The 144,179-nt window shown below is 44.3% G+C and overlaps 1 protein-coding gene across 1 annotated transcript; it reads left to right on the forward strand.

Annotated features, from left to right (window-relative positions):
• The first annotated feature begins 8,629 nt into the window (after positions 1-8,629).
• Positions 8,630-53,089, forward strand: smad7 (SMAD family member 7). Its single transcript, XM_048533301.1, has 4 exons — positions 8,630-9,899; positions 11,151-11,204; positions 17,205-17,279; positions 52,198-53,089. Exons 1-4 carry the CDS (start codon positions 9,245-9,247, stop codon positions 52,734-52,736), a joined length of 1,323 nt encoding a protein of 440 aa, XP_048389258.1. The 5' UTR covers positions 8,630-9,244; the 3' UTR covers positions 52,737-53,089.
• The last annotated feature ends 91,090 nt before the right edge of the window (positions 53,090-144,179 follow it).

Genomic DNA, 144,179 nt, shown 5'->3' on the forward strand with positions numbered 1-144,179 from the left:
ATGTCATTGGCTGAAATATTAACACTCCCTCTTTACAAATTCTGTAAGACCAACTGAACATTTTCTGTACTTCGGCTGAAGTGTACAAAGCACAGAATTCCCTCGACTCCCTCTTCGCTGGGTAGTAAAGTTGGTGGGGGTACAACCTGTCAAGGGGACCCCATGCTGCCCCACAGTCCTTTCAAAGAATAATTGGCCGTGAAAGGTCAAAAGCTTGGTTTTCACACCTGAGAAACATGAAGCGCTGCCTCAGGGCCCGCTGCTGTCCTCTATTTGGGACAGAAGTGTGTGACACTAGATCAGAACTTATGTAAATGTTTGGGGACCTCCGTGGATGCTAAACTGCCAGGCCCAGGAGAGGAGTGGGAAACAGGGAGATGGAAGATGAGCAGGTGGCAGCAAGATAAAGTCCTTAAATGAGAATTAATTGCCCACTTAAGGGCCTCAAGTTGCACATTTGCAGATGGCTCACCCAGTGCCACTCCCAGCACTTTGGGGCAGGGTTGGATTAGTAAAACCGAGGACAAGCCGCCTGCGGGATTAGACAAGCATCGTCTATCTGCAGAGTGTGTGTAAAATCCAACCCTCCATTTTCAGGTCAGGGCCCCACAGTAGTTGGCTTTCTTTTCAGTGTAGAAGTGCTTCTGCCACTTTGTATCATTGACAGTCAGTTGGATTCCTTTGATAGCAGTTCAGTGGGTAAACAAGATGACCCTTGTCATATCTGCATCATATTTCCCATAATAACACTCCTGGGAAGCACCTTGGTTGTTTTAATTTGACTAAGGTGCTGGATAAATACAAATTGTTGTCGAAGAGTGATACAAGCCAAGAGACCGGTGGGTTCTGCTCAATGTCTGTGTTCTGTTGTGCTACTGTGTCATTCAGATTTGGTGACTGATGCATCAGAAATAGTTGGACTCTGCAATATTGGCCAGATGGTAGCTAGTTTGCCCTTTGGCAAGTCCAATCATTTTTCAGATTATTATCTGGGGTCTGGACAATATACATATTAAAAGATGGGGAGAGAAAAAGGATGTGCTCAAAGTAGGACCATTCCCATTTGAACAGGCTGCCAGTGCAAAGAGTCCCCATTTGGCAGAGGTCCTGTAAGGCTGCAAATAGAACTTTGCCTAAAAAGGGTGAATGTATTTTCAAGAACAGATGAGAGCTGAGAGGGACTAAAACAAAAGTAGGAGGCTCCCAGTCTGGTTGATTAAAGTCCTGCTTTGACCTAATCTTACCTCAGTGTGATCATGTTGGAATGAAGTGAGGCCAGGTTTAGGCTCAGCTTGTTCCCTTGCTGGGCTGAATTCAGTGCCTAGAAGAATTATCGATGCAGTGCAAGATGCTCTTTGGACTGCCTGAAACATGCTGGCCTTCCAGTAAAAAGACCTGTCCAGAATCAGGTGTTACAGGGCTAGACCTTGGAATGTTCCCAGTATGAGCTGAGCGATGCACTAAGGCATGGGGCGTCTGCCAGAAGCCTTATTTATCACCAGGAAGCTGGAACCTGTGGAAAACCTTTAGTGCTGTATGCAGCACAGAATATTTGTCATAAAACAGAAATGTAAGTAATGAATTTAACTTCTGTAATAATAATAAGTATATATTTTGAAAAACAATGCAAAAAAACTATTGTTGCATCTGAAACCATTCTACGAAACAAACTATCTCCTCAATGAAAGTCGGGTGGACTGGTGTAGGGAATGAATTTCAGTCTGGAGATAACTAGCCCTCAGGAAACTGAGTGCATTTCCAAACATTTCTAATTGTGCTGGGATAAGTTGTTAAGCCTCAGTGACATTGATTAAAGAGATTTGTCCCAATGAACGGTGTAAACCCGAAACGTCACCTTGCCTGCTTCTCTGATGCTGCCTGACCTGCTGTGCTCCTCCAGCTCCACACTGTATTGACTCTGATTCCGAATCTGCCGATCTTGCTATCTTTAATTGTTCTGTTTACTTACCTGAGTTGATCTGGAAGTGCCAGTGTTGGAATGTGGTGGGCAAGGTCAGAAATCACATGACACCAGGTTGTCTTTCCTCCATTTTCACTCCCAACGATAATGCCAGGAACTTGTGTTCTTTTTCGTCACTAAGATTGAGACCAACTTATCAGCTCTACCCGTTGCCCTTCATTGAGTCCACCAAGCCAAACATTATTTAATTTCGCCTCCTGTGCTAGCCCTGATCTTTCTCTAGTTTCTCTCCTGTCTTCCCCTCAATTCCTTGTCCAAGCTCATCATGTCCACTATATCTATTTCTGCGCCCATCATCATATTTCCCATTAAACTGTGGATCTCCCAATTTCCCTCTTAATCCGTATATTAGACAACATTATTAACAGTTTCCTCCCTTCGGGCACTACTCCTCACACATTCAAAATCTATCCTTAACAACCCTCTCCTCAAAAGAAGCTCAACCCTTAAAACTATTACCCTGACAAACCAAACTTTCCTGAAATTCCAAGTTTGAATTCTTCCTGTTAGGTTTCAGTCTCTGCCACAGTACTGAAACAGTTCTAATTAAAGTTTTAAGTTACTTTTCATATGTCTATGACAAAGGTAAACCATTCTTCTTGATCCAGTGACTACATCACCCAATGACTACATCGCCCTCCTAAAACAGCTCTCCACTGATATTTAGGTGGAATTACTTCACTTGGTTACATTCTTATCAATCTTATTGAAACCAATAGATAATTGGAAATGACTTATCTTACTGCTACTGCACCATTCCCTCTTTTCCTCCAGTGCCTGTGGCTCACTTCTATTTTTCATTACATGCTGCCTGTTTGTAACATCATCTGAAAGCACATTGTTAGCTTTCACGTGTAAGTGATGACACTCAGCTCCACGCTGCCAACACCTCTTCCAGCTCTTCTCCTGTTGCTAAATTATCAGACTGCTTATCTAATACTTCAGTACGGGATATGCAGAATTCTCTGCAGTTTAAATGTTGGGAAGACTGAAATCATTATTTTTGATTCCCCACTCATTCCCTCTCCTTCACCACAATCTCAGGCTAAATCAATCTGTTCACACTTTTGGTGTCAAACTTGACCCCAAGATCAACTTTCAATTACATATTCACATCAATACTGAGACTGCCTATTTCTCTTTCTATAACATTGTTTGACACTGTCCTGTGTCAGTTTACTGATGCTGAAACTCTCATTCATACTTTTCTTAACTCTAGATTTGACTATTCTAATGCAGTCCTGGCTGGTCTCTCATCTTCTAGCCTTTGTCTACTTCAGGTCAACTAATACACTGCTATCTGTGTCTTGACTTAAAACAAGTCCCAACAACCTATTACCAAGATGTGATAACCAACTTACACTGGCTCCTGGTCAAGCAATCGCTTGCTGATACAATTCTTATCTTTCCATTGTCTCACTCTGCCCTATCTCTGTATTTTTTTCAAGCTCCACACTCTCAAGGTATCTTTGATCATTGAATTCTGACTCATTGAGAATCTCCAATTTTAATTGCTGCATTATTTGATTGTCTGATCTAATATTCTCTTAAGTGGCTCGGTGCCATATTTTATTTTATAATGGTCTTGTGAAGTGCATGGGGAGGTTTTATGATAGTAATTACGTGACAGAAGCATAAGTTGTTTTAATAAGTGCACTCAGTCTTTCTATGTCTTCACTTTATCAGTTTAGAGCATACTTTCTGTTTAACTTAGACTTTGGTAACATCCTGTTCTTTGTTTATGAAAGATGTGAAATGCTGAAATGACACTCCTCCTACCACGGTCTTTCCTTCAAATGTAGGTTTCCACCTTGGCCTCTAGGGATCTAGGGCTTTTTTCATTGGAGCGAAGAAGGATAAGAGGTGACTGGATTGAGGCTAACAAGATGATGAGGGGCATAGATAGAGTAGATAGAGACTTTTTCCCAGGGCAGAAAATGACTATGATGAGGGGGTATAATTTTAAGGTGATCGGTGGAATATATAGGGGAGATGTCAGAGTTAAGTTCTTCACACAGAGAGTGGTGGGCGTGTGGAATGCGCTGCTGGCAGTGGTAGTGGAGTCAGATACTTTAGAAACTTTTAAACGACTCTTGGATAAGCACATGGAGGACAGTAAAAAGTAGAGCATGCAGAGTAGATTGATCTCAGTAGGATAATAGGTTGGCACAACATGGTGGGCCAACAGGCCTGTACTGTGCTGTACTGTTCTATGTTATAATCAATCCCACCACTCTCCACACCATCCATTTATCAGACTACCTAGGTAATCTATGGGCTGAAGTAGTTCTGTTGTATCCCACTTTGGATTGCTGCTACATTGTTCTCTTATGCACATTAAATGCTCAATTCATAATGGTGAGTTTTGTCCTCATTAAGATTAAGATATCAATACTAGAAAAGTGAACTTTAGTCTAATTTTCTAAGCCAATGTCCCACATGACATATCATGATTTGTCCATAAGTGAAGTAAACTCTCTTACACTGTACGTCTGAAACAGTTTACCTAACAAGAGCATTCAATCTTTACATCCAGCCCTACCCAGACATGCATAGTCTGTATTCATTACGAACTCACTTTTCCAATGGCAAAATTCAGGTTAAAAAATACTTTAATCAATTTTGGGGGAATTAAATTGGAAATTCTTTTCCAACTCCAAGGCCAATCAATCAAGCTGTGTGTGATTAATATTACTTAATATTACTCACCATGTGCAAGAACCAAATAGGGGCTATAGTATTCTAAATGTGGCCACACAAAGGATTTGCATAAGGTAGAGAATAATATTGTTAGTTTTGTATTCAGTCAGCCTAACTATGTGCTACCAGTTTGCTCACTGTGACACTGCGCAAGTCTCCTTTAGATTTTCATGAACCCCTGGGTCTCTCTGCCACCACACAGATTGTAGAGGGTTACGATTCATAGCTTGTCCGGCTCTTAGCAAGATGGTTACAATGCATGCAGCATTGTGAAAGACATTTATACCGGGACACAATGATCTAAATTAGCCCATAATCTTCTTCTTGTTTTCATTTAAAGTCTTATAATTTAGACCAGGATCATGCTAAGTATCTCTATTTCTCCGAGTCTTCCTCCTCTAATTCTGACCTTGTTCATATCCTAATTTTCTTTACAGCTGTGATGTCAGCTCTTTAGGGTCTAAGCTCCGTCTTCTTATCTCTCCTCTCCTTTAAGATGCTCCTTAAAGCTGCTTCTTTCCTCCTTGTTAATATTTCCTTACGTGGCTTGGTGTTAAATTTTCTTTGATGACATCCCTGTTAAGAACATTGGGTGATTTCCATGTTAAAGGTACAAAAAATGACCCAAAGCTATTCAGTGTGGAGCAGGAGGAACACAGCACGCCAGGCAGCATCAGAGGAGCAGGAAGGTTGATGTTTCGGGTCGGGACCCTTCTTCAGAACTTCCTCAGTCCTGAGGAAGGGTCACCAGATCCAAAGCGTTAACTCTGATTTTTTTCTTCACAGATGCTGCCGGACCTGCTGAGCTTTTCCAGCAACTTCTGTTTTTGTGAGACAAATGGCATGGTCCAGGATAGTTTTTCATCCATCAACACTGACACTGTGAAAGTGAAGGTTGTTAATAGCTTCAGGTATCTAACCTCCATGATCACCAGCAAACTGTCACTTGATGCTGAACTCAACACTTTTTTTTAAATCACTTGTGGGACCTGAGTGTTGCTTTCTTGGCCAGGATTTCTTGTCCATCCCTAGTTGCCCTTGAGAAGGTAGTGGTGAGTTGCTTTTTTGAACCACTGCAGTCCATGTGATGTAGGTAGACCCACAATGCTCTTCGGGTGGGAACTCAGGATTTTGACTCATCGATAGTGAATGAACAATGATATATTTCCAAGTCAGGATGGTTAGTGGCTTGGAGGCGAACTTATAGGTGGTGGTGTTCCCATGTATCTGCTGCCTTTGTCCTTTTCGATGGAAGTGGTTCTGGGCTTGGAAGATACTGTCAAAGAATCTTTGGTGACTTTGTGCCATGCTTCTTGTAGATAGTACAAGAACACGTAAGTAGAAAAATGTGAAGTAATCTGATATTGACCTAAAAAGAGATCAAAAGACTGGAAACAATAAAGCTTTTGAGAGACTTGAGGGTCCAGCTACACTGATTATTAACACACGAAAACAAACATTGCTGGAGAAACTCAGCAGATCTGGCAGCATCTGTGGAAAGAGAAACAGAGTTAATGAATCCAGTCCAGAGGTCCTACTTCAGAACTGTTTACAGCCTCGCTGAGTTTCTCCAGCAATTTCTATTTCTGCATGTTTCATATCTCCAGCATCCTCAGTTCTTTGTTTTATCCACAAATCATTAAAGTATCATGGGCAGGTATGAAAAAGGCTGAAGGAATGCTGGCCTTTAAACCCGGGTGCTTTGAATATGGGGTGCTTAGAGTCATTCTTCAACAATACAAATAGTGTGGAACAGCATCAGTTTGGACACTAAGCCTTAGCAAGGATCTGGTATAATTACACAATTTAAAAGGCATCTGGATGGGTGCATGAATAGGAAGGGCTCAGATGGGCAAAATGTTGGGAACAGGGACCAGATTAATTTAGGATATCTGATCGTTATGAATGAGTTGGACTGAAGGGTCTGTTTCCACCCTGTACATGCTATTCCATGTTCTTTGACTCTATTGGCCTTGGAAGGATTGCCATCTAGGTTTATTGGAATATTGCTTGGTCTCCAACAGTTCAGCTACAGGGAGAAATTAAATAAACTGGAGTTGTATTTCTGAAGAACAATCATAGCGGATTCAAAACATGAACTCAGTTTCTTTCTGCCCAGATGCTCCTGGGCCTGCCGAATTTCTCCAGCATTCTCTGTGTTTGTCATTAGGGTTGCATTTCCTGCAGTGTTGAAGATTTAAGTCTTCACTGAAACTTCCAATATGTTACAGAAATAGACAGGATAATGCAGAAAAAACTATTCCTGCTGGTGGGAGTCCAGAAATTAGAAAGAGTTTGAGGAGTGAATTTATGAAACTGGTTTCCACATAAAGGATATTCAAAGTTTGTGGAACTCTCTTACACAAATGATAATTGATGCTAGGTCAATAATTAATGTTAAATCTAAAAATGATGGGGATTTATTGACCAAAGGGATTAATGGAAATGGGGTAGACTTGGTCTCATGACTATGATAACACTGAACAGCTGAATATCATCGAACAGCTAAGTAGCCCACAACTAATGCCCCTACTCTGCTTAGCTGGCATACAGTCTTGAATGCACAGTAACTCCTCCCTTTGGGAGAAGGGAAGCTAAATGGTGTAACACAAATTCAAATTGTTGTTGGCTTCTATATGAAGATCAACCAATTAATTGAAATATTTTGAATCCCCTCATAAGAATACCACTTTAAAATCTACAGCAGAAGTAGGTCATTCAACCCATTGAGACTGCTCTACCATTTAATGCTAATCTGATAATTCTCAACTCCATTCTCCTGCCTTTTTCTCATAACTCTTGAATCCCTTACTGATTAAAAATCTGTCTCAGGTTTGCATATCAATGGCCCGTCTTTGACTGCCCTGTGCAATAAAGAATTCCAGGGAACCACCAACTGAGAAGAAACAAAAGTCATCATTTTGGTTTTAAATAGATGACATTTATGTCCTCTGAGATTATGTCCTCTGGTTCTGGACTGTCCCTGGAAGGACTTCTCCACATCAACCCTGTCAAGCTCCCTAAGAATCTTAGATGGTTTGAAAAGGTCTCTTCTCATTCTTCAAAGATTTAAAGAATACAAGCCCAACCTACGCAATTTCTCAAGTCAAAATCCCCCCATACCCGATTCTACCTAGAGAACCTTCTCTGCACTACCTCCTATGCCAGTTTATCTTTCTTAGATAAAGGACCAGAACTGTTCATAGTATTCCAGCTGTGGTCTGACTAGTACCTTGTTTATTTTAACAGGACCTCCATTCTCTTTGAAATAAAAGCCCATAATAGTTCATTTGCCTTTCCTACAATCCAGGGAACTTAGATGTCAATTGGCGAACATGAGACTTATTTTGCAGCCCTAAAAAGTGGAAATTATTCTCGTTGATCTATGGAATTGCAGTAAGATTATTAGTTTCAAACCTTCAAGACAGCCCTAGAAATTCGACACACAGCTATCCCACCTCTCTGTCTCTCTGTGCATCAATATCACCCTGCAATAACCTCCACAAGGCAGTCTTGCTCGAAGGGCCTGTTTACCTGTTTCTGTGGTGCTTTGACAGGGGACGCAAAGCTGAGAGAAAAACGAATGTCAGGAATGTTCAGACGAGAATCTGGATGGAGCAAGTTGCAGTTCCCAGAATTTCCCGGACTGATTTTCCTCTCCCATCACACAGCAACGCTCACTACCCCGCCACCCCCCCCCCCCAAATAAAAACACAAAACAAAAAGAAAATGGGTAGTGTGCATTGTTGCCGTGATGAAGTGGCTGAATGTTGCCTGCAGTTTGTTGTACGTGTTTTGGGGGTTGGGGGCGACTGGCTTCTCAGTAAAAGGGGCTGTTCGTAATGTGATCGCTTGTTTGCGTAACAATCACTTTAAACCGGGGGCCGCGACAAAGTGTCTAGACACACACGTGACCGACCGCGCCAATGCGCAGCCAAAGCAAGAGCTTGTAAATTTCAAGCCTTGTGTCAGTTTCAGCCCGGAGTCCGGAGCACTCAGGAAATCCACCAGCAGAGCTGCAAACGGAGACAACTTTCTCTTGGTTTTTTTTATTTTCTTTTTCCTCACCCCCCCACCTCCCTGATAAATCGCCGCATTTTTTTTAAAAAAAGAATATTGTTGGAGAGAGGTATTAAGTTAGTGAAAGGCAACTGGGAAAGAGAGAGAGACAGAGACAAGCAGGCGCACGTACAAGTCAAAGCAAAGAGAAAGAAAGAGGAGACTGGAACGGATTAGAGACACTGCATGTGTATCTATAATCGTTGAAAGGAAGAAGGGAAAACGAAGGAAGAGAGCTATCTCGACAATCATCAGAATCGCCGGATTACGGGCTTGGATTAAACTGTGGCCCCAAAAAAGCCAGGGAAGGAACAAGAAGCGAACGCTTGGGTTACATTTTAATGGATGCATATTCTTGACTACATTTTCCCTACTTTATGCCGGTGGGTTACAATGCATGATTGTATCTGTGACCCATCCCCCCGTATTTAATTGCAGTATTGTTAAAACCAATTTAACCGGATCTTTTATTTTTTAACCTGCCTAAAGATAAGGGGCTGGCGTATGCTACAGATTTGTGCGGCTGCTGTTACTGTGTTGTTGCCATTAAGAACAGGCTGGATTCATGTTTTGCGGATATGTTTTTTCTGTACCTGGCTGGGTTTTAGCGAATTTCTCTCTGGCGGATCGTCGTCTCGTATGTTCAGGACGAAACGATCGGGTCTGGTGCGGCGACTTTGGCGAAGCCGTGCATTGGGAGAAGCAGACGGCCAGACGGATAAAGAGGGCGATGCAAGCCGAGGAGGGGGAAGAGGAGGCGGGGGAGGTGGAGGTGACGGAGGTAGTAGCAGCGGCAGCGGAGCCGGGGGATGCTGCGGGGCTAAAGCATCGAAAGCGAGCACCTCGGACCCCGAGTTAAAAGCCCTCACGCACTCGCTGTTGAGGAAACTGAAAGAGAAACAGTTGGAATTATTACTGCAATCTGTGGAGAGTAAAGGGGGAGCCCGCACAGGATGCCTCCTTTTGCCCAAGATGATTGAGCCCAAACTAAGCAAACAAACTTACTCCTTGCCGGTACTGATCTGCAAAGTCTTCCGCTGGGCTGACCTGAGGAACTCCTCCGAACTGAAAAGACTTTATTGCTGTCAATCGTACGGAACGAATAGCCCGGATTCCATCTGTTGTAACCCGCACCACCTTAGCAGACTCTGTGAACTCGGTAAGGTCTTTCTCAATGATCTGAATGCTTCTTTTTGAACGGGCAGTAACTGAAAGTACTTTTTTAAATTTGGAAAACCCGAATTTTGTGACTTCTGACTGTTGCAGTCTACTTGGGCCACCTCGGCGCCTCCATTTGTTATAAAAGTCCCACTAGGATTTACAATAAAGTGGCGGATACTGTTAAACATCCAGAGACCCTGCCTGAAGTCCTTCTGCAAATTTAACCGGCCCTCGCTTTATTCACATCCTTAAAGGTGTCCCTTTTTTCACACAAGAACTCCGTGAATCTTACATTTAAAAAAAGACTCACCATAGTAGATTTGATCTAGAAGTTTCATCATGCTATTTCATGAATGAATTCTTTTTGAGAGTAAAGCTGTGGTTATGTCGCAACATTCTCTGCTAAAATTCGAGTTTGATCCCGGATTAGTATTAACTATAAACGGTCTAGTTTACAACTGAATTTTATTCCATACTTATTCAGAGTCAGCGTTACTAATAAAGAACATGCGCTGGTTTGAAACTGCCTATCAATCCAAACATTACTGAACAATATTCTCCCTACTCAACTATGTAATTATGCCGTCAATTCAAGTGTTGCCTAATAATAATTACTTCTCTATATTTGCATAGATTTTCATTCAAGATTATGATCTGAATTGAAACTTGAGTTAGATCGAGAACGAGGGTGGGGGGGCGAGAAATTACAGATTTTAAAAAAGTCATTCCATCGAAATGTTTCTGGGAATTGTCTGAACCTCAAAAGTTTGTCGTTTAAATTCACATCCCTGTTAAAAGGGAGCAGGAGTAAAGTTATTTCAAACACCCTATAAAGCCTGTCAGATGTATCAATCAAGTAACTAAAAGTTCTTTTGGGGAAAGAAGAAAAAAGTTTGTCTAGAAGGCTTGTCGCCGCGGTAAATGGGTGATTTTCCAGTTAGATGGCGCGGTCAGATCCTCAGCCAGACTGATTCAGTGTAATTTCCAGAGCAGAAGTGGTTTACGTGAGCCAAGGAGGGGCGATTAGACACACAAGTTGCATATCAGTGAGACTGGCGCCAGGCTGACTCTTTTGTTTATGTGACTGTTAACTATCAAGGCAATCGCTGACTTTGCTGCGTTGCCTCCAGCCCCCAGAGCTAAGACAAATAGTTTGCGAAAGAATGCCGGCTCTCCTGCCAGCGTTATCATCAGTTTCTATCTCTTTTCTCATGGCTTTGACTTTTTTTCTCTCTTTTAATGTTTTCAGAGTCACCCCCGCCTCCCTATTCTAGATTTCCAATGGACTCATTCAAGCAGCCTGGTAAGTACAGTGGTGTTTTCGTGTTATTTTTCGAATTGTAATCCAATTGTTTTTCTATGTAAACTGAAAACAATTTCCTTAAAACTTTCCACCCTGCCCCCCCATCTGCTTAAAGCATTTTACTACCTGTGTAGAGGGGAAAAGTTGTGTTTTTTTATGTGAGCTCTAAAATATTTGATTTTTACGTTTTGAAAGGTATTTCCAATGAGTCAAACCTTGAAGACAGGAAAGTTGATAGCAGCTTCCATCAGGAAAGGAGCATGATTCAGAACTGATGTGGGGCATGGCTAGAAAGTTGAGCCTGTAGGGGAAATTTAGGCTGGCTTTTCAGCTTTTGGTGAATGTAAGAATTTTCACATGGTATAATTAGAGTAATAAATACACCTCCATGTATAACTCATGACAAGACATAACGTGTTTAGTTTCCACACAAATTGCTATGAAATTGTTGTGTATTTAAATATATGGAAATTTTGATCATTTAGTTAATTAGGAATTCTTGAGCCAGTGAAAAAGTTGCCACCACATTCTTGGGGGTTTTCCGCATAGCTACCTGCTGGCACCTTGCAGGGTCTTTTCCATATGATAGTGCTTTTTTTAGGAGATTAAAACACCGATGATTAGCCATCTATTTGATGTAGGGGATCCTGTGACTGATCAACTTGGTGTTAACCTCTCTCAACCATTTCTCTCACTTTCCAATTGAAATCAGTGAGAAAGTGATACAGTGAAGGAAAGAAAGCACTTTTCATAAGCTCAGAGCACTCTACAACCAACAATTGTGTGTAGTTACTGTTACAAGATGTCAACCTATTTGCACACAGCAAGCTCCATGCTGATCATATGTTAATGACCAGATCATCATGATGTTACTTGAATTGTAAGTAGTTGGAATCATGCCTAGTTGCCCCCCCATCTATCTCATAACCACTGAGATCAATTGCACGGTCTCACTATAATATCAACTTGCTTAAACTAACTAAATACATATGGGGGAATCAAGATTGAAAACCACTTCAGCATGACTCTGTACCACACACAGGGCAGCACACTTAATACCTTGCAGTTCAAAAATAATTGTGCTTAACCAGAGGCTTGGATTCTCCCCCTGGAGAGTGGTGGTCCAGCTAACGTGAGTTCCAGCTCAGAATCACCTGTGACTACAATGGGATTATTGGAGATGAGTTAATCTTCAGCAGTATAAATGTAAAAATGCTGAAACTCAGACGTTACAGACTGTGGTGTGTGTAGATGAGTGTAGTGAACTGTTGGAGATACAATCCTGATGTTTCCATCTCAAAGAGACCATTCTTCTTTATGATCTCCAAGAGTTGGACAATATCCCTTGGGTGTGACCTGTTAGTGCCACACTAAGCTATTCTTTAGAATGCATGCAAATAGAATACCTCTTCAGGAAAGGCTGTGTGACTCACACTTCATATCTGCCTGGCTATTTGTGTGTACGTGGAATTGACCACGTCTTCAACCATACTCAGCTCCCAACTGTTACCATGACATGAAAAGGATAATGTCTACTCTGTAGACTTTCATGTTGAAAGAACATTGCATGGTCAGTACAATCCCTTTACACAAGTTTCTTCCTTTAGAGATTGGACTTGAAGTACTGCAGTGACATTTTTACACAAGTCCTGTTGTCATATAGAACTGAGTAGAGTATGGCAATGTCTGCCAACTGTTTGCAATCTGACTGTCTAAACTAAACCTTTGGTTTTAGACAGTAGGCTTCAATAAAAGGCAGGAAAGTTGATTTTGTCTAAGGTGAGCTGAGAAGAGTATCTGTGGAAATGTGTTACTAAATGTTTTAGCCAGAGAAATTTGTTCTAGTAGTACTTTACATTTGAGACAGACGGTATGGGTTTAAGTTTGACTCTAGAGACTTTAGCACAAAGATCCAGATAGACGCTTTGGTGCAGTGCTGAGGGAGTACTGCACTGCTGCATGTACCATCTTTACTTGACACAGTAAACCATAGGGCTATTCTTCATGTGTAAGGGACCTCTCAATGCCACGGCCAATATCTAATCCTTGACTGTCACCACTGAAATAGATTATCTGATCATGATCTCATTAATTTTTGTGGGATCATGCTGTGGACATGATATGTTTCCTATGTGACAACAGTGTTTGTACTTATTAAGATTTCTTGGAAAATGATCTGAGCTGTATCAATGTAAGAATTTATATGGTACCATTGATGCATGATTCCTTTTCCAATAAAGTGCAGTGTGCGGCCACAGATCCATAAAGCACCCCTTTCTTTTTCTTTATGTACTTCTAAAGGTTCTGGATGGGTTGGTGTGTAATTCCATGAGAACTGACTACTTGCTTGTACTGCTGGAGACAAACCGAACTTCCCTGTCCAATTTTCTCCAGCTCTTGAGCTGACTTGCAATAAAGTTCTTAGTGACCTGAGGAATTTCACACCTACACGCAGAAATTCATACCAGCTACAAATTGCCACTGACCTTCATGTTCAAGTTCCTTGCATGTGCTCCTGTCACATGAAGCTCTGTAAATTGTAATGTTTGTTCATATATTTTTATTTTCTTATGTGAGATGAGGACCTAGCAGTCCATTGAGGGATTATGCATGGATTGTGTGGCATCTGTATTGGGAATTTACCCTCGGATGTGAAGAAGTAATGGTTCAGAATTGATTTCTGAGTGAAAATGCTATTGGATTAACAACAATAAACTTTTGATTTAAGGAGAAGGGAAGAAATTTAACAGTCCTTTGAATTAATTTTGATTGTATTAGTGGTTCAGTATGGTTTAAAGAATTGTCATCATCCCTCAAGCTCAGATACAAAGCACTTGCATGGCTAGATAATTTACCTTTTCCATTTGTGAACCTAGGAAGTGTTAGTGAGCTATTTGACTGTAGGGGCACTATAGCTAAGCTGAAACAAGGATCACATCTAGTGCCTGTGTGCACCATTTCCAGCAGGGAGATGCAGCAGGAGTTTTGGTTGACTGTTTATTGCTCCCTAATCGAGTTGGAGAAACCAAGTCTTTAGTTTTACCATTGCCATCCCACTTAAAAGGCATTAAAGGCTACAGATTTTTGGAGCATAGCAAAGTTAATGCTGCTCAGCCGTGGTTCATTTGAATAGGCTGAAGGGGCCGATTAGCCTACTTCTTACCGTTCATAAAGATACCCCATTAGCTTCTCCAATAGAACTGGTATTTTAAGGATTCTAACTTCAGCTTGTAGACGTTTTGTGAGTGCAAAGAAAACTGTTAGGAGTATTCTTATTGATTAGTACAGCTGTGGGACCATGATGTGCATGAAGCAAAGAAACATTATAAAACCAAGCATGTGTTTCCTGATATAAACAAGTGTTGTATGCATTCACTCTCCGAGCTTGGTCTTGTGGAGTGTTTCTACTTGCCACCAGTCAGATTTCTGCCCCGACGGAAAAGAAATCACTGGAAAATTTGGCAAGTGATTAAAAACTATAAATATGTTAACAAATTAAACGGTGATTTGATCAGCTGTCACAGAATCCAACATAGGGCATTGTATGGGGTGGAGATTGGGGTTTCGGGCTTCAGGCAGCAGCTTCTACAAAGCTGAGGTTTAGCTAAACAATTTGGGCCCCCAAGTAAATTAGACATACAGCAACTCCTGCACCTGATGTGTCCCATTAGTTGAGTGCAACAACTTCCTGTGAGGTGTTGACATAAAGGTTAACACTATGTATGTAAACAGAAAGCCACAATCTGAAGCTGCACTGATGGAAGGGAAAGCCCAGTCACTTTCGAGGAAGTAATGCCGAGGTTAGCATTTGGAAGCTGCAGAAAGGCTTTCCTTCTGGTTTGGAGTGAAAACAAACAGAAGTGTAAATCCCACTTCTGTCTACCTGCTTGTCAATGTTAGCAATGTGCTTTTATTTTTTAAAAAATCAAATTTCAATGCTTGGGCCATAAATAAGAATGCAATTAATCAAACAATCAGTATTGGCAACATGAGTTTTATTTTTTGTTACAGTCCTCTGCCAGCCAGTCTGACCAGTCAGTGTGGCTGAGCTCCAACCCCGAGGAAGCCTGCGTTGTTATACAACACTTGGGCACTTAGAACTTTGCTTGCGGCATGAAATAATATTTATTTTTAAAGGATTCTAAACAATGGGAAGGTAAAATATGGATGTGAGGAACTAAGTCACACAAAGCAGAAAAATCCACTGCCATCTTCCCAATTATCAGACATGGTGTTGAAGGCGCTCCTACTGATGTACATCAGGGAGGGATTGTCTCTGGTAATTCTTGTATGCGTGCAGATAATTAAGTGAGAACACGATCAGACACTATCTACAATCCTAACACCTCCCATGCCAAAGAAAATAGATCACCCACTCTCAAACAAATGGGCTCATTTTATAGGTGGACATTCCAGAGGAACTGTGTCCTAGCTTGAACACCTGCCTTTGGGCTGGGATGAAAACAAAATCCAATATTGTACAATGCTAAAATGGAATAGTGCGGCAGACACCTTTGTGGGCTGATAAATGTATAAAAATGTCAGACTCAAAACAGCTAGCTGTTCTACTGAGCCCATCTCATACACATGTTACAGTACAGCATTTTGACCTCCACCCTTCAGCAACCATATTAGCCCCTGGGAAAGAGAGAGACAAAACAGATTTTTAAGATGTGGTAAAGAAAATAAATTCTCCTCTGATGGGCATTAATAGTTTGGCCTAGGCTGCCTTAGGAGCAGAGCTTGCCTGAATGGCTCAGGTAATAATGTTACTTTACAAAAGCCATTCTTTGAAATTTGCCTTGTTTACAGTTTAGAAAGGCCCCATGTTGGTTATGAGATATCCCTGGCTGTAAAATATCAGAGGCTGACTTTGAAAAATTTCTTGTGATATGAGCTCAGTGGAATTTGGAGCCAGGGCAGCGGGAGACTGATGTGGGTTAAAGGTAGTTTTTGTGCAGATCTGTTGACAGGCATTTTAGTTGGAGTCTGAACAGGTTCACCACAGCATTTTAATGCCCTGTTCCGAAGCAAGAGACTTTAAAGAAAGAGAGACACATTGTAATTGTACCTAGACTTTATCAGGGGTTGGGCTTCTCAAAGCCTTTAGGTTTTAGTATTTGAGGTATTTCAGCGTGGCTGGCTGGGAAATGGAGATAGCTTGGAGAAGAGCCAAAGAAAATGGATCCACATTGCTCCGTCACTGTTCAGCTCTTAATGTGGAACTGTGGCATGAAAACAAGGCTGAAGCTTTTTAGGAGATGGCTTTCATCAGCTTAGTCAAAAATGGCTATTGGAACAGGAAAATGAAGCTTAACCCTCTGAGAGCTGGATGGACTTTTGTGTTAAGTTCACTGCATGTTTATTCAAACAGCTATTCAATAATTGGCACTGTAACCCAGACTGTGAGAGCTTTCGGTTGTGTTTCCCTCTCTGCAATCACCCTAATAAACTATGCAACCGTAACTCGGTAACTCTGTATCTGCTGCATACCCTGTGTCACTTTCTGATAGCTTATCTGTTGTGGGTCTGAGTCAGGCAATGAGTCAGAGGGACATAGCAATGAAATGGCAGTTGGACTCCTCCAGGAATTATTATGGGTTTTTGGCCCCGCTGAAGATAGGAACAAAGGAAGTTGGCATCTGAAAATATTTATCTGTAAACCTTAGGTGAGCAAGTTTCCCAAATCCATTCCTAGTCATAGAATTAACGGATAGTACAGCAGGGAAACAGACCCTTGGGTCCAATGAGTCCACACTGAACCATGGTCCCAAACTAAACTAGTCCCTCCTGCCTGCGCTTGGCCTGTTTCCCTCCAACCCACTCCTTTCATGGTCTTATTCTTTATATGAGAATCTGTGTCAGTGACTGTCAATAAGCTTTTTAGGAATGCAGAGGAAGTAATTAGATGTGATGCTTGGGTTTACTGATTCAAATGACACCAGAAAACTATGTCCTGAAAGATTTCAACATTTGCTTTTCCTTTTTTATTTCTAATAGCAGACTCACCAGACTCTGTGCCTCCCTCAACTGAAACTGGGGGATCTAATTATATGGCCCCTGGGGGGCTTTCAGGTAAGAGACACTGTATTGTATTCTCGGCTAGTGACGATGGGAACTGCAGATGCTGGAGAGTCCAAGATAATAAAATGTGAGGCTGGATGAACACAGCAGGCCCAGCAGCATCTCAGGAGCACAAAAGCTTTGAAGGGTCTAGGCCTGAAACGTCAGCTTTTGTGCTCCTGAGATGCTGCTGGGCCTGCTGTGTTCATCCAGCCTCACATTTTATTATCTTGTATTCTCGGCTAGTTGGTGACTCTTAATGTTGAACTGGAACTGTCTCAGCTTTTTAGAAAATGTAATTTTGTAAACAATTGTAGGTGGAAGTTAATCCGTGAGGTGCAGATCATGTCGGTGGAAATGTGCAGCCACTTTCAATTGAAAGGGAGGATTTAATGATAATATCAAAGGGCAGGAGGACAGCCATGTGGGCCACAAGTGATCGCAGGACAGGGGTGGTCAGAAAGTGGCCAAACTCTCAGTTGGGTAACTGTAGTGATTTGCTAGATTTCAGTGGTAGTCTGGGAGCCCTCGTCATTCCTCTTGTGCAAGTCGCAATTTTTCATCCACGTCGTTCCCCCATAACTCTACATCATTTCCTGGGACCCATCACTCTCTGCCTCTGTCCTCCAGTCACATCACTAAATGGGACCCTACCCTGGCCACCGTATCTTGTCTGTGCCGCTCCTGACAAGTTCAGCTGTATGAACATTTCCCTGCTCCCCTCCTCTCCTCCCCTTTTCCTCAGTGTTCAGCAAAGATAACTGCTCCCATATGATTACTATAAATCCCCTTGCTTGTTGCACTTCCTTTTAGTCGGATGAAAATGAAGTGGCACAAGTTTCCTGTGTGTTTGCTGATTAATCTTGAAGGCCTATCTTGATTTGGGAGAATTGTGATTTAATGATTGCAATTGTTATTCCTCACGTACAAATGCAGGGAAATGAAGTTCTGACCACTGGCTGCCGTGTGACTTGAGTTCGCTGCTGAAAAGCTTTAATCCCTTAAACATGGCCTCAGCCTCCCAACAACCTCGGTTGTTACCCTACCCACCATGGTTCCCATTCTCAATGGCCTCATTAAATTTCACCTTTATTGTTTAGGAGGAATAAGACGGTTTGAGATCACAGAGTGAATGTCTTCATGTTTGTGTTCTGGCGGAGCTGATTGCCGGTACAGTTTTCATTCTGTTGATATCAACGTAATGAAAGTCAGGCTGGTTCCTATTACTGGGTGGCCAAGCTGCTCTGCCAAATAACTGTCCAGACAGCACCAACCTGCACTACACACATTAAAAAGAAAGGACCTTGCTTCGTGGATCAATATCAGTATATGGCTTGATTTCTGGGTGTGTAGTATGCTATGCCATTCGAGGCATGCAGTGCTATATAGTATCCCAAATGTGTAGTATATTGCAGTATTCTAGAGATTGTGGCATTGAAACTGCACAACGTAACTTGGTATTCTAAGTGTGCAGCATATTATTATGTTTTCAGTGTGGTATTGTAGATAGGCATATTTATATTCTCCTAGACATTACATTATAGGGTGGTACTCTGTGCTATGTTATGATGTTGTATGCTTCATCCACTATAGTTACAGAAAGCTCCTGCTTTGCATGTGGTGTGTTGTCCTTAGCATTTTGGAAGGCAGTTTTGCTGGGAGGATGTCGGGATTTACGCATTCCTAATGCTGATTTTCAGCACTGTCGTCTTGTGATAGCAAATGGGATAAAACCAGGAAGGCAATGGCTTGGACAGACAAAATCACCAATCCCTAAACTAAGCAGTGCTACTGAAGAAAGTTCATTTGTTAGTTTCATCCTTCAAACTTTTCCAAGCTGCAAGTATGTCGTTACAGCAGCAGCTGATATTAAATTGCAAATCCACAAGCATTACAGGCCTGGAGGAAGGTCGATGTTTACTGCAGAGTTTTACATGTCTTGGTCAGGTCTGGACTATAGTTATGTGCTTCGGCTCTTGAGAGGTGAAGTGAAACTTTGGATTCCTGTTATGTGGCTTTGACCGGTAGAAGAGTATTTCTCAAAGGTTGTTTGTGAAACTTGGACTTGGCTTCACATCAGATTTTGGCGATGAAATATGTCAGTGGAGATTAACTCCCTCTGATTTTAAAGGGACAGTGATGTACTTCATGAAATGTTTCTCGTGCCTGCAATCCAATGACTGCAATTTATCATGTGGTGAATTATAGTGGAGGTTGACAGAGGTGGATGTGGGGATGCAGGATCAACTGTTGTCCTCTGTGTTTACATTGTGTTAATGCATCAACAGACTCAGTCAGTTGTGTATCAACTGTAGGAATCTTAGTTGAGACTCACACCAAATGTTTGACTAATTGTTAGTTTGTGGGAAGAGTTTTAAAAGTGTAACACCAAGTGAACCATCTGACAATAGGGAACGTATGAACACACAAAGATGAATCTTGGCTTGATTTTCTCTCCCCCCACCCCGTCTCTCTCTCGCTCTCTCTCTCTCTCGCTCTCTCTCTCTCTCGCGCGCTCTCTCTCTCCCGCTCTCTCTCTCCACTCTCTCCTATCTCTCTCGCGCTCTCTCTCGCTCTCGCGCTCTCTCTCTCCTATCTCTCTCGCGCTCTCTCTCTCCTATCTCTCTCGCGCTCTCTCGCGCTCTCGCTCTCTCTCTCTCTCGCGCTCTCGCTCTCTCTCTCTCTCGCGCTCGCTCTCGCGCTCTCTCTCTCACGCTCGCTCTCACGCTCGCTCTCTATGTGTCTTTCTGTCTCTCTCTTTCTCAAATTAAGTGTTATGAGTTGATATTTCAGTGACTAACATTCTGGTCAGGATCCAACAAGTTAATTTTAGACTGTGGTGCTACATTATAGGAAGTTGTTGGAACTCAAAGTAACAATCAGACCCACTTACTGCTGTTAACCTGCATAGGACAGCCCTGATTCAGAAGAAGTGTCAAGTCTGTTGTTTGGAGTTTGTGGAAATGGGCATACAGAATTTTCAGAGCTCCATTCAGTTGAAATGAGGGTGATATTTTGTGGTATGTAAGTTGTGTCTGGAGTGGCTATTTTGAGCTGTATATCATGAAGGTGAATTGTTGATAATTGCAGATCTTGTTGCTGTAATTAATTGAGTGTCACTGAATAAATGGACCATGTAGCTTTCAAGAGTGCTGATTCAAGTCATCCTGCAAGATTTGTAAACAGAGGATTGGTACCAATAATCACAATAATCCTGGCGCTGAAATGGAGACTGGGACTTAGGCTCTGTGTCTATTCAGCGAGGGCAACCTCTGTCAACAGGGATGTTGAAATTGAGTTAGTAATGGCAAATGGATATGTCAGGAGTCAGAACAGACATTTTATCAACACTTCACTTGAAACTGGTCTCTCTGTGACTTGATATTTGAAAACAAAATTAGCACACCTTGTTAATCTGTTCTTTATCCTTAAAATTTGTCACACAGAGCCCAAATAAGTCAGCATAATTAATTGCAACTTCAATTTCAAACAACAATGATTCCTGATTTTAGCGAGGGAAACAAACTAGTGTAGTCTGAGTGGGAATAAGATTCAGACTACTTGGGTGTTCACTTGTTACTCACTTGGCAAAGGAACTTGGAAAAGTGATAAGCCTCAAGCAGCAATACTTTTATAGAATGAAAGGGAAGTCATAGCACGGAAAGAGGCCATTCAGTCCATCAGTGCCCAGCAACATCCCATTGCAATGTGAGCTGTCTTGCCTATGTAGGTCCAGTGACTATTAATGTGTAGTTTGAGGAGGTGGAACTCATTTGGCTGCATGGTTAATGACTTCACCTCCATACAAATGTCTCTCAGTCCCAAAATTATTGATAAAATGCTGATGGATATGAAACCTTGGACCTGGTGGACTAACATTTGAGACCTGGGAGACTGCAGGAAAATGAGGAACCGATCAGAGGATGATGCCCACCGTTAGATTTCAACCTTACCACAAGCCCTCTTTCCCTAACTGGATGGTCAATACCTATCCTTTCTTTTACCTGCTACTTACAGATGCCAGCTGGGGAGGCACGAGTTTAGCAAACCTCTATAATTCCCTGCCTTCTACCACTGTAGTGATGTTGGCCATATGGTGGGATTGCTGCTGTGTTGGGACGGTGATGTAAATGTAGAAGTTTGTTTAGTAGCAGCGTGGTTTGTTAACAATGGATGGCTGTATGTTTGTCTTGCTGGTTAGCTTAATGCAAAAACAGACTGCACGGTAACACAAGGAGCACAGCACCAACACACAAGCCACTTGCTACAGGCCTCTTATTCACCTCTCATTCTTTCACCTGACACAAAGATGTGATCGTCTTGTTGGGATCTGGCCACTTTAATGAGGTGAGTGCACAGCAGTGATTTGGTTCATAAATGAGTTTGGTAGCATCCATTACATAGACTACCCTTCTTCCTGTGTTCCTTGAAAGCCACTAACTCTCACAGAGGTAGACAACTCTTCAGACCCTAACACCTTCCTGATCTTGAGGAGTGAAAATGAGACAGGGTCACCCTTGGAGATAATTTTATAGGAGACTTTGAAAAAGTGCCCTTATAATGAGCAATCTCAGCCTGTGCAATAAAATTGTATTGGGCCATCCCAAGGACATTAAGCTTCATGGGCTACACATGTGCAGGCTCTCGTGAATTGAGCTGTTAGCATAGGTTCAGGAAGGGCAACCTTCTGGCCAGCTGAGCTTGGAAGGAGGGGAGCAAGAATTGCAAATAGCTATCCTGAAAACTTTGACTGTTTAGAACATAGAACACAGAACAGGCCCTTCAGCCCACGATGTTGTGCCGACCATTGATCCTCATGTATGCACCCTCAAATTTCTGTGACCATATACATGTCCAGCAGTCTCTTAAATGACCCCAATGACCTTGCTTCCACAACTGCTGCTGGCAACGCATTCCATGCTCTCACAACTCTCTGTGTAAAGAACCTGCCTCTGACATCCCCTCTATACTTTCCTCTGACCAGCTTAAAACTATGACCCCTCGTGTTAGCCATTTCTGCCCTGGGAAATAGTCTCTGGCTATCAACTCTATCTATGCCTCTCATTATCTTGTATACCTCAATTAGGTCCCCTCTCCTCCTCCTTTTCTCCAATGAAAAGAGTCCAAGCTCAGTCAACCTCTCTTCATAAGATAAGCCCTCCAGTCCAGGCAGCATCCTGGTAAACCTCCTCTGAACCATCTCCAAAGCATCCACATCTTTCCTATAATAGGGCGACCAGAACTGGACGCAGTATACGACACAGTTCCACAGGTACAAATAATTCTTAGCTACCTACATAAGTGACCATTCTTTATGAATGGGAGCATGCAGCCTCTATACTTTCTGTTCAAGTCACTGAATCATGAGTAGGAATGAGAACATTGCTGCATTTCACCTCTCTGTAGCCCAGAGACACTGAGGCTAATTAGAACAAACCTATCACCATCTCAATACCAATGAAAAAGTAGAGACAGGAAGAGGAATACTTTTGCTAAATAGGGAAAGAAAGAAAGATTTCCATTTATTTAGCACCTCCAGATGTACGAATGCACTTTACAGCAATTAATTCTTTTGATATGCACTATAGGAACAAAATATGAAGAGTGAAGAAATCGCGATGGCTGACTCAGAGACCTGCGAATGTGTTGAATTGCTTTGGGTCTTGATGATGTTTGACTTTTCTAAATTAACGAGATAATAAGTTTAAAAAAAATTCATGTTTTCTTCCCCTCCCATCCCTTCAATTACTGAAACACTTGCAGCCTCTTTAAGTCTCCCTGAGTCCACCAGGCTCGAATTTGTTAAAAATGATATCTTGTCTGTGAGTATATAAGGCTGCTCGGTTTTTCAAGAGTCTTCTTGACTCTGATGCTCTGGCATTTGTTAAAAGTTGAACATGCTGTTTGTGGAGTATGAGACTTACTGGATCTGTTTCCCTTAGACTGTGCCAGCAAAGACCACAGGGCGGTGTGGATTGTGCTTAGCTTTCTTGCTACTCATAGCTAGATTCTTTTGATAGTTGAAAACCACAAAGGAAGGCTTTTTTTTTGAAAATAAAAATGTTTTTAATCAACTTTACAGTGTGTTGTTGCTGGAGTGAACTCTTGAAAAACACTTTTCCCGTCTACTGCTTTCAAAGAGCAGGAAGCGAGTGGGTGATATGTTCAATCTATTGCTTCCTGCTTCTCTCCACAGTTCCCCACCACCGCCCTCACCTTGCTTACTTCCTCCCTGAAGGTGTTGATAGGGAAGGTTTAGTGGTTGCAATCTGCCCTCCTGTACTTTGGTGTATGACTCTTGACAGTGAGCAGTTGTGTGCATGCATTGACACGCATGTATTGCCAGATCTCAATCAAAGGTGCAACGATGCCTGTTCAGTTTGTCTCTCAAACACACTCCATTCCGAGTTCAGAACTGTCAGCATTTATTCCACCCCCTTTCTCTCTTAATTCCTTTGTTTTTGTCTTAAGTCCCTTTCTTTCTCAGATTTCTATCATTTTCTGTATCTCCCTATATACGCATGCACACAGGCGCACACACATGTCCCAACCCATTCCTGTCATTTTTTTACAACTTGTGTCTATATTAAGATTGGAGGTCAAATTCAAATGACAAATCCATTGGTCAGGCCAAGATCTCATTCTGAAATTCTCTGTTTACAGTCACCTCTCTACTTCTCAGGACATGCCCAAAACAGTATTTAAAACATTTTTAAGAGTAGGTTATGATGTGAGCTGAGTGCTTACAATTCGATACTTTACCTGGTCTAATGTAAAATTCCACTTGTCTTTGGAAGGTGTTGGGAACCTTCTAAAGTCATCAAAGGGATTTACTCAGCTTTTTAAAATATCTGCACATTGTAGCACCTTTGAGTTATTTTCTGTCTTGAATTTATTATATGCCGAATTGATAAGTTTAAATCCTCTGTCTCCAGCTTTGTCTCAACCTCTGAGCTTCTGACCATATTCGTGTCAGTTTTCAGACTCGTTTATGCAGATTGGGAAGAAAGTGCTTTAGTGTTTTTGTTTAGAAAATGCTCTTTGAGCATGCTCCCTAAGCACAGATTGGAGTCTGGGTGATGGGTGATAACTGACTTGTTCAAACAAGTAACTAGATAATGAGGTGTACTGAGTTCCACTCAGTTTCTTCAATCCATGGGTCTGCAGTCTTGTGTTCTGGCCAATATTTATCTCTTAGTCACCATCGTGCAAATAACCAGACCATTCAGTTATTATATTGCTGTTTTTGGGAGCTTTCTGTGTGCTAATTGGCTCCTACATTACAACAGTGTGCCTTTCAGAAGTACTTTGTTATATCAAAGCATTTTTTGGCTCTTGTGAAAGGCCCTATATAAATGCAAATCTATTTTCACCCTTCTGTGATTGTTGACCTTCCTCCTGGTCTCTGCAAATTTATTTTATCCTGAACTTATCTGTACTGGTTTCTCCTTTTGTCTTTAGGTCTGGTTCCCTGTCTCTTTCTGTACCTTCTTCTATCTTTGTCTTTTCCAATCCTAAACTCTATCTCTTGCCATATCCTGGTATCATTCAATCTCCCCTTTTCACCAATATCTCCGTAACTTCAACGTTTTAGCAAACATTTGCAGCCTGGGTTGTGGCTGGAGTTGTTGGTTCGTTTGCTGAGCTGACTGGTTTTTGTGCAAATGTTTCATCCCCCCTTGAGGTGCCGTCTTCAGTGCTGTCTAGCCTCTGCTGAAGCACTGTTGTTCTGTTCTGTTCTGAATTTATATGATCTGGTCGGTTATGGTGAGAAGTCCTGTTTCCGGCTTTGCTCCATGGGGATATGTAGATGGGTTCTATTTCAACATGTCTGTTTATGGTGCCAGTGGTACCAATACAGAGCAAAACCGGAAATAGAACTATCCACCATAACAGGCCGACCATACAAATTCAGAATAGAACAGAACAACAGCGCTTCAACGGAGGCTAGACAGCACTGAAGATGTCACCTAGAAGGGAGACAAAATGTTTGGACGGAAGCCAGTCAGCTTGGTGAACCAACCTACAACTCCACCTCTATTCCTGCCTTTTCTCTCTGCAACTATCTCTCCTCTTCCCACCAGTCCCCTAACCTATCTCCCCCCACACCCAGCCACCAACCCCACCCCTTGCTCCTTCTCTCTGTATGCCGGGTTTTTTCCTGTCAAGCTTGTCAGCTACAGTAATGAATGAGGCTCAGTTCAGGGCAGGAGGAAGTTCTGGAGACTGGAGCCGGGGACTGACTGAAGTTCTTCAGGCAGCCACAGGAAGAATAAAGCTGAACACTTGAGTGTAATCCCCAGAGCCTCAATGAAGAACTAGCTCCTCCTTGGAAGCAGAGAGATGACCTTTAATTCCCCTTTCATGTTTATAAAATTTCAAGGCGTTATCGGGTGCAGACAGGAAAGTGGAGTTGAGATCACAACCAGATCAGCTCTGGTCTTACTGAATGGCAGAGCAGACTTGAAGACCTGAATTGAGTGGCTCACTCCCTGAGTCCTATGTTAGAATTTGAGTTAAGGTACAACACTGAAGAGGTAGCTTTTAAGACAATTTAACCCTGTTTTAAAAAAGAATGCAATCACAACACCTTTAGTTGGCTTTATTTTTTCATATTTTAGCAAGTTCTGTAGAATTCAGATACACGTTTCCATGATTTGTATGGTTCAACTTAGTAAGGAGCAAAATATGTGATATGTAACCCAGCTTTCCCTGTATGTTTGCACAATTAAAAAATTTACAGGAGGTGGAGTCTCCACAAATCCTCCCATCTTCAATAATGGGGGAAACACAACACATTAGTGCTAAAGACAAGGCTGTAGCATTTGTATTCATTTTGGATCAACAGTATCAAGTGGAGGAACAATCTTGCCATCCTTAACATCTCTTCAGCTTTTGATTCACTCCATGTGATATCATGAAATGACTGAAGACACAGGATACTGCAAGTACCATGGGGTCTGGCACTGAAGGCATGCTTCAAAATGAGCTGCACCCTATCTAAGGTGTTCCAGTTCAGCTACAAAACAGGACAAATTCACCCTGGTCAGCTACCATCTCATCAGTCTGTATTCAGCCATCAGCAAGCTAATGGAAGATGTCAGTAACAGAGCCAACAAATAGCACTTACTGAACGACAGCCTGGTCACTGACGTTCGGTTTGGGTTCTGCCAGGTCCACTCAGTTCCTAGCTTTGGTCCAACTATGGGCAATTGAGTTAAAATCAAGAGGGAAAATGAGGTTGATTGCCCTTGACACATGGTATCAAGGAGCCCCAAAAAAGCTAGAATCGGTGGGAATAAAGAGGAAAGGCACAGTGGTTGTAGTCATAGGAAGATGTTTGTGGTTGTTGGAGTCAATCATCTCATCTCCAGGACATCTCTGTAGGAGTTCCTCAGGGTGGGGTCCTAGGCCCAACTATCTTCAGAGATAACAAGGTGTAGAGCTGGATGAACACAGCAGGCCAAGCAGCATCAGAGGAGCACAAAAGCTGACGGTTCAGGCCTAGGCTCTTCTTCAGAAAATAGAAACTAACTTCAGCTGCTTCATCAAGACCTTCCATCTGTCATAAGGTCAGAAGTTCATCAATGAACAAAGTTCAGCACTATTTGCAACTCATCGAATACTGTGTCCATGTTCAAATGCAACAAGAAATGGTCAACATCAAGGGTGGTTGGCAAGTGACTAGTAACATTCGGGCCAGTCACATGCCAGGCAATGACCATCTCTAATAAGAGAGAGTTCATCCATTATCAAATGTGCAAACAAAGAACATGAGTGGGCCATTTGGTCCCTCAAGACCTCTCCACCTTTCAATATGATCATGGCTGATCTGATTGTAATCTCCAGTTCACATTCCTGCCTACCCCTGATAACCTTTTGTCCTTGTTTAATAAGCCTTAAAATATTCAAAGACTATGCTTCTGCTATTTCAGGATGATAATTCCAAAACCTTATACCATCTGAGTGAAAATGTCACCTCATTCTGTTTTAAATGAATGATCTCTGTTTTCCAGATTCTCCCATAAGGGAGAAAGATATCCTTTCCAAATCCACCCTGGCAAGATCCTTCAGGACTCTTACATGTTTCAAACAAGTCACCTCTTACTTTTCCAAACTCCATCAAATAAAAGGCTAGCCTGTCCAAATTTTCAATATAACAAAAGTTGTTTATTCCAGGTATTGGTCTGGTAAAACTTCTCTGAATTGCTTTCATTGTATTTACATACTTCCTTAAGGTGACAATTACTGTACATAGCAGTGCAGATGTCGTCTTACCAATAGCCTGTATAACTAAAGCATACCTCCCTCCTTTTGTATTTAATTCCCTCAAAATATACACCATTGCTGAGGGCCCAATGTGACAATACTGGGATTTAAGACATTGTCCCCTCACCTGACAGGTGCCGTACAAATGGACAAAAACAAAGTTGCTGGAAAAGCTCAGCAGGTCTGACAGCATCTGTGGAGGAGAAAACATTTCGGGTCCGGTGATACTTCCTCAGAACTGATGGTGGCTGGGAAAACGTTGTACAAATGAACTTTTGCAGTTTTCCATTATGGTTGTGTCTTGTCTCTATTTTTCTTCTATATAGAAACTTTTCGCACTCCTGTCTTACCTGCACTCTAACCATTGTGTGTCATGCATCAGGACACCCAGATCCGTCTGCCCATTGACATTCAATGACATCAACCATCGCAGAACCCCCCCCCCCCAATGTCAACATTCTGGGGATTACTGTTGAACAGGAACAGATCTGGATCAGCCATGTAAACACTGTGTTTACAAGAGTAGGTCAAAACTTAGGATTCCTGCAGCAAGTAATTCTCCTCTGGCACCCCACTGACCACCTTCAACATTCACTCCCTCCACCAGTGACGCTCAGTAGCAGCAGTGTGTATCATCTACAAGGTGCACTGCAACAATCCACCAAGGATGCATGGACAGCACCTGTCACAAACCCAGCACCTCTACCACCTAGAAGGACGACCATAGCAGATACCACCACTACAGATTTGCCTCCAAGAAATACAACATTTTGACTTGGAACTGCATTGTTGTATAGTCATAGAGATATACAGCACCGAAACAGACCTTCGGTCCATCTCATTCATGCTGACCAGAAATCATGTATAAATCTAGCCCCATTTGTCAGCATTTGGTCCATATCCCTCTAAACCCTGCCTATTCACATGCCCTTCCAGATGCCTTTTAAATATTGTAATCATACCAGCCTCCACCACTTCCTCTGGCAGCTCAATCCATACACACACCACCCTCTGTGTGAAAAAGTCATTGTTCCTTCACTGTCTGGATTGAAATCCTGGAATTCACTCTCTAAATCTACTGTGGTGCACCTACACCAGATGGACTATAGCAGTTTTAGAAGGCTGCTCACCACATTTCCTCAAAGGGAATCGGGCATGGGCTGTAAATGTTGGTATAGTCCGCGACACCTGTACCACTTGAATAAATGTTTAAAAAGTTGAAAGAGAAGATTTGATGGGTGAATCCTGTAGAGTGGGTGCAGGTAATAAACACTTCATTCAGCTTGGTTCTGCTGGGTCTGGGGGAAGGAAAGTACAGACAGGACACAACCATAATGGAGAACTGCAAAAGTTCATTTGTACAACGTTTTCCCAGCCACCATCAGTTCTGAGGAAGTATCACCGGACCCGAAACGTTAACTCTGTTTCCTCCTCCACAGATGCTGTCAGACCTGCTGAGCTTTTCCAGCAACTTTGTTTTTGTTCATTTGTACGGCACCTGTCAGGTGAGGGGACAATGTCTCAAATCCCCGTATTGTTACATTGGGCCCTCAGCAATGGTGTCTGTGTCTAAATGGATGACTTTATAGACTTACTCAGGGACATTAAATTGCCTGGTGCACTAGAGAAGTAAATATGAGTTTCAGTATCTTCTGAAAGAACATAGTAAATCCAAGCTTAGCTTTAAACATATAAAAAATTGTCCCTTCACTTGCTGTGAATTTAGTCCTTTTGACTATGTAGAGCACATATTTTTATTGGTGTTTGTTGAATGCTTATAGGAAAGGAGACTGAATGAAGTTGCAGAAGGGTTAACTCAGCTATGAAATGCCTTTATTGCTCTCTAGGCTGTCTGCCAGAGTGGGAGCCTTACAGCCAGCCTCTCGCACATTACAACACATGACTTGAACAAAAATGTAGCCGGCTAGTAAAGTGTGGAGACTAGGACTTGGCACTGTCTGCCTGCAGCTATTAGCCTTTAACATTTCCCCCACACTACCTCTGAACGCCCTGCACCCACATCCCCTACTCTCCTGCCCCTCCCACCCCAGTTCCAATCTACTGCAGACAGGGTGGGACTTTGCTTTCTGTAGACGCTGCAGCAGCAGGATGTGGTAAGGAGGGCAGGGGTCTGACATTTGAAGAGGCCCAAAAAAGGCTCATGTTTCAAAAAAAACGTAAATTGCAAAATTGTTCACACTATTGATTTTCCCCATAAATTAACCTAGCCTTAGATATCTATCTTTTGAAAGGCGGGGAGTATGATACAGGTCCTCCTTGCTAGCTATTCACTTTTAGTTCCTGCTTAGGGCCACATTTGTGAGGACCAAGTCATCTTGTTGTTTTTCAAAAACCACCACACCCTCCGCCCCTCCATTTCCATCTTACAAGATCCGCAGAATGCTCCTGTGACTAATGTTCGATCCCATAACCCATCGAGAGGCAGGCTTGAGCCATGTTAAGACTGAACTCTGGGCTGCAGCCTGGGAGACTTCTCAAATCAAATCTTTACCTGGCTCCGACCCCATAAAATTCAGTTCATAAGAATCGATAGGTTTTGCAATGGCTGCATTCCCGTGAAATTAAAACAGAAGTGCATCCTATAGAAGGTTCAAGTCATGGTTTAAAAGAGTTGGTTCTCTGACTTCCACCTCACTTTTCAATGGTAATTTGGGGACTTCCTTTCATGGATGCCAGCAGGTTTCTCGTACCTCAGAGAAGAGGTCATTCTTCCTGCCTGAGCAGTAAGAGGACTGGAGGACAAGACAAATGAGCTAGGTCCTGTCCTTACCCGATATGTACACATTTCCAGGGCTGGCAAATACAACAATGACAACGATCCCTACTGCTTTCCACCTCACTAGCACAAAGCTACTAAAGCCAACAGTAACCCCATAAACTTCCCCTGACAAGATGAGTTAACTGATATTTCCACATGTTAAGAAGGCCAGTTCCTATACATTTACAGTTTAAATGATCATATTCCAAAAATATGAGATTAAATGACAATTCATTTGACCTTGACTAGTGTCTGCTTGATTGTAACGGGTGAGTCATGTTGTACTATTGAAACAAAGGTGCAAAAAGTTACCACCTTGGGAAGATGACAGCTGAACCTTCTAAAACTCAAATGTTATTATCAACTATAAGATAATAAAATGTGAGGCTGGATGAACACAGCAGGCCCAGCAGCATCTCAGGAGCATAAAAGCTGACGTTTCGGGCCTAGACCCTTCATCAGAGAGGGGGATGGGCTGAGGGTTCTGGAATAAATAGGGAGAGAGGGGGAGGCGGACCGAAGATGGAGAGAAAAGAAGATAGATGGAGAGGAGAGTATAGGTGGGGAGGTAGGGAGGGGATAGGTCAGTCCAGGGAAGACTGACGGGTCAAGGAGGTGGGATGAGGTTGGTAGGTAGGAGATGGAGGTGCGGCTTGGATTGAGAGGAAGGGATGGGTGAGAGGAAGAACAGGTTAGGGAGGCAGAGACAGGTTGGACTGGTTTTGGGATGCAGTGGGTGGAGGGGAAGAGCTGGGCTGGTTGTGTGGTGCAGTGGGGGGAGGGGACGAACTGGGTTGGTTTTGGGATGTGGTGAGGGAAGGGGAGATTTTGAAGCTGGTGAAGTCCACATTGATACCATTGGGCTGCAGGGTTCCCAAGCGGAATATGAGTTGCTGTTCCTGCAGCCTTCGGGTGGCATCATTGTGGCAGTGCAGGAGGCCCATGATGGACATGTCATCTATAGAATGGGAGGGGGAGTGGAAATGGTTTGCGACTGGGAGGTGCAGTTGTTTATTGCGAACCGAGCGGAGGTGTTCTGCAAAGCGGTCCCCAAGCCTCCGCGCTTGGTTTCCCCAATGTAGAGGAAGCCACACCGGGTACAGTGGATGCAGTATACCACATTGGCAGATGTGCATGTGAAGCTTTGCTTAATGTGGAAAGTCATCTTGGGGCCTGGGATAGGGGTGAGGGAGGAGGTGTGGGGGCAAGTGTAGCATTTCCTGCGGTAGCAGGGGAAAGTGCCGGGTGTGGTGGGGTTGGAGGGCAGTGTGGAGCGAACAAGGGAGTCACGGAGAGAGTGGTCTCTCCGGATAGCAGACAGGGGTGGGGATGGAAAAATGTCTTGGGTGGTCGGGTCGGATTGTAGATGGCGGAAGCGTCAGAGGATGATGCGTTGTATCTGGAGGTTGGTGGGGTGGTGTGTGAGAACGAGGGGGATCCTCTTTGGGCAGTTGTGGCGGGGGCGGGGTGTGAGGGATGTGTTGCGGGAAATGCGGGAGACGTGGTCAAGGGTGTTCTCGACCACTGTGGGGGGCAAGTGCGGTCCCTGAAGAACTTCACCAGCTTCAAAATCTCCCCTTCCCCCACCGCATCCCAAACAAGTTCTTCAAGGACTGCAACTTTCCCCCCACAGTGGTCGAGAACGCCCTTGACCGCGTCTCCCGCATTTCCCGCAACACATCCCTCACACCCCGCCCCCGCAACAACCGCCCAAAGAGGATCCCCCTCGTTCTCACACACCACCCCACCAACCTCCGGATGCAACGCATCATCCTCCGACACTTCCGCCATCTACAATCCGACCCCACCACCCAAGACATTTTTCCATCCCCACCCCTGTCTGCTTTCCGGAGAGACCACTCTCTCCGTGATTCCCTTGTTCGCTCCACACTGCCCTCCAACCCCACCACACCCGGCACCTTCCCCTGCAACCGCAGGAAATGCTTCACTTGCCCCCACACCTCCTCCCTCACCCCTATCCCAGGCCCCAAGATGACATTCCACATTAAGCAGAGGTTCACCTGCACATCTGCCAATGTGGTATACAGCATCCACTGTACCCGGTGTGGCTTCCTCTACATTGGAGAAACCAAGCGCGGAGGCTTGGGGACCGCTTTGCAGAACACCTCCGCTCGGTTCGCAACAAACAACTACACCTCCCAGTCGCAAACCATTTCCACTCTCCCTCCCATTCTTTAGATGACATGTCCATCATGGGCCTCCTGCAGTGCCACAATGATGCCACCCGAAGGCTGCAGGAACAGCAACTCATATTCCGCTTGGGAACCCTGCAGCCCAATGGTATCAATGTGGACTTCACCAGTTTCAAAATCTCCCCTTCCCCACCGCATCCCAAAACCAGCCCAGTTCATCCCCTCCCCCCACTGCACCACACAACCAGCCCAGCTTTTCCCCTCCACCCACTGCATCCCAAAACCAGTCCAACCTGTCTCTGCCTCCCTAACCTGTTCTTCCTCTCACCCATCCCTTCCTCCCAACCCAAGCCGCACCTCCATCTCCTACCTACTAACCTCATCCCACCTCCTTGACTTGTCCGTCTTCCCTGGACTGACCTATCCCCTCCCTACCTCCCCACCTATACTCTCCTCTCCACCTATCTTCTTTTCTCTCCATCTTCGGTCCGCCTCCCCCTCTCTCCCTATTTATTCCAGAACCCTCAGCCCATCCCCCTCTCTGATGAAGGGTCTAGGCCCGAAACGTCAGCTTTTATGCTCCTGAGATGCTGTGTCCATCCAGCCTCACATTTTATTATCTTGGATTCTGCAGCCTCTGCAGTTTCCATTATCACTGTTATTATCAACTGTTATCCTGGAAACTGTCCCTCTGTTTCTAAATCTGTGGTGATCAGTGAGAACTGATTGACATTTCTACTTGAATTCATAGCCGGTGTGTTTTCTGTTTCCATGGGGAAATTGGGATAGATGAAGTCATTTGAGATCAGATTATAGGTTTCCTTATAAATCCAAGATATCACATTTTAGAAGGGCAGTTGCAGTTTTTTTTTTATCTAACGTGAACTGTAGCCAATTGGGAGAAAAAGAACAAAAATAAATTTTCACTAGGGCTGCACCGTAAGCAGAGAAAATGCCAACTCTGTCATTCACTGTGTAAAGGGAAACATGTGCTCAATTTAAAAATGAATTTGTGAGAAATTAAAACAAAGGTTTGGAAGCTTCAGTTAACTGAAACTTAAGGGAGAATCTCTAGAAAGCTCTTACCATGGTAATTAGTATTAGGAAAAGAAAATGAACAGAAGTAAAATCCTTTGGAAATGCAAAACACTTCTTAATTGGTTCTAGGAGATGCGAATGTTTACAAGATCAAATCAGGTTAAAAACTGGGGTTCTGATTATCATTAAAAGTGAATGGTAACAAATTCTGTTTGTTAGTTTCAAGTATCTGTTGCCTTCAAAAAGATAGTAGTGTTTAGGTCATTGTATTCCTTTTGTTTACTCATTTGATACAGGGAGAATTTAAAAATGTGAAATCTTGATGTGTGTCCCTCTCTCAGCTAATAACTGGAAGTTCAGATTTCACTTTAAACCCTTACTGATCTCTACAGAGACTATAACATTCCCCAGTATTGGTGGGAGTGGGCAGTGCTGCGTACGGGCAGAATTCATGAGCATTAGAAAACAATCCATGTCATCAGATGTCAGGGGACCTCTGCTTAACATGGCCTGGAGCCTGCTCAGAGTTGTCCTTGTGCCTACCACATGGAGCACCTCACCATTACTTCCCTCCCTCGCTTTTCACCCACAATCCCGCCTTCAACAATATTGCAGCAACAGAGCTGGAGCAGCCCAGAAGAAACTCTGAGCTAGTGCCAACTTTCTGGATCTGTACCAGTAGTGAATTATTTAATCGACACCAGAAAGTGCACATACGTCAGCATTTCACAATGTTTAGTGTTGTGGGGTATTTGTTAGCGTAACTTGTCCCCTTTAAGCAGTCACTGCAAGCACAGTTTGCTATCTTATTGTTTGTTCTGGATACTGCTGCCAACTTGTCTGGAACTTGCCAAGGAAATGCAGTAATCGTAAAAAACAATTTTTTTCATTATTAACTCAGGTTGTGAGAGGGCATGTGTGCCCTTCGGTCTTCCTTGACCGCAGGCTATTGCCAAGTGGCAGAAAGGTCAAGAAAAGCAGTTTGACAATCGAGAATATTTTGTAGCATTGTGCTGAATTTGTAGCCAACAGAAGTCCCGTTGCTGTAGCAGTTGATAGGGTGACCCCCTTGGCTGCCTGCCTTTGGCTGAGTCCACAGTCACATGCAGAAGCTGACCTCTTGATTCAGGACTATTTGTGGAAGGGTAAGGGGATGCCAGAGGGTCTTATCAGCTGCACGTCACTGTTGCCTTCCACTGAGAGGACATGGAATACCTGCTGGTGCCGTCTTGTGCTGACCTTTTGCGTTCTGCTGCGAGAATGAGCATTGAAACCTTGTACTAACACTGGCATCGCTCTGGAGTCAGGATTGAATGACCCACAAGCACTGACTTGGCTGCCTGCCTGCTGTCACAGAGATGTTTCCTCTTGCATGTGTGTGAGTATTTCTTACCTTCTGAGAGAATCATCTAATTCGCTGGTTATCCTTAGTTCATAATTTTTTCTTGGCAGTTGGTTTAATCCAAGTAGCAGCTTGGTTTTACCCCCAGGTAGACTGAGGAGAAGGGGATTATGTATAATCATTGCTATTAAAGCTCTGATTATTCCTAGGTTATTTGTGCTGTCTGAAGATTTAGTAAGTAGGCCATAATAGCCCAAACTAAAAAGCCCCAGACCCAAACTTGGTTAGTTAACTCAATCACCTGGGCAGTGGGGATGATACAATTCATTGGTGTTTGCACTTCAGGGCAGGAGGAGAAAGAGAGAGAAAGATGAAATATTTCAACCTGCCCATTATTACCGAGTGTTCAGCAGATTTCATTCACTAAGATGCACAGAGTCATGGAGTTGTACAGGACCAGGGTAGGCCCTTTGGCTCATCATTGCCCTTGCTGTTCATCAAACACCTAACTATTCTAATCCCAGTTTCCAGTACTTGGCCTGTAGCCTTGCATGCTGTGGCATTTCAAGTGTTCATCGAAATATTTCTCAAATGTTAAATGTGGATTCCTAGCTCTACACCCTTTCAGGCAGTGAGATCTTCGCATAGCTGCGGTACTTTTGATGATAGGTCTGTTCACTGCTGTTGGTAGCGGATTAACATGATACATCACAGAATCTATGTTGCACAATATTAAAACCTGTTAAAGACTTAAGTGTGAATTTTCCTGTAGCACACATAACCAGAACTTACTGAAAATATTGGTACCAATCAGTTACCACTTCCTATCAGCAGAAGAGGAGTTGTTGTCATAGTGACTAGTGTTGCCAGAAAGTGGTTCTTTGTCCAGACATGATGATAATCTTTCAATAGGTAGTTTGTAATTTTTGTTTAGCCTGGTTTTTAGTGACAACTTTATTATCAAGCTCTAAATGGTGCAGTTAACAAAATTGAATATTCCCTGCTCCTCCCCTTTTTGCATGTATCATTGGCTTAAATGCAATCTTTTTCATTTCTCAACCTTCTTTTCTAGCTCTGCCAGGACATACTTCCTTTGCTGACTAGTTCTTTTTCCATGAGACTGTTCTTCACATGTACACCTAGTCTGTGAATATTAATGGAAATTTGACTGTGCAGAACCTGAATTTGACTGAGCCAAACCCAACATCCACACATGAACTTTTCAACAGAGGTTATTTGAACTAATCTGACTGGCACCAATAATTTCTCTCACTAACACTCACGCTTACTCACTTTTCAAAATATCTCTTTAATCAGAGCAAAGCACATTTCTGCCAATTGCACGTTCCTATTGCTAGGTTATAGGCAGGAAATCAGGTTGCCTTAGAGAAAATGGCACCTAACATTGACAGCTGAGTCCCAAAGACTGGCTTTGATTTGCAGCCCACATTGCAGCCTTGTGGAGTTCTGCAAACAATAGGGGGCTGAACTGGTTAATATGTGTTCAGTGTTGTAATGGTGCAGTGAGAACTGCCTTTTTCTTTCAAAATAGTGCAGTAGGAACAGGATTAGAGGAAGAAATCTGAGCTACTAAACTTTAATAAAACTGGAACCTTGCTGAAGCAGCATGGGTTTTATCCTCATGTTCAATGCACACAGAACTGGGACTGACTAGAGACCTTCACAGGGCAGAATTGAAGAGGGAAGACAGACAATGAAAGTACTGTGTTCTATTTATTTAATATTTTCTTCTCCTGATGGTAGGATGGTAACATTTCTCTTTAATTTAAATACGGCCTTGATCATTACCCAGAGGGATGTGGTCGTCTGCTTCTTGTTTATGGATATTTCATTCCTTTCCCAGTTTCCTTCCCTGCTGCGAAGCCAAGGAAGCTCTTGGCTGAAGAGCTGGTTTTGATTTGCATTTGGGTTTGGTCCCAGTCCTCTGGGCTTTGCATACTGGGCTCCACCCATTCTCATCAGCACAAACTAGCAAAGGAATTACACCTTTACTGGACAACTTTGTTGTACTCCTGATCCCACCCCCCCCCCCAAAAAATTGTTATTTTGCTTAAACGGGAAGTATGTTTTGTTGAATTGATCCCCGATCCTAATATTTTACGACTGAGCGGCAAAGGCCTATGATTCCACGACTACACTTCTGTTGAAAAGAATAGTGTCTGGAATTTGTGGTTCGCTGAGGCCTAGCTTGGGTTTTTGAAGTTTTTATCGATTGTCGAAGCGAAGTGAGTGATATTTTGAAATCCTGGAAATATGATGAAGTGTTCTGTTCAATATCTCAGTTGACTGTTTTTCTTTCTGTACTATTGGACTGGAAGTTTTGTAAACGTTACAAAAACGCACTGTCTTCAAGAGGGAGAACAGTAGTTGTGATGTAAAATAAAACTGTCACTGATATAAGGACTTACTCGAGTCAAAGTCTGTAATAGATGATTGCAAAGTATCAGAAGTTAAAAAATTAGGCCCTCCTGTGATTCATTAATAATTAGAGACAGAAAGTGCATTCTCCTTTTTAAGTTAGAATATCTCACCTACACCAATCATAACAAACCTCTGCTCACTATAGAACTATGGCTCATGTAAATACTCAAGCAGCATAAAACATGCAATTCTGAAAAAGGGACGTTAACTTTGCTTTCTCTCTCCACAGGTGCTGCTAGACCTGAGTTTTTACAGCAATTTCTGTCCTTCTTTTTGATTTTTTTTAAAATTGTAAAACATGCAGTTTTTGGTTCTTCAGAAAGGGTTTTATTGACTCTGAAACATACATGAGTGCTGTCTTTAGCCTGTTGTCACATTTCGAATGTGTGGAATTGATTTAAATTGGGGGTGAGAAATGCCATCCTTTCTAACTGCTTTCTTCTGTCCTGGAACTGGGAATGTACAAGCATTTGCCAACTTGCAGACGTCATCAACAGTAAACCTTTAATTGACCTTAGCATTTACAGCAATCAGCCTTTCTGGCCTTAAAGAGAGATAGCGCATCTCAAAAACAGCCCCACCTTAGTAACAATACTATATTGGGCGTTACTCCCCTCCTTAGAAAACGCAATTTCATCTGACTTGTTATTAGCAATGGCACAGGATCTCAACTAGTTTAGGGGTAGAAGTCCAGTGAGTTATATAAGGAAGATCTTTTCCCTTGAAAACTATATACCAAAATTTATTTAAACTTGCTGTATGTGACTCGTTTGCATTATTTCAGTACAAGTCAAGCAGCCTGTTTGTACAGTTAAAATTCTACTGTCCTGTAACATTGTTAGCTGAGTTGTATCTGTATGTAAATCATGAGTGAGAGTTCACAAGGAATGTGTCTCTCAACAAATTAGAACAAGTTGAATGATGTGGAACAATGATGAAAGGTAATGCGTTCTTGCCTGGAGCATTTCTTGAAGTTTGGACACGTTAGTTATCAATAATTTGTTAATTTCGGACATTGCGGACAACAATTGCTTTTAATCATTGTTTTCTTTTTTCGTTGAGCTGAAGTTGCAAATGGCAATAAGTGCGGAGAGCACTGGAGGGTGAATTCTCAAAACTGACTCGGGTGTAGGCAAGTTGTAGCTTGCTGAAAAGAAAAGCAATTAGTTTAAAGGAAGAATTATCAATTAAGCAAGGAAAATCAATCATGTGTCAATTGTTTATGAATGGTTAGGTGGTAAGGGGCAAATGACAGATCTATGATAAATAATAAAATTTCAATGGCAGTATCTTTGGCTTTGAAATACTTATTAATAAGATCACTATATTTATGAAATAGCTGCAAAATGGTGCGGGCTGGAATTCTGAGATGTTCCTGCTCTGTCATTGGAATGCTTATGAGGGGTGTGAAGGGGACCTTCGCCTCTCCTTCTTACTTCCCTAGTCGGCTTTCTATGGGTTCCTTTTTTGCCAATAGATTATATTGGTCTTTATCTAGATCTGATGCTGGCCCTGAAATTACATTGATTAATGTTGGTGTTTCAAGCTATTAGCATGGCTCCAGAATCCCTCCCTGACACAGGCTTGCACCTTGGCATGGTACAGTATCAGTAAACAGGGGAGGAAAATGGAATATAACTGTGGGCCAGAAAGCTCTGCAGCTGCATACCTGGTTGTGTGCCTCTTATGTAATTGTTTTTATCCTTTGGTGTGCAGCTAGGCAGCTTCAGGGCCTCCAATCTGAACGTGATCCTGATGGAAAATTCAAGTGCCAGCATTCTGTCAGGGCAGTCTTGGACTTTATATAAACAGGAAACAGGTCAGAAGGCCAGGAATCTTCCCTACCGCCAGCCCCCAAACCCTGGCCTCTTTTCCATTTCACTCAGTTGCAAATATGTTGGGTCTGCTTACGGGCTCTGGATGTGAGGAACCACTCTGGGAATCCTGGGCACAGTGTAAAAGCAGCAAAGATGTGCCAAATGGGTCTCTAATGACCTTTGTGCTATGGAAGTAGTTATAGTGAGGAGGGTGGGGCACAAATGTTATGAAAACCCACCCTCGGATTTTTGAAGTCTTGTGGCAGCATAAGAAGAGTTAAGGGATCCCCTTGCTGCGCAGGACATCGGAAAGAATTTGTCTGCATGCTGTATGCCACTTCCCTGATGCAATTACTTATGGAAAAGAACAGGAGGGAAGGCTGACATCATGGGCATGCTTGCATGTGACTTGATACTTCCTATAATATCAGTCAGGTCTTGTGGAAGGGTTTCAATAATTGTTGAACATCTCTTGTTGCATTGTTGTTTGAAGTGACAAAAGCCTCTTTAATGGTCCTGTGTTGAGATTTGGAGGTTGAAATTAGTCTTAGGCTGGTAGAATAGAATGGCTTATTACTCACTGTGCCTGACCACTGAGGTTCACAGAACAACAGGTCAACTCTGTTTCCTAGTTCCATAGTGGCCTTCGCTTTGTTCAATATTAAAAACCTTGGCAATATTTTACAAGTCATTGGAAAATAAAAACTGGCATAGTGTAAAACCAGCCGCCAATTCACTACACGCCGACTGAGGGCTACTGCACTGTTCTCACATGCATGATCTTGAAGCCCAGTGCCAATTCTCAGACCCTGGGTTTATAGGAACCCTTTGACATTATGATCACCAATGGAGATTACTTTTTAGATGTGCTAGTACGAGAGTAACAAAGCTGCAAGCCGGTCACAACACTGGGCTAAAATGTTGCTGTATGTAGAACCCTGAGACCCCACCCTTGGGTCTGTCATTTGTGTTATAAATGCAGGAAACCTTTATCAATTTTGCTGTTCTGAAGACCGCATTAGTTTTTCCGTGCATTGACCTTGAACTTCTGCTTGAGGTTGTTAAAAGTATCACAGTCATCATTACAAGTTCCTTCTCAGCTTCTTTAATTTATCAGTAAAAGTTCTCCTCCATCAGGACAACTGCCCTTCCCCTTGCTGAATTAATTTACCAGACGCCGTAATGAAAACATGTAGGTGGCTTTTCCTGTGGGGTTTAACTTTGTTGGTTAGGCTCTGTGCACTGTTTAAATTTTCTAAAAGAGCATTGGTATACACAAGAACAAACCAGTTACATAATACACTTCTCTATTCCTCGTTTGCACTCTTTCTTTTCAGGTTTCTTTGCCATTTCCTCAATTAGATTACATTGACATACTAATATCCTACAAGGCTGATGCTGTTCCGGTTTCAAACAAGCCAAAACACTCAGCCTGAGTCACGCATTGTGTTCCTCTCGTCTGTTGCTGGTTGAAGTTCTGGTGGGTGGGGCACTGTCATTAATGTCATCATTTACTTTGAGCTAATGGCTAGGAAACAGCTGGCATTTTGCCAAGAAAACTGAACAAGTTTTTGATGGGGAGATATGTTTTTGGAGAGAATATATAGAGGGCGGCATGGTGGCTCAGTGGTTAGCACTGCTGCCTCACAGTGTTAGGGAATGGGTTCGATTCCGCCCTCGGGTGACTGTGTGGAGTTTGCACGTTCTCCCTGTGTCTGTGTAGGTAAGGTAGGTGGATCAGCCATATAAATTGCCCATGGTGTTCAGGGATGTGCAGAATAGGGGGATGAGTCTGGGTAGGACGCTCTGAGGGTCGGTGTACACTTGTTGGGCTGAAGGGGCTGTTTCCACACTGTAGGGATTCTATGTTCTTTGATATTTCTTGCCCTGCTTTGACTCTCAACATTGTCTATAAATGGGTTCAGACAGATCACATACTCCACCTCAGTTACTGGAGGGAAATTGAATGTATCACAGCAACCCCTGGTGTAATTCAGAGAATCATAAATAGTCAAGCGAAACCTTCAGAGGAGTAGCAACTGAAGACCTCTCCATGTTGAAAGGTGACATATGGTTAGGAACCTGTGTGAGATGCAAGGTTGGATAAACACAATCAGATGCCTTCAAATTTCAGTCTGTTGAACTCCTGCCTGTTTGTGTTGGCCTTTATTAAATGGCCTTTTCTAGAAGTGCAGAAAGGAAGGGGGTGTGTTCAGGGCCTGGCTTAGTTTTGAAAGCTCTGGCAGGATTCTCGTACTGATTGAGGTGTTGGGAATCAGATCTGAGCTATAAACTGAGGAGCAGACCAGGTGCTTGGTGGTGTGTCAATGAAATTGTGCTGCAGGGCTGTGACAGCAGCCCCTCAATCTCAGTGACAGTGGAGCCATGTTCTAATAATTTAGACCTTGAATCTGTAAGAGTAAAGAGGGAGGTGTGGGAAGTGTTGTTAATCTAGATCTTCATTACTGAGATTATTACTGAGATTTTTAATTGAAAAGTAGTTGTTTTGTCACACACCCTGTGTAGGATGGATCAGAATGCACAATTGGCAGACCTGCTGAGTTCACTGCCCACCAGAAAAAGTTCAGTATAGTTGTGGAAACACTCTAAAAATTGTGTGGCACAAACCTTTTGAGTTTCAGGGGCAGCATTGGCATTGGGGACATTGTGAAAAGCTCTCTGATGGGCTTGTATACACTGAAAAGTTAGGAGAATTTAAATTTAACTGAAGGATCTGAACTGGGATGTTTAGGTGGAGGTGGACATCTTGAGGGACAGAGCAACTGACCCAGTAGCTGCTTTGACAAGGATTCATCTCACTTTCCTACCTTCATACCAGAAACCTCTCTCCAAGAACGCACCATATTGCCCTTTGAATTGTTGTACTGTCCAATTCACTGGTAGAGTATTCCGCAATCTTGAATATAAAAATGCCACTTTACTGCCTTTCTGTATGACAAAAACAACTGAAATTGTTCATCTCATTGCTGTTTGTATGACTTGGCAGTGTGAAAACATTCTGCCACATTTACTGAACGAACAATGCAGACAGCAGTGTCAGAAAACAGTCAGATCTGAAGCACTATGAAACGTCCTGAGAGAGATGATAAGGTATCAGATAAACAGAAGATCTTTATTTCTTAGTTCTGGACCTTTTAATTTTTAACTGGTGTCCTGGTGGTTGAACTCTTTTGCAAAAGTGGAAAAAAATGTGATGAATCCATTGGCTGAATAATGTTGAAAACAATAAAGTCACTTTGTTGTTTGAAATAGGTTCTAACCGAACTTCTTGTTTAGACCCAGATCTCTAATTTTGATAAATCACATCTCCTACATTTTGAAGCTTTGGACAGCCATAGAAATAATGATCAAAAAGCAGTAGGGGTGGCTCCAGCCAGACTGTGCGGGAGAATAAAGCTGTGCTTTCGCCCTTCAGACTGACCTGCTGAGCTTCCATTTCAGCCTGTACAGTACAGACAGTTGTCTGTTCTTACTTTGCAATCTGCTATTTGGGTCAGAATAATGTAGAATGTATACAGCAGGGGTGGAATGGTGGTGGGGGGAGGTGCGGAATGGGGAGTAGCTGTGGAGATTGAGTAACTTTTTTACACATTAACACCCTTTAAGAAGTGGGAGATACACTTGGAGAATACCAGCAGTGGGTGATTCGTATCACAAGCTGCAATCCCCCTCTGTCTATGTGGTGTGTCAGGAAAGAAAAGCCGTGTGATCAGGAATAGAAATGATTTGATTATAAAGCCAGACAGAAGTAATCATTAACTTCTCCAGGCTGCTGTCTGTCTCCAGTCTGCCGGATGGTGTTGTTTTCCCTTTCAGATGCCACGGGGACACAGTCTGCAGGTTGTTAAAAGTTGTAAAGTTGGCCAATGGTTGGAGAGTTTGAAGGGGCAGTGAGTGGAAGAGGGGTGATGGGGAAAAGGAGAAACGGCAAGGTACAGAATTTCCTGGGCTTTATAACCACAGCAGTTTTCAGTGTTGGGATGACGTTGGGAATGCAATGTGTTTACACCATGTTCACTTCAGCTACGATAAACAGCACACAATTACAAATTTTATATTGTGTTTATGAAACATTTTATGCCCTACTTATATTGTAGACTACATACAATTTATCAGGAAAAGTACTTTTAGTAGAATTCTACATCGATCTTTTTAAGCCACAAGTACAATTTTCATATAGTTATCCTGTTGACACCAATGAAAGCTCATTGACTGAATTTATATCATCCCGAACAAAAGGAACTCCTCTTGGACATGAATGAGGGGGTGGGGCTTATAAAATTGCATTGTAGAATTGGGTCTCCAGGTTAAAGAGGGAATTATTAAAGAAGGAAGACTTGCAGAAAGCTTCCACAAACAGCAAAGAACACCACAGTGTTGGTAAAACAACATTCATACTGTATGAGAGGAGATTCCTGATTATTTTGCAAGTAGACCCTGATTGGTGGTTGTGTTGCAATAGAGAATGCACCAGTTAACAAATAACGACAGCTAACTGCCAACGCAGGTTGATTCAGATTTGTCAAGTCATTGCCCTGAGAAATGAACTGGAAAGTGGCTGTCACCTATTTTGTTACATTGAAACAGGCGCAGTGAGCGTGCATGTTCTTTCTGTCAGCAAAGGAAGAGAGCCTTGTGTATTAATACGCATAGCTTCCAGCACACACAAGCCGAACTGACAATCCTAAATCAGCTGTCAAGATAATCCTCTGCACGGTCTGGAATATGCAGCACACATCCAGTAATGTAGGACACTGTGTGCGTTTTGTAAGAGTAGGCTGGTTGGGGTACAGTACCATTGCAAACAGCCGAAGGAATTTGCTGTTTGTTTAATATGATCCACCAATGTTTGGAACATATGGCCCACATACCAGGCACCAACATTGAAATTCAAGCAACAAATTGCTCATTTATGTGAATAGACAGAACGTCTTTTTGCCTTGATGGTAGTGTCCAGTTGGTGGCAAACACCAAACTCTATGGTAATACCTTTATCAAAGTACTCAGGACACTGGTGGAGTGTAAATGTTTTCCCTTCACTTTGTGTCTATTCATTTCTTTGAGTTCAAAATGAAATGTGTTTATTTTTCAGTATTCCTAAATTCCCTAGTACCAACCAAATATCGGCCAAATAAGTGTTCTAGTGATGGTAATATAGAGAGAAATGTTGATTTCTGTTGGTTAAATATCATTGAAAACCATGCAATTGGCTTGTCACTGTTGGGGAGAGTGTCCTGGCAATTTGACACATGCTACACACACATTTGTAAATCAAGGTCCTTTATGATACCCAGTGAATTGGCCAGGTGCGCAATCTTGAAAAAGACAAAAAGCTACCACCAACTACATTAGCTACAAACACATATTCCCAAAAAAGGAAGAATCCGAGCTTCCGAAAGCCTTGAACTGGTTACAGAGCGGGTGCTAATATAGTTGTTCAGTCAAAACCAGTGAGCACTGAAATGATTGCATGCTCAGAACTGAAATGATTACCAGTCTTTTCCCTTCCGTGTGACTTCTCTTCGCTCTGTTTCAATTACCTCATCTACTCTCACCGAACTCAATAATATTTGGCTGTAGAAGATGTTTTTTAAAAGAAAAATCATACGTTGGTTATTTATTTTTCATTGCCCCTCCCCTTTAATATTTTACATGCTTGAGACTTATCAATGGGTTCAGTCATCGAAACTTGGCAGAAAGGCTTTTCCCGTCCCCATGCTTGGTAATAATTATTTTTAAATCATTTATATATCGGAGAGGGGTATTAAATATGTTTTTCTCATGCAGTTGTGTCAAGCTGGGTTGTGGTCTCACGACTCCTCATGTGAAGGCTTTATTACAGTGTGATAGAAAACCAATTGTGTTTTTCTATATTGGGTTCTATTCCATAATTGTATCTGTGTCTTCCCAGCCCAGTGAAAACTGTTCTTTGAGTTATCTTGTGTGTTGCACTTTTTATAACCAAGTGAAGGTTTATGTAAGACATTTTCACATCTCCCCAGTGTTTTCCACACCATAAACTGCTTTGGAATGCTGTGATGTTGGCATAAACATTTAAAATACAACATTTATTTTTACGAAAAGCAAACAATTTTGTCTTTGCTGTAAACCTGTCAGGGGAGTGGCAGTTGTACGCCCTCCACATGTCTCACCACCCTTTGCCATTTTGTTGGCAACAGCAGAGCATTTTAAATTTTTAATCTCACCTCCTGCCCTGTCTCAGTTAGCAGTAGTTGTCTGGTATTTTAATGAAGGCTTTAACCCATTTCAAATTAATGGATTGTTGCCTGAGTTAAAGTTGAGGAGGAGATGCGAGTTCCAGTCACACTGTTCAGATGCTAATATCAGCAACAGTAATTTCAAGGTTCAGATGCTTAATAGGAATATGTCTCAGTTAATCTGTTAGCTCTAAAGAGCAATGGAACACCTTGCCAAAGAGGCTGAAGGTATTTGTCTGAGAGTCTTTATGTAACAGGACTGTGTTAATACTATGATGGTAGCACTGACAGCTGCAGACAAATATCCTGTATCATAGAACACAATAGTTGGTGATAAAAGAAATGTATCAAAATATTTACACCTTACTTTCCCCTTGGTACGCCCCTTCCCCACTTTCACTTGGTACTGACACGTACTGCAATGTTGGCTGCCCCCTGCCATATCCTGAAGAGGCCATTTTTAAAGCTTTGAACTTTTAAATGTTGATTATTTAACAGGCTATTTGACTATTACGTGCGCTGCAGGGCTGCCTAATCCTGCTTATATATGATACACACAGCACTCTCTCTTTCTCTGCTACAGAATGATCAGAGCTGTGTTCTGGGTGAGGCGTGTGGAGGAGCTGAGGAGCATTTTATTTTTTTGTTCACTGACAGTTTCTATCTGATAAGTAGTGAGGCATAATTAGCATCTTTGGCACAATAATTTTAAAGTTTTCAAAATGTATTTGCATGAAAATTATGGACAGCCTGTTCACTAAATTTATGCCTATATCTTTGTTGCGTAAAAAATAATCTATATTTACCATATAATATAAGGAAAAAAAATGGGACAAGAAGACTCCGAAGACAATTACACTCTGTCTGGAAATAAATTGTCTCAAACTGTAAATCCCCCGCCCTCCCTTTAAGGGTTTAACTTACTTGAGTGAAGTGTGTGCAGCAGTTGCCCTGAGGACAGAGTTGCACTCTGTAATTTGCATGGCTGATGAGTAGCATACGCCTATGGATAAAGAATGTGAGCAGGAAGCAGCAATCAGCTGTCTGCCTCATTCACTGGAGACAGGCTTTTGCAGACAAAAGGAGCAGAGCCTATTCTCTTTTTCCCCAGTTTTATTGTTCAGGCCCCAGGTCTTGCAATGAATGAGAGGGCTCTTGCTTGCAGCCAGGCATGCAGAAAGACCTTTGTGTGGTCCATCTCTTTTTATTGACGATGCATTACAAAGTGCAAGCAACCCACCAACCCCTCCCATTTTTATACCTTACCTGATAATGTTAGCAGGTCCCATCAAGTGGGTCAGAATCAACAGAAGCAAAATATCTTGCTGTTTTAAGTTCTGAAGCAAGCTGTTATCCAGACCTTTGGCACTGCAAAACAATTTGTGTGTGCTCTGTCCTCTGCTCCTGCCAGTTTCCATTCTGAGACACTGTGCTATTCCCAGTTTTACTCAATTGCCTAGCTGAGGTGGGAACAGAATACTCCATTTGCAGTAACGATATGGAAGAAGGAAGGCCAGAGGCCCAATGCTGCAGTGTGATACAGTATGCTCACCTGGTATTGGCTGACCTGTACCAACCCTTTCTTCCAATCGTTAAAATGTACCCTACAAACTCTTGCTTGATAGCACGTTCAAATAGATCCTCATTTGTTTGAGTCGCTCACCAGAATGTATTGACATCTATTTTCTCCCTTCCCTTAAAGTTGCTGATTTACATTCAGCCATGATCTATAAAGCATACGAGCAGAAGTAGGCCATTCAGCCCATCAAATCTCTTCTGCCATTCACTGAGATCAAGACTAATCTGATAATCCATAACTCAACGTTCTTGCCTTTTTCCCTAGCACTTCATTCCTTTACCGATTTTAAAAATCTGTCTCCCCTTGAAGGTACTTAATGGTCCAACCTGGACAGCCCTCTGTGGTAAAGATTTCCACAGATTCACTATGCCCAGGGTAGAAATTCCTCTTCCTCTGTATCTTAAATGTGTGATCCCGTTATTCTGTGATGATGACCCTTACTCCGAGACACTCCCACTCGGGAAACAACCTTTCTGCCTCCACCCTGTCAAGTCCCCTAAGAATCTTATATGTTTCAATAAGGTGTGCTCTGATTCTAAATCCCAACATTACGGAAAGTTTGCTGGGGCCATTGTCAGCTTTTGTGCTCCTGAAATGCTGCTGGGCCTGCTGTGTTCATCCAGCCTCACATTTTATTATCTTGGATTCTCCAGCATCTGCAGTTCCCATTATCTCTGATACAATTTTAACCTCACTGCGAAGCCTCTTCCAGGGATGCCTAACCTGAAGAAGTTACCCACCTCCCTCCGGACCAACCTCAGGGAATCTCTCTCCCACTGCAACTCTCTTGTATCCCCTCCCACCCTCCCCACCTATACTCTCCTCTCCACCTATCTTCTTTTCTCTCCATCTTCGGTCCGCCTCCCCCCTCTCCCTATTTATTCCAGAACCCTCTCCCCATCCCCCTCTCTGATGAAGTGTCTAGGCCCGAAACGTCAGCTTTTGTGCTCCTGAGATGCTGCTGGGCCTGCTGTGTTCATCCAGCCTCACATTTTATTACGTTGGGGCCATTGTGTGTCTGGGCAATGTTCAGACGCTGTATATACCAACACTAAACCAATCCCAAGTCTGCCAGGATAGTAGGAACTGCAAATGCATCAGAGGAGCAGGAAAGCTGACGTTTTCGGGCCTAGACCCTTCTTCATATTTATGTTTCTTCAGAAATGTCAGCCCTCCTGCTCCTCTGATACTGCTTGGCCTGCTGTGTTCATCCAGCTCTACACCTTGTTATCATGAATCAAAGTGTGGTCCCGCAGCTGGGATGTACTGCGCCAGGATGTAACTTGGCTCATCCCTTTTGTGTCTGAGTGAGAATTGAAACGGTAATTACACGGAACTCTGCAGTTCTAAAGTGTATGCTGAAGAATTTAAACCTGGGGGGGAGAGGCGGGGTGGAGAGCGGGAGTTATTTTTACACCCCAGCGCGCAGGGGTGGTTTGGACTACCACTTTAAGAAACGGAGCTCAGTTCATCTGGGAGGAGCAAATAACGGAATCTCTGACCTGGCTGTAGTGACAGCTCCCTGAAAATTACTGGGTGGTTTGCCGGGCGGTGAAGATGAAAGGAAGCCCGTCCTGGCCAATCTGGGATTTTCTTTGGCGCGACGGGTGGTTACAGTCAGGTCTCAGGAGTGGAATAAAGTTCCCGGTGTTTGTTAAGATTATTTTTGTCCTTGTTTTTCTTTTCTCTCTTGTTTCATTTCGGAGATGAATGTATTCCTGTTTTGTGTGCTGAGGGGCTACGTGGAGGACTTGGTGAGGGACGGGGAGGGGGGGGGGTGCGGTTTGGTGAAAAGTGCCCCACTGAACATGCTGTTATTTGATTTCAGTGCATGTTTTATGGAGTGTTATTTGAAGTAGAGTTTTGAAGTAATTTGACACATTTTTTTTCCCCCTTCCCTGCTCCTTGATCACTGCCAGCATTTTAGTTGGATATGGCTGAGCTGGAGAGGGTTTCGAGGGGCACAGTAAGTGTTGGTTGGGGTAAACAGTTAGGGAGTGGCAGAGATTTGGTGGCGGCGTGGGGGGGGGGGGGTGGCTGTGTGAAGGGTAAAAGGATACAGTTTACGGGAGCAGGCCAACACTTCCTCATTTTAGCTTCACGACATCTGAGCAAGCCAACACAATTGCCCGCTGAGTAGCTCCTGTAGCCAGGATGAAGCTAAATAAATGCACAACGTGTCAAACACAGAGACATCCATTTAGAGACAGTGCTGCGGGCTGCTGGATTAACCAAAGATATAGTAGAAAAAAAAACTTGAGTCACAACTGTAAATAAACCAGACATTCATAAAACATTTATATTCATGTGTCTGCCCTGCTTTGACGTTAATAATTCAGACTAGGTTTTGGTTAGTTAAAGGCGTGTTACTGCATTGGCCGTTGTGAGCTCTCTGTGGCATGCCCAGTCTCCCAGAACAGTCAACTTAAACTAGAATGTGATGTTAATTAAACAAAAAGAAAATTCCAGGCAGCTTTTGTACATCAAAACTCAGACTGGGCATCCAACCTCACATTGATTTAAATATCACAACTGTTTTTTTAAACAGTCCCACGATCACTGGTGTTTAGAGAGGTCTTTGCTCAGTGCATCTCCCAAGTTGATCTGCTTTGCTGGGCTTGTACGGAGGAGTTAAAGCAAGTTAGCCGGCCAGTAGCCAAGTTAGTGTGTTGGTGGGTCTGCTTCAAGGTGAACCTGTGGAAATTGTGAGCTGGAATTTCAGGCCTTAGTGAAGGCAGGAAAGGAATTGGACAGGCCTCAAATTGTTGATTTCCTTTTACTATTCACAACGTCAGTCATTTTCATGAAAGCATGCTTGGGGCCTGCAGGGTTAGCAGCACCCTGTCTGGTGTAAGGCTGATTGGGCTTCTTAAAAATCTTGTTAAGGTCAATTATTAGGAGCTGACTGAAAGTACTGTGCATGTCCATCAATGCTGTCGAAGCCTTTAGAGAGAGGTGGGTACTGTGGGGGATACAGCGCTTTATTTCTCCCTCCAAATCTATCTTGATTTAGTCCCTCCCGGTCTCCCTCCCCATCCCTCCGCCCCTTGACTTTGGTTTACTTTGCCCTTAACAGGCTTTTCATGTACATATTTAACTGGCTGCACGGGTGATCTGATTGATAGTGATTACTTTTTAAAAAGATGCAAAGAAGTCAGCATAATGGCGGCGATTTTGGTGGTGCGAAGATCTCTCAGTTGTGTGTAATAGGAATTCTGGGTAGAGAAAAGAAAATAAATTACTCTGCATCGACAGGGTATGGTTTGGGTGCCTGGAATTTGGCAGGCAGACTTGAAGCTGGTGGAGGGTTTGGAAGCAGCATTGCAGTAGGCCCAAGGGTCCTCCCCTTCTACCTGTGTCCAAGAGTAGCCTAAGGCCAATCAGTGAGGTGATTTGCCCTTCATTGTGGTGGCCTGGCTGCAAGAGCCAACGTTTAATACGTTTTAACACAGTCAGTGATAGGCCACCATCTTGTTGTGGTGTGCTCATAGTCCCTTACCGACGACTGCTGCTTCAAGGCCTCCAACTGGACCTCCAATTTCAAGATCCTGCCTGCTGCCCTCAAATGGACAGGGGACCTGGCATCGTGCCAATTTAAAGCGATAGTCAATGAAAATCCTGTTGAGTGCCTGTTTCCTCCCAGGGCGCATGTTGAGGATTTGGAAGTGGTCCCAGCTCCTGCCTTCCTTCCCCAGAGAGAAATTCCTGCCCCATGGTTGCCATAGACAACCTCAGCATTCTGTTCACACCCTGGGTTTGTAGCTATCTAAAGTTAACATGCGAGAAGCTAGCTGTGCAAGAGTTTGACGCTTGGAGCCACATGAGAGAGGGCCCATGGCCAACTCTGTTCTCGTGAAAAACTGGAAATTCCAATTGGGAGAGATATGTGTAACTTTCAATCCTCCGCAGCCATTAGCCTGCTCAGCTCTGTCTCTGCTTGTTCTTGACTGCCCTTGCATCATTGGTGACCCATCCACCTTACTCATTCCCAACTGGCCTTTCTCCTTCTCTCTGAGTGGGAGTGAGCCATGCCATGTGCCTGCACTGGGTAGTGTCAGGCAGATGAGGGGATCCTGCTTTTGTGGGCCCCTGGGGTCCCATCAATAGCACCTTCCCCTAAGGTTATTCCCAACTGCCCTCAGCTACTTAATCCTAGCTACCTCCCAACACGTTAACCCTAAACCTGCCCAGCAAGAATGGGACTTGCCTGTAGTCCTGGCCACAGCCACCAGGCATTGTTTTGGGGTTCTGGGACCAACGGCTATTCAAATTCCCTAAGGCAGGACTTTCTCTTGGTAAGGCGCAGAAGTGCTTGACTTAATATGATTAATGCCATTTGCATGGTTAAATTGCTGGTCATGGGAGGTAGTGGTGTGCAGCTGTTAAAATGGTAGGGTACTCCCCTCTTAATTCTTTTTAAGCTGATCAGGGATTTGGGATCCTATTGGCAATTGGGATCCATGTGTGGCTGTACATTGCTGAAACGTGTCTTTGTTGCTGTCTAGTTTTAGGTGTGTGTGTGTGTTGTTCTATGTTGCTGTCATTTCCATGTTTGTGTTTTTTTCCCTTTTGCTATACGAGTACACATTGGGAGAGATTAGTACATTCATACATCAGTGATGACAGTAACTTAACCACATCTATTAAAAGAAAACATTGTTGGATTGACAAGGCTACTGGTAAATGGGAAGACATTCTCACAACGCAGGCTTAGACATCAAGGAAATATAGGGCAAATGTTTGCTTCTAAGGTGGTGTGTGTGTGTGTGTGTGTGTGTGTGTGTGTGTGTGTGTGTGTGTGTGTGTGTGTGTGTGTGTGTGTGTGTGTGTGTGATCAAAAACTACCAGCTTTGTTGAAAGATCCTGACATACATAAAATATTTTACTTTGGGTATTTTTTTCGTGCCTCTGTCTTTGCATTTGTACTGTTCATAACATCCTAAAGAACAGTGGTTTTGCAAACGTTTTGAGCATCCGCTGAATTGTGGAGGAACAGTCACTATGCCCTTGTCTTTGGAAGTGGGAAGAAATTGAAACTGAAGGGAAGATATGCATTATATAGTGCCTTTCATAATGTCATGATGTTCTAAAATCATTTTACAGCCAATGAAGTATTTTGGGATGTAGTCACCAGGGTAATTTAGTAAGTAAAGCCTGATGGCATATTGATATCAATGCACTGAACTTCAGGTTATCATGTAACCAGCAGATCCTTCTGTCATTTCATATTCTTGCTAAACTAACGTTTTCTTTTTTCCTTTACCTCCTACAGATTCCCGAATAAGTCAGGAGCTGGGAAGTCGGTCGCACTGGTGTGTTGTTGCATACTGGGAGGAGCGGACTCGAGTGGGGCGCCTGTACACTGTCCAAGAAGCCTCCCTCGATATCTTCTACGATCTACCTCACGGGAACGGATTCTGCCTGGGACAGTTAAACTCAGACAACAAGAGCCAGCTGGTGACCAAAGTCCGGAGCAAAATTGGCTATGGCATCCAGCTGAGTAAGGAGCCGGACGGAGTGTGGGTCTACAACCGCAGCAACTACCCAATCTTCATCAAGTCAGTCACACTGGACAACCCAGACTCCAGGACGTTACTCGTTCATAAAGTGTTCCCGGGTTATTCCATTAAGGCTTTTGACTACGAGAAGTCTTATACCTTGCAGAGACCCAATGACCATGATTTCACGCACGAACCGTGGTCTGGATTCAGCGTCCAAATTAGTTTTGTAAAAGGCTGGGGCCAATGCTACACGAGACAATTCATAACCAGCTGCCCTTGCTGGCTGGAGGTGTTCCTCAATAACCGATGAGAGTGGTGTTATTAAAGGACTGGGATTCAACAGAGGCGCTTTCAATGAAAAGTAATGAGATTTAATAAGAGAAAAAGTGTATTTTATGTTATATATAAATATATTATATTACTTGTAAATATGAAGACGTTTTATAGCATTATTTATGTATTGTGCAATGTGTAAACCAGACAAAATAAAGATGCACTTTGCTTAATATAAATGCAAATAAGATGAAAAAAAACGCCAAAATTTAAATAACACAAAATTGGTGTTCTTATGGGTGCTGAAACCAAGAAGAATGTGTTTTTTTTAAATAGAGGAGTTTTATGTTCAAGTGGAAAAATAAAATTGTACACCTGATTTAAAAAAAATGCTTTGTGTGCCTTTTTAGATGTGGAGCAATGTGAGCAGAAGATTTGTCTTTGAGTTCCCCCTTGTCAACAGATTTACAATTTCATTATTTAGAGCACTAAGGAAAATTCCCCCTCTGGTGTCAATTAAACTCATTTGTGACCTTTTGAAGGTCAGTAAATTTACCAGGAATGTGATGAGTGAGGGACTGATTTGGGTTGCAGCCTGTGTTTGAAATATTATTTGGTTTAGTGAAATCTGTCTTCTATCCTTCACCCAAAGGGCACAGACAAGGTTAGTGGCTGTTCATCAAATGTTCTTTCTCACCACCTCTTTTGAAACCACTGGTCCAAGCAGGACACAATTCCTTTTGTTGACAGGCTTTCAATACTTCCAAACAAGTGTCACTTCCCATGTGTCACCATAAACTGAAGGAATAATGTTTGTATTTGACCAAATGACTGACAGAGGCATAATAACTCCAGTTATCAGCCCAGCCTCCATACGTGATTTACATAAAGGGCGACTGGACAGGGAATCATGAACAAGGAGTTGAATTAACTTATCCTTTCCTAGCTGAGATTGACTTCAGATGCTGCTCCTGCAGATTTAACTTTGGTCATATCATTTCCCTGGTCTGTGTGGTTTAGTACTGTACCAGTAATGTATCAAACAGTGTCTTTATCCTTTGAGCTATCAGGGCAACACTAATGTTAGTCTTTTAACCGGGATGTGGACAGAACAACTCCACTTATCTAATTTCTCTACTCTCTGCATGGCATATTTATATCTTTGCATCTTCAATTGCAACTTTCTTCTTTGATACTGAACTTGCCGTAGGAAAGAATTCACATGGTGGACAACACAACTGACCCATTTTGTCATGGCAATGCTTTACTGTATGTTGCAGTGTCCCCCTATAATAAGTTGAGACCTTCAAATACAATTTCAAAGTTTGGGGAGAGATATAGTTTCCAGGATTGAGGAGATATTTCAATTAAGTCTAATTATGAGAGAGTTAAAAGTGCAACTGATGTCCCAGATTTAAATATGTGCCATTGTGTTTGCTGACCCAAAGCAGAATGAATACTGACGCAAGGTAGATTCATCCTAATGAACTGAGAGGAAATAATTGATCCCAAACTGGATCACTTTGCAAAGTCACCTAGGGAACAGTTAGCAAGGGCAAAATAGGAATTGATTGTGATTGCAAAGTGTGGAGCTGGAGGAACACAGTAGGCCAGGCAGCATCAGAGGAGCAGGAAAGTTGATGTTTTGAGTCAGGATCCTTCTTCAGAAAAAAAGCTTTCCTGTTCCTCTGATGCTGCCAGGAGTACTCTGTTGCTCCGGCTCCACACTGTGTAACCTCTGACTCCAGCATCGGCAGGTCTTACTATCTCTGTTGGAATTGATTGTGATGTCCCTGTTATTCTCAGGACTTGGTGCACGTACTCAAGGCTCACCCTTGGATATTTGCCTGTTGCATAATGTAGGGGAGAGTCTTCACCTGTTTGATATGAAAGCCAGAAAAAGATTCCAATGTATTCAGAGAAGAGAGAGAGAAGCTGGGAAGAAAATAGTTGGGATTAAAACTGTGGATGAATTCTCTTGATTCAGTCTGGATTTCTCAACCCAAGCAGGTCATTTAGTAATTACCCCAGAGCACTGCTGAAAGCATCCTGCCTAACATACCCTGAGGGCCTTGTCATGATCTGAAAAGAATGTGAAATCCGCAGGGTAGAAAATGCTGATGCAACTTTGAGTTAAGTGTAAATGTATTTGACCAAGACTTACTTAGAGCTGTTCTTAATTAGACTTAGAAATTCATCCAGTTTGCTTTTCAGGTTTTCCAAAGCTTATTAGGATATAACCATGGTTACGAGGCCTACATAGTGATTAAGCCAAATGCAGCCTTCAGTGATTACATTATTTTTCCTGCACGTAATCCAATACTGTAGCAATAATGTTTTAATTTTACTTCAGAAAAGTGGGATTGAACTCACAATTGTTCAGCATTTATACGTGGAAGTCAGCAATTTTATTTTCTACAGAAAAATTAGGTTACATACCACCAAATGACACATAAGGAACGATGGAAAAAAGTTTAAAAATGAATGAAAATATTTGAAGGATACATCAGTTTGGGACAAAGTTTTTTGAACACTCCAAATTAGCTTGTTAAAAGTCCACTCAATTTATGTAAATGACCTAAATGAATTGCGCTTTTCCTCATTCATTTCCTATTATTAACTATTTATCTTTATTTATTTTTAAATGCTTTTCATCTGTGATATGTATAAACTCTGATGATGAATTTATATATGTCTGAACTATCCAACTGGTTGGCATGTTCTTGATAAATTATGCTTGACCTACTGAGACAACTCTTCTTTCATAAGTGTTGTATTTATGTCTTTTAGCCATCCAATCCAGGCAGAGTGTTCTGCACAAATAGTGCACGCTGCACAACTGGAGCAGGCAAATGGGGGTAATAAAATGTGAGGCTGGATGAACACAGCAGGCCAAGCAGCATCTCAGGAGCACTTTTTCTGAACTGCTGGGAGAGCAGCAGCAGTCTTCTGAAGATGAAGATGAGGACATCAAACAGGAAGAACATCACTTCTAACGTGACATGGTGCTGCAATATCAGTTCCTACAGGTCAGACAGGATTCAGTTGACACCAAGTTCCAGCAGATATGAGCTGGGTGCAGTGATCACTCGTTGACTGTAAATTTGTTGCTACTCAAAAACCAGGTAGTTCTAGAAGCAAATGCAGCTCCCATCTGTTTTTGTCTTTTGCTATTGCAGAATGAAATTGAATGTATTCAACCTGTAGAAGGTTTTCCAGTACGTGATAGTCCTACATTGAACAATAAGTGGGTGTTAGACCACAGTTCTCATTGGGAAAAGAATAACACTTGCATAGACAGGTTGCTGAAAACGTAGAAAGTGGGAGTAGACCATTCAGCCCTTTGAACCTGCTCCACCATTCAATATGATTGTGGCTGAAGCTTCTATCTCAACAGTATGTTCTTACTTTCTTCCCGTGCTCCTTGATACATTTAAAATCTAAAGATATATTAAGCATATTCAGTGACTTAGCTTCCACAAGCTTCTGTGATAGAGAATTCCATGGTTTCCTATGAGTGAAGAAGTATTTCCTCATCACAGTCCTAAATGCTCTACCCACTATTCTGAAACTGTGTCCCTGCTTTTAGACCCCTCAACCAGGGAAAACATCTTCTTTGCATCTAGTCTGTCCAGCTCTGATAGAAGTTTATGTTTCAGTCAGATCCCCTCTCGTGATTCCAAACTATGCAAGGTACATGTCAGGAATGGGATGGAAATACTTCCCATTTCCCTGATTAAGTGCACTCAATTAACTTGATACCATCTAAGACACAGATGCTCATGATCAGCAGTGCAGCCACAAACTTGAACATTCATTGCCTCCACCACCACTGCACATTGGCAGCAGTGTGTATTATCCAAAAGATGGCCTGCAGCAACTCACCATGCCTCCTTCAAAAGCACTTTCCAAATTCTATGCTCCCCTCCAACTTTAAGACACACATTATCCTGATTTGGAATCAAAAGGTAATTAACATAGTTAGCGTTGGTCATTTGGGAAGTTACACAGGGGAATTGAAAGCAGAAAATAAGGATAAATGACTAGAATAGATATTTTGTATGGATCCACCCAATAGAGGATTCAAGTAAATCATAGAGATTGCAGTTTATTAGGAAATGAATGGCAGGGAGAAATTTAACAGAATTATAATTGCCGGTGCTGAGTACTGAGCAAATTGCTGCAGCTGCAGGCTGATAATAATCTGAGTTCTGAAACACTTCATTCCAGGGCCTTGAAAGAAATGACGAGTGAAATAGTTAAAGATTTAGTTTAAATTACCCCAAATTCCCTAGATTCGGGGGAGGTCCCATTAGATTTCAAAATAGCAAATGTAATGCTATCATAGAACACAGGAAGATGGGCTGACACTGAGGATATGTAACCTTGGCCCTTTCATAGCAATGTATAAATCAATCTGCACTTGTATTTGCAATTACGTGTTGGCTATGCCACCTGGGTGCCCTGTGTAGTGATTCTTTTTGGTTTCCCTTCCCCGGTGCGGGGTGAGGGGCAGCCTCTGGCTGGTCTGGCCTGACGGGGTGCCCTGCTGGGTTTTAAACATAGTGCCAGAGATGGGACTCCTGACAGGGATGAGTATTTTAGCTTCTGATTAGAGGGAGGGGAAAACAAGCAGGGCACCATGCCAGAAAGATTCAGAAAAGTGGCGGCAGGGTATATTGCTCCATTCGGATCTCCACTCTGTCCAACAGTTCCTTTTCCTTTTCCTTTCTTTTTTCTCTTTCTTCCCTCTCCAGTCTCCACTCTGTGGTAACTATGTACCCACCTGCACACGCTGCCCTTTTAACTACCTACCTAAGGAGCTGGGTCGTGACCGGTGACCGCGTGGCAGGAGCCGAAAGTGCAGACCATGTCCTGCAACAGCAGGGGGTCGAGTGTAGGCCAGAGTGATATCAGCATGAGCTGTGGGGGCAGAGAGGGGTGGTGCTGGTGAGGGGGCAGTAGTCGGGGGTGAGAATAGGCCGATGAGGGGGTAGCAGTCGGGGGTGAGAGTGGGGACGGTGAGGGGGCACCAGTCGGGGGTGAGAGTGGGGACGGTGAGGGGCACCAGTCAGGGGTGAGAATGGGGACGGTGAGGGGCACCAGTCGGGGGTGAGAATGGGGACGGTGAGGGGGCACCAGTCGGGGGTGAGAGTGGGGACGGTGAGGGGGCAGCAGTCGGGGGGTGAGAGTGGGGCGGTGAGGGGGCACCAGTCGGGGGTGAGAGTGGGGACGGTGAGGGAGTAGCAGTCGGGGGTGAGAGTGGGGACGGTGAGGGGGCAGCAGCCGGTGGTGAGAGTGGGGACGGTGAGGGGGTAGCAGTTGGTGGCGAGAACAGGCTGGTGAGGGGGTAGCAGTTGGTGGCGAGAACAGCTTGGTGAGAGGTCAGCAGTCGGTGGCGAGAACAGGCTGGTGAGAGGTCAGCAGTCGGTGGCGAGAACAGGCTGGTGAGGGGGTAGCAGTCGGTGGTGAGAACGGGACGGTGAGGGGGCAGCAGTCTGGGGTGAGAACGGGACGGTGAGGTGGCAGCAGTCGGTGGTGAGAACGGGCTGGTGAGGGGTCAGCAGTCGGTGGTGAGAACGGGCTGGTGAGGTGGCAGCAGTCTGGGGTGAGAACGGGCCGGTGAGGTGGCAGCAGTCTGGGGTGAGAACGGGCCGGTGAGATGGCAGCAGTCGGTGGTGAGAGTGGGGACGGTGAGGGGGTAGCAGCCGGTGGTGAGAGTGGGGACGGTGAGGGGGTAGCAGCTGTTGGTGAGAGTGGGGATGGTGAGGGGGTAGCAGTCAGGGGTGAGAGTGGGGACGGTGAGGGGGTAGCAGCCGGTGGTGAGAGTGGGGACGGTGAGGGGGCACCAGTCGGGGGTGAGAATGGGGACGGTGAGGGGCACCAGTCGGGGGTGAGAATGGGGATGGTGAGGGGGCACCAGTCGGGGGTGAGAATGGGGACGGTGAGGGGGCACCAGTCGGGGGTGAGAGTGGGGATGGTAGGGGGTAGCAGCCGGTGGTGAGAGTGGGGACGGTGAGGGGGTAGCAGCCGGTGGTGAGAGTGGGGACGGTGAGGGGGCAGCAGTCGGGGGTGAGAGTGGGGACGGTGAGGGGGTAGCAGTCGGGGGTGAGAGTGGGGACGGTGAGGGGGTAGCAGTTGGTGGCGAGAACAGGCTGGTGAGGGGGTAGCAGTTGGTGGCGAGAACAGGCTGGTGAGGGGTCAGCAGTCGGTGGTGAGAACGGGACGGTGAGGGGGCAGCAGTCTGGGGTGCGAGTGGGGACGGTGAGGGGGTAGCAGTCGGGGGTGAGAGTGGGGACGGTGAGGGGGTAGCAGTCGGGGGTGAGAGTTGGGACGGTGAGGGGGCACCAGTCGGGGGGTGAGAGTGGGGACGGTGAGGGGGCACCAGTCGGGGGTGAGAGTGGGGACGGTGAGGGAGTAGCAGTCGGGGGTGAGAGTGGGGACGGTGAGGGGGCAGCAGCCGGTGGTGAGAGTGGGGACGGTGAGGGGGTAGCAGTTGGTGGCGAGAACAGGCTGGTGAGGGGGTAGCAGTTGGTGGCGAGAACAGGCTGGTGAGAGGTCAGCAGTCGGTGGCGAGAACAGGCTGGTGAGGGGGTAGCAGTCGGTGGTGAGAACGGGACGGTGAGGGGGCAGCAGTCTGGGGTGAGAACGGGACGGTGAGGTGGCAGCAGTCGGTGGTGAGAACGGGCTGGTGAGGGGTCAGCAGTCGGTGGTGAGAACGGGCTGGTGAGGTGGCAGCAGTCTGGGGTGAGAACGGGCCGGTGAGGTGGCAGCAGTCGGTGGTGAGAGTGGGGACGGTGAGGGGGTAGCAGTCGGGGGTGAGAGTGGGGACGGTGAGGGGGCAGCAGTCGGGGGTGAGAGTGGGGACGGTGAGGGGGTAGCAGTCGGGGGTGAGAGTGGGGACGGTGAGGGGGTAGCAGTCGGGGGTGAGAGTGGGGACGGTGAGGGGGCAGCAGTCGGGGGTGAGAGTGGGGACGGTGAGGGGGCAGCAGTCGGGGGTGAGAGTGGGGACGGTGAGGGGGTAGCAGTCGGGGGTGAGAGTGGGGACGGTGAGGGGGTAGCAGTTGGTGGCGAGAACAGGCTGGTGAGGGGGTAGCAGTTGGTGGCGAGAACAGGCTGGTGAGGGGTCAGCAGTCGGTGGTGAGAACGGGACGGTGAGGGGGCAGCAGTCTGGGGTGAGAGTGGGGACGGTGAGGGGGTAGCAGTCGGGGGTGAGAGTGGGGACGGTGAGGGGGTAGCAGTCGGGGGTGAGAGTTGGGACGGTGAGGGGGCACCAGTCGGGGGGTGAGAGTGGGGACGGTGAGGGGGCACCAGTCGGGGGTGAGAGTGGGGACGGTGAGGGAGTAGCAGTCGGGGGTGAGAGTGGGGACGGTGAGGGGGCAGCAGCCGGTGGTGAGAGTGGGGACGGTGAGGGGGTAGCAGTTGGTGGCGAGAACAGGCTGGTGAGAGGTCAGCAGTCGGTGGCGAGAACAGGCTGGTGAGGGGGTAGCAGTCGGTGGTGAGAACGGGACGGTGAGGGGGCAGCAGTCTGGGGTGAGAACGGGACGGTGAGGTGGCAGCAGTCGGTGGTGAGAACGGGCTGGTGAGGGGTCAGCAGTCGGTGGTGAGAACGGGCTGGTGAGGGGTCAGCAGTCGGTGGTGAGAACGGGCTGGTGAGGTGGCAGCAGTCTGGGGTGAGAACGGGCCGGTGAGGTGGCAGCAGTCGGTGGTGAGAGTGGGGACGGTGAGGGGGTAGCAGCCGGTGGTGAGAGTGGGGACGGTGAGGGGGTAGCAGCCGGTGGTGAGAGTGGGGATGGTGAGGGGGTAGCAGTCAGGGGTGAGAGTGGGGACGGTGAGGGGGTAGCAGCCGGTGGTGAGAGTGGGGACGGTGAGGGGCACCAGTCGGGGGTGAGAATGGGGACGGTGAGGGGGCACCAGTCGGGGGTGAGAGTGGGGACGGTGAGGGGGCAGCAGTCGGGGGTGAGAGTGGGGATGGTAGGGGGTAGCAGCCGGTGGTGAGAGTGGGGACGGTGAGGGGGTAGCAGCCGGTGGTGAGAGTGGGGACGGTGAGGGGGTAGCAGTCGGGGGTGAGAGTGGGGACGGTGAGGGGGCAGCAGTCGGGGGTGAGATTGGGGACGGTGAGGGGGTAGCAGCCGGTGGTGAGAACGGGACGGTGAGGGGGCAGCAGTCTGGGGTGAGAGTGGGGACGGTGAGGGGGTAGCTGTCGGGGGTGAGAGTGGGGACGGTGAGGAGGCAGCAGCCGGTGGTGAGAGTAGGGATAGTGAGGGGGTAGCAGCCGGTGGTGAGAGTGGGGACGGTGAGGGGGTAGCAGCCGGTGGTGAGAGTGGGGATGGTGAAGGGGTAGCAGCCGGTGGTGAGAGTGGGGACGGTGAGGGGGCAGCAGTCGGGGGTGAGAGTGGGGACGGTGAGGGGGTAGCAGTCGGGGGTGAGAGTGGGGACGGTGAGGGGGCAGCAGTCGGGGGTGAGAGTGGGGACGGTGAGGGGGCAGCAGTCGGGGGTGAGAGTGGGGACGGTGAGGGGGTAGCAGCCGGTGGTGAGAGTGGGGACGGTGAGTGGGTTGCAGTTGGTGGCGAGAACAGGCTGGTGAGGGGGTAGCAGTTGGTGGCGAGAACAGGCTGGTGAGGGGGTAGCAGTTGGTGGCGAGAACAGGCTGGTGAGGGGGTAGCAGTTGGTGGCGAGAACAGGCTGGTGAGGGGGCAGCAGTCGGTGGTGAGAACGGGCCAGTGAGGTGGCAGCAGTCGGTGGTGAGAACGGGACGGTGAGGTGGCAGCAGTCGGTGGTGAGAACGGGCCGGTGAGGTGGCAGCAGTCGCTGGTGAGAACGGGCTGGTGAGGGGTCAGCAGTCGGTGGTGAGAACGGGCCAGTGAGGTGGCAGCAGTCGGTGGTGAGAACGGGACGGTGAGGTGGCAGCAGTCGGTGGTGAGAACGGGACGGTGAGGTGGCAGCAGTCGGTGGTGAGAACGGGACGGTGAGGTGGCAGCAGTCGGTGGTGAGAACGGGACGGTGAGGTGGCAGCAGCCGGTGGTGAGAGTAGGGATGGTGAGGGGGTAGCAGTCGGTGGTGAGAACGGGCCGGTGAGGTGGCAGCAGTCGGTGGTGAGAACGGGCCGGTGAGGTGGCAGCAGTCGGTGGTGAGAACGGGCCGGTGAGGTGGCAGCAGTCGGTGGTGAGAACGGGACGGTGAGGTGGCAGCAGTCGGTGGTGAGAACGGGCCGGTGAGGTGGCAGCAGTCGGTGGTGAGAACGGGCCGGTGAGGGGACAATGGAGCTCTGCGTTTGGAGCGGCGCCTTCACCGTTGTGGAGATGGGACTTGGGACTCTGAGATTTGGAGTTTTCTTTCTTGCTTACCTTTCGGCTCTGTTACATCTTTTAATTCTGGTTTTTGTATCCAGGTGGGTGCCAGTGAATGGTAACTTTGTGCACTTTTTGATGTACTTATGCAAACTGGAGGAGCAGCACATCATATTCCGCCTCAGCAGCCTACAGCCCAATGGCCTAAATGTGGACTTTACCAGTTTCAAAACCTCCCCACCCCTGGCCTCATCCCATGGCCAACCCTCACTCTCATCCCTGCCTCCTTGACCTGACACAACCTGTCCATCTTCTCTCCCACCTATCGGCTCCTCTCACCCCGCTGACCAATCCCCACCACTCCCCACCTGCACTCACCTATCACCATCCCACCTATCTTCCCCAACCCCACCCTTCCTCTCTGTATTTATTTATGAGCTCCCTTCCCCCTCTCCCATTTCTGCCAAAATATCCGGACCTGAAACGTTAACTTTCCTGCTCCTCTGATGCTGCCTGGCCTGCTGTGTTCCTCCAGCTCTGCACTGTGGTATGCCTGTCTCCTGCATTGGCAGCTCTTACTGTCTCTAACAGGACATTGAAGCTGAAGGCTTGCAAACAGCAGTATCTCCAAAGGCCTGTACCAGGTATTGTCATTCAAGGCCTGTTCAAGGCAGAGATAACACGGTGTGGAGATGGATGAACACAGGATGCCATGCAGCATCAGAGGAGCAAGAAAGCTGATGTTTCGGGCCTAGACCAAGGTAGGATAGTTATTCAGTTCAAAATTTGACAATGACATGAATCCATGAAGTATAGTGAACTATAAAGAGAATTGACATATTCATGAGGATAGACAATCTGGTGGAAAGGGAAGCAAAGTGGCAGATGAAATTTAACACAGGCAACAGTGATTTGGTAGCCCAGAACCTGTATATTGCTGAGCAGTGTAGACTCGACGGGCCGAATGGCCTTACTTCCACTCCTCTGTCTTATGGTCTTATGGCCCAAAAGAGTCATGCTGTCAAAATCTTTTAATTCACATTAATCAGGACAAATGCAAGAATGCAGGGTTTCAGAGGAGCAACTATTTGTGTCTCATGGAAAATAAAAGATGCTGATAGGTTGTCCAGTGAGTCCATCAGCAACAAACATTGAAAAGGACAAACCTGTGATTGAAGGAGTAGGGAGCAGGCTAAGTAAGTGCTGGGGCACACGGGGGCTGTGGGTGTCTGCCAGAGGCTGAGAGTCAGGTGGTGTAATACTAGGAGTGAGGTGAGGCAGTGGGGTGGTAGTGTTTGAATTCCCAGGACTAGGAGTCAGCTATTGTTTCAACAAGATCAAGAATTGGATCTGGGAGCCACCTTTATGTACAAGTGGCCGGTCAGGTTCAAGTGGCTGTGGAGGAGGAGACTGCAACATGCCTGGCTTAGAGGCAGTGGCTACAATTGAACTGGGGAATAGGGGGAACAGAAAGGCTGCATAGGGTCAAGTGGAGACATGGAGGGTGCAATAGTGGTTGGGGAATGATGCAGCTGCAAGGGAACTGAGGGGAGACAAGGAGACTGTGGGAATGGGAGAGTGCAGAGTGGCTGCAAAGGGTTTGGAGATAAAGGGTGGCTGAAAGGACGAATGGGAAAGAGAAGGAAACTTCAGGGCCTTAGAGAGTGTGTGAGGTTACAAGGGGTTGGGATACACAGAGTGTTTAAAATATAGAGGGACAGAAAGGGAGGCCATAGGGGAGTGGGAGAGACCGAGGCTGTATGAGGACCAGGAGAGAGAGAGGGAGGTTTCAAAGATGTTGAGAAAGAATGGGAGGCTGCAAGGGGAATGGGCATGAGAGAGAGAGAAAGAAGGAGAGAAAGGGCAGGGATTGAGGTGAGGGAATGGGAGGTTGCAATGAAGAGAGAACAATTTCGAATCTGTCGACATAATAACAGTCAGTCAAGGAGGAAATAGGAAAACATGAATTCACAGAGGAAATGAATTGCTTGTGATATGATACTAAAACAGACAATTGAATCAACTCAGCCTCTTCTCCTTGGTATTCACAATACAGTAGTATTAAAACCTTCAAAGGCTCTCAAAATTAACCCTAATGGTTCCGACCAGACTTTTTAAAAATAATCAATCTTATACTCTGCAATTAATCAATTCTCAACATTAGTTTGTAACTTAAACAAAAAAAATTCACAATATACAATTAACATATACAAGGCAGTAAATTTAGCAACTGGAAATTAAACAGCAAAGCTACCCAACATCCATGTTTCAACCCAATTACTTTGGTTTCACACATAAGACAGACTGGTGAACAAACACAGTTAAGTGATAAATAAAAGAATCAAAAAACAGAATTGGCCAGTCTATTTAAATGGTTTTCATAATGCATTGTTCCACAATTATGTTTGATTGTTTCTTCTTTCATTTTCCTAAGATTTCAATGAGGGCTACACTTTCAGTTACATGAGAGGAAGTCAGTAATCCTTATAGTGTCAATTCCCTGAACTTTCAGTTGCTGATAAAGAAAGTCTAGGCATAGAGCTTTCAAAATCTTCATGCTGCCACATCAACACCCAAACCCCTTCTCACAGAGAACACGGTCCAAACCCAGTTCAAACTCCGGGTCAAACTGACTATCTCCCCACTATTCCCAATTCCTCCGCCTCCGCCGCATCTGCTCCCACGATAAGACATTCCACTCCCGCACATCCCAGATGTCCAAGTTCTTTAAGGACCGCAACTTTCCCCCCCCAGTGGTCGAGAATGCCCATGACCGCGTCTCCCGTATTTCCCGCAACACATCCCTCACACCCCGCCCCCGCCACAACCGCCCTAAGAGGATCCCCCTCGTTCTCACACACCACCCTACCAACCTCCGGATACAACGCATCATCCTCCGACACTTCCGCCATTTACAATCCGACCCCACCACCCAAGACATTTTTCCATCCCCTCCCCTGTCTGCTTTCCGGAGAGACAACTCTCTCCGTGACTCCCTTGTTCGCTCCACACTGCCCTCCAACCCCACCACACCCGGCACCTTCCCCTGCAACCGCAGGAAATGTTACACTTGTCCCCACACCTCCTCCCTCACCCCCATCCCAGGCCCCAAGATGACATTCCACATTAAGCAGAGGTTCACCTGCACATCTGCCAATGTGGTATACTGCATCCACTGTACCCGGTGCAGCTTCCTCTACATTGGGGAAACCAAGCGGAGGCTTGGGGACCGCTTTGCAGAACACCTCCGCTCAGTTCGCAACAAACAACTGCACCTCCCAGTTGCAAACCATTTCCACTCCCCCTCCCATTCTCTAGATGACATGTCCATCATGGGCCTCCTGCACTGCCACAATGATGCCACCCGAAGGTTGCAGGAACAGCAACTCATATTCCGCCTGGGAACCCTGCAGCCATATGGTATCAATGTCGACTTCACCAGTTTCAAAATCTCCCCTTCCCCTACTGCATCCCTAAACCAGCCCAGTTCGTCCCCTCCCCCCACTGCACCACACAACCAGCCCAGCTCTTCCCCCCCACCCACTGCATCCCAAAATCAGTCTAACCTGTCTCTGCCTCCCTAGCCGGCTCTTCCTCTCACCCATCTCTTCCTCCCACCCCAAGCCGCACCCCCAGCTACCTACTCACCTCATCCCACCTCCTTGACCTGTCCGTCTTCCCTGGACTGACCTATCCCCTCCCTACCTCCCCACCTATACTCTCTCCACCTATCTTCTTTACTCTCCATCTTCGGTCCGCCTCCCCCTCTCTACCTATTTATTCCAGTTCCCTCTCCCCATCCCCCTCTCTGATGAAGGGTCTAGGCCCGAAACGTCAGCTTTTGTGCTCCTGAGATGCTGCTTGGCCTGCTGTGTTCATCCAGCCTCACATTTTATTATCTTGGAAATCTCCCCACAAGGCCCCAGTTACCATTCAACATCTGCCATCTGCTTGAACACAAGGTCTCTCTCAGACTTGCTGGAACCAATTCCCAGATACTGACCTCATGAATGGTCAACATTTGCAAGCTGTTTAAGCATACTGCTCTCCCCCGGCGTTTGAGCATCTATAGAACTAATTGATCAAGATCCAACTAGCAATTAACTTCCCACCTGGCCTTACAAACAAACCACAGCTCATTTGACTTTTTTAACACAAGCTGCTGCCGATAACCATTTCAGCTCAGTTCACAGGTCCAAGCCAAAATTGAAAAAAATAATAAAAGTAACATTGAAAAATCAGTGAGAGTTTCAACACTGAGAAATTAATGTGATAGTTCAAGCTTACAACTGTATCATTGCACAATGGTGAAGATTGTTATGGATGTGATTGTAATGAATAGTGTTGTCAATTTAAATCTTAATCTGAAATTGAGAACTTTAATGCAACAATAAGGGTGAAGCAACTGTCTAGCTAAAGTATTCCAGCTTTGTGAATATGTGGTGGAGAAGTATGCGCTGTGACTTTAACAATCCAATAGTGTTTTTAGGGTGGTGGATTTTTGAGTGTAGAAGTGTGTGTCAGTTATTTTCTAGAAAATCTTTTGTTATTAATTTACACTTGACGTGTTGAGTGAAATATTCAACTGTGGTATCTGGTGAATAAATGCTTTTAGTTTGAGCTGTAGATTTGTTTAATGGACAATTGATAATTATTAAGATATTGATAAATTCTTCTACTTTTGCTTCTCTGTGAGTCCCAAATGGCCCAAAAGTCAACACAAATAAAGCAGGCAATGTTTCTATGTGACTGTAACATGTAATAAAACAGCTAAGCTCTCAAGACAAACAAGAGCCCACCCGCCCCCCATATGTATTTTGTACTCTGCCCAGGCTTTCCTTGAAGATAAAATTCGAGAACAAGTGAGGTTTAACAGAAGTTTATCTTCTGGGGGAGTCTGTAAAAAAAGAAAAAAAAAGACCTCTAGCAATTGGGACTTACCACCCAATCAAGTATTATAACTATGAAGCTTTGAAATTGTAACTGCCAGCTGCAGTTGCATGTGTCCATGACAGTATCAGTAAGAGTGACCATCGCACAATCCTTGTGGAGACAAAGTCCTGCCTTCACATTAAGAATAACCTCCATCATGTTGTGTAGCACAATCACTGTGCTAAATGGGACAGATTTCACACAGATCTAGCAACTCAAGACATGACATCCATGAGGACTGTGGGCCAAAAACAGCAGCAGAATTGTGTTCCAGCACAATCTATAACCTTATTGCCTGGCATATCCCCCACTCAACCATTACCATCAAGCCAGGGGATCAACCCTGGTTCAAAGGAGACTGCAGGAGAGCAAGCCAGGTGCAGCACCAGCCATACCTGAACATGAGATGTCAACCTGGTGAAGCCACCAATCAGGACTACTTGCAATCAAAACAGCAAAAGCAGCAAGTGACAGACAGAGCTAAGTTATCCCACAACCAACAGATCAGATCTAAACTCTGCAGTCCTGCCATATCCAGCCGTGAATGCTGGTGGACAATTAAACAACTCATTGAAGTAGGAGGCTCCACAAATATGCCCATCCTCAATGATGGAAGAGCCCAGCACATCAGTGCAAAAGATAAGGCTGAAGCATCCACAGCAATCTTCAGCCAGAAATGTCAAGTGGATGATCCATCTCGGCCTCCTCCAGTGGTCCCCAGGAGTAGAGATACCAGTCTCTTGCTGATGATTGCACAATGTTCAGCACCATTCGTGACTCCTCAGATACTGAAGCAGTCTGTGGGCAAATGCAACATGATCTGGACAATATCCAGGCTTGGGGTGACAAGTGGGAAGTGACATTCATGCCACACAAATGCCAGACTAAGACCATCACTAATAAGAGACAATCTAACCACCGCCCCTTGACATTCAATGGTGTTACCATCACTGAGTCCCCTACTATCAACATCCTGGAGATTGTCATTGACCTGAAACTCAATGGGACTTATCACATAAACACAGTGGCTACAAGAGCAGACCAGAAGCTGGGAATACTGCAGTGAGTAATCACCTCCCGACTCCTCAAAGCCTGTCAAAGCTTGACACCATCCAGGACAAAGCAGCCCGCTTGAATGGCAGAACATCTACAAGCACCCACTCCCTCCACCACCGACGCTCAGTAGCAGCAGTGTGTACTATCTACAAGATGCACTGCAGAAATTCATCAAAGATCCTCAGACAGCACCTTCCAAACCCACGACCACTAGCATCTAGAAGACAAGGGCAGCAGACATATGGGAACACCATCACCTTCAAGTTCCCCTCTAAGCCATTCACCATCCTGACCTGGATATATATCATTGTTCCTTCACTGTCACTGGGTCAAAATCCAGGAATTTCCCCGCTAATTGCATTGCGGATTAACCCACAGCAGGTGGACTGCAGCCATTCAAGAAGGCAGCTCACCATCACCTCCTCAAGGGTAGCTAGGGATGGGCAAGAAATGCTGGCCAGCCAGCGACACCCACATCCCACACATGAATAGAAAAATAAATTCATAAGTGACAATGTTGTTGTTCAAATTCTTGATTAAATTTTGCCAGAATTCTTACAGTCTATGGAAGATTTAACTTTGGACAAAGCTATTCAAAATCTGTTGAAAACAGAAACCAGGGAGATTGACAGACAGATCCTGAGAAGAGCAGAACAACCCTACTGCAGAAGAACAACAGAATCATTCACTTTAAGGTATGGGCACTTGAAAGAAATGCATGACATGCCAACTCAGAGAGTAAACCAAACAATAGATGTTATGATTCAGCCCTGGTACAGTGGAAAATAAGGCTTCAGAATCGCAATGCCAGCCATGACAAAAGGAATGTTATATTTGTAAAACTATGGGTCACTTCCAAAAGATATGTAGAAGTAGGATACAATTTGAAAATGGCAGAACTATTAGTAGTCACATGTGCAAAGAAATCTGAAATATCCGCTTGAGACAATTTCTCTCCCAAAGAAAAGATACCAGGGTCATTTCTATTAAAAATATTGTTTTAAATGAAAGCAGTGATTAAATTGCCGCAACTTTTACAGATAATAAAATGTGAGGCTGGATGAACACAGCAGGCCCAGCAGCATATCAGGAGCACAAAAGCTGATGTTTCGGGCCTAGACCCTTCATCAGAGAGGGGGATGGGGTGAGGGTTCTGGAATAAATAGGGAGAGAGGGGGAGGCGGACCGAAGATGGAGAGAAAAGAAGATAGGTGGAGAGGAGAGTATAGGTGGGGGGGTGGGGAGGGGATAGGTTAGTCCAGGGAAGACGGACAGGTCAAGGAGGTGGGATGAGGTTAGTAGGTAGGAGATGGGGGTGCGGCTTGGGGTGGGAGGAAGGGATGGGTGAGAGGAAGAACAGGTTAGGGAGGCAGAGACAGGTTGGACTGGTTTTGGGATGCAGTGGGTGGAGGGGAAGAGCTAGGCTGGTTGTGTGGTGCAGTGGGGGGAGGGGACAAACTGGGCTGGTTTAGGGATGCGGTGGGGGAAGGGGAGATTTTGAAGCTGGTGAAGTCCACATTGATACCATTAGGCTGCAGGGTTCCCAAGCAGAATATGAGTTGCTGTTCCTGCAACCTTCGGGTGGCATCATTGTGGCAGTGCAGGAGGCCCATGATGGACATGTCATCTAAAGAATGGGAGGGGGAGTGGAAATGGTTTGCGACTGGGAGGTGCAGTTGTTTGTTGCGAACCGAGCGGAGGTTTTCTGCAAAGCGGTCCCCAAGCCTCCGCTTGGTTTCCCCAATGTAGAGGAAGCCACACCGGGTACAGTGGATGCAGTATACCACATTGGCAGATGTGCAGGTGAACCTCTGCTTAATGTGGAATGTCATCTTGGGGCCTGGGATGGGGGTGAGGGAGGAGGTGTGGGGGCAAGTGTAGCATTTCCTGCGGTTGCAGGGGAAGGTGCCGGGTGTGGTGGAGTTGGAGGGCAGTGTGGAGCGAACAAGGGAGTCGCGGAGAGAGTGGTCTCTCCGGAAAGCAGACAGGGGTGGGGATGGAAAAATGTCTTGGGTGGTGGGGTCGGATTGTAGATGGCGGAAGTGTCGGAGGATGATGCATTGTATCCGGAGGTTGGTGGGGTGGTGTGTGATGTCCATTTCAAGCCCACCGACTCCCACAGCTACCTAGAATACACCTCCTCCCACCCACCCTCCTGCAAAAATTCCATCCCCTATTCCCAATTCCTCCGCCTCCGCCGCATCTGCTCCCACGATAAGACATTCCACTCCCGCACATCCCAGATGGCCAAGTTCTTCAAGGACCGCAACTTGCCCCCCACAGTGATCAAGAACGCCCTTGACCGCGTCTCCCGCATTTCTCGCAACACATCCCTCACATCCCGCCCCCGCCACAACCGCCCAAAGAGGATCCCCTTTGTTCTCACACACCATCCCACCAACCTCCGGATACAACGCATCATCCTCCGACACTTCCGCCATCTACAATCCGACCCCACCACCCAAGACATTTTTCCATCCCCACCCCTGTCTGCTTTCCGGAGAGACCACTCTCTCCGTGACTCCCTTGTTCGCTCCACACTGCCCTCCAGCCCCACCACACCCGGCACCTTCCCCTGCAACCGCAGGAAATGCTTCACTTGCCCCCACACCTCCTCCCTCACCCCTATCCCAGGCCCCAAGATGACATTCCACATTAAGCAGAGGTTCACCTGCACATCTGCCAATGTGGTATACTGCATCCACTGTACCCGGTGTGGCTTCCTCTACATTGGGGAAACCAAACGGAGGCTTGGGGACCGCTTTGCAGAACACCTCCGCTCGGTTCGCAACAAACAACTGCACCTCCCAGTCGCAAACCATTTCCACTCTCCCTCCCATTCTTTAGATGACATGTCCATCATGGGCCTCCTGCAGTGCCACAATGATGCCACCCGAAGGTTGCAGGAACAGCAACTCATATTCCACTTGGGAACCCTGCAGCCTAATGGTATCAATGTGGACTTCACCAGCTTCAAAATCTCCCCTTCCCCCACCGCATCCCTAAACCAGCCCAGTTCGTCCCCTCCCCCCACTGCACCACACAACCAGCCCAGCTCTTCCCCTCCACCCACTGCATCCCAAAACCAGTCCAACCTGTCTCTGCTTCCCTAACCTGTTCTTCCTCTCACCCATCCCTTCCTCCCACCCCAAGCCGCACCCCCATCTACCTACTAACCTCATCCCACCTCCTTGACCTGTCCGTCTTCCCTGGATTGACCTATCCCCTCCCCACCCCCCCACCTATACACTCCTCTCCACCCATCTTCTTTTCTCTCCATCTTCGGTCCGCCTCCCCCTCTCTCCCTATTTATTCCAGAACCCTCACCCCATCCCCCTCTCTGATGAAGTGTCTAGGCCCGAAACGTCAGCTTTTGCTCCTGAGATGCTGCTGGGCCTGCTGTGTTCATCCAGCCTCACATTTTATTATCTTGGATTTTCCAGCATCTGAAGTTCCCATTATCTCTGATGCAACTTTTACAGATGCTGTTTACGTTGATGGATGTGAAGTTAATTTTAAGCTTCATACAGGAATGAGTGTCAATATCCTGTCAAATCAGGTAGCATGGCTGAAGAAAGTGAGGTTACACGGTTTAAACAGTATGGCTCAGATGGAACAAATCTTAAGATGAGCACTGTGCTACAAATAACACCCCAGCACAAACAGCGTACAGAGTTGAAATTATGTATTTTCACAATAAAATTCCTAGGGAATCCTAGTTTAACAACTATAGCTTCAGGGGTTTGCTGATTGGGAAAACAAATCAAAGAGTGTGAGTACAGAAGAGTGGAGTGTTGCCTGAATGAGAAAAGGAATAACTAAGGAGCTTAAAGGAAGTCATGGCATCAAGGTTCACACCTGTGATATGCTCCTCCTGTGTTATGTAGTGAACTATGGAAGCTTCAGTTCCCCTGATCACAAAGTGTGCAGGAAATGTGTCCAGCTGCAGCCACTGCTGAATGGCATTTCAGAGCTGGAGCTGCGGGTTGACTTACTGAGGAGCATCTATAACGATGAGCATGTCATAGCTAACATTTTCAATGAGGTAGTCACACCACAGGTAAAGATTGAACAGGCAGAAAAGACATGGGCAACCAGCAACGTCGAGGAAATGCAGTGTATTGATTGTAAAAAAAAAGTCCCATGTCCACAGAGGTAGAGGGATGTAATGATTGTAATGAGGACAGCAGGTGGATTTCATAGAATATGAGTTGCCTGACTAGGGCTATTATTCTGATCCAATCAGGGAGCCCGGGCTGACAGATAAGAGCAGGGGAGTCTGACTCTGAGCTGGCTGGCCACAGTCAAATGGATTTGTTTTTACTTTTTGAGAACTGATTTCCAGTCTGGCTGGGTCACAGCCAGTGTTACAGCTGTTTTTTAATTCTCAGTGAGGAAATGCATTTCTGAAGAAAGGTCCTGACCCGAAACAACAACATTCCTGCTGCTCTGATGCTGCCTGGCCTGCTGTGTTCCTCCAGCTCCATTCTGTGTTATCTCTGACTCCAACTTCTGCAGTTCTTGCTAGCTCTAGCTGCTTTTTTTTTATTTGGCTGGTTACAGACAGTGTATTTTTATTGTTGGAGCTGAAGCAAAGATGAATAGCTAGCAAGGCTTACTCCTTGCACCATAGTTTTAAGTATTTGCATTTTACTTTTGCATGTGCTTTCACCTTTTAAAAACAGAACAGGAGTGTCAGACATCCTGTTCTCTCTGACAGCTGGCTCTTAGGAAGCTGGATTAATGCCAAGGATTCTTTACCTGCAAATAAAGGGTGATTTGATGACAGAATACTGGCCTTTGTGTAGTTATTTCAGCGGCAACGAGAGAAAAGCATACTCCTGAAGAAATCCAATTGCAAAAGTTGTCTTTGAGTTTGGACTGGCATTTCTGGCATCATGCTGTTATTTGGGAAGCTTGACTTGTTTGATCCTGCCATTGACAATTGGGCCCAAAATGTAGAAAGAATGTGATTTTTTTTTTCCTGAGAAAATGACTTTGGGGCAAGTAAAAATCAATAAGTAATTCTTCTGACTGCTTGTGGAATAGCAGCTTTATCAGTTATTAGGAACTTAACTTTCTCTGAGGCACCAGATACTAGAGTTAATGGATTTAGTTAAGGAATATTATGACCAATCCTCCTCTAATGCTTAAACACTGCTGGTTTTGCTCAGCAATTTGAGAATTAAGGGAATCTGTATCAGTATTTTTTTGATTAGGTTAAGATGATTGGCAGAGGCATGTTATTTTGGTTTAACAATTAGAGATGATGAGAGACCATTTGGTATGTGGGATTAACAATGTAAACATGCACAAGCACCTTCTAGCTGAAGCCCAACTAGACTTCAAATGTGCACTACAGCTGGCTTTATCATTGGAAAATGCAGCAAGTGGAGCGTATGAGTTGCAGGGTATTCTGATGGCAGTGGACACCTTTGCCAGTCTGACTGAGCTCTGGAAACATGACTGAGTGAAGGCAATTGCATAGCGTCACTCAGGACATATCCTGAACAGAGGGACTCTGGGTTGGCCAACAGCAATACCCCAAAACAAAGCCAAATCTCGGCCAAATGATTGAAATTTTCTTCAGGACCCAGGACAGCAAATTATTGTAGTTGCTGCATGTGTGTGGACTCAAAAAAATGAAAATATCCCAATAGACCAAAACTGAGTAAGAGAACTCATAGGTCGGTATTCAGGAGAGACCACACCCTAGAAAGTTCAACTACATCTGAGTTTAGAACAGTTAAATTGCTTAGCAACATCAAAATCAGAACCAATCAACATAAGCTTCTGGTTAAATTGTCACCTAGTTCTAATGGAGGTCAATACCGGCATGGATGTTTCCGTGATCGCAGAACCAGTCGTTAACAAAATTCGTTCTGGTCTGCAACCCTTACATTTGCACAAGATCTTGGCTAGACTGAGAACCTATACCGGGGAACTTTTACAGAATAAGGGTACAACTTCAGTTCTGGTCACTTGTGAGAAACTGCTGGTTCAGTTACCACTGATGGCGCTAAAAGGCTCCGGCCCAAACTTGATGTCTCGACATTGGTTGAGAAAGATTCACTAGATTGGCTCAACATTTTCCATTTAGAAAATGGATGCACTACTGAAATCCTAATTAAATACCCAGAAGCTTTTCAGGAAGGTCTAGGGACTATCAAAGGGGTGAAGACCAACTTTTATGTTGACCAGGAAGCAATTCAACGATTCTGCAAGGCCTGACCAGTGCCATTTGCCTTATGTGCTGCAAAAGTACAGGCAGAAATCAGGAGACTGGAAAGTGAAGAATTCATCAAACCGGTTCAGTTTGTGGAATGGCAGCAGCGGTCATACCGATTGTGAAGTCCGATGAGTTGGTTCACCCTTGTGTGGATTTTAAACAAACGATAAACCACTTTTTGCAGCTGGACATGTACCCTAGTCCCTCACAGAGAGGATTTATACACTAAGCTGGCAGGGATCTGTCCCTCACAAAGCTGGATGTAAGCCATGTGTACTCACCTTTGCATTAGATGAAGATATACAGAGGTATGCTACAATTAATACCCGTAAAGGTTTGTACCAATATACGAGATGTCATTTGGGGCATCAGTAGCCTGTGCAATTTTTCAGCAAATGATGGAGAACATTTTACAAGGTCTACCCCAGGCTGCCATCTATGTAGATGACATTCTAACAACAGGGCAAACCAATAAAGAACGCTTGTAGAGCTTGGACATAGTGCTTAAATGTTTCTCCCAGGCAGGCATACACCATCGAAAGGAAAAATGTGTGTTACAGGCACCCCAAATGACCTACTTGGGGTACAGAGTTGACAAGACCAAGTTACACCCATTAGAAGATAAAGTGAATGTGATTAAAGGTGTCCTGGCTCCCACGTGAATACCAGATCCTGAGTCTTTCCTTGGGCTGGTGAATTATTATGGTAAGTTTATACATAGCCTGGCGCTCATCCTGACACCATTGCATCAACCCTTAAAAAAGGCTCAGCCTTGGAAGTGGTTGCATAGCCAAGCCATAGCTTTCAGGGAAGTGAAGTAACAGCTATTGTCATCTAAGGTAATAAAGTGTGAAGCTGGATGAACACAGCTGGCCAAGCAGCATCTCAGGAGCACAGGAGCTCCTGAGATGCTGCTTGGCCTGCTGTGTTCAACCAGCTTCACACTTTATTATCTTGGATTCTCCAGCATCTGCAGTTCCCATTATCTCTGTAACATTGTCATCTAAGGTGTTAGTGCACTATGATCCCAAGCAAGAACTGGTGTTGACATGTGATGTCTCCCCATATGGCATCAGGGCAGTACTAGCTCATAGGTGGCCCAATGGAGAGGAACACCCAATAACATCCAGGACTTTGGCTAATGCAGAGCGTAAATACACCCAGATAGAAAAGGGAGGTTTTGCAGATATATTTGGAGTCAGGAAGTTCCACCAATATATTTACAAACGTACATTTGTGGTAATAATGGACTACACACCCCATCTAGGTCTACTAAAGTGGACAAGGCAATATCATCCATAGCTTCAGGCCGAATTCAGTGGTGGGCTCTAATACTTAGTGTGTATAATTACAAGGTGGAACACCATCCGGGAGGCCATGTATCAAATGTGGATGCTTTGAGCTGCCTCCCACTGGCAGATACACCACTGATGGTACCGACATTGGAAGAGTCCATAATGGTATTAAATTTTCTGGATACCGAAGGAGGCAATGGCATGGTGGTATTAATGCCGGACTATTAATCCAGAGACCCGGATAACATTCAGTTTTGAATCTCCCACAGCAGATGGTGGAATTTGAATTCAATAAATATCTGGAATTAAGAAGCTAAGATGACCGTGAATCCATTGTTGATTGTTGGAAAAATGCATCTGGTCACTAATGTCCTTTAGGGCAGGAAACTGGCATCTTTACCTGGTCTGGCATACGTGTGATTCGAGACCCACAGCAATGTGGTTGACTTTTAACTGCCTGATGGGCATTCAATGCTGGCCTAGTAAGCAACATCCTCATCCCGTAAATGAATAAAGGGAATAAAAAGCTTTCAGTTACAGCTAAGAATATCAGACTTTGAACGCAGAAAGATCCAGTTCTGACAAAACTGAAACAGCTGGTGGTGTGGAGGGTAACGAAAGGGCCATCACAACCAGAATTGAAACTTTTTGGACCTGCAGAGACCAGATCATGGTAAAGGACGGCATATTATTATGGGGAGCAAGAGTGATTATACTGAGCGAAGGTCACTGCCAGATATTGGCTAAACTCCACCAGGGTCATCCCAGAGTTTCCAAGATGAAGATGTTGACAAGAAGTTATGTCTGATGGTCAAGACAGGGTGCAGACATAGATATGTTGGTGTGGCAGTGCCCAACATGACAACAAGGACAAAGATTGCTGCCAGCAGCTCCCTGACATTTGTGGCAAGGGCAAGGTAAACCTGGACTCACATACATGTCGACTGTGTAGATCCTTTCATGGGCTCAATGTTCTTAGTCATTGTGGAAGCACACTCAAAGTGGCTGGGCGTGTATAGAGCTCATTCATCAAATACGGGAATGACGTTCGAAAAGCCGTGCACATTTTTTTGCTATACATGGACTCCCAGAAGTGTCAGTCAAGGATAACGGGCCACCGTTTACCAGCAGGGAATTTGAGTATTTCCTAAATTCAAATGATATTCGACATACAAGGTCAGCTCCAAACAATACATCATCCTATGGTCTGGCAGAGAGAGCAGTCCAAACTTTGAAGGCAGGCTTGTAGAAACATCTTGTAACTAGATACCCATCTGTCCCAGTTCCTATTTGATTTTAGGGCCACCCCTCATATAACTACAGGGGTAGCTCCAACAGAGTTGCTGGATGGGGAGAAGGATCCACACCAGGTTAGCTCTGACCTTGGGGAGTTGGGGGGTGGGAGGGTGAAACAGTATCAGGAACACCGAGGCCAGACACATGGCTTCAGAGAAGCAGAATGGACTCAATGGGCTAACTGGCTCCTTTTCATGTTGTGCAAGTCTATGATTCAACTACCCTCTTTTAAAACACAAGGGCTGAAAGAGCCCAGCCTTGAAGACAGTTGTCTGTGTGTACAACAGATGTTGTGGCTAGCAGTAAAGACTCTCACATGCAGCTCCCTACTGCAGTTGCTTCTCGGTATATTGGCTCTCCAAGGTGGGTTGAAGGTTTAGTTCCTCTGCCAGCACTTAACACTGGCCTCTTGAATAGTATACAACATATTGTGTATGTATACATATATTTAAAGTACACAGCATGTTATGAACTGAAGAGCACATAGTGTGCAGTGCACAGCATGCTATATTTGAAACATTCATTGTACTGTTGGTTCTGGAGATGTGGGTGACACCAGCCCACCTCGCAGCCGGAGCTGGTCGGCCTTCTCTGTGAAGTGTAGTGGTGGTGATCCCATGAATAGAAACCTACAGTTTGAAGTTAAACAAAAAGCAGAAGTTGCTGGAAAAGCTCAGCAGGTCCGGCAACATCTGTGAAACAAAAATCAGAGTTCACATTTCGGGGTTCTGAGGAAGGATCGCCGGACCTGAAACGTGAACTCTGATTATTTTCTTCACAGATGCTGCCAGACCTGCTGAGCTTTTCCAGCAACTTCTGCTTTTTGTTCCTGATTTACAGCATCTGCAGTTCTTTAATTTTTTTTGGTTTGAAGTTAAAATTAGATTACAGGGGATTGTAACACTAAGGATGGCTGATGTTTTTTTTCAAATCTAATGTTTTTATCAGTTTAAAAAGTGCATGTAAGTCAAACACTCTACAAGTATTTATGTGAGCACATGCAAAGCCACTGTTTGATGAGGAGCTGATGAGTCTTACTTATGTACTTTTTTTCTATTTATTTGTTCATAGGATGTGAGTGTCACTGGCAAGGATAACACTTGTTGCCTATCCCCAATTCCTCTTGAACCGAGTGGTTTGCTAGGCCGTTTCAGACGGCAGTTAAGTTTCTACCTTCTTGTGGACTTGGAGTCACATTTGGCCAGATGAGGATAACCAATTTCCTTTCCTAAGAGCTATCAGTGAACAAGGTGGGCTTTATTGACAATCAAGGGTGATGGACATGATTACCATTAATGAGAACAGTCCTGGATGTATTAATTGAATTCAGATTCCCTTAACTTCCAGGATGGGATTTTAGCTTGTTTCTTCCTAGCATGAGACTGAGCCTTTGGATTTCTAATCCGGTCCTATTTACACTGTGTCATCATTTCTCCATATGATCATAGCATAGCAAATAGGAACATGGCAGGTCAGCTGGGTCATATGGAGATTGCACTATGTTCAATGTGGAAAGGCTATCTCATGCTGGTAATATCATCAGCTGCAGCAGCACGAGCTCTGGATTTTGGAGCTTCAATAGCAGCTGATGAAACAACTCTGTAGAGGCCAGTATCCTATCACCAAGTCACCCTTCATTTATATATAGAGCGTCCTCAACATTGACCCAGTTTTCTCAGAGTGGAAAAGATATCTGACAGTCCTGTTCTTATATGTCAGCCAGGGCTCCCTGATTGGACCAGATTAACAGCCCCACTCAGGGAACTTTTATTCTATGAGGTCCACCTGGCTGCCCTCATTACAGTCACTCCAATCTGCAGGTGGAATGTTTGATGACTAGCACATTTCTCAATGTAGTCACTCTGCAGCTTAAAGATATGTGGTGGGAGAGGCTAAAAAATATCTGTCAGGTAGACAAAGAAAAGCAAGCAAGCAGGTAGGGCATAAGTCCCCTGACTCTATCTCATTCTTCAACCAGGATTTGGTTGTGGACCCTAGGTATCCCTCTATCTGGTGCAATACTGCTAGTAACACTGCTCCCTGGTGGTGTATTGTTAGCCTCTGATTGGCCAGCAGCTTTCAGGGATCTGAGAACGGCCCAGCCAAGACACACTTAATATAGTCTTCGAAAGGAGGCAACATGGGGCTCGTGATGTTTCTTAATATGAGACACCCTCCTGTCTATCAACAGGACATAGGCATGCTGGTGGGATTAACATGTGACAGATGAAGTTTATTGCAGAAAATTTTGAAGTTCTTCCTTTTGTCAGGAGGAATTGGAAGAAGTTATCCAAAATAACAGGTACAATTCCAAAGGGGACACAGGACAAGAGAAATGTGGGGTTATACAGAACATAGAATAGTACAGCGGAGGAGCAGATCCTTTGGCCCTCCATGTCTATGCCAACCATGATGCTATTCTAAACCAATTCCATCTGCCTGCACATGATTCATTTCCCTCTATACCCTGCCTGTTCATGTGTCTCTCTAAATGTCTCTTAAATGTAGCTTCTGTATCTGCTTCTACCACTTCTCCAAACAGCTCATTCTAGGCACATACAACCATCTGTGTAAAAACTTTCCTCACATATCTCCTTTAAACTTTCATTTCCCTGCCTGTTCATGGGTCTCCCGTAAATGTTGCTTTTGTGTCTGTTTCAACCACTTCCCCTAACAGCTCATTCCAGGCACCTACTAACCCCTCTGTGTAAAAACGTACCTCACATATTTCCTTTAAACTTTTCTCCTCACCTTAAACCTATGGCACCTCATATTTGACATTTCCACCCTGAGAAAAAGACTCTAATTATTCACTTTCTCTATGCCCTTCATGATTTTATATACTTCTAACAGGTCACCGCTCAGTGTCCAGTGCTAAATTTAGAACAATTCAAGTTTGTCCATAAGACCAAAAGATATAGGAGCAGAATTTAGGCCGCAGCGAGACTGCTCTACCATTCAATCATGACGTTATGCCGGAACCTTTGATCCGCTTGACAATCAAGAATCTATCTATCTTTGTCTTAAATATACTCAATGACCTGACCTCCTCAACCTTCTGTGACAATGAATTCCGTAGATTCACCACTCTCTAGCTGAAGATGTTTCTCCTTGTTCTAAAGGGTCCTCCCTTTAGTCTAAAGTTGTGCCCTTCAGCCCTAGTCTCACCTAGCAATGGGAACATCTTCCCAACATCAACACTGTCTGGCCATTGAGTACTCTGAAAGTTTCAATTAGATTCCCCCCTCATCCTTTTAAATCCCATCAAGAATAGACCCAGACTCCTCAAATGTTCCTCATATGTTAAGCCTCATTCCTGGGATCATTCTCATGAACCTTCTCTGGACTAGCTCCAGGGTCAGTACATCCTTCCTGAAGTATGGGGTCCAAACTTGCTCACATAATTCTCTAAATATGGTCTGACTAAAGCCTTTTAAAGCCTCAGAACTTCACCCATTTAATATTCTAATCCTCTCGAAATAAATGCCAATGTTGTATTTGGCTTCCTAACGACCAATTCAACCTGCAAGTTTACCTTAAGACAATCCTGGATTAGGGCTCCCAAATCTCCTTGCACTTCAGATTTGTGAATTTTCTCCCCCTTTAGAAAATAGTCTATGCATCTATTGTTCTTACGACAGTGCATGACCTCACACTTCCCCACATTGTACTCCATCTGCCACTTCTTTGCTCCTCCTCCTAACCTGTCTAAATCCTTCTGCAGCTTCCGCGCTCCTCAATACTATCTGTCCCTCTACCTATCTTTGCATCATTTGCATCATAGCCAGAATGGCCACAGTTCCTTCATGCAGCCGTGTGTGGAGGTGCCGGTATTGGACTGGAGTAGACAAGGTCAAAAATCACATGACACCAGGTTATAATCCGACAGGTTTATTTGAAAACACAAGGTTTTGGAGTTTAGTCCCTTTGTCAGGTGATCATTAATGGAAAAAATGAAAAAGTTGTGGTCCCAAAACTGACCCTTGTGGAACACCACTAGTCATCGACTGCCATCCTGAGAAGGGCCCTTTTATCCCCACTCTCTACTTTCTGCCAGACAGCCAATTTTCTATCCATGCGAGCACCTTGCCTCTAACACCATGGGCCATTATCTTGCTCAGCAGCCTCCTGTGCAGCACCTGTCAAAGGCCTTCTGGAAGTCCAAATAGATAACATCCATTGGCTCTCCTTGGTCTAACCTGCTTGTTACCTCCTCAAAGAATTTTAGCAGATTTGTCTGGCATGGCCTCCCCTTGATGAAACCATGCTGACTTTGCCCTGTTTTACCTTGCACTTACAAATATTCAGAAATTTCATCCTTCACAATTGATTCTGTAATCTCAGCAACGACTGAGGTCAGGCTAAAGCCTATAACTTCCTGTCTTTTGCCTTGCTCCCTTTTTAAACAAAGGGCTTACATTAGCAATTTTACAGCCCTCTGGGACCCTCCCTGTCTCTAGCGACTCCTGGAAGATCCCCACTAACACCTCCGTGATCTCTTCAGCCATCTCCTTCAGAACTCTGAAGTGTAGTCCATCTGGTTTAGGTGATTTATCCACCTTCAGACCTTTCAGTTTTTCTACCACCTTGGTGATGGGCATCATGCAAACTTCTGCCCCTTGAGTCTCTTGAATTTTAGGATGTTATTCGTGTCTTCTACCGTGAAGACTGATGAAAAGTATTTGTTCAGTTCCTCTGCCATTTCTTCTCTCCCAATTACTACTCCTCCAGCATCATTTTCCAGTGGTCCAATGTCCAATTTTTCCTCTCTTTTACTTTTTATATATCTAAAGAAACCATGTTCAACATCTCCTTATAGCAAACATATTCCAATCCCGGCAACATCATGGTAAACTTCATCTATACCTTCTCCAAAGGTGACCAGAACTGGGCACAGTACTCCAAATGTGGCCTGATCGAAAGCTTATGCAGTTGCACCTTAAATGCTAACATTTATACTCAATGGCCCAAACTGATGAAGGCAAGCATGCTACATGTCTTCTTTGCCATCTTATCCACTTGTGTTGTTACATTCAGGGAAGCAATGGGCTTGGTCCCTAAGATCCCTTTGCATATCAATGCTTCTAAGGGTCTGGTCATTTACAGTTTACTTTCCTCATGCATTTGACCTCTGAAAATGCATCACATCACACTTGTTTGGATTAACTTCCATCGGTCATTTCTCCGCACAACTTTCTATCAGACCTGTATCCTGCTGCATCCTTTGATATCCTTTATCACTATCCACAACTTCACCAATTTTTGTGTCATCTGCAAGCACACTAATCAAACCATGTACATTTTCATCCAACTCATTTATATACATATTGCGAACAACAGAGGTTTCAGCACTGATGCTTGCAGAACACCACTGGTCATCGACGTCCAGTCAAAAACACCTCCACAATACCTTCTGTCCTCTGTGGCCAAACCAATTTTGTATTCTATATCACAGTGTGGATATGGAGGAACACAGCAGGCCAGGCAGCATCAGAGGAGCAGGAAAGCTGATGTTGTGAAATGTCAGCTTTCCTGCTCCTTTGATACTGCCTGGGCTGCTGCGTTTCTCCATATCCACACTATGTTATCTCTGACTCCAGCATCGCAGTTCTTACTATCCCCAATTTTGTGTGCAACTTGCCTACTACGAGGGGTTCCACATGATTTGACTTTCTGGACCAACCTATATGAGAGATTTTGTCAAATGCTTTAGTAAGATTCAATATCCACTGCTTTATTCTCATCAATATCTTCAGCACTTTCTCAGAAAAACTCACAAGTTTGTGAGACAAGACCACGCCTGCATAAGGCCAAGCTGACTATCCCTAATAAGTCCATTCTCTTCCAAATGTGAGTAAATCATGCCCGTAAGAGTCTTCTCCAATAATTTCCCTACCACTGATGTAAAGCTCACTTGCCTATAATTTCCTGGATTATCCCTGTTGTCCTTCTTGGATAAAGGAACAACTTTGGCTATTCTCCAATCTACTGGGACCTCACTTGTGGCTAAAGAGGATACAAAGTTCTCTGTCAAGGCCCAATAACCTCCTCCCTTGCCTCCTTCAGAATCCTGGGTTCCCATCAGGCCCTGGAGACTTATCTACCTGAATATTTTTCAAATACACCTAACACCACTCCCTTCTTAATATCAACATGCCTTAAAATATCAACAAACCCCTCTCTAAACTTACCGCCAACCATGTTTTTCTCCTTGACAAATACTGATGTGAAATACTCATTAAGGGCCTCATCCATTTCCTCTGGCTCCATGCATTAATTCTTTCCTTTATCCTTGAATGGGCTTACCCTTTTGCTAGTTTACCTCTTACCTCTGGATTCTTCTCAATCATATTTGCCAAGGGCATTTCAAGGCATTTTCTAGCCCTCCTAATTTATTTCTTAAGTTCTGTTCTGCTTCCTCTATAGTCCTTAAGAACATATAACATAGAACATAGAAAAGTACCGCACAGTACAGGCCCTTCGGCCCACGATGTTGTGCCGTGGAATAATCCTAATCCAAAAATAAAATAACCTAACCTACATTCCCCTCAATTCACTGCTGTCCATGTGCATGTCCAGCAGTCGCTTAAATGTCAATAATGACTCTGCTTCCGGGACTACCACTGGTAAACTATTCCATGCGCTCACAACTCTCTGAGTGAAGAACCTCCCTCTGAAGTCTCCTCTATACCTTCCTCCTAACACCTTAAAACTATGACCCCTCATGGCAGTCAATCCTGCCCTGGGGAAAAGTCTCTGGCTATCAACTCTATCTATGCCTCTCATTACCTTGTACACCTCAATCAGGTCACCTCTCTTCCTCCTTCTCTCCAGAGAGAAAAGTCCGAGCTCAATCAACCTCTCCTGGTAAGACAAGCCCTCCAGTCCAGGCAGCATCCTGGTAAACCTCCTTTGCACCCTCTCCAAAGCCTCCACATCTTTCCTATAATAGGGCAACCAGAACTGGACACAATATTCCAAGTGTGGTCTCACCAGGGTTTTGTAGAGCTGCAGCAAAACCTCACGGCTCTTAAACTCGATCCCCCTGTTAATGAAAACCAAAACACCATATGCTTTCTTAACAACCTTATCCACCTGGGTGGCAACGTTGAGGGAGCTATGCACTTGAACACCAAGATCCCGCTGTTCCTCCACACTGCCGAGAATCCTGCCTTTAATCCTATATTCAGCATTTAAGCTCGACCTTCCAAAATGCATCACTTCACATTTATCCAGGTTGAACTTCATCTGCCATTTCTCAGCCCAGCTCTGCATTCTGTCAATGTCTCGCTGAAGCCTGCAATAGCCCTCAATACTATCAACGATACCTCCAACCTTTGTGTCATTAGCAAACATACTAACCCACCCCTCAACCTCCTCATCCAAGTCATTTATAAAAACTACAAAGAGCAGAGGCCCAAGAACAGAGCCCTGGGGGACACCACTCGGCACTGACCTCCAAGCAGAATACTTACCATCTACAACCACTCTCTGCCTCCTGTCAGCCAACCAATTCTGAATCCAGACAGCCAAATCTCCCTGCATCCCATACCTCCTGACTTTATGAATGAGCCTGCCGTGGGGAACCTTATCAAATGCCTTACTGAAGTCCATGTACACCACATCCACTGCTCGACCCTCGTCATGACTCATGACTTCCTCAGAGAACTCAATAAGATTTGTGAGGCATGACCTGCCCCTCACAAAGCCATGCTGACTCCCTTTAATAACGCTATGCTTTTCCAAATAGTCATAAATCCTATCCCTCAGAATTCTTTCCAAAACCTTGCTGACCACAGATATAAGACCTACTGGTCTGTAATTTCTAGGGATTTCCCTATTCCCTTTCTTGAAAAGAGGAACAACATTTGCCTCCCTCCAATCTTCCAGTATGACTCCCTTGGAGAGTGAGGAAGAAAGATCTTCGCCAGCAGCTTAGCAACCTCCTTTCTTGCTTCCCAGAGCAACCTAGGATAAATCTGGTCTGGCCCTGGGGACTTATCAATCTTAATGTTTGCCAAAATTTCCAGCACATCAACTTCCTCAATCTCGATCTGTTCTAGCCTGTTTCCCTGCTCCTCAAAGTTCTCATTCACAACGAGGTCCCTTTCCTTAGTGAAAACCGAAGCAAAAAACTCATTTAGGGCTTCCCCTATCTGCTCAGACTCCACGCACAAGTTCCCTACGCTATCCCTGATCGGCCCTACCTTCTCCCTGATTCTCTTATTCCTCACGTATGAGTAAAATGCCTTCGGGTTCTCCCTAATCCTTCCTGTCAAGCCTTTATCATGCCCCCTCCTGGCCCTCCTCAGTCCACTTTTGAGCTCCTTCTGAGCAAGCCTGTAATCCTCTAAAGCTGTGCTAGGCCCTTGCTTCCTCCACCTTACATAAGCTGCCTTTTTCTTTTTGGTGAGAAGCATCTCTGTTCCCGTTATCCAAGGCTCCTTAATCTTACCCCTTCTTACCTGTCTCAGAGGAACAAATTTATGCATCACTCGCAACAACTGCACCTTAAACAGCCTCCACATGTCTGCTGTGCCCTTTCTGTGGAACAATTGCTCCCAATCTGTACTTTCCAACTCCTGCTGATAGCGTCATAGTTTCCTTTACCCCAGTTAAATATCTTCCCCTGGTAACTGCTCCTTTCCCTCTCCATGGCTATGGTAAATGTGAGGCTGTTGTGGTCACTGTTGCCAAAGTGTTCTCCCACCACGAGATCTGACACCTGTCCTGGCTCATTGCCAAGCACCAAGAGTTTTGTTTGATTTCTGTTTCCTAAACCTTACTTAGGTTTCCTTTTTCTAAATTAAACTTACAACATCTTTTGACATCTAAGGTTCCCGAATCTTACCATCCTTATTTTTCATCCTCACAGGAACATACTACTGGCTTTGAACTTTGCTCAGTTACAAATTCTTGAAGGTGGAGAGCAGAAGAGACTAAGAAGGTATATAGGATCCTGGACTTTAGAAGTAGAGTATAGAGTACAACAGTAAGAGTGTTATGATGAATCTGCACACAACAGCCTCAAACGGAGTATTGGGTCCAATTGCGGGCACGACATTTTAGGCAGGATTTGTAAGGATTTATGAGAATGGTTCTTGGAAGGATGAACTTGAGTTCCATGGATATATTGGAGAACCTGGTTCTGTTCTCCTTGGAGACAAGAAGGTTAAGAAGAAATCAGATGGAGCTGTTCAAATCCTCTGTACTGACTAGACAGGTAGGACTGTTCCCATTGGCAGGAGGTCTGAGAACCAGAGGATCCCAGTTTAGGGTAAATGGTGAAAAAAAAAATGGTGAGGTGAGATAGAACCCTCAATTCAGTGAATAATTAGAATTTTCCTGATTCAAGTGTAGTTTTCATCACAAAGTCGGATATTGATCTGAAAAGAATTGCAGGGCTACGGGGAGTAGGCTGGAAGGGGAACGAGAAGGGAAACTTCCAAATCAAAGCTAGCTAGCATTGTGCTGAAACAATGCTATGATAAGATTTTAACACGGGAACATTGAAAAAAATAGCTATATATGTCCAGGTTTGGTTTGAGTGTAAATCTTATAGGACTTTGGCATTACAGATAATGGGAACTGCAGATGCTGGAGAATCGAAGATAACAAAGTGTGGAGCTGGATGAACACAGCAGGCCAAGCAGCATCTCAGGACCACAAAAGCTGACGTTTCGGGCCTAGACACTTCATCAGAGACGGGGATGGGGAGAGGGATCTGGAATAAATAGGGAGAGAGGGCAAGGTGGACCAAAGATGGAGAGAAAAGAAGATAGGTGGAGAGGAGAGTATAGGTGGGGAGGCAGGGAGGGGATAGGTCAGTCCAGGGAAGACGGACAGGTCAAGGAGGTGGGATGAGGTTAGTACGTAGGAAATGGAGGTGCAGCTTGAGGTGGGAGGAAGGGATGGGTGAGAGGAAGAACAGGTTAGGGAGGCAGAGACAGGCTGGGCTGGTTTTGGGATGCAGTGGGGGAGGGGATGAGCTGGGCTGGTTGTGGGGTGCGGTGGGGAAAGGGGAGATTTTGAAGCTTGTGAAGTCCACATTGATACCATTGGGCTGCAGGGTTGCCAAGCGGAATATGATTTGCTGTTCCTGCAACCTTCGGGTGGCATCATGGTGGCACTGCAGGAGGCCCATGATGGACATGTCATCTGAAGAATGGGAGGGGGAGTTAAAATGGTTCGCGACTGGGAGGTGCAGTTGTTTATTGCGAACCGAGCGGAGGTGTTCTGCAAAGCGGCCCCCAAGCCTCCGCTTGGTTTCCCCAATGTAGGGGAAGCCACACCGGGTACAATGGATACAGTATACCACATTGGCAGATGTGCAGGTGAACCTCTGCTTAATATGGAAAGTCATCTTGGGGCCTGGGATGGGGATGAGGGAGGAGGTGTGGGGGCAAGTGTAGCACTTCCTGTGGTTGCAGGGGAAGGTGCCAGATGTGGTGGGGTTGGAGGGCAGTGTGGAGCAAACAAGGGAGTCACGGAGAGAGTGGTCTCTCTGGAAGGCAGACAAAGGTGGGGATGGAAAAATGTCTTGGGTGGTGGGGTCGGATTGTAGATGGCGGAAGTGTCGGAGGATGATGCATTGTATCGGGAGGTTGGTGGGGTGGTGTGTGAGAACGAGGGGGATCCTCTTTGGGCGGTTGTGGCGGGGGCACGGTGTGAGGGATGTGTTGTGGGAAATGCGGGAGACGCGGTCAAGGGCGTTCTCGACCACTGCGGGGAGAAAGTTGCGGTCCTTGAAGAACTTGGGCATTTGGGATGTGTAGGAGTGGAATGCCTCATCCTGGGAGCAGATGCGGTGGAAGCGGAGGAATTGGGAATAGGGGATGGAATTTTTGCAGGAGGGTGGGTGGGAGGAGGTGTATTCTAGGTAGCTGTGGTAGTCGGTGGGCTTGAAATTGACATCAGTTACTAGCTGTCCATTTCAATGTCCATTTCAAGCCCGACTCCCACAGCTACCTAGAATACACCTCCTCCCACCCATCCTCCTGCAAAAATTCCATCCTCTATTCCCAATGGTCTGCGCATCTGCATCCAAAAGGTCCACATGTGTGAATCCTGACCACTCCCCCCTCACAAAAATGTTAGCTCTTATGTCAGGAATTCTGATTTTCAGGCCCATCCAGCTGTGATCATAAGAATGAGCGCCTCTCTAACATTACAATAATCCATGCCATCAATTAGCAAGTTATTGATGAGTGAGTTTCTCTTCATGGAATAATTGGCGTCTATTTTCTTGATAATTGAAAGAAAGCCAATAGAACAGTATTAATTCTAACACAAACAGAAATTGTGCTGGAAAAACCCAGCAGGTCTGGCGCGTCTGTAGAGAGAAATCAGAGTTAATATTTCAGGTCCAGTGACCCTTCTTCAGCACTCTATCCACCCTTGGATGGTCTTCAATGGCTACCTTTGATGCACAAGTCCTCAACCCTACTGCTTGGATGTTGGTAGGGCCCAATTCACTTTTCTGTTTGTAATGCATACAATACTTCTTAATGTAAGCGAATTAAGATGGTATTGCAGGGAGTTTGGGATGTTGACATGGATTACTGAACCCTCCTCCAACAGTGAAAGGAAAGGGCAACAGGTCCGGGGAATTTGGATGTCAAGGGATAAAAGGAGTTTGACAAAGAAAAAGAAGGAAGCACATGTCAGGTATAGTGCATTTAAAACAGGGAAGACCCTTCAAAAGTACAAAGAGTGTAGTAGGGTTTTTTCATTCATTCATGCAACGTAGGCATCACAGGCTAGGTCAGCATTTAATGCCCAGCTCTAATTGCCCACATGTTAGTTAAGTTTTAAACACGTTGTTGTGGGTTTGGAGTCACATGTAGGCAATACTTGGTGACAATGGCAGTTCCCCTCCTTACAGGGCCTTAGTGAACCAGATGGGTCTGTTCTTGACAATTGATTCATGGTCATCATTACAGTCTTGTTTCCAGATTTTTAGTAGATTCAAATTCTACCATCTGCTGTGGTGGGATTTGAATCCAGGTTCTCAAAACATTACCTGGGTCCCCAGGTTAACAGGCAAGTAATAATAACACTAGGCCATCATCTCCCCTCAAAAGGAAATTAGGAGGGGAAAGAGGGGAGTCACAAAATATCTTTGATAGGTGAGATCAAGGAAATCCCTACGGCTTTCTATAAGTATGTTAAGAGTAAGAGGATTACCAGGGAAAGAGTGGGACCAATTAGAGACAAAGGGGAAACCTGTGAAAAAGCCAATGGATGTGAGTAAGGTCTTAAATGAATACACCTCAACTGCATTTACATTGGAGCTGGGGATTTCATTTGGGATGGTGAGGTTCTAGATCACGGTAAGGTTAATAAGGAGAATGTATTAGAAACAAAGACAGAAATTGGAAAAACTTAGTGTGCATCCCAAAGAAGGGTTACTGGACCTGAAACATTTCCTCTGCTTTCTCTCCACAGAGGCTACCAGACCTGCTACGTTTTTCCAGCAATTTGTTTTTGCTTTTGACTTTCAGTTCTTTGGTTTTTCAGGAGGAGGTATTAGATGTTCTAGAAGGCACAAAAATGCATAAATCCCCACGGTCTCATGAGATGTATCCCAATTTGCTATGGAAGGCAAGGGAGGAGTTTAGAGTGGCCCTGGCAGAAATATGTAATACTCACTGGCCACAGGTGAAGTGCAAGATGACTGGAGGATAATTAATGTGGTTCCTTTGTTCAAGAAGGGCAACAGGGATTGGCCATTTAATTACAGTCCAGTTAGTCTGATGCCAGTGGTAGGGAAATTATTAGAAACATTTCTGAAGGATAAGACTAATCAACACTTGGAAAGGCAGGGATTGATCAGGGATAGTCAGCACGGATTTGTTAGAGTGAGATCCTGTCTGACTAATTTAATTGAGATTTTTGAAAATATTAATGTGTTGTTGATATGGTTTACATGGATTTAAAGAAGGCATTTGACAAGGTCTCATATGGGAGGCTGGTCAAAAAGTTAAGAACCCATGGGATCCAAGGCAAATTAGCAAACTGGATCCAAAACTTGCTTACAAATAAGAGGCAAAGGGTGATGATGGAAGGTTGTTTTTCTGATTGGAAGCCTGTAATGAATGGTGAATCACACGGATCAGTGTTGAAACCGTTGTTTGTTATGTATATTGGCCAACCATTCACATCCAAGTTTTTAAAGGGCCTGTTTCTATGCTGCATGTGTCTATGACCTTTAGGTGAAGACTTAATAATCCAACATGGTATAATGGGAATGCTCATTTCACTCATTACCAATGGCACATCTTCATCCTTGATCGTCAGAGTGTACAGCCTACTGCTTTTGATCTATAACATGTAAGTTTTCCTGTGTAGCAGCATCATTCTAAGATATGCCTACCACACTTGATTAAACTTAAATTAGTTTAAATTCCAGTCTAAACATGGTTGAGATCCTACCTTCATGTGATTAAACAATGTAATAAAACAAAGAACTGTGAATGCCTGAGATTTGAAACAGAAACAAAAATTGCTGGCAAAACTCAGCAGGTCTGGCAGTGTCTGTGCAGAGAAAGCACTGAGTTCTGATGAAGAGTCACTAGACTCAAAGCATTAACACGGCTTTCTTCCTACAGATGCTGCCGGACCCATTGAGTTTTGCCAGCGATTTCTGTTTTTGATTAAGTAATGTTTTGGATCACTTTCACAGAACAAAGAATTGTACAAAGAATAAGAACAATAGAATTGTCATGATGCATATACAGGCCAGTTGACCCATTGTGTTTTTACCAGCCTTCTGAACATTTTAGCCCATTGTCAACCGGTTGCCTTTTCCTTGTAACCCTGTACTTTATTCCTATGTAAATAATCATCCTACGCTATTTTTAATGCCTCAAAGGAACTTGCTTCCACCACACATCCAGGGCAGTTGCATTCCAGATCCTATCCATTCACTGTGTATATCTATTTCCTTACCTCACAGTTGCTTCTTTTGCAAAACACTTTAAAACTGTGCCCTCTGGTTCTTGATCCATTTGTGAGCAGGAATCTCATCTGTTCATAGCCCTTATAACTTCGGAAACTTGCAACAAAATTTGGTGGCACAGTGGTTAGCACTGTAGCCTCACAGTGCCAGGGACCTGGGTTCAATTCCAGCCTTGGGTGACTGTCTGTGTGGAGTTTGCACATTCTCCACGTGTCTGCATGAGTTTCCTCCAGGAGCTCCGGTTTCCTCCCACAGTCCAAAGATGTGCAGGTTAGGTGGATCAGCCATGCTAAATTGCCCATAGTGTTCAGGGGTGTCTGGGTTATAGGGGGATGGGTCTGGGTGGGATGCTTCATGGGGCAGTGTGGACTTGTTGGGCCGAAGGACTTGCTTCCAAACTGTAGGGAAACTAATCTAAATGTCTGTGTAGCCTTTTGTTCTCCAAGGATAATGGTCCCTATTTGTCTAATCCTGCCTCATGATAGAACTCCACCATTGTGAACCTCTTATACACTATCTCCATCGTATCCACACGAACACAGGAACATGAGTAGGCAATTCAGTCCACCAAACCTGCTGCTATTCAATATGATCATGGCTGATTGAACACTTCAGCACCTTTTAATCATCCCATCCCCATAATTCTAAATGCCACTGGTACTCAGAAATCCATCAATCTCTGCCTTAAATATATGCAAAGACCGAGCTCTCTGTGTTAGACAGTTCCAAAGTGTCATAACCTTCTAAGTAAAAAATTTCCCCATCTCTTGGACTTAAGTAGCATTCTGCTTATTTAAAATTTGCGATCCCTAGCTCTAGACTCCCCAACGAGAGCAGACTTCTTTCCACCATCTACCCTGTCTATCCTTAAGTATTTTGTAACTATCAATTTATTCTTAGAAACAATGCCCAAGCTCTCTTCCCAGGACAATCCCCCCATCCTTTGTATAGTTCAGCATCCATAACTGTACACAATACTCCAGTTGAGACCTAACCAGTGTCTTATATAAGTCCATTCTAGTCTCCCTACTCTTGTATTGTATGCCCCTATTAATGAAACCTAGAATACCATATATTTTATGAGCAGTTCTCTGTGGCTACCCTGACACCAGTAACCCTTATTTGGGATGATTAATAGACATGTACACCGAGGTCTGTCTGCTCCTGCACAGGGCAATAATACCCTTTGTTTTACACACTGTCTCCATTTTTCTTGTACCAAAGGGATTCACCTCATACTTCTCTGAATTGAACTTCATCTGGCACTTATCCATTCACTCCACCAGCTTTTCAACATTCTTTTAGAATTCTATACTATCCTCTTCACAGCTTACAATTTTCTAAAGTTTTGTGCAGTCTGAAAACTTTGGAATTGTCCAGGGAACACCAAGATCCAGATCTTTATCATATATCAGGGAAACTAAGAGTCCCAATACCAATCCTTGGGGACCTTCCTTACAAACATTCTGCCCACCCAAAAATACCCATTAACCATTACTTTTTGTTTTCTATCACTTAGCCAATTCTGGCTTTCATGTCATTTCTGTCTATGAGCTATTGCTTTCCTCATGTTTGGTGTGTACCATTGTTTTGGAACCTTTTCGAAGCTCATGTGCACTACATCGACTGTATTGCTCTCATCAACTCTTACTGTTACCACTTCAAAAATCTACAACATGTAAGTTAGACTTCAATTTCCCTTAATAATTCCATGCTGGCTACTGGTGACAATGCTCCACAAATTGGAAACTTCTCCACCATTCTCTACACAAATCTCTCTGCTCTTCTTTACTCTATGCCAACTTACATGTGGTCCTGCTTTTCAATTTAGTGCCTAGCTCCTCATTCTGCCTATGTAGAACCTTGTTCCTGGACTTAGCTATCTCAGTGGTGTCTGCATGGGCCACTGCAACTTGATCTTCCACCTACCATTGTAAGTTCATCTCTATTCCTGAACAGATAGTCTGAACTCTGGCAGCAGGCTCACAGCATTGTTGTCTGGATTCTCTACACAGAATAGTGTTTATCCCATAGACTATACAGCCCCCTAATGCATCAACATTACTTTTAACATTGTGGGCTACCCCCCACCCCCATCTCCTTGAATGGCCTCCTGCGGTGCCATGGTCAGTCTGCCTACATACATTACAACCTTGCTCCTATCCATACAAGCTGTCAGAACCTTGAGCCTGCTAGAGAATGGTAACAGCTGAGGGTCCTCTGCTCCCACAAGTTGACCTTCTTACTAGCACTTTCTCAAGTGTAGCTCGGAATGGGCAAGAATGCTGGCCTGGCCAAAGACACCCACATCCCATGAAGGAATAGCAAACTCCATCTCCTAGCCTTGTAACTCAAAGGTTGCACATCCTGCTTTATACTAAATACAAATGTTTCCACAATGACAGACACGTTCTCGTATAATTGTCATGTCCTTCTTCGTTGTAGAGAACATGCATAAGTTGCAACTTGAAACGTTCCAGTATCCTGTCCTTCTGAAAAAAACTGTTTCTATTGGCCAAGGAGTCAGCCATGATCATACTGAGTGACAATACTGGAGGAGGGGAATCCTTAAAGTTCCTTAATATCATATTTGGATTCATTTGGATAGCAGTAACAGAATAGGTCAGAGTCAGCATGGATTTACGAAGGGGAAATCGTGTTTGACTAATCTTCTGGAATTTTTTTGAGGATGTATCTATGAAGATGGATAAGGGAGACCCAGTGGATGTAGTGTACCTGAACTTTCAGAAAGCCTTTGATTAAGTCCCACATAGGAGATTGGTGAATAAAATTAGGGCACATGGTATTGGGGGCAAAATACTGAGTTGGATTGAAAATTGGCTGGCTGACAGGAAGCAAAGAGTAGTGATAAACGGGTCCCTTTCTGAATGGCAGGCAGTGACCAGTGGGGTACCACAAGGTTCGGTGCTGGGACCACAGCTGTTTACGATTTATATTAATGATATAGACGAAGGCATTAGAAGTAATATTAGCAAATTTGCTGATGGCACAAAGTTGGGTGGCAGTGTGAAATGTGAGGAGGATGTTATTAGAATACAGGGTGACTTGGACAGGCTAGGTGAGTGGATGGATGCATGGCAGATGCAGTTTAATGTGGATAAATGTGTGGTTATACACTTTGGTGGCAAGAACAAGAAGGCAGATTACTATCTCAATGGAGTCAAGTTAGGCACAAGATCTAGGTGTTCTTGTACATCAGTCAATGAAAGCAAGCATGCAGGTACAGCAGGTAGTGAAGAAAGCTAATAGCATGCTGGCCTTCATAACAAGAGGAATTGAGTATAGGAGCAAAGAGGTCCTTCTGCAGCTGTACAGGGCCCTGGTGAGACCGCACCTGGAGTATTGTGTGCAGTTTTGGTCTCCCACTTTGAGGAAGGACATTCTTGCTGTTGAGGGAGTGCAGCGTAGGTTCACAAGGTCAATTCCCGGAATGGTGGGAATACCATATGTTGAAAGATTGGAGCGACTGGGCTTGTATACTCTTGAGTTTAGAAGGATGAAAGGGGATCTGATTGAGACGTATAAGATTATTAAGGGATTGGACACTCTGGAGGCAGGAAGCATGTTTCCGCTGATGGGTGAGTCCAGAACCAGAGGACACAGTTTAAAAATAAGGGGTAGGCCATTTAGAACAGAGTTGAGGAAAAACTTCTTCACCCAGAGAGTGGTGGATATATGGAATGCTCTGCCCCAGAAGGCAGTGGAGGCCAACTCTCTGGATGCTTTCAAGAAAGAGATAGACAGAGCTCTTAAAGATAGTGGAATCAAGGATTATTGGGATAAGGCAGGAACAGGATACTGATTGTGGATGATCAGCCATGATCATAATGAATGGTGGTGCTAGCACAAAGGGCCGAATGGCCTACTCCAGCACCTATTGTCTATATCCGCTTTTCTTTTCACTTTTACCTTGTTTGACACGCTTAAGGCTGGTAATAGGGACTATAAGGGTGTGCAGTGTATTTGATAATGGGGATCATGAATGGATGAAAATGGGTTTGATAATGAGGATCATTAGTTAAATAATCTTCTGTCCTTTACTCGCCCCCACGCCCCAGGCCTTGCCACCACGTGGGTTGCTTCCAGAACAGCCAACCCATTTCCAGCTCCTTGTGAATCCCATTAGCAGCTTTTCTCCTTCCTTGATTTATCATTATTCATTTCTATATTTGCCTGTCTTTCTCTCCCTCTGTGCTCCATTTCCATCTATCCTCTCAGTCTTTTACTACCACCCCCAAACGCTCCCATAGCTTCCGTCTTCAAAACATAAACCACCTTTTCTCAGCTACTACTAGTTCTGATGAAGGGTCACTGAATCTGAAACATTAACTCTGCTTCCTCTCCACAATGCTGCCGGACCTGCTGAATTTTCCCAACAATTTCTGTTTTTGCCTCAATCCTCTCATTTCAGTTCATGAAAATGTGGATACCACTCAAAAGCTTCAAAAAGAGGAAGCCATATCCTTCTAAAGATTAATGCCATTGAGTCTGACCTGCATTAGCATCAGCTCAGAGACTGACACAACCTGTACCTTAGAGGTAGGATAGGAGAGGGGTCCTTCTGTATTGAAGCACCAGCCGGTATGTACAAGAAGGAGGGAAAAGGAGCTGTAAGCATACTGTAAGGGTTAGTCAATGCTCATCATTTCTGTTGGTAAAAGAACATTTTATAGAGACCTTCCCTTCGTTCCTCATGCAGTGGTAGACAGTAGAGTCATAAAGCCATAGAGCTATAGAGCATGGAAACAGATCCGTTGGTCCTACTCGTCCATGCCAACCAGATATTCTATACAACTCGAGCCCCATTTGCCAGCATTTGGCCCATATCACTCTAAACCTTTCCTATTCAAATACTCACTTTTGTAATTGTACCAGCCTCCAGAACTTCCTCTGGCAGCTCATTCCGTGCATACACCACCCTTTGCAAGGAGAGGTTGCCGCTTTGGTCACTTTTGTATCTTTCCCCTTGCCACCTTAAACCTATGCTAGTTTTGGACTCCTCCACCTCAGGGAAAAGACCTGGCTTCTTTACCCTATCATGCCCCCCATGATTTTATAAACCTCTGTAAGGTAATCAGCCAGCCTCCGATGTTCCAGGGAAAATAGCCCCAGCCTTTTCAGCCTCTCCCTACAGCTTAAGTCCTCCAACCCTGGCAACATCCTTGTAAATTTTTTCTGAATCCTTGCAAATTTCACACCATCCTCCCAATAGCAGGGAGGCCAGAGTTACACACAAGACTTCAAAAGTGGTCTTAACATTGTCCTTTATAATCACATGACCTCCCAATTCCTATACTTAATACTCTGAAAAATAAAGGCAAGCATGCCCAACCCTGCAGCCCAATGGTATCAATGTGGACTTCACAAGCTTCAAAATCTCCCCTCCCCCTACCGCATCCCAAAACTAGCCCAGCTTGTCCCCGCCTCCCTAACCTGTTCTTCTTCTCACCTATCCCCTCCTCCCACCTCAAGCTGCACTCCCATTTCCTACCTACAGCCCCCTTGACCTGTCCGTCCTCCCTACCTCACCATCTACACTCACCTTTACTGGCTCCATCCCACTTCTTTGACTTTTCTGTCTCCTCTCCACCTATCTTTTCCTCTACTTATCTTCGATCTGCCTCCCCCTCTCTCCCTATTTATTTCAGAACTCTCTTCCCCTCCCCCATTTCTGATGAAGGGTCCAGACCTGCAACGTTAGCTTTCCTGCTCCTAAGATGCCGCTTGGCCTGCTGTGTTCATCCAGCTCTACACTTTGTTGCCTTCTTCACACTACTACCTGCCTGCGACGCCACTTTCAAGGAACTATGAGCCTGCACTCCAAGGTCTCTTTGTTCAGCAACACTCTCCATGACCTTATCATTAAGTCTATAAGTCCTGTCCTGACTTTTCTTTCCATAATACAGCACCTCATATTTATCTAAATTAACATTCCTCTTCTGTTGTTACATTGGCGCCATCCCTCATCTCCTCCTTCTCTACATTGATGACTGTATCAATGCTGCCCCGTGCTCCCATGAGGAGCTTGAACAGTTCATCCACTTTACTAACATCTTTCACACCAACCTCAAATTCACCTGGACCATCTCCGATACTTCCCTCCCCTTCCTGGACCTCTCTGTCTCCATTTCTGGTAACTGCATCAACACCAACATCTATTTCAAACCTACTGACTCCCATAGTTACCATGACTACACCTCTTCTCATTTACCCCCTGCAAGAATGCAATTCCTTCCTCTCAATTGCTCGGCCTCCACTGTATCTTCTCTCAAGATGGAGCATTTCACTCCTGGACATTCCAGGTGCCCTTCTACTTCAAGCACTGCAACTTCCCCCTTCTGTTGATCCACTATGCCCTTAAGTGCATCTCGTGCATTTCCTGCTATTCTGCCCTCAAAACCCCATCCCCCCCAACAAAAATAAAGACAGAATCCCCTGGTCTTCACACCAACCTCTGCATCCGGTGCATCACCCCCTGCCAATTCTGCTGCCTACAATCCAAACCCACCACCAAAGAGATATTTCCCTCCCCACCACTATCTACCTTTCATAGGGGCCGCTCACTTTGTGACTCCCTTGTCCACTCCACACTCCCCACCAACCCCACCACACCCAGCACCTTTCCCTGCAACTGCAGGAAGTGCTACACCTGCCCCTAAACCTTGCCCCTCATTTCTATCCAAGGCACAAAACAAACCTTCCGCATCAGACAGAGGTACATCCCATACATCCTCCAGTCCGTATCTATTGCTCCCAATGTGGCCTCCTCTACGCTGGTGAGACCAAGCATGGATTTGGTGACTGATTTTTAGAGTATCTGTGCTCTGTACGCTTTAATCAATAACATTTTTTGGTTGCCAACTGTTTTTACTCCCTCTCCCAATCCCTGAGTGACACGTCCATCCTGGGCCTCCTCCGGTGTCACAAACACATCATGTGCAAACTGGAGGAACAACATCTCATATTCCACCTCGGGAGCTTACAGCCCTATGGCCTCAACATAGAATTCACAGTTTCAAAATCTCCTCACCCCAGCCTCATCCCATGTCCAACTCTCCCTGTCATTCCCACCTCCTTGACTTGTCATAACCTATCCATCTTCTTTCCCACCTATCCGCTCCTGCCACCTCATTGACCAGTTCCCACTACCCTCTACCTGCATCCATCTATCACCATCCCACCTGCTTTCTCCCAACCCTACTCCCCCATTTATTTTTGAGCTTCCTTCCACTTCCCAAGGCCTGATGAAGGGTGTAAACCTGGAACGTTGATTTTCCTGCTCGTCTGATGCTGCCTGACCTGTTGTGTTCCACCAGCTTCACGCTGTATTGACTCTTGCTATCTAAACTAAATTAAACTCCATCTGCCACCCCTCGGCCCATCTGATCAAGATCCTGTTGTATTCTGAGGTAACCTTCTCCGCTGTCTGTTACACCTCCAATTTTGGTGTCATCTGCAAATTTACTAACAATACCCGCAATGTTCACATCCAAATCATTTATATAAATGATAAAAAGTAGTGGATCCAGCACTGATCCTTATGGCACACTGCTGGTCACAGGCCTCCAGTCTAAAAAGCAACCCTCCACCACCACCCTCTGTCTTTTACCTTTGAGCCAGCTCTGTAACCAAATAGCTGATTCCCCTGTATTCCATGTGATCTATCCTTGCTAAGCAGTCTACCATCAGGAACTTTGTGAAACGCCTTATTGAAATCCATATAGATCACATCCATTGCTCTGCCCTCATCAATTCTCTTCGTTACTTCTTCAAAAAACTCAAGTTAGTGAGACACGATTTCTATGCACAAAGCCACGCTGGTGATCCCTAATCAGTCCTTGCCTTTCCAAATACATGTAAATCCTATTGTTCAGGATTCTCTCAAACAACTGGCCCACCACAGATATCAGACTTATCGGTCTACAGTTCCCTGGCTTTTCCTTGCCATGTTTTTTAAATGGTGGCACCATGTTAGCCAACGCCCAGTCTTCCAGCACCTTACATATGGAAAATTGAACCAAGTTGCTGATGCCACTACTCATAGTTTGGAATGTGACATAAAGGTGAAAGATCACAGTGATCTTGACACATGAAGAGTCAGGCACCAGGGGAGCCTAATTCTACAAAACAACTCTACGTCTACCACAGAGCACTAATTTATATTCAATATCCTTCTAAAATACAGGCTTGTGCATTTGAAAGGTGCTGTGGAAGGAACCATGGTAAGGAGCAGCTACTGTACACTGCAGTAAAGAGAGTGCAGCGAGTTCCCAGTCTCTGACCCGATCTTGTAGCCACAGTATTTATATGGTTGGTCTGGTTCAGTTTCTGGTCAATGGTCACCACTAAAATGGAATAGTGGAAGATTCAGTAATGGTAATGCCTTTGAACATTGAGGGAAGCCAGCAAAATTGTCTCTTACAAATCTGATCATTGCCTGGCACTTAGGTGGCATAAAAGTTACTTGCCACTTATCAGCTCAAGCCTGGATGTTGTCCAGGCCTTGCTGCATATGCTTCAGTAGGGAAGGTAATGGATAAAGCGGCTGAAAATGGTTAGCCCTTGGACAGTAAAGCATAATGCAATTATTTTAAATCATAAGGCATAGGAGCAGAAGTAGGCTATTCAGCCCATTGGGTCTGCCCTGTCTTTCGTGAGATGATGGCTAATCCAATAATACTCAACCTCACTCTCCTGTCTTTCCTCCATTAGCTTTTATTCATTTACAGATTAGAAATCTATCTATCTCAGCTTTGAATATACTAAACACAGTCTGTACACCTCTCTGAAAATGTCTCCTTTATCTCAATTGTTTGTCTTTTATTAGTTAGCTAATCCTCTGCCCATGCTATTATATTATCCCCAAACCATGGACTTGTTTTTATAGAATAGAATCCCTACAGAGTGGAGCTCATAACATGGCCCAACAAGTCCATGCCGACCCACTGAAGAGCATCCCGCTCAAACCCATACCCCCTACCCTTTCCCTGGGACCCTATGTTTCCCATAGCTAACAGACCTAACCTACACATCCCTGAACACTTTGGGAAATTCAGCATGGCCAACCTTCTTAAACTACACATCTTTGGACTATGGGAGGAAACTGGAGCACCCAGAGGAAACCCACGCAGACATTGGGAGAACATACAAACTCCACACAGATAGTTGCCCAAGGGTGGAATCAAACATGGGTACCTGGCTGCGAAGCAGCTATGCTGACCACGGAGCCACTGTCACACATAGCCTCAGGTGCGATAATGTTTTGAATTTTTTTGAAAATCCAAATATATGATGTCTTCTAACTCTGCTTTATCTACTTAGCTTGTCACCTCCTCAAAGAATTCTAATAATGAAATTATTTAGATTTCAGGAGCATGAAAAGAAAAAAGGCATGTGAATATTTTGAGTGGGGGGGGTTGCAGTGATATAAGTGTGAGCAGAGAGTGGAAGAGTAGGAGTTTTTTGTTGAAAAACCTTTGGTGAGATCATTGACCCTTTCTCCTTTACAGTCTTAACCAGGAAGCTGAGCTCCTGGTGGTCTTTCCCTCTTCTCACTGGAAACAGTGGTGTTGGTTGGAAGGTTTCACGCAATCTGCATCATTGTATCCCACTTCCCTGCAGAAGTCTATCCTTGCCCCCCCCCAACCCCCCATCCCGTGGAGCTTCAGGCCCTGCAGATCTTGTAGTCATTTGTTACTTCACTCTCTTCCTTTCCTGTCTGCTGCCAGAGTGCATCTTTCCCTTCCCTTTCCCCTTCCAAAAAATCAAACAGCCAGCAGTGGCCCTGGTTGTAGACTGCTGTATCATTCACAAGTTTACACCTGATGATCTGTTCTGTTATTATACATGGGATAGAATTTAGATTAATGATTATGTAGTTGTCCATGTCTGTGTATTACAGTCTTCAAAATATGGACATCTCATTAATGCCTTTGTATTGTACTCGCAGCTGTCGATTTCCAAATGTTTGTTAGAACCTCTCAGATCTTCCTGGGTTCTTTCAATGCTCTGGATCAATAGCATTTACCTGTGAGAGGAATTAATTATTTCGAGCTTTCTTGGTTTGTCTCTTGACTCATTTGTAATAAAATCAAATCTTACTTATGATTCTCACTGTTTGAGGACGTTGCATTGTATCTTCACTTGAACAAAGGAGACATTCAGATACTGAATCCACATCCTTCAGAGAGGACGGGAGAAAACCGGAAGAAAAATTTTAATAGTGAATGCTCAGATTTATGAAAACAATTACTGCTTACTGATCAATGAGAGTTGGAGTGACAGCTATTTTTTTGACCATCATCATTTTGCACAGCCCAACAAAGAACTGAGTAGTTGCATTGAAAACAATTGGATTGTTTTGTTCATGTTGACCTTTGCCATGTAACTGTATGGAGTTTATAGTTAGTCTGTCAGATTTCAGAAGTTCAATAGAAAGCACAGTAATTACTGCATTAGGCTTGCAGTCTGTTGTCTAGGATCCTATCAGATTAAATCTGTAGACAGTTCTGTGTTGCACAGTCCAGTAAACACTTTTAGGATTGTGGTTTATCCACTAAGTGGAAGGAACATAACAAAAGGCAGTTGACATCTGTTAGCATCTATTACATTCAATCAAATTATACTTTAACTATTTTATATCTTTTATTAATGTTCTATTTTTACCCCTTCCTGTCTGAAGGCACTAGGGATCCATGGTGTCTAGAAACTCTGGTACTTTGCCCAACTGACCATTAGTCTCTCTAATCTTTTCATTTTTTTCTCTCTCTCTTCACCACTATATTCCTTGCTGGAATATGGCTGCACAGATAGCACAGTACATTAGTTCATAATAATGCTTATTATGTATGAGTCTTGACAGTGACATTCAGCAGGCAACATGATCATAGGAAGGGTCTGCTTTTCCCCCAGAACTCACACATATACTTATCCAGCAGGATGAATAGATAGTGAAAAGGAGCAGAAACTCACAGTTGCCAACTGTGATTAAGTGAAATCCTGGAGGTTTCATCACATGGCTAGCCCCTTGCTTCAGTTGTTAGCTGGTTCGCACATTCATCCTTGTATTGCCATCCTACACCAATTAAAAGACTCATTTACCAATTTAGATAATGCTAAATTGTCACTCACTGACAGACAGTGTCAGTGTCTGCCTGGCAGACATCTTTCTTTCCTATTTGCAATATTTTTTGATCTGTTGATGTTCAAAGAAAATGATTGTCTAATGCGCCTAAAAGTTTTCTCCAGAGTTGCAAATAGCACTGCGTTGGAGATTGATCGTCAACTCCTGGAAACTGAAGAGTTGGCAAACTCTAGCTTAATATTCCTCTCCTGCTTCAATTGTGTTGTGCTGCAGATTATTTGTATAAATATATAGAACATAGAACATAGAACATTGAACATAGAAAAGTACAGCACAGTACAGGCCCTTCGGCCCACGATGTTGTGCCGTGGAATAATCCTAATCCAAAAATAAAATAACCTAACCTACATTCCCCACAATTCACTGCTGTCCATGTGCATGTCCAGCAGTCGCTTAAATGTCACTAATGACTCTGCTTCCACGACAACCACTGGTAAACTATTCCATGCGCTCACAACTCTCTGGGTGAAGAACCTCCCTCTGATGTCGCCACTATACGTTCCTCCCAACACCTTAAAACTATGACCCCTCGTGGCAGTCAATCCTGCCCTGGGGAAAAGTCTCCGGCTATCGACTCTATCCATGCCTCTCATTACCTTGCACACCTCGACAGGTCACCTCTCTTCCTCCTTCTCTCCAGAGAGAAAAGTCCAAGTTCAGTCAACCTCTCCTGGTAAGACAAGCCCTCCAGTCCAGGCAGCATCCTGGTAAACCTCCTTTGCACCCTCTCCATAACCTCCACATCTTTCCTATAATAGGGCGACCAGAACTGGACACAATATTCCAAGTGTGGTCTCACCAGGGTTTTGCAGAGCTGCAGCATACGCTTGGCTTGTATGCATATTTGGCTGTACTTGTGGGTGAAAGTAAAGTCACCATACTCCTACTAGGACTACTCATTACAGAGGCACAACTGGTGGTGGTTTAACCTGAGAGTCACCATACCTCAAGCAAGGGAAAAGATTAAGAAGGACAGTCTTTCATAGTATTCTCAGATCCATCTGGGAATAGGACCTGTGCTATTGGTGTTGCTTCTCATCACAAGCCAGCTGTCTGACTAACTGAGCTAACCAATTCCCTTCACCATGTGAATACATGTGTGTTCAAATATAAGTGGGTATGCCTTGCATTGAATCCAATTTCCACATTTGGTTTTGGGAAGAAAGGGTTTCAAGTGATTCAGTGATCTTCTGATGATTGTTTGATATTATTAGGCTAATCAGGGCGGCCTGAGCTGCTGTAATGGAATAGGGTCATCTAAAAAAAGGGTATAAGGAAAATAAAAATAAAAACATTGCAAGCTGTGAAAGTGCCAAAATATTTACAGTCTTTGAATGCTGCCTTATTACTTGCACATCACTCCAGGAAGTAATGGGTAAAATGGTTATAATTGCTGTGTGGAGCTAATTGGAGATGCTGGCACATGTTAAAAGGTATTGATTTCTGGAGATTAGGATTTTGATAGCTTTCAAACACCCCACAGGTAGGTCCAGAAAATGTCAATGTGACCCAATTTTATTTGCATGGTGAAGATGCTTGCCTCATTGGGAGATGTCCATATCTGATTTGAAAAGCTTCCAGGGGTAAAATTGCTTTCAGAAAGAGAGAGGGAACACTGTAAACATATTCAGTCACTCAGCCAAATTGCAGGAAACTACCCAGCACAGATTCTTCAAAGCGGCCCGCAAGGCTGCATTTCCTTAATTGTTTAGTGTGTCCACTTGTTAAGGAGTACTGCTCCCTCAAATGGTTATCTGTTAACAGGCCTATATAAAATGGCATTAGGCCTTACAAAAAGTATCAGAAATTCAACTTTGTTCTGAGTTGGCTGGGCTACAGAAAGTCAAATCAGCCAAGGCACCTTTGAGTTAAAAAGAGGCAAACCACTCAGGATTCCTGCTCCTACTCACCCCATGAGGGAACATGGGCATTCTCAACTTTGATTGTAGCTTGTGCCCCATAATTAAAAGTTCTGAGGCATGCACTGTGTGCAGTGGACAAATGTATGCGATTTTGGAGGGTTGTGGGATCATAGGCAGGAGTGAAAGGCTTCAGTAAATATAGTCAGGGAAAATAACTCAAAATAATTTCAAAGAAGATTTAAAACTAAATAGAGTAACTTATTTTCTTGTAGTAATGCCACAAGTAAAAAAATACGATGCATTATTATACTGCAGTGTCAAGTTGATGCAAAACATGACTCACAATCACATTTATAACAGCATCAGAAGCCTCCTTCATAATTTTTCAGGAAGAACGACTTTTTGAATACCACTGGACATAAAATGTGTTGGTGGAAGATTCCGTAATGGTTCAGTATTTAAACAACATGGACCCAACCCACATTGAAAGCTCCAAGCTTGATCCTAGTCTGTGACAAGTTAACTGATCTTAGTTGAACTTGGTGAACTAGAAAGCTGCCAACAACTGTGTAACCCAACTCCAACATCAGGCATTCTCTGTAAAAGAAAAGGGTTAAGACTGATGGAGAAAGAAAACTATTAAATCTTTGATTTGTTGACAAGCCTCGAGGCAATGCTTATCTACATACCTGACTTCCATCTTGGAACACAGCCAGTGCAAGGGGAACTGGCAATGTTTTTTTCAACTTCTCCTCCATTGATTGACTCAATTTCTTTGGTAACACATAATAAAGAGAAACACACCATCATTTAGGAGCGTTCCAGTCCTTGGACAGCATGGAAAGGCACAAATTAAGATGCATTATCGTTAAAAAAAAAAGAGAATCCAGTGTGAGATGAATCGGGGAAGAGATGGCATAGTGGTATTACCCTGGACTAGTAATCCTGAGACACAGATAATGTTCAAATACCACTAAGGCAAATGGTGAAATTTGAATTCAATAGGAATCTGGATTATGAATCCATTGTTAATTTTCAGGAAAACTCCATTTGTTCCCTAATACCCTTTAGGAAAGAAACTGTCATCCCTACCTGGTCTGGCCTACATGTGACTCAAAACGCACAGTGATGAGGGTAAATCTTATTTGCCCTCTGAAATGGCCAAGCAAGCCATCAAAAAAGACTGAAAATCAAGCGATCAATTGAAGCATCAGAATGACAACAGCAAACTCAGCTCTGAAGAAGGGCCCTGACCTGAAATGTCAAGCTTTCCTGCTCCTCTGATTGCTTGGCCTGCTGTGTTCATCCAGCTTCAGACCGTGTTATCTCAGTAAACTCAGCTCTGTTAACTCTGCAAAGTCCTCCTTACTAACATAAGGGGGCCCCAGTGCCAAAACTGGGAGAGCTGTCTAACAGATTAGTCAAACAATAATATGAAATAGTAATACCATGGAATTAGAGCTTGCAGCCAATGTTCAGATGCCACCAACACCATCCTGTCCGACTGGCAATACAGACCCAGCAAGGTGGGCTGCACAATGAAGTATGGAAAGGAATTGCCTGAAAATTCACATCATTAACTCGAGACTCCATGAAGTATCATAGCACCAGCTCCAACATGGGTAAGGAAATCTTCTGTTGATTACCGCATTATGTCCTCCCTCAGCTGATGAATCATTACTCCTCCACGTTGAACAACACTTGGAGGAAACTGAGGGTGGCGAGGGATCAATATGTATTCTTTACTCATAGAATTCCTATAGTATGGAAGAAGGCCATTCAGCCCATCTGCACACAGATTCCCCCCTCAAAGAGCATCCCACATAGGTCAAACCCACCCATGCCACCATATCCCATCCAATCCCTTTAACCCTGCACTTCCCATGGATAATACAGCTAGCCTAGGCATCCATGGACACGGTGGGCAATTTAGTATAGCCAATCCACCTAATTTGCACATCTTTGGACTATGGGAGGAAACCAGAGTACCAAGATGAATTCCACACAGACACGTAGAGAATGCATGAACTCCACTCAGACAGTAGCCCAAGGTTGGAATTGAACCTGGTTCCCTGACGCTGTGAGGCAGCAGCACTAAGCACTGAGCCAGCCCTTCGGGTGGGAGAATGTCAATATCCACCAACAAGAGTGGCCCAACAGCTGTACCACTGATTGAGCTGATCGAGTCCTGAAGGACATAGTACAAGAAAAGCAGGACAAATCCAACTCAGTCATCAGTCTGCTAGACTGGGTCTGCAGTGGTGAGGGAGCCAACAAGAGAGAAAAGCATATTTGACCGTGTCCTTATCATTCTGCCAGCTGCAGATATATCTGTCCATGGCAATATCAGTGTGATCACAGTCCTCGAAATGAAGTCCTGTCTTTGCATTAAAAATAACCTCCATCATGCTGTGGGGCACTGTCAAATGAGATGGATTTTGAACTGATCTAGCAACTCCAGACCATGCATCTGTGAGGCACTGTGGGCCATCAACAGCAGCAGAATTGTATTTCACACAATCTGTAGCTTCATGGCCTGGCATATCCCCTACTTAACCATTAAAATCAAGCCAGGGGATCAACCCTCGTTCAATGCCGAGTGTAAGAGGGCATGCCAGGAGCAGCACCAGGCATATATAAATGTAAAATGTCAAAAAACTGAAGCTGTGAAGCAGGACTAGCAGCAAGAGATGTACAGAACTAAATCACTCCACAACCAATGGGTTAGATCTAAACTCTGCAGTCCTGCAACATCCAGTCATGAATGGTGGGAGACAATTAAACAACCCACTGGAGAACGAGCCTCCACAAATATCCCCATCCTCAATGATGGAGGATTCCAGCGCATCAGTGCAAAAGGTAAGGTTGAAGCATTCATAGTAATCTTCAGAAAGGTTGAGTGGATAATCCATCTTGGCCTCCGCCAGAGGTCCCCAGCATCACAGATATCAGTCTTCAGCTGATTCGATTTATTCCACATGATATCAAAAAATGGTTGGACGCAATGGACATTACAAAAGCTTTGGGCTCTAACAACATTCTGCCAATAGCACTGTGTAAGACTGGTGCTCCAGAACTTGCCACTCTTCTAGCCAAACTGTTCCAGCATGGCTACAACACTGGCATCTACCCGACAATGTGGAAAATTGCCCAGCTCTGTCCTATACAAAAAAAGCAGGACAAATCCAACTCAGTCATCAGTCTGCTCTTGATCATGGTAATGGAAGGTATCATCATCAGTGCTAAGAAGCAGCAACAGCCGCCCCAATGATGCCAAAGTTGGGTGTTGCTCAGAATAACCTTGGTTGAAACATGGGCAAAAGAGCTGAATTCCAGAGGTGAGGTGGGAATAAGAGCCCTTGATATCAAGAGTGATTGAAGGTGTCATCAAGGAGCCCTAGAAAATGTGGAGTCAATGGAAATCAGGAGGAAATCTCTGTGCTGGTTAGAATCATACCTGGCACATAGGAAGATAATTATAGTTGTTGGAGGTCAGTCAGCTCAGCATCAGGACATTTCTTCAGGTGTTCCTCAGGGGAGTGTCCTAGGTCCAACCATCTTCATCTGCTTCATCAATGACCTTACCTCCAACATAAAGTCAGGAGAGGGGATGTCTGTCAATGATTATACAATGTTCGGCACCATTCACGACTCCTCAGAAGCTGAAACAGTCCACACCCGAATATATCAGACCTGGATAATGTCCAGATTTGGCCTGTAGATAGACATATAGCATTAACACCACCCAAATGCCAGACAATGACCATCTCTATCTCTTAACCAACATCCCCTGATTTTCAATAGCATCACCAGCACTGAATCCCCTCCTGTCAACTTCCATTGGCTAGAAACTGAACTGGGCTAGCCATATAAATACAATGGCTACAAAGACAGGTTGGAGTGATGAAGCATCCCGACTGATGAAGGGTCTCGACCCGACATGTCAACTTTTCTGTTCCTCTGATGCTGCCTGGCCTGCTGTGTTCCTCCAGCTCCACACTGTGTTAAATCCTGCAGAAAGTATCTCAACTCAGGACTCCCCTTGGCCTATCCACCATCTGCAATGCATAATTGTGGTGCTGGCTCGAAGGGCCGAATGGCCTACTCCAGCACCTATTGTCTATTGTCTATTGTCTAAGACAGAAGTGTGATGGAAAACTCCCTACTTGGCTGATGGTGCAGCTCCAGCAACACGTAAGAAGCTTGATACCACATCCAAAGATGGAGAGGTGATGACCTAGTGGTCTGATCAGTAGACTATTACTCCAACAAACTAGCAGATGTACTGGTAACCTAGGTGCAAATCATAGAGCATAGAGCATTACAGCATAGTACAGGCCCTTCGGCCCTCGATGCTGTGCCGACCTATCATACCGATCTCAAGCCCATCTAACCTACACTATTCCATGTATGTCTATATGCTTGTCCAATGACGACTTAAATGTACCTAAAGTTGGCGAACCTACTACCGTTGCAGGCAAAGCGTTCCATTCCCTTACTACTCTCTGAGTAAAGAAACTACCTCTGACATCTGTCCTATATCTTTCACCCCTCAATTTAAAGCTATGCCCCCTCGTGCTCGCTGTCACCATCCTAGGAAAAAGGCTCTCCCTATCCACCCTATCTAACCCTCTGATTATTTTATATGTCTCAATTAAGTCACCTCTCAACCTGCTTCTCTCTAATGAAAACAGCCTCAAGTCCCTCAGCCTTTCCTCGTAAGACCTTCCCTCCAAACCAGGCAACATCGTAGTAAATCTCCTCTGCACCCTTTCCAAAGCTTCCACGTCCTTCTTATAATGCGGTGACCAGAACTGTACACAATACTCCAAGTGCGGCCGCACCAGAGTTTTGTACAGCTGCAGCATAATTGTACAGCTGCAGCGTAAAATCCTGCCATGGTGAATAATAGGTTTGAATTCTTCTTTTTAAATCTGGAATTAAGAGTCTAATGATGATAATGATATCACTGTTGATTGTCTGTAAAACCCATCTACTTCATTAATATCGGTTTAGGGAAGGAAACTTCCAATCCTTACCTGTTCTGGACACATGTGACTCCAGACCCACAGCAATGTATTTGACTTCTAACTGCCCTCTGGGCTACTAGCAATGGGCAATAAATGCTGGCCTAGCCAGTGATGTCCACATTCTGCAAATGAACATAAAAGAAAATTCATTCCCTCCTGCTCAGTAGATGTTAACGATTGGTGGCCAGAGCGAGCACACCAGTGACTAACAGTCCTGAGCGGGCACACCAGTGACCAGCAGCCCCGAGCATGCACACAGCGACCAGCAGCCCAGAGCAGGCACACCAGTGACTAACAGCCCGGAGTGGACTCACCAGTGACCAGCAGCCCTGAGCGGGCACACGAGAGACCAGCAGCCCTGAGCGGGCACACCAGTGACCAGCAGCCTGGAATGGGCACACCAGTGACCAGCAGCCCTGAGCAGGCACACCAGTGACCAGCAGCCCAGAGTGGGCACACCAGTGACCAGCAGCCTGGAATGGGCACACCTGTGACCAGCAGCCTGGAGCGGGCACACCAGTGACGAGCAGCCCTGAGCGGGCGCACCAGCGACCAGCAGCCCTGAGCGGGTGCACCAGTGACCAGCAGCCCTGAGCAGGCACACTAGTGACCAGCAGCCAGAATGACACAGTGAGATGCGTGGCAGCAGCCAAAGGTCAGACAACATGGAGGCGCCCCTGTACAGTCTGCTGGGGAGAGCCCTTGGAGACATAGCATCATGTTTGTCTTTTAAACTCTTTTGTTTCTGATCTATAGTTATACTGTGTATAGCTGTAATGTAACTTTTTCTTCATTTCTCTGTTCTGTGACTGAGGGTTGAACCTGGGTACTCTGTGCCTAAAATGATTCCATAAGTGGTGACCTATAGACTTTTCACTGTCCTCATGTGGGTGTATGTGACAATAAAGCTAACTCAATTCAATTCAATTTAGTAGCACCAACTTCAAGATGCACTGCAGTGATTCATCAAAGATCCTAAAATGGCAACTTCTAAACCCACAACTGCTTTCATCTGGAAAGACAAGGACAACAGCTACATGGGAACACCACCACCTACAAGTTCCCTTCCATGTCACTCACCATCCTGGCTTAGAAATGTACTGTTGCTCCTTGGTGTTACTGGGATAAAATCCTGGAACCACGGCCCCAAGGGTGTTGTGGGCCAACCTACAGCACATGGGCTGCAGCAGCTCAAGAAGGCAACTAACCAACACTTTCTCACGGGCAACTAGGGACAGGCAATAAATGCTGATCTCGGCAGTGACACCCTACATCTCACAAGTGAATTTTTTTAAAAATTGTAGCATCATCCCCATCCATGCTGGGTTTAGGGTGGTTGATAGAAGTTCTGTAACTGGTCCTCTAAGCTTTTCATTAGCTCCAACTTCAATGGCCACGTAGCAACCTCTAGTAAATTTGGGGTGAGGAAAGCATCTGCATCTGTTTTTATACCTTTCACGGTAAAATAGAATATTTCTTTGTAAATAATTGATGTGTGTCTCCCCAACTCAGTCCATCCACCATCAATTCAGCTCAGTTCCATAGGGACTGAAGAAAGAAGCTCAATGCCTCCCATTGTAGCACTTAAATGGTTCTCAAATGATTCCAGTGAGTTTGCTTCTACGATCTCTCTGTGTACAAAATCAGTCTGTGTGAAGAAGAACTTCCCAGTGCCAGGCCAAGTCAGGATTCTTCAGAAGTGACTGTTCATAGCAAACCTGGCTGGCATTTTTCCAGTCTGTACATTTCCATAAGAATGTAAGATGTAGAAGAAGAAGAAAGCCATTCAGCCCATTCAGTTTACTCATCATTCAGAGGGGTCATCACTGATCTGAGCATCCTCAACTCCATGTTTTTCTGCCTTTTCTTCATAACCCTTGATTCCCTCACTGATTAAAAATGTCTATCTCAGCCTTGGATGTATTCAATGACCAAGCCTCGAAAGCCCTCTGTGGTAAACAATTCCACAGATTCACTTGCCTCTGAGATTAAGAGTTTCATCTTAACTCTACCTTAATTGGCTCACCTCGTCCTCTGAGATTATGCCATCTGGTCCTAGATTCTCTCACAACCAATCTCTCCACATCCAGCCTACCAAGTCCCCTAACCTCTGTGAAAACAAAAATCCTTCTGTTATCCCTTATGCGTTTTATACGTTTTCTCTCACTCTCCTTGTTAGTTTTTTATAGTTTTTGTATTGTACTAGTTTTTTTCGTCTCTGTTCTAAGTACTATGTGGTTCTTTTATAGTTGTAACTTTTCCCTCATCTCTTCAATCATTCCCACAACATTAGCCTTTGAGACCAGTCCTTTTCTTCTTACAGTAATGCATTTCATTTATAGCCTTTCATCTCTTGCCTAAATGTTCTCCATTGCAAATCTACGGTTCTGCTTGTCAACTTTGTTCCATTAAATCTGTAGAGGTTTTTTTGCAACACTATAATTTGCTTGCTTCAATTAAACACTGTTGCCTTTAATTATATTATGGTCACTGTTTCTTAACTGCTTTCATACATTTAGGTCATTCTTTCTGTTCTGCTTCATTAGTCAGAGCCAGATCATCTTTCTTGCTATCTTTCTTGTCAGAATAGCAATATATTGACTAAGAAACTGTCCTATTAAGGCAAAAATCTTTTTCTTTCTCCCAATGGAAAGTTTCTCTTTCACAATTTAGTTTTAGATCATTAAAAACTACAATTGTAATTATGTTATTAATACTTGCTTCTCATACTTGACTATAAATTTTATTCTTTTATTCTACAGTACCACTTAGCTGTTGTATGATTGAATCTTCAGTTGTTTCAGAGGAAGTCTGGAAATAGTGAGAGTGAGTAAGAAACAAATCTGCAGGGAACTAAAACATATGCAAGAACTATAGAGTGGTGACTCTAGAAAATTTAATGAACAAATATCAGTTGTGATATTGGTAGAGAGGGCAGAATTTGTGAACCGTGTTCAGGAGAACTGCTTCAATTAGGACGGACCTGGCACAACTCGAAAGGAGGTGTTGCTGTATCTCAAGCTGGGAAATGAGGTAGATCAAGTATCTGTCTGGGAACATTTGGATCATCATCATACCGTAAGTTTTAATTTAGTAATGTAGAAGGCTAATGAAAAACTGATATGGAACATCTGCTTTGGATGAGGCATAATTCAATGCCATGAGAATGGTAGATAGCAAAATACAAGCAGACATTGTTAGGAAAAACTGCAATAGGATGACATTTAAAGAAGAGATGCTTCAGGTACAAATTAGTTATATTCTCACACAGGGGGAGGTAGAGTTACCAAACTTTCAGGATTAGCAATGGGACCCCAGGAAAAATGAAGCAATGTGGTTGTTGGAGATCAGTCATTTCAACCCCACAACATCTCTGCAGAAGTTCCTGAATGCAGTGTCCTTAGCCCAAACACATTCAGTTTCTTAGTAAAAACTGAAAGAACTGTGGATGTTGTAAATCAGAAACCGAAACAGAAGTTGCTGGGAAAGCTCAGCAGGTCTGGCAGCATCTGTGAATAGAAATCAGAATTAATGTTTCAGGTCCAGTGACCTTTTCCCAGTTCTGAGGAAGGGTCACTGGACCCGAAACGTTAACTCTGATTTCCCTTCACAGATGCTGCCAGACCTGCTGAGCGTAATCAGCTGCTTCATCGATGACTTCCCTTCCTTCATAAGGTCAGGTATGTTTGCTGAAGAGTACACAATGCTCAGCACCATTTGCAACAGCTCAGATACTGAAGCAGTCCATGTTCATATGCAGCAAGACGTGGGCAAATCCAGGCTTGGGTTGGTCAGTGACAAGTTACATTTGTTCCACACAAGTATATGGCAATGACCATCTCTCACAAAAGAGAAACTAACTATCACCCCTTGATGCTCAAAGGCATTCACATCATTAAATCCCACATTTTCATCATCCTGGGGGCTACTGTCAACCAGAAAATTTACTGGACAAGCCATGTAAATGCTATGGTTAAGTCAGATGCTAGGAACTCTGCAGCAAATAACTCACCTCCTGCTACTCCAAACTGTGTCCATGACCTCAAAGGCGCAAGTCAGCAATTCCTTTCACTTCCCTGAATGAATGTAGTTCCAACAACACTCTAGAAGCTTCACACCATCCAGGGGAAACCAGCCTGCTTGATTGGTACCACAACCAGGCCCTTTATATTTACTCCATTGATAGACAGTGGCTTCAGTGTGTATCACTTTGAAAATGCATTGCAGCAGTAACTCAACAGGACTCCTTTAACAGCACCATCCAAACCCATGACCACTAACATCTAGAGGATAATGACAGCAGATACATAGGAACATACCACCTGCATGTTCCATCCAAATCATAGACCATCCTGATTTAGACCAATGTTTCTTCACTGTCACTGGAACAAAATCCTGGAACTCTCTTCCTAATAACATTCTAGATGCCCCAACACTCCAAGGATTGTAGTAGTTCAAGCTGGCAACTCACTACTAACCTCTCCAGGGCATTTAAGGATGGGCAATAGATGTTGGACGGCCAATAATACTCATGTGCCATGAACAAAGATGAATAAAAAGGAATTGCAGGTCAACTTCCAGAACACTTTGTGTACAATCCTTGAGAAAAGTTATAGCGACATTAAAGTTAACTTTTTGCTATAATTCCCTTTAAACATTTCTCTTTACAAGATATAAAGAATACTGAAAATTGGTGAAAAAGGTTGTTAGGTGGACTGCCAAATATTATCCAAAATGGGAATGATTCTTTTTGCTTTCCAATTGATGTAGAAAGGCATTACATTATTGGGATGCACTAACTGACTGACTAACGAAGCCGAAGGAAAGATGAGTGATGAAATCTCCAATAATACATCTATATCATTTGGCAACTATAGTGAAAGGTAAAGGTTAAAACAGGGCACTGTGAAGATTAGATTAGATTAGATTAGATTCCCTACAGTGTGGAAACAGGCCCTTCGGCCCAACAAGTCCACACCGCCCCTTGGAGCATCCCACCCAGACCCATCCCCCTATAACCCACACACCCCTGAACACTACAGGCAATTTAGCATGGCCAATCCACCTAGCCTGCACATCTTTGACTATGGGAGGAGACCGGAGCACACGGACAGATGATGGAAGAGGGAGGTAGCAAAAATGATGAAATAGGAGGGTGTATGATGAATGTCAGACGAGTTCTTTATGTCAAAACCAGGTCAATGCAATACTTTGAAATGGGACATGAAAAGGAGAGAAAATAAGACTGAAAAAGAGCATGAAAATAGAATTACAAATGATGACTACTGAACCCAAAGGCTTTCTACCAGCTTGCATAAAGAAAACAGGTAATAAGAAGTGGACTGGGTCCCTATCAGACAAGTGAGATGGTGTACTCTTCAGCACAGGCTGGAATGCTCAATGAGTTCTTTGTATTTGTAGTTACCAAGGAAGAAGAATCTGACAAGCTATAGGTAATCAGAGAGATTGAAGACATTGATTAGTGTGGAAATTGAAAGGAGAGTACTTCTGAAAATATTGGCTTTGCCTCAGATCGATAAATCACCTGGTCTGGATGGCTTTCATTTCTAAAGGAACTGAGTGTGAAGATACTGGAATTGTTTGCCTTAATGTTTCAAGCTTCCCTCAATATGGAAGTTGGGAGACAAGGGGAGTGTGTAGCTGCCATAGGATTGGAAAGCGTGACATTCCAATTAAAGAAAGAGTGCCTGAACAGTCCTTACAATTACAGGCTGGTTAGTCAAAATCACTGGTGAATGAGGTTCTGAAAACCTGAAACAGTAAAATAAATTGACAGGCACTTGGAAAGTTTATTCTGGATTATTTCAAGAGAAGAGCATAGATTTGTAGAAAGCACATCATAGATGACTATTCTAATTAATACTTTTGAGAAGTAACTCTAAAGTTTAATGAATAGAATGTAGAGAACATTATTCATCTGTAGTTTAAAAAAGCATTGGATAAAGTACCACGCAAAAGACTGGGTAAAAAAATTGAAGCACATGGAGAAGGAGGGTCAATTGGCGATAGGATAAAAGAAATTGGTCTAAGAACAGAAGCAGTAAGATGCTTGTTTTTCAAACTGGTGGGTGATATAATGGAATGTTCCCCAAGACTCTGTGCCAGGACCATCTGAATTTCTTGCTACGTAAGTATCAGCATCTTGAAATATGGAGTAAAATTTCAAAATTTGTCAACGGTACCAAAATCTGAGCAGCGGCAGACAGTGAGGATGATACACATTTTCTACAACATAACAAGGATAGGCCAACAGAATGGCAGAGAACTTGAGATGGTATTTGATACAAAGAAGTATGTGACAATGAATTATGACAGAAGAGATGAGGAGAAGAAACGTAGACTTGGTAGCATAATTCCAAAGATTGTTCAGGAACACAGTGATCTAAAGGTGCATGTGTGCCACTCTCTAAAGATGGCAGAACAGATTGAGAGCGGTGAGAAAAGCGTATGGGCTCAGGAAATTCATAAATAAAGGCATTGAGTGCAAAAGAGGAAAACTATGCTGAGCCTTTATAAAACTCTGGTTTGGCCACAACTAGAATATTTTGCCTCGTTCTGGTCACCAAAATTAGGAACTTTGTGAGGGTCTTCAAGAGCGTATAGAAGAGATTTACCAGATTGGTTCAAGCATGCAGAAAGTATTTATGTCACAAAATTAATTTGGAAAGTCTGTGTTTGTTTTGCTGAGAGCAAAAGCCATTGAAGGGAAATTTAAGAGAAATGTAAAAGACTGTGATGGGCTTAGATAATGTAGACAAGGAAAAAGGTCTTCCCCTTAACTGATTTCACAAGGAGTAAAGGACACAGATCAAAGATTTTGGGCAAGAGATGAAATGGGGAATGAGGAAGATCATTTTCACACTGCAGGTTATAGGGGGAGGTGATGGCCTTGTGGTATTATCACTGGACTGCTAATCCAGAGGGTCTGAGGTAGAGTCGCCGAACCTGAAACGTTAACTCTGATTTTTTCTTCACAGGTGCTGTCAGACTGCTGAGCTTTTCCAGTAACTTCTGCTTTTGTTGTTGTTAATGCAGAAAGCCAGGTAATGTTCTGGCAAACCGGGTGTGAGGAAGAGTCATCTAGAGTCAAAATGTTAGCTTGCTCTCTCTTCATGGATGCTGTCTGACCTGCTCTGTTCTCCAGCATTTTTTGTTTTCAGTACAGATTCCAGCATCCGCACTAATTTGCTCCTACATTTGGGAGGTTTAATGTCTCATAGTTAAGTGATCAAAATTCAAGTGACAGTTCAATTTGGAGATTCTTACTGCCTCACTTCCAGTGGAGTTGAATTTGATGGTAGAAGCCCCAAAATCTATCTCAGAACACATTTTTTAATTTGATTTATTATCGTCACATTAACCTAGATACAGTGAAAAGTTTTGTATTGCCTACAGTATGGGCAGATCATACCGTAAAAGTGCACAGATTTAGATTTAGTTAATGTTGTCACTAGTACATAGATACAGTGAAGTATGTGTAATGTCATCACATTCTAGCATCATCTTGGATTACAGAATAAACTACTGAATAAATTGTACAAATGGGAAAATACAGAATAAATTAATATTAAATTTATATGACTGAGGCCGAATCAGCTTCTGAAGTTCATCTTTCCCTCTCTGTAGACTTCACTCTCTCTGCTCTTCCAGTCACTGCTATCTGATATTGTTCTGAGTACTGGGCTAATGGTAAGATTCTTGGTAGTGTGGATGAGCAGAGAAATCTCAGTGTCCATGTACATAGATCCCTGAAAGTTGCCACCCAGGTTGATAGGGTTGTTAAGAAGGCGTACGGTGTGTTCGGTTTAACTGGTAGAGGGATTGAGTTTCAGAGCCATGAAGTCATGTTGCAGCTGTACAAAACTCTGGTGCAGTCGCACGTGGAGTATTGCGTACAGTTCTGGTCACCGCATTATAAGAAGGATGTGAAAGCATTGGAAAGGGTGCAGAGGAGATTTACCAGAATGTTGCCTGGTATGGAGGGAAGGTCTTATGAGGAAAGGCTGAGGGACTTGAGGCTGTTTTCATTACAGAGAAGAAGGTTAAGAGGTGACTTAATAAAGACATACAAGATGTTCAGAGGATTAGTTAGTGTGGACAGTGAGAGCCTTTTTCCTTGGATGGTGATGGCTAGCTCGAGGGGACATAGCTTTAAATTGAGGGGTGATAGATTTAGGACAGATGTCAGAGGAAGGTTCTTTACTCAGAGAGTAGTAAGGGCATGGAATGCCCTGCCTGCAACAGTAGCAGACTCACCAAGTTTAAGGGTATTTAAATGATCTTTGGATAAACATGTGGATGATAATGGAACAGTGTAGGTTAGACGGGCTTCAGTTTGGTCTCACAGGTCGGTGCAACATCGAGGGCTGAAGGGCCTGTACTGCGCTGCATTGTTTTATGTTGTATGTTCTATGTTCCTGGGGTCTTGGCAATGTGCTCCTTTTCTAATGCCACTGGTGCCATCACTTCCCTCTCTGTCACCTCTAAGCTGGAGAAAGTCACACTGCACGGGTCCCGCACCTCCTCCGACTCTGGGCATTGACTGATGGGTCTGGCTCCAAGTCAACCAACAGGGTTCTGGCTCATCTTCTGACACTGCCACCCGAGATATAGAGGGGTTAGGAATACACAGGGCCTCAGCGCAACCAAAACCGAAACAGAAACATGTCCAAGCTGGAAAGACAACATTGAAGCTGCGGGGATGTGGCTGGACCTGCCACATGAGGCCTGCAGTGGTCGAGGCCTGTGCTCAGGAGCCATGTCCCTGCTACTACCATCTTGGATTGTGACCAGAACAAGGATTGCAATGATATAGCTACAGAGCAGGAGCACAAACAGCAAGACCTACACTAAATTTCAAATTTGAGAAGTCCCTTCATAAGTGTAATGACAACATGGAAGAAGCTATCCTTGAGTCTGTTGCATTTGTATGTTTAAGCTTTTGTATCTCCTGCCCAATTGAAGAGGTTGGAAGAGATTATGAATGGGGTGGGGAGAGTCTTTGGTGTTGGCTGCCTTTCTAAGGCATTGAGAAGTGTAAATGAAGTTGATGGATGGAAGGTTAGTTTATGCGATTAGCTGGGCTATGTTAACAACTCTCCGTAGTTTCTTACAATGCTGGGCAGAGCAGTTCCCATGCTAAGCTGTGAATCATCTGGATAGAATGCTTTTTATGGCGCATTCATAAATATTGGTAAGTGTCTTCATGGATGTACCGGATTTCCTTGGCCACCTGAAGAAATAGAGATGTTGTGCTTTCTTGACTGTTGCATTAACATGGGTGATTGTCACTCCCAGGAATTTGAGGGTCTTGAGCATCTCCACCTCAGCTCCATCAATGTAGACAGAGACATGCCCTCGAACTTGCTTCCTGAAGCCAATGACCAGCTCTTTCATTTTGCTGACATTGAGGGAGAGATTGTTATCTTTACACCATACCACCAAGCACTTGCTCTTTTCCATTTTCTCAACATTGTCTGAGATCCAATCTACAACAGTGGTGTCATCAATGAACTTATAGATGGAGTTAGGACGAAATTTGGCCACACAGTAATGAGTGTACGGGGAGTATATTAAGGGGCTGAGTACGCTGCCTTGCTGTGAGCCTGAGTTGAGGATTGTCATGGAGGAGAATGAGAAAACAAGTACGGAGACATTAATAAGATCTCTCCCACAGAAACTGGAGAGTTGGAGTAGCGGCTCACCAGCCAATGACAGAGTGATGACCTGGGAGATGCCAAAGGGAAGGGGGGCCACATTTTTGTTATTGACCTATTAGCGTCATTTGGCCACTTAAATGTAAGATACTCAATTCCATCTTGCACTAATTAACTGAGATTGTGGAAACAGTCCCTGGGGTGTCTGCTAATCATGGCAAATTAATCTTCAGACGCTCAACTGATTGAAATAAAAAAATAGAAAATACTGGAGAAATTCAGCACGTCAAGCAGCATCTGTAGAGAGAAGAATAGTGGTAATGTTTCAACTCTGATATGATTCTTCTTCAGAACTCCGTTTCTCCGGACTCTCTCTTCAATATTTTCCCTTTTATATCAGATTTCCAGCATCCACAGAATTTTACTTTTACTTCAGTGCTGAGTTGTTGAGTTGGGCTGTTTCTAGGCTGAGTTGCGGAATGATGAAGTTGTTACAGAGATAGTAGGAACTGCAGATGCTGGAGGATTGGAGATAACAAGATGTAGAGCTGGATGAACACAGCTGGCCAAGCAGCATCAGAGGAGTAGGAAAGCTGATTTCCCTTCATCAGAAATGGGGGAGGGGAAGGGGATTCTGAAAAAAAATAGGGAGACAGTTGGAGGCAGATAGAAGATGGATAGAGGAGAGTGAAGTGGTCCCAAAGCTTCCGCTTGGTTTTCCCGATGTAGAGGAGGCCATAACGGGAACAACGGATGCAGTATACCACATTAGCAGATGTGCAGGTGAATATCTGATTGATGTGGAAAGTCTTCTGGGGGCCTGGGATGCAGGAAGTGCTACACCTGCCCCTACACCTGCCCTCACACCTGCCCCCTCACCCCCATCCCAGGCCCCAAGTAGACTATCCACATCAATCTGCACATCTGCCAATGTGGTATACTGTATCCGCTGTTCCCGTTGTGGCCTCCTCTACATCAGGGAAACCAAGCGGAGACTTGGGGACCACGTTGCAGAACACCTACGCTCGGTTTGCACTAAACAACTGCACCTCCCAGCCATGAACAACTTCAACAGCCCCCTTCTATTCCTTAGACGACATGTCCATCATGGGCCTCCTGCAGTGCCACAATGATGCCACCCGAAGGTTGCAGGAACAGCAACTCATATTCCACTTGGGAACCCTGCAGCCCAATGGGAGCAATGTGGACTTCACCAGCTTCAAAATCTCCCCTCCCCTGACCACATCCCAAAACCAGCCAAGCTTGTCCCTGCCTCCCTAACCTGCCATTCCTCCCACCTATCCCCTCCTCCTACCTCAAGACATACTCCCATCTCCTACCTAATAGCCTCATCCCACCCCCTTGACCTGTCTGTCCTCACTGGACTGACCTATCCCCTCCCTAACTCCCCACCTACACTCACCTCTACTGGCTCCATCCCCACCTCTTTGACCTGCCTGTCTCCTCTCCACCTATCTTCTCCTCTATCCAACTTCTATCCGCCTCCCCCCTCTCCCTATTTATTTCAGAACCACCTTCCGCTCCCCCTTTTCTGAAGAAACGTCAGCTTTCCTGCTCTTCTGATGCTGCTTGGCCTGTTGTGTTCATCCAGCTCCACACCTTGTTATCTCATGACGAAGTTGTGGGGCTTTTTTTCTATACTGCCATTTAAATCCTCAGGGGTGGGATTGCTGATTCTGGGCACAGTGGGCTTACAGCCAAAAGAAATTGATACAATCTGCATTGAGTTGATTTGCAAGAATGCAGGCGACAAAGAGAGATGGAATATTCATGTTACCATTTGAGGCTGGAATTAACTTCAATCCCCAAAAGTAAGTGACAACTTTCTACCTGACTGCACCGTTCAGACTCTTCATTTTAGGTTTCTGTTTAATATTTAACAAACTACTAGGATTAGTTGAAAATTGGAGCAGTGTCATCGTCTACATCTTGTTATCCTGTAATTTTATTTGTAGATAGCATCTCAATGTGCAGCTAGACATAAACATTGTTTTGTTCATGCGGGCTAGCCTGAAAATCCTGCTTTTGTACTTGAAGGTCAGCTCGTACCACCCTACTGGAAATGATGAGACTAAATAAATCAATCAGATTAAGTCAATAGCTTTTATTTTCAATTATTTTCCCAGTGATCCAGTTGTGTGACAAGACATTTAACCACTTTTTGGCCTCCTTGGAACTAACAGTTGTTTGGTGATATCTCACCTTTTAAGTGTACAACTCAGTTGGGTAGTGACCAAAAATTATTGTTAAAAAACAATTACTGTGATTTCCCTTGTTCAGGACTTTAAGTTCAGTGACTTGTCCTCAATCCTGACCTTTCTGATGCTCTCTAGATTATTGAATGAGGAAAACAAAAGCTTCCTGCTGGCTCAGTGCTCAGGGAGTGCTACATTGCTGGATTGAGGTTCCTTCTGTCCTCTCAGGTGGATGTAAATGATCCTACGATATTCATTAAAGACTAGCAAGCAATTTTTCCCTGTTGCCCTGACCTGTTTACATTCTTCATCAACATCATCAAACCCAGACTACCTGGCTGCTATTTCATTGCTGTCTGTGGGAGTGAGCTGTGTTCCATTTGGATTCTACATATTTCTATATTACAATAATGATGACACTCAAAAAAGACATTAAAGACTATTAAATACTCTGAGATCATGAAAGAAAGCAGAAAGTGAAAATGGTTAATTTCAAGTGATTTTATTCAGTGTCTAGCCGAATGATGAGGATGACAAAGGGTCTAAAGTCATTCTTGACCCTATATCGAGTTAGTTAAGTGGGATCACTTCAGCAGTGAAGGAGTTATGACTGATTGTGTTAATCTTCGAGAACTCCTGTGACTGCCATGATTCAGTGACCCCTGCTGGAAATGGTAGTTTTGACTGGGTTGGACTTCTTTATGACACCCGCTAGGACTGAACTACCAGAAGGAAGAAATTGGTGGGAATGGAAGGGTCTGAAAATGTGAAGGGGCCTAGCATGGCTAATGGCTAGGAAGCAAAAAATCTGGTGAGAATCCCCTTTTTCCTTAAAGGAGCGGTTTTCCAATTGGGGAGAAACATGTGAATCATGAGAAGGAACAGAGAGACTGAAGGAAGCCACTCAGCCCCTTGAGTTTGTTCCCCCATCGGTTAGACCATGCCTGGTCCATATTTTGACTTCAGCTAATTATCTTGGTGATATATGTTATATGTACATATATATATCTCCATATATAAAGTGTATCAATTGTTATTTTGAAACCTTCAGTGGATCTAGCCTATTTTATTTTGGCAGAGGCTATGTGATTTCCACAACCCTCTGAGTGAAGAAGTGCTTTCTGGTATCACCACTGAACGGCTTTGTTTGAATTATAAGGTTACTTCTCCTTGTTTTGGTCTGCCCCACTAGAGGAAATAATTTTCCTCTATCTAACTCCTTTAATCATCTTAAACACCTCAATTAGATCAACCTTCCTTACCCAGGGGAATGCAAGGCTAGTCTATGTAATCTGTCTTTGCAATTAACTCTTTTAGCTCAAGTATCATCCAAGTGAAATTGCACTGCTCCTCCTTCTCAAGCTTCTATTTCATTCCTGACTTGTTGTGCTCAGAACTGAACATAGTGTTCTAAATGGGATCTAGCCAGACCTTTATATTACTGCAACATAACTTTTCCACTGTATTCCAGCCCCTGCATTGTTAATCATACCCACTAACTTTTAGTGATTTTTGCACTTGGCTCTCTAAATCTTGCAGCTATCTACAGTTATTAACTCCTCATTTTTTTGTTCCAAGCTAGATAACCTCATATTTTCCTGGATTGACCTCCATCTTCGATGTTTTGCCAGCTCATTAATCTATTAATGTCCTGTTGCAATTTCAGCTCCCACAAATGCTTTTTTCTTAAATAGAAATGGAAAAAGTTGGAGCTACTCAGCAGGCTACAAAGCACCTGTAGAGAAAGCAGAAGAGTGAACATGTCAAGTTGATGGTCTTTTAGCAGGTTTATTTTCTGTGCCACCACAAGTGAATACTGTCGGCAAACTTAAATTTTCTCATCAGGTCAAAGGTGCCTGGCTGAGATATGCACAATCTACCTCAGAGGTATCAGTTTTAATACCATAAGACCATAAGACATAGGAGTGGAAGTAAGGCCATTATGAGTCCCGATGAGATTCCAGGAAATACCCTTGAAACTTTGTAATCAGAGGTAATTGCTGCCCTAGCAGTATTATCTCAACTTTCATGTTGCCATGTTCCTTTAGGAACAATAAAAATTTGTGCCTTTTTCAGTTCAGTCTGTTCTAGTGTGTGTGCAGTGTTGGAGAGCACGTTCTCACTGCAAGGTCTTTTTCAGGACTTCATGGGATAGTTGCCATGAGCGTAACATTATGGATGTGTTCTACCTGCCACAAGTTTACATTGTATATGGAATTTGTCATATTCTTTAAGACAGGAACATGAGGTTATAAGACATGGGAGCTGAAGTAGGCTATTTACCCATTGAGTTTGCTCCACCATTTAATGAGATCATGACCGAGCTGATAAACCTCAACTTCACTTTCCTGCCTTGATCCCCTTACTGATTAAAAATCTATCTTTCACAGCCTTAAACATACTTAATAACTTGGCCTCTGCAGCGCTCTGCAATAAAGGCTGAACAGATACATTACTGTTGGAGATAAAAAAACACTCCTTCCCATCAGTCTCAAATGGATGACCCCTGACTTTCAGGCGATGAGCTCTGGTCCTGGACTCTCCCACACTGGCAAACACCCTCTCAACATCTACCCTGTTAAGTGCCCTTGTTTCTATTGTTATATTTAATGATTAAATATTATATGTTTCAAAAGCCTCTTTTCATTCTTTTAAACTCTAAGTGTGTACAAGCCTAACCTACTCAACCTCTCCTCATAAGAATATCACCCCAGTGAGCCTTCCCTGGACTGCCTCCAAATCCAATATGCTCACTGTATTCCAGTTGTGGTCTGACTACTGCTTTGTGGTTTTTTATAATCCATTTCTTTTGAAATAAAGATAAACCGTCCATTTGTCTTCCCTATTACTTGATCTTGGATTCCTATTTTTTGTGATTCATGGATGAGAGCTCCCAAATCCTTGTGGCTACAGAATTCTATAGTTTTCCCCTTTTACATAATATTCACCTCTTTTATTTTTCCTGCCAAAGTGCATTCCCTTACATTTCCCCATGTAATATTCCCTCACATTTCCCCATGTAATATTCCCTTACATTTCCCCATATAATATTCCCTCACATTTCCCCATGAAATATTCCATCTGCTACGTTTTTGCCCATTCACTTAGCCTGTCTCTAACCCTCTGCAGATTCTTTGTGTCATCCTCACTGCCTGACTTCCCACTGAGCTTGATGTCATCTACAAACTTGGCATTGTTAGCAAACTTACACTCTCTTGTCATTGAAGTCATTAATATATTTTGTAAATGACTGTGGCCCCAGCATTGATCAAGTAACACACTATTAGCTACAAGCTGCCATCCTGCATATGCCCCCTTTATCACAGATGACGATATTTCTTCAGCCAGAGAGTGGTGGGCTTGTGGAATTCATTGCCGCAGAGTGCAGTGGAGGCCGGGATGTTGGATGCCTTCAAGGCAGAGATCGACAAATTCTTGATCTCAAAAGGAATCAAGGGCTACAGGGAGAGTGCAGGGAAGTGGTGTTGAAATGCCCATCAGCCATGATTTAAATGGCGGAGTGGACTTGATGGGCCGAATGGCCTTACTTCTACTCCTATGTCTTATGGTCTAACTCTGTATCATTAGCCAATCCTCTATGCATGTTAATGTGCTAACACTAATGCCATGAGCTCTTATCTAATTAAGTAGCCTTATGTGTAGTATCTTATTGAATGCCTTTTAAAAATCTAAATATATCACATCTGTAAATTCCCCCGTATCTATCCTATTTCTTACTTCCAGAAAGAATTCTGATAAATATTTCAGGCATGATTTTCCTTTCTTGAAGCCATACGGATTCTGCTTGATCAGTGTAGTGGTCACGTCTATAGACTATTAACCCAGAACCACAGGCTAATGTTCTGGCATCGTGGATTCAAAACCCACCCTGGCAGTTGGTAAAAACTAAATTCAATATAAAAAAACTGAAATTTAAAAAAGCTAGTTTAATGGTGACCAAGAAATCACTGCCAATTGCTGTAAAGCCCTTTCTGCTTCACTAAACCCTTTGGGGAAGGAAACTGCCATCCTACTGGGCCAGGCCTGCATGTGTCTCCAGGCCGACAGCAATATAGTTGATTTATAAACTGCCCTGTACGAATGGGCAATAAATGCTCCCCTAGCCAGTGATGCCCACATCTCATGAATGAATTTAAAAATATCAGAGCATATTTCTAAATGTTCCGTCATTATTTCTTTCATAATAGACTTGAACATTTTCTCTGCATTAGTTGTTGATTAAATTAACCTGTTCTCTGGCTGCCTTGATTTTCCAATAAAGATGTTACATTGACAGCTTTCCCAATCATCTGGAACTTTTTTAAAAACTAAGGATTCCTGGAAAATTACTACCAGTTTATCGAGTAACTCTGTAGCTACGTCTATGAAAATCCTAGGATGCAATCACATGCCCAGGGCATTTTGGCTCCATTAGTTTCTCTATTACTTTTTCTCCAGTTTGTTTCCCAACCTCTTTTAGCACCCAATTTATTTGGAGTTCTTGTGTTTCAGACATTATTGCTGCCATTGGTTCAATTTGCCTGTAAATCTCAAATCGGTTTCCCTAACAGACAATTATTGATTTGCAGTTATAGAACAGCTATATACATATGAGTGATAATGGGAACTGCAGATGCTGGAGAATCCAAGATAACAAAGTGTGGAGCTGGATGAACACAGCAGGCCGAGCAGCATCTTAGGAGCAGGAAAGCTGATGTTTCGGGCCTAGACCCTTCATCAGGAAAGGGGGATGGGGAGAGCGTTCTGAAATAAATAGGGAGAGAGGGAGAGATGGATTGAAGATGGATAGAGGAGAAGATAGGTGGAGAGGAGAGAGACAAGTTAAAGAGGCAGTGATGAAGCCAGTAGTGGTGAGTGTAGCTGGGGAGGGGATAAGTCAGTCTGAGGAGGACGGACAGGTCAAGGGGGCGGGATGAGGCTATTAGGTAGGAGATGGGAGTAGGTCTTGAGGTGGGAGGAGGGGATAGGTGGGAGGAAGGGCAGGCTAGGGAGGTAGGGATGAGCTGGGCTAGTTTTGGGATGCGGTAGGGGGAAGCGGAGATTTTGAAGCTTGTGAAATCCACATTGATACCATTGGGCTGCAGGTTTCCCAAGCGGAATATGAGTTGCTGTTCCTGCAACCTTCGGGTGGCATCATTGTGACACTGCAGGAGGCCCAGGATGGACATGTCATCTAAAGAATGGGAGGGGGAGTTGAAATTGTTCATCACTGGGAGGTGCAGTTGTTCATTGTGAATGAAGCATAGGTGTTCTGCAAAGCAGTCCCCAAGCCTCCACTTGGTTTCTCCAATGTTGAGGAGGGCACAACGGGTACAGTGGATGCAGTATACCACATTGACAGATGTGCAGGGGAACAGCTGCATGATGTGGAAAGTCATCTTGGGACCTGGGATGGGGGTGAGGGAGGAGGTGTGGGGGCAAGTGTAGCACTTCCTGCAGTTGTAGGGGAAAGTGCCTGGTGTGGTGGGACTGGAGGGGAGTGTGGACTGGACAAGGGAGTCACGGAGAGAGTGGTCCCTCCGGAAAGCAGACAAGGGTGGGGAGGGAAAAATGTCTTTGGTGGTGGTGTCGGGTTGCGGATGGCGGAAGTTTCGGAGGATGATGCATTGGATCCGGAGGTTGATGGGGTGGTATGTGAGGACGAGGGGGATTCTCTTTTGGCGGTTATTGCGGGGGCGGGGTGTGAGGGATGTGTTGCGAGAAATGCGGGAGACACGGTTGAGGGCATTCTCGACCACTGCAGGGGGGAAGATGCGGTCCTTGAAAAACGAGGACATCTGAAATGTACGGGAGTGGAATGCCTCATCCTGGGAGCAGATGCGGCAAAGGCAAAGGAATTGGGAATAGGGGATGAAATTTTTGCAGGAAGGTGGGTGGGAGGAGGTGTATTCTAGGTAGCTGTGGGAATCAGTGGGCTTGAAATGGATATTGGTTTCTAGGTAGATGCCTGAGATGGAGACAGTGAGGTTCAGGAAGATGAGGGATGTGTTGGAGATTGTCCAGGTGAACTTGAGGTTGAGGTGGAAGGTGTTGGTGAAGTGGATGAGCTGTTCGAGCTCCTCGTGGGAGCACGAGGCGGTGCCGATACAGTCATCAAAGTAACGGAGGAATTGGTGGGGTTTAGGGCCAGTGTAAGGGGCTGTTCCACGTAATGTACAAAGGCATAGCTTGGGCCCATGTGGGTAACCATGGCCACCGCCTTTGTCTGTAGCAAGTGGGTAGAAGCGAAAGAGAAGTTGTTGAGGGTGAGGACGAGTTCGGCTAAGCGGATGAGGGTGTTGGTGGAGGGGGGCTGGTCGGGTCTGTGGGACTGGAAGAAGCGGAGGGGCTTTCCGCCATCTGCGTGGGGAATGCAGGTGTATAGGGACTTGATGTCCATAGTGAAAATGAGGTGTTGGGGACCGGGGAATTGGAAGTTTTGAGGAGGTGGAGGGTGTGGGTGGTCACGGGCATAGGTGGGGAGTTCCTGGACTAAGGGGGGTAAAATGGAGTCCAGATAGGTGGAGATGAGTTCGGTGGGACAGGAGCAGGCGGAGACAATGGGTCGACTAGGGCAGGCGGGTTTGTGGATTTTGGAAAGGAGATAGAAGCGGGCAGTGCCAGGTTGGGGAACAAGCTATGTACATATCCTTGGTTTCACATGCTGGTGCTTTATGGCCACTGGTCATGAAGGGTCAGCCTGAAGTTTGGCTCAGGAACATGTACAGTTCTTCAAGCACTAACGCAGCATTCCCTTTTTCCAGTGATAAAATTACATGCATAAAATATCCTTTTATGAAATAGTTACAACATCATTTACACAGTAAGATGTTTGTAAACTCACATGTTTAGGAGTCTGACAGTATGCATGATGTAACAATTCTTGCAGATTTTGTGATGCTGTAACGTTCTGGTTATATAGACTTTGCCCTAAATTTTTCTCAATGTGCACATGGGTTGACCTCTCATGTGTTTTTACGAACATTGGTTATTCTCATGATGGTGTTCCACATCTTCATTACCCAGAATAGAGTTAGGGCGTGTTCTGTGCACAGTGCTGTACAGCTCCCTGAGTTGCCTCCTGTTTCTCCACAATGTTGCTTCATTAGCTAAAGGCGAAACACTGTGGATGCTAGAGAACTGAAACAAGCATTGAAAATGCTGGAGACGTTTTGGCAGCATTTGCGGTGAGATAGACTGGGTTTGATCTGATTCGATTTATTGTAGTCACTTGTGGGTAAGTACAGTGAAAAGCTTTGTCTTACAAGCAATTCAGGCAGATCATAGTAAACAAGGACATACGGGTCATAGGGTGCTTCGACAGAGTAAGGCATGCAGGTTATACTCCACGGGGGTGTACAAAGTGAGATCAACATTATTTATGTTAGAGAGTCCATTCATCAGTCTAATAACTGCAGTGAAGAAGCTGTTTTTGAACCTGTTGGTTCAAGCTTTTGTTCTGCCTGATGGCAGTGATTGTAGGAGAGTATTACCGAGGTGGGAGGGGTCTTTGATGATGTTTGCACCCTTTCCATGGCAACAAGAAGTGTAACTGGAGTCCAAGGATGGGAGGTTGGCTTCAGTAATGGTCTGGGCTGTGCTCATAACCTTCTGCAGTTTCTTACGGTCCTTGGCTAGAGCAGTTGCCATACCAGGCTGTTATGCGCCCAGACAGGATGCTTTCATTGATGCATCTGTAGAAGTTGATGAGGGGCCTTATGGACATGCCCAATTTCCTAAGCCACCTGAGGAAGAAGAGGCATTGTTGTGCCTTCTTGACTGTTGCATCTGGGAAGTCCAGGACAGGTTGTCGGTTATTGTCACTCCTAAGAGCTTGACAGTCTTCACTTTCTCAACTTCCACTCTGTTGATATAGATCCTGAAGTCAATGATCAGTTCTTTATTTTGGTAACATTGAGAGAGAGGTTGTTATTATTACACACAATATCAAACCCTTGATCTCCTTTCTGTATTCTGACTCATCATTAATGCTTGGAGTCGAAAGACAGTGTTTTCTGTGTTATTTGTTCCATTAGTCCATCTTGGAACCTTATTTAAGGGCGTGCTACTTTTTCCACAATTCCAAGTGAATTGGTAGTTTAGTCTGTACTGTTTCCCTTGAAGCCAGTGTGGTAGTAATCATCAATGATTCCCACCCTCTCCACCCCTCCTGCGGTAACCCACATGCTCCAAAGTCCTCCGGTAAACTATCACTTTCTACCTTCATATGTTCAATTGCCCTTTTACAATGATTATTCCCACTGCATTGCAGCATGCCAGTCATCTCCACAGTTGACTTTCCCAACCTCCCTGTAACAGCAATGGCCCCTGATAACACCAAGTGACTTCCATTGACCTGAACCCCAGGACTGACCCTCTTTACTTGGATAGATAGCCCTGACTGATCTGTCTGCAGCTTCCTGATTAAACTATCAGGACTCCCCAGTTTGGTTGAACTGGACCTACAGGACTGACCATGGCCTAGTCCCTGGACTGCGGAAATGTGAGGTCCTTGACCCTGGCCAACCCAAGTGTCCAACTGACCATGTCCAAGCCCCTGGACTGACAGCAGTTAATGGCCTTTGACTTCCTGTAGCGGAACACACTGCCTTCCTTGTCCAGTCTAAAGACTATTCCTTGTGAACCTTGAACATTGTGGCTGGAGACATGCAGCATGTTTGACACATATGTTGTGGCAAAATGCTACAGTGAGGCTGAAGTAACACTGTGCTGTATAACAATGTGTCCACTCCCTTAATGATCACTGTTGACAACCATGGCAAACCGCATGGCTTTGTGCCCAAATTTAGTATGGCAGTGACACTGTGAGCCTTTAAATTCTAGCTGAGGGGACAAATACAGAAAGTGCCAGTCAAGACAGAGATGCTATGAGCATTGAAGTAGGCAAAAATTAAGAAAGATCTAAGAGAATAAGCAAGGAGCTCTGAGATGTACTCCGGTCCAATCCTGAGCTGGGGGTGCTGCTAGCAGCAATACAATGAAAGGTGCTGGTGAGCTTTAAGTTGCAGTGTTGAGGTGCAGACATGTATTTTAAGTTGATCGGAGATAATGCCATGAGGGCACAGTGAGACTGGGATGTGCCCAAAGCTAACAATGTGGAGGGGTGGTGTGGGTGGTCACTGTCCATGGAGTAAGTTCTGAGATTGTGGTGACAGCTGCACAAGATAAAGGCCCAGAGGAGTGCTGTAAGTGAGCTAGAATCGCCATGGATCCACTCTGAGCCTTGTGTTGGGAATTGTTAATGTCTAGTTTCTACCTAGTGGTTGGTTAAAGGGGAAACTGCATGAAAATGAGGGGGGAGAAATTCACAGTGACATACAGCATGAAATGGATACAAATAAGCATCTGAGCTCTCACTAGTGAGATTCTTGTCTCACCATTCAACACCAGGGTGGAGAATCTGATTTCTTGCTCTCAATGTCAATAATCTCATTGTTGCTGACCTCATCATCACCATTCAGGGACTGGGAAGATTCTACTCCTTAATCATATTACATCAAGTCATAGAGTCATACAACACTGAAACAGGCCCTTCAGTCCAGCCAAACTAATCCCTAACTAAACTAGTCCCACCTACCTGCTGCTGGCCCATATCCCTCCAAACCTATCCTATTGATATTCTTACCCAAACATGTTTTAAACATTGTAATTGTGCCCACATCCATTACTGCCTCAGGAAGTTATTTCCACGTGTGAACCAACCTCTCTGTGAAAAAAATTACCCCCTCATGTCTTCTTTAAATTTCTCTCCTCTCACCTTAAAAATGTGCCTCCTTGTGTTGCAATCCCACGCCCCAGGGAAAAGACACCGACCATCAACCCCAGATATACCCCTCATGATTTTATAAACTTCCCTCAGGTCACCTCTCATGCTCCTATGTTCCAGTGAAAAAAGGCCCCAGCCTATCCAGCCTTTTCTTATAATTCAAACCTTCCACACCTGGAAATATCCTGCTGAATCTGTTCTGAACCCTCTCCAGCTTAATAATATCTCCCTATAACTGTGCGACCAGAACTGGGCCTCACTGGGTCCCATGCAACCTCAACATGACTTCCCAACTGCAGTGAAAGTGTACTAAACATCTGCCTATCCTCTGCTTCTCTGCTTTCCAGTTGGCAATTTTCACTTCTACTTTCATTGCTTTTAATAAATCAATGCCTATTTTTACAATCCTCAGAGTTGTTTTCTGTGAACTGCAGAAATTTTTAATCAACCTGTTCAGACATGATATGACATACTTCTGGAACCAATGGGACTTAAACCCTGCCTTTCTGGTCCAGAGGCAGGGATACTACTATTGCACCACAAGAACCCCCAAAAAACTGAAACGGAATCATCCAACATATTCTGTTAATATCCAGGATTGAACCAGCAACTTTAGATCTTCAGTCTAACACATTCCCAACTGAGCTATTTTGGATGACCATTAACCTAGGCTTCTGGATTAGTAACCCACAGATATTACCATGACTCCATTGTCAGTCCTACAAGACCCATTGTCAACTATATCAAAATTCCCACTAAGGTCTAATTTGACTTTGGACATAACTCAATAGGCTAGTTAGCTTTAATCAAAGGCATGCTCGATTTAACCTAAGGATCAGTCTGAAGGCTGTCTTCTTTTCTTCTGTAACAAAAACAGAAATTGTGGGAGAAGCTCAACAGGTCTGGCAGCATCTGTGGGAAGAAAACAGAGTTAATATTTTGAGTTTAGTGACTCTACATCAGAACAGTTCTGATAAAGAATCACGGGACTCAAAACATTAACTCTGCTTTCTTCCCATAGATGCCACCAGACTTGCTGAGTTTCTCCAGCAACTTCTGCTTTGGTACTTTTCTTCTTTGCACATAAGGTTCCAATTTCCTAACCACTCTGGTTTAAGCCATCTGTCATCTTGTATACTTAGCCTCCCTGAAAGCTGATACTAATATTACATTTTCAGCAGTTTTGGTTTAACTGATCAAATTCAATCTAATATTGTGGTTGTAAAAAACACACAATGGATTGCAAGTAAAATGCTGATTGCATTCATGTTGATGAACATACTGCTCTTGGTGAAATTGTTTTGATGACATGGGTTGAGTGGAAGCCATGTGAATTGAAGTGCACAGAGACAGCCAGAGATGAGACCACAGACTAATTGGAAAGGAAAGTTATGGCTGAATGTTAAAGTATCTGTCAATCGACAAGCACCCTTTCGCACTACTGCCCAAGACAAATTTCATTAGCAATATTTGTAGCAGAACGGAGTAAGATTCAGACAAGACATTGTGCTGTGGTCAGATGTTGTGGCCAAGAAGTGTATTAGATTAGCATGAATGTGTATTGCTGCCCGCATTGGGTGTTGCCTATATTTATCTGCAGCTCCTCTGGCAGAATCAGAAAGAGATGGCAAACACAAGAAATTAACAGATGGACAAAATGAGAAGAAAACAGTGTGGGGGACAAGTAGTCACTGTTATAGTGAGTGGCTTTGTTTTAAAGTTTACTTCCTTCAGCAATGCTAATGGTATCAACCAAAATTAGGGCAAATGATTTGTCTCTGTAGAAATGACTTACAATCTCACACCAGTTTTGAAAGAGCCTTTTCTTTGTTTGCTGCTGACATTCCTGCAACCAGCCCTTTGCACTTTAATTTTAGACAGCAATAAGCTTCAAATGCTTGTTTTCAGCCTTCTAGTCTGCAATGAACACTGAAGATTCCAGCTGGTTACAATGAAAGCTTGCCATGCAGCTGGTAAGTGTTCACTGCACTGGCAGCATTTAAAAATTAGAGAGCAGATGAAATGGCCAGCAAGCAGAATGCACAATGGTTGCATAAGGAGCTGTTACAGCAACCAGCTGGAAACCTTTGTCACTGTTAGGTTCAGAGCGCCGATTAAAACTAAAGACAGGAAAGTTTAGCTTGAGGGTAGAAATCACACCATTTGTCAGATAAGAAAATTACTTTTCTTAACTATACTATATTCCACATTGCTTGGCATAAGACTCCTGCCATTTATATAACAGCACATTTTCTGACTCACTATAAACTGTGCCACAGGAGATCTACCAGCCAATAGGAAAGAATCTTACATTGCAGACGAAGGTATGTAAAATGTAACATTCCACCTCTTCCTTCTCTGTTGCTGAGGTGACAAATATTGTCATTTACTGCAATCTTGGCTTGCTCCCTACCAAAGCATTCCGCAGTGAGAAATGTTAAATAAAAACAAAATACTGCAGTTGCTGGAGATCTGAAAGAAAGCAGAATGTGCTAGAGAACTCAGCAGGTCTGTCAGCACTGGAACCGAAGAATTCAAATTAAGCTTCAAATGTTAACTCAGTTTATTCCTCCAAAGGAGCTACCAGACCTGCTTAGTCTCTCTAGCCTTGTCTGTTTTCAGCCCAGCAAGAAATGCTTACCCAAGTCACTACAGTTAGGTACAATTTCATTCAATTAACCAAAACTGACCTCTGTCAGAGGTTCAGGAGGAACAATTCTGGCCTCCAGCTTCCCCTCCTTGTGAAAATCACAGGGAGAAACCAGATGGTACAGCCTCACCCCTGGAGACAGGAGAAAGATTCTGTGGTACCAATTCCCTCGAATGCAGGTTCCAATTGCCGTGTTCCTTTTGTCTGGCTCTCGATCAAATCTGCCCATACATTACAGTGCCACATACCAGCCAGATCTCTTCTAGTGACAAATGTGGAAAATCTCATAACTGAACCCAACCTTCTGCACCTTCAAATCAAGAATCTGAAAATAAATTGAGTCAAAATCCTTTTAGATATTCTGTGACCGTAGATGATATGGGTTGCAGTTCACTGTAGCAATGGCTGAGGTCAGTTCATAAAGCTGGGACAGGACCCAGCTCCAATTTATGGGCGAGCGTCACACCAGAGAATCTGTTTAACAACTGAGCAATCCTTGCTCTTTAAAAATATCTTAGGCAGGAGGTGATTTATGAGAAAACCATGAAAATGTAGCTTACAGGGTTTATTTGCAAAAGTAGCTGGTTATCTTGAGAACCAGATGGAGTTTGGTGTTTGGGGTGGGGAGTTGCTGGAATGTGCCTAATTGCATTTCTTCATTTTGTTATAAACAGACTGGGTGGTGCAGGGCAAATTTCTACAATATCATTCTACTTATAGTTTGGGGTGTGATAATTAAGCTTGCTACCTGGCATCAATATAGCTGGCACAGGGCTATCCTTTGTGGATTTTTCACCAAACTAAAGATGTCAACTTTTTAAAATTTAATTCATTTGTGGGACGTGGGTGTCACTGACTGGCTGGAGTTTATGGCCCGCCCCTAGTTGCCAATGAGAGGGTGGTGGTGAGCTGCCTTCTTGAATCGCCGCAGTCCACATGCTGTGGGTTGATGCACAATGCCCTTAAGGGAGCGAATTTCAGGATTTTGACCCAGCAACAGCAAAGGAATGGCGATATATTTCCAAGTCAGGATGGTGAGTGGCGTAGAGGGGAACTTGAAGGTGGTGGTGTTCCCATATATCTGCTGCCCTTGTCCTTCTAGAGGGAAGTGGGCATGGGTTTGGAAGGTAACAAAGTGTGGAGCTGGATGAACACAGCAGGCCAAGCAGCATCGCAGGAGCACAAAAGCTGACATTTCGGGCTCTCTCTGATGAAGGGTCTAGGCCCGAAACGTCAGCTTTTGAGCTCCTGAGATGCTGCTTGGCCTGCTGTGTTCATCCAGCTCCACACTTTGTTATCTTGGATTCTCCAGCATCTGCAGTTCCCATTATCACCGGGTTTTGAAGGTGCTGCCTGAGGATCTTTGGTGAATTTCTGCAGTGAATCTTGCAGATGGTACACACTGCTGCTACTGAGTGTCAGTGGTGGAGGGAGTGGATGTTTGTGGATGTGGAGTGAATCAAGTGGGCTGCTTTGTCCTGGCTGGTGTTGAGCTTCTTGAGTGCTTTTGGGGCTGCAATCATCCAGGCAAGTGGGGAGTATTCCATCACACTCCTGACTTGTAGATAACAAAGTGTGGAGCTGGGTGAACACCGCAGGCCAAGCAGCGTCATAGGAGCACAAAAGCTGACATTTCAGGCGTAGGCCCTTCATCAGAAAAGGCCTGAAACGTCAGCTTTTGTGCTCCTAAGATGCTGCTTGGCCGGCTGTGTTCATCCAGCTCCACACTTTGTTATCTCGGATTCTCCAGCATCTGCAGTTCCAATTATCTCTGATACAGTCCTGGCTTGTGCCTTGTAATTGGTGGACTGGCTTTGAGGCTTTAGGAGATGAGTTACATGCTGCAATATTCCTAGCCTCTGACCTGCTCTTGATAAAGTTTGGGACTTGGTGGGGAAGATGTTGCCTATGTCAGGCATACCAGTACATGCTGAAGTACCATGGCTTGGTGCCTGGCTTAATGGGTTCTCCAAGAGGTGACTGGTAATTGTTGAAGTTCTGGAGCTCTAGCTGATTGAAGCATCATTTGTTTAGAAATGGTACATGCTCATGGTGTGATCAGAAGGGGAAAGGGCAACAGCTAAAGGTACTGTTTAACATATCACATGGAAAGACTGCCTAGCAATCACACAGCAAAAGTTCAAATCCATGCCATGTTATCGAGTAAATAGCTGAGGGAGCTCCATTTGGCTTTCAGTAGTTAAAGCCAGGGACAGAAAATTGAAACTGACTGAAATTCTGTGCTGAATTTGGTCGTCTGTCTGAGTCTGGGTGGTTTACTGTGTTGATTGACCATCTAGCCTGGTTCTATATGATATGATCTGTGGATTGGTTGCTATCACCTGGTCGCTGAGAGTTCAAGGTAACCTTTAGAATACACACTGTAACACACAACAAGCTAACTAAAACTGTCTACTGCCATTTTAGGGCAGCATCATGGCTCAGTGGCTTACATTGCTGCCTCACAGCACCAGGGAGTGGGTTCAGTTCTTGTCTGTAATTGTCTGTGTGGAGTTTGCACATTCTCCCTGTGTCTGTACGCGTTTCCTCCAGGTGTTCTGGTTTCTTCCCACAGTTGAAAGATGTGCATGTTAGGTGGATTAGCCAAGGGAAATGCAGGGTTACAGACTTAGAATAAGGGGTGGGTCTGGCTGGGATGCTCTTTGGAGGGTCAGTGTGGACTTGATGGGCTGAATGGCTTGCTTCCACACTGTAGTGACTTTATGATTCTATGATCCCATCCTGTTAGTCAATTGACAGTTTACAAACATGGATGTGAGCCTTCACTTAGCAGACAATTGGGAACACAGTCCACCAACAGTGCCAAGCAACACCAAATAACTTATAATGTAGACATTTTCCCAGGTCCTGAACAGCATGGGCTATAGTGGGAAATTTGGGAGAATTGGGTGAAAAGTCAAATAAGACCTTTCTTGCCTTTGGGAGCAACATTTCAAATTTTCCAACTAAGTTCTAGACTCAAAGACAGCTAGTGAGTGGCAAGAGGCCTATTAAAGGAGATTATTGTTCATTCTCCCCCTCATTATTAGTTAATCTCACTTCATTAAAATGTACTCCCCTATTCTCTACCCATTGGGAGAAAGTAGTTGGTATGAATTCATGATGTGAAAGTCAGAACAGATACCTGGCGACTCCAACTTATTGCTTACTCTTTGGATCTCTATCTTGTACACTGGGCACCAACAACTCAGGGCTTCGTCCATAGATAGCGATCACACATACCCCATGTATCCAACATGTTTCAGCCTCTCTGCAACTTGATGGAACATACCTGATCCACTAGCAGTATGCTTCTGCACTACTACGTAGCCCCTAGAGCTGCACTGGTAACTAGCACAGTAATGTTGCTGTGAGGACACTTTGCCCACAGGGACAGGCACCCAGCTCACGGACTGGATCATGCTGCATCTCAGAGCTGCTCGCTTCCTCTGTCAGTGTTCACTCAGCACCTACCTGGATGCTCAGAGAATCCCTACCCAGCCTTGCTTTTTCTTTTAACCACTCTGACCCCTCAGCAACATTTTAAATGCTCACAGTTCTTTCTCCTTGCATGCCTTGCAGTTAGCACAGAAACAAGACCAGTTCAGCAGTCAGTCAAGATGTGGCATGTTGCTCAACAACACAGTGCTACACCAAGTGATAGCCGGTACATAAGATGTGCTGCAAGCAAATGGCCATTTCTCAAAGCCTAAGGGGAGTCTAAGTCTTCACTTAAATCCAAGGAGACATCCTTCAGGCAGGGGTTCCTGGCACAGGAAGTCAAAGGCACACTCCAAAATAACTCCAGGAACTTGGGCATGACCTTTCGGCTGGTCGAGAGGTTTGTACGCCTACAGCCCAGAAATTCTCTGCTTGATGACACCATGTGTTCTGCTTGGGGAGCCCTGAAGATTCCTGGTCTCCACCAGCCCTCTGAGTGCCAAAAAACTGGGCATTTCTTCCTCAACCAACTGCAGAGTTGTGGCAGTGAAGTGTTCACCAACATGTGTTCCTGAACTTATAGAAAATACCCTTGAGGTGATTGTTTCTGAACTGGAGGATGTACAGGAGGCAGCCTTGCCTGGGCTTCCTCTGAGGGGTCTGTGGAGGACAGATAGGCAAACAGGAGACTGGAGGAACATAGCAGGCCAAGGCTGTATTCGGAGGAAAGGAGCAGTCAATGTTTCGGGTATCACCCTTCTTCAGGACTGAGGTGCCCTTCCAGCCTCTAGTTTGTCCCAGCTTGGATTCCAGCATCTGCAGCTTTTTTTTTGCCTCTGTGGAGGACAGCCTTGGAGGGTTGGTGGTGGATACTGTGGATATTTTCCAGCTGCTGGTGGAAGACAAAAGAGGGATCACAAGCAAGGATTAGAAGTTGTGACATGTTAACAATAAATGCACAGTTGGGGTGTGGTAACTAAGGAGTGGCACATTATGAACAGTGCTTCTTACTTGGTTTCCAGGATCCCTAAAGAGGACACCCTGGCCCTCCCTGTCCAGTGCCAAGACCCTCGCAGGGTGTGACAAGACAAATGTCTGGTATCTCGTCCTGGCTTTTATGATCTTGTAATGTGCTGTTTTCATCTAAAATGAAAGAAAGGGAGGGATTGGGTGAGATAAAAGTGGGTGGCACAGCTGTAGGTGCTGTGCAGGTGAGGGAAAGATGCTGAGTGAGTGAGCACCAGGCAGCACAGAAGCCATGTAGTGTTAGTGCTGTGGGAGGGGAGCAAGAGTGTATGAGGAAACATAATGCATGTAATAGTGAGAGTGGAGGAACATGAGCCTTGAGGGAAGGTGGGTACTGCAGCAGAGATAGCAAGCATGAGGAAGCAGAGATAGAGTGAGTGTGAGGCAGGAGAGATAGAGTTAGTGTGAGGCAGCACAGTTAAAGTGAGCGTGAGGCAGCAGAGGTAGAGTGAGTGTGAGACAGCACAGATAGAGTGAGCATGAGGCAGAAAAGATAGCAAGCGAGAGGCAGGAGAGATAGAGAGAGCATGAGGCAGAAGGGATAGAGATAGCATGAAACAGCAGAGACAAAGTGAGTGTGAGGCAGCAGAGATAGAGTGCGTGTGAGTCAGAAGGGATAGATAAGAATGAGGCAGAAGGGTTAGAAGGAATGTGAGGGAGCAGAGAGTAGATGATAGCACTTACCCCGGCAGAATGGAGAAGTTTGTTCATCTTCGTACTTTGCTGGGTGCTTCTCCAGACCAAGGAGATTGCACTGACAGTCTCAGACCACACTGACAGGGTGCTGTAGCCTGGCCTCCATTGGTGAACCTTGGAAAAGGATGGCCTTCCTCTCTATCATCCCATCCATCAAGTGCTCTCAGTCTGTAAAACAGGGCACTCGTTTCCCATTTGCAGCCATGCCTGCGTCAAATGCCTGCAAATGTGGAGGGCAGCTCTGGACTGAAACTCTTGACTGGGTATGGCATTAGCCTTTTAAGTATGGTGCTGTTGGTACATCCTGGAAGTACTGAGTACTTTTGGCTGTCCTGAGTGTAAGAATCACACTAGCATCAGGTAAGAGGGGCACCATAGGGGCAGTTAATGAGGCAGGATTTGCCAAAACATGATAAAATTCAGAACTTAGTTTAATGAAAGCAAAATGCTGCGGATGGCGGAAACCTGAAATTAAAGACAGATAGTTCTGGAGAAACTCAGCGGGTCTGGCAGCATCGGCAGAGATGGGGAAACACAGTTAGCGTCTTGAGTCCAACATGAACTCTTCTTCGGAACATATAGTTTTAGCTGCACTCCAAGGTTCACTAAACCTGGCTTTGACCAAACTGCATATGATTTCTCTGGGCTAAGTTGTGTTCATATGTTCCTAAGGGAGATTGTGCCCAGTGTTTTTTCCTCTTTTCTCCTGGCGGTGCTGACACATGGAGAATGGATACTTGGATGAGCTGCTCGAGGCCTGTCAGTATCCATGGAACTAACATGAGTCATCTTGAGGAGTGGAAGGGAACACACGGAAAAAGAAACCTTGGAAAAAATTGTCACAAAACGAGTTACATAACTGGATAATGGATTGTCAGTACATTTTCCCTTGGGGTGGTAACTGGGCAATAAAATGACTGATGCTGTGTATCTGGCCCACAGCATCTCAAAGTATATTCGCTGTGTTGCTGCAGAGAACCAAAGGCTCTCAAGTCACCTCTGTTACAAAAACATATGATCTAGATGTCACATTAATGTACAACTGAATGAACTCAGTGAAGCATTAGGAAAATATACACTCAGAAAGAAGTAATAGGTTAACGCCAGGTTTTTTAATGTCATTTTTCAACATGGAATTGGTTTTGGGTCAATCAGTGTTATGGTTATACAGTAAATTACAGTTACGTGGTATGGCAACAGCAGAGCACAGGAATAAACATGTTTTGGGGAATCAGTCATATACACCAGTGTACATACAGGCATGCATGAAACAGAATTATACACTTGTAATTCATATAAATAAGATCACTTTAAAAATAGATCCATTAAATGAATCAACACATACACACTGTCAGATGAGTTTAATCGGAGGTATATGGGATTGGCACCGGAAGAGGAAGAGAGCTGGCATCAAAATTTTTACTCATGCCAATGGAAGTCATTCTTTTGAATTCAAAAGTATTTGATTCTTATGGCATCCCAAATGGTTTATTAAATGCTACTAACTCACAAATTTGCAGTAAACAATATTGTCTTCAAGTGTCATGGCAAGAAATACAAGCTTGATTCAGTAGTTTTCTTAAGTTTTCTAAACTGTATTAGGCTTCTTTGAATTAGCAATGCAATAGGGAACGGAGTCATCATCATTCTTCACTAGGAGCCATGTATCATTTCAACATAAGCCCGAATGAGAAAGAGGATCCTTTCCCTTGACCACCTCCACCTAGCCTCAATTATTTACTTGCCTGCTTCTGAGAGGCTATTCTTTTGTGAGTCTAGGCTGTGCTAACAGGGTTTTTTTTAACCATATCCCAGTTAGTCTTCACATGTGTTATCAGGCATGCACTTTCCTGCAGGTCACAGGATTGTGTGCTGTGAATGGGAATCCAGAGTGATTCTGTTCTCCACTGGTTGAGTGACAACTCCAGCACAATTATTTCACACAATTGTCCAAAATCAGCAAACTCAACCAAGAGAAAGATTTGAACTCTTCATTTTCTTGTTCATGTGAATGGCACACATAGGAACAAAGAACAAAGACAATTACAACACAGGAATAGTCCCTTCGGACCTCCAAGCCTGCACCAACATGCTGTGGGTCACAACTAAAACCCCCTACCCTTCCGGGGACCATATCCTTCTATTCTCATCCTATTCATGTATTTGTCGCGATGCCCTTTAAAAGTCCTGTGGTGTGTTTATACAACAGCATAGTCCGATATTTGCAAAATAACACACCAGCTTATTTACAGAAAACAAATCGCTTGAAAAACCTTTGGAAATGTTCTTGTAAAAATTCATCTTGAAGAAAGAGTCACGGTAACTCCATGTGTAAATGACCCAATATTACATTTCTTTTTCCCCTTAGTTTGGTACTGTCCTTTCCTCTCCTCGAGGCTCTGACTCATGTTAGCTTGGAAACCTACTGGTGCTGACAGCTTTCTGGTACCTCACCTCACCCAAGTGTTCATTTATTATGTGTGAGATTAGACAGTGATTGTTGGCAAGCTAGTCAATTGTGTGTGTAGCAGAAAACATTGTCACCAGCCCAACTTTGTCCTCACTCGTTATTGATCAGAAGTAGGAACATTACTTAGTTTTTCCACCTTCTAGCACTGAACACTGAAACAAACATAGTACTCACAATATTACACTTATACAACAGAAAAGCATAGATGTTACAACAGGGAAATTATTCAGACCAACCAGTTTGTCTAGCACATGTATTCCAGTCAAGCAAACAGCTCTAATCAAATCTACTTATCCTGTTCCCATGTCTCTTAACCCTTTTTCTCCAAACCTAATCTTGATATGGTCACTGTCTCAATGATTATCACAGAAAGTCTATTCTACATTCTCGTTCTCTGTACAGACAAGTTTCTCCTCTTTACTCAATCTCTCATACTGAGTCTATACCTTCACCCTTCAACTAAAAACAACCCATTTCTACACATCACTTCCACTCCATCTTTTCACATTTCATAATTCCAGTATTTCTATCAGATTTCCCTACAGTTTGCATTGTGGTCATTGAAGAAATCTTCAATTTTTCAGGTCTCTCCTTACATTTTATTGTGTCACTTATCACAAGAACAAACATTTCTGAAAGGACTTTAAACAGGTGAGAGGTGGAGATGGGAAATGAAGGAATTTAGATTAGTTTCCAGCATCCAGTTCACCACAACCTTCTCAAAAGCATCTAGTAATGTGCAATAACTAACAGGAACATATCCCATGGAAGAATTTAAAAACAAGGAATCTTTGGAGACAGGAAGTGAACATCTTGTGGGCGTCAGCAAGGCAGAGCCATCATGAGTGGAAGCCCAAAACTGTGGAAGAGGAGATGGGTAAAAAAATAATCTTGCAGAGGAGGTTAACCAGGATGTTGCCTGGTATGGAGGGTGCTAGCTATGAAGAGAGGTTGAGTAGATTAGGATTATTTTCATTAGAAAGACGGAGATTGAGGGGGGACCTGATTGAGGTCTGCAAAATCATGAGGGGTATAGATGGGGTGGATAGCAAAAAGCTTTTTCCCAGAGTGGGGGACTCAATTACTAGGGGTCATGAGTTCAAAGTGGGAGGAGGAAAGTTTAAGGGAGATATGCGTGGAAAGTTCTTTACATAGAGGGTGGTGGGTGCCTGGAACACGTTGCTAGCAGAGGTAGTAGACGCAGACTCGTTAGCGTCTTTTAAGATATATCTGGACAGGTACATGGATGGGCGGGGAGCAAATGGACACAGACCCGTAGAAAAGAGATGACAGGTTAGACAGAGGATCTTGATCAGTGCAGGCTTGGAGGGCCGAAGGGCCTGTTCCTGTGCTGTAATTTTCTTTGTACTTTGTTTTATCCAGTGTCGGAGAAGCAGAGTTCACCAGAGCCGTAGAAAATGTTGAGGTAGGGTCGAGCAAGACCAGGGAAAATTTTGAGGATGAGAATGAGATTCGGAGGCCAGAATAGTCAGAAAGTGATGCTGAAGATAATGAAGTTATGTTGATGAAGTAGTAAGTAGTTGATGTAAGTAGGCAATGCTTCAGGGGTGAAAAATTTCACCTTGACAAAAGATTTTTAAAGCCTTAAGTGCTAAAGCGGTAAAATTCTACGTTGTTGACACATATGAGGAATTGACAGCTAACTAAAAGTTGGTCCCCACAAGGAATGATAGTTACATGATACTAAGAAGGTAGGGATCAAGAACAGAGTTAAATTCAGGTAATTCAGCATAGTATAGTCATCAAACTTTCTAGTCAGAATTTTGAATTATTCAGGGCGGTGCTGTGTTTTTAGGACGATCCAGTCATGATATAATTGATCTTGTTCTTCTCAGCTCCACAGTTATGAGTCTATAAATGACTCTGTGGGCTGCCTCCAGGTTCCCCATTAAGATTCTCATGTCTCAGAAGCTTTGCACCAACTTCACAGGGGCAAAAGAACTGCAGATGCTGAAGATCGTAAACAGAGCAGAAATTGCTGTAAAACTCAGCAGGTCTGGCTTCAGAGCCATTCTGAAGCAAGATCACTGGACCTGAAATATTAAATCTGCTTTTTAACCACAGATGCTGCCAAATCTGCTGAGTTTTTCCAACAATTTCAGTTCCTGTTCTGCACAGTCTAGATTTGATTTTGTCAAAGATGGCAATGACAGTATATTTTTGTGATTCCCAGAAATGTTCAGAATGAATCTAACACTGTGTTGTAGTTGTATACATCAGAGTATCATAGCCGGGACAAGGAGGTATTCGCGAATAAATTGGATAACCCCCAGAACAAAAGTGGACATTAACTACACACTGTTTGCCTATTGACTGCTGTCTCCCAACAGTGTTAACCACACTGAAGGCTGCTGCATACATCAGAAGGGAGTCTAATGTCCTAACTTGCAAATTTCAGTGAAAGCAAGTCTAAACATCTCTTAAAGGGGTCATGCCCTTTGGAGCAAATGCTGGCAGCTAGCTAGCAAGTGAATCCGAGCTGGCCAACAGTGGAGAATGGCACAGCAGAGGAGGAAACATGAGGCTCAGAGTATTCTATGCTGCACTGTCAGTCTTGCTGGACTTGTAAAGTAAAGAAAGCACCAGAAGCTCTTCCAGACAAATTTTCAAATGCCATGTGAAGCAAAAGGAAGGTCATGAAGGTGGATATCAGGAGTGAAGCTCTGAGGACCTGGGTACAGCCCTGCAGGAAGTTCTATGGCAGAAACATTTAAGTAAACAAATTAATTCGTAGCAGAAGGAGGCCATTTGGCCCTTCTAAGCTGGTCCTCAACTTAATAAGATCAAGGCTAATCTCACAGGGGTGGTCAAGATTACCACTATCTGCTCAGTAACTTCAACCCACATTACTGTGCACACATACTAACAAAATCCTGGAACTCCCTACCTAACAATATTTTGAATATCTCTACACTCCAATGACTGGGGCGGTTCAAGAAGGTAGATCAGCATCTCCTTCTCTTGGACAGTTAGAGATGAGGTCAATAAATGCTGGCCCAGCCAATGATGCCCTTATTCTATGAATGAATAAAAGCTCAATAAATCAGGACTCTTTCTTAACATTCATAGCGCTAACTCTCCGTCAAATACTGCTCTAAGCCTCACATCCACACCCCACAAGTTGGATACACTTCCAGATGTTTTACCATGTCAGCCATATCATCCAAACCTATCATACGATACTCACATATACATTGAAATGGATTACCCCAAGGGCCTATCTTAGCTCTAACCCTAATAAATTGATACAACGAAGACCTACTCCCAACTCATTCCTAGACATGTACACATACAGATGACATCTGTAGATGTTGTGGGGGGCTAGAGAAGAAATTGCAGAGGCCCTTGCAGAGATTTTTACTTCATCTTTAGCCACTGCTGA

Source organism: Stegostoma tigrinum, chromosome 1 (assembly GCF_030684315.1).
Source record: "Stegostoma tigrinum isolate sSteTig4 chromosome 1, sSteTig4.hap1, whole genome shotgun sequence".
NCBI lineage: Eukaryota > Metazoa > Chordata > Chondrichthyes > Orectolobiformes > Stegostomatidae > Stegostoma > Stegostoma tigrinum.

Excerpts from the sequence above, each read along its gene's own strand:
- smad7 (XM_048533301.1), top strand. The coding sequence starts at position 9,245 with ATGCTACAGATTTGTGCGGCTGCTGTTACTGTGTTGTTGCCATTAAGA. Across the intron at positions 9,900-11,150 it reads TAGCAGACTCTGTGAACTCG|AGTCACCCCCGCCTCCCTAT; the intron begins GTAAGGTCTTTC and ends TAATGTTTTCAG. Across the intron at positions 17,280-52,197 it reads GGCCCCTGGGGGGCTTTCAG|ATTCCCGAATAAGTCAGGAG; the intron begins GTAAGAGACACT and ends TACCTCCTACAG.